Here is a 144,179-nt window from a genome sequence, read left to right as displayed (position 1 = left end):
CTGTGTTTCATCGTCAATACGAAGGTCCAAGTGATTCAGTACACCTGAAGTGAGGCATCGGATACTCAAACAGGTCTCACAGGAAAGGTTCATAACATAGACAGTAAAGACAGTCAGTCTTGTTGTACTTAAGTCGGCATTGTGCCTTTTGTATTTAATTCCGATGCAATATCCGTGTTTCATCGTCAATAAGAAGGTCCAAGGGATACAGTAAACCTGAAGGGAAGCATCGAAACCTAAAACTGGTCTCACAGGAAAGTTTCAAAACAAAGACAGTAAGAAGTGTCAGTCTTCTTGTACTTAAGTCGTCATTGGGCCTTTAGTATTTAATTCCGATGCTATTTCTGTGTTTCATCTTCAATAAGAAGGTCCAAGGGATACAGTAAACCTAAAGTGAACCATTAGAATCTAAAACTGGTCTCTCAGGAAAGTTTCAAAACATAGACAGTAAGAAGAGTCAGTCTTATTGTACTCAAGTCGGCATTGTGCCATTTGTATTTAATTCCGATTCAATTTCTGTGTTTCATCGTTAATGCGAAGGTCAAAGTGATTCAGTACACCTGAAGTGAAGCATTGGATACTAAAACTGGTCCAACAGAAAGGTTCATAACATAGACAGTAAAGACAGTCAGTCTTGTTGTACTTAAGTCGGCATTGTGAATTTTGTATTTAATCCGATGCAATTTCAGACTGTCATCGTCAATAAGCAGGTCCAAGGGGTACACTAAACTTGAAGTGAAGCATCGCAATCTAAAACTGGTCTCACATGATAGTTTCAAATCATAGACATTAAGAAGAGTCAGTCTTCTTGTACTTAAGCCGGAATTGTGCCTTTTGTATTTAATTACGATATATTATCTGCGTTTCATCGTCAATTACAAGGTCCAAGAGATACAGCAAACCTGAAGTGAAGCGTCGGATTCAAAAACTGGTTTCACAGGAAAGGCACAAAACATATACAGTAAGAAGAGTCAGTCTTCTTGTACTTCAGTCAGCATTGTGCCTTTTGTATTTAATTCCGATGCAATTTCAGTGTTTCATCGTCAATAAGAAGGTCCAAGGGATACAGGAAACCTGAAGTGAAGCACCGCAATCTAAAACTGGTCTCACAGGAAAGGTTCAAAACTTAGACACTAAGAAGAGTCAGTCTTCTTGTGCTTAACTAGGCATTGTGCTTTTGTATTAAATTCCGATGCAATTTCTGTGTTTCATCGTCAATAGGAAGGTCCAAGCGATACAGCAAACCTGAAGTGAAGCATCGGAATCAAATACTGGTCTCATAAGAGAGGTTCAAACATAGACAGTAAGAAGAGTCGGTCCTGTTGTACTCAAGTCGGCATTGTGCCTTTTGTTTTTAATTCCGATGCAATTTCTGTGTTTCATCGTCAATATGAAGGTCCAAGGGATACAGAAATCCTGAAGTGAAGCATCGGAATCTAAAACTATTGTTACAGCAAATGTTCAAAGCATAGACACTAAGAGGGGTCAGTCTTTTGTACTCAAGTCGGCATTGTGCGTTTTGTATTTATTCCAATTAAATTTCTGTGTTTCATCGTCAACAAGAAGGTCCAAGGGATACAGTAAACCTGAATTGATGCATCGGAATCTAAGACTGGTCTCACAGGAAAGGTTCAAAACATAGACAGTAGGAAGAGTCATCGTCTTGTACTGAAGTCAGCATTGTGCCGTTTGTATTTAAATCTGATGCAATTTCTGTGTTTCATCGTCAATAAAGATGTCCAAGGGATACAGTAAACATGAAGTGAAGCATCGTAATGAAAAACTGGTCTCACAGGAAAGGTTCAAAACATAGACAGTAAGAAGAGTCAGTCTTGTTGTACATAAGTCGGCATTGTGCATTTTGTATTTAATTCCGATGCAATATCTGTGTTTAATCGTCTATGTGTAGGTCCAAGAGACACTTAAACCTGAAGTGAAGCATCGGAATCTAAACCTGATCCCACAGGAAAGTTTCAAAACATAGACACTAAGAAGAGTCACTCTTCTTGTACTTAAGTCGGCATTGTGCATTTCGTATGTAATTCTGTTGCAATTTCTGCGTTTCAACGTCAATAAGAAGGTCCAAGAGATACAGCAAACCTGAAGTGAAGCACCGGAATCGAAAACTGGTCTCACAGGAAAGGATCCAAACATAGACGATAAGAAGTGTCAGTCTTCTTGTCCTTCAGTCGGAATTGTGCCTTTTGTATTTAATTCCGTCGCAATTTCTGTGTTTAATCGTCAATAAGAAGGTCCAAAGAATACAGTAAACCTGAATTGAAGCATCGGAATCTAAAACTGGTCTCACAGGAAAGGGTCAAAACATAGCCACTAAGAAGAGTCAGTCTTCTTGTACTTAAGTCGTCATTGTGCCTTTTGTATTTAATTCCGATGCAATTTCTGTGTTTCATCATCAATAAGAAGGTTCAAGGGATACAGTAAACCTGAAGTGAAGCATCGGAATGTAAAGCTGGTCTCACAGGAAAGTTTCAAAACATAGACAGTAAGAAGAGTCAGTCCCCATGTTCTTAAGCCGGCATTGTGATTTTTGTATTTAATTCCGATGCATTTTCTGTGTTTCATCGTTAATTAGATGGTCCAAGGGATACCGTAAACCGGAAGTGAAGCTTCGGAATCTAATACTGGTCTCACATATAAGGTTCAAAATATAGACATTAAGAAGAGTCAGTGTTCTTGTACTCAGGTCGGCATTGTGCGTTTTGTATTTAATGCCGATGCAATTTCTGTGTTTCATCGTCAATAAGAAGTCTAAGCGACACAGTAGACCTGACGTGAAGCATTGGAATCTAAACCTGGTCTCACAGGATGGCTCAAAACATAGACAGTAAGATGAGTCAGTTTTCTTGTACTTAAGTCTGCATTGTGCCCTTTGTATTTAATTCCAATGCAATTTCTGTGTTTCATCGTCAATAAGAAGGTCGAAGGGATACGATAAACATGATGTGGGGCATTGGAATCTATAACTGGTCTCACAGGAAAGTTTCAAAAGCATAGACAGTAAGAAGAGACAGTCTTCTTGTACTTAAGTCGGCATTTTGCCTTTTGTATATGATTGCGATGCAACTTCTGTGTTTCATCGTCAATCTGAAGGTCCAAGGGATACAGTAAACCTGAAATGAAGCATCGGAATCTAAAACTGGCCTAATACGAAAGGTTCAAAATATAGACAGTAAGAAGAGTCAATCTTCTTGTACTTAGGTCGGGATTGTCACTTTTGTACTTAATTCCGATGCAATTTCTGTGATTCATCGTCAATAAGAAGGTCCAAGGGATACACTAAACCTGAAATGAACCATTGGAATCTATAACTGGCTCACAGGAAAGCGTCAAAACATAGACAGTAAGAAGAGTCAGTCTTCTTGTCCTTAAGTTGGCATTGTGCCTTTTGTATTTAATTCCGATGCAATTTCTGTGTTTCATTCTCAATAAGAAAGTCCAAGGGATACGGTAAACCTGAAGTGAAGCATCGGAATGTAAAACTGGTCTCACAGGAAAGGTTCAAGGCGTAGACAGTAAGAAGAGTCAGTCTCCTTGTACTTAAGTCGGCATTGTGACTTTTGTATTTAATTCCGATGCAATTTCTGTGTTAAATCGTCAATAGGAAAGTCCAAGGGATACAGTTTACCTGAAGTGAATTACCGGAATCTAAAACTGGTCTCACAGGAAAGAATCAAATCATAGACAAAAAGAAGAGTCAGTCTCCTCGTACTTAAGTCGGCATTGTGCCTTTTGTAATTAATTCCGATGCAATTTCTGTGTTTCATCGTCAATAAGAACGTCATAGGGATACAGTAAACCTGAAGTGAAACATCGGAAGCTAAAACTGGTCTCACAGGGAAGGCTCAAATCATATACAATAAGAAGACTCAGTCTTCTTGTACTTAAGTCGGCATTGTGCCTTTTGTATTAAATTCCGATGCAATTTCTGTGATTCATCGTCAATAAGAGAGTACAAGGTATATGGTAAACCTGAATTGGAGCATCGATATCTAACTCTGGTCTCGCAGGAAAAGCTCATATCATAGAATGTAAGAAGAGTCAGTCCTCTTGTACGTAAGTCAGCATTGTGCCTTTTGTATTGAATTCCGAAGCAATTTCTGTGTTTCAACGTCAATAAGTAGGTATAAGGGATACAGTAAACCTGAAGTGAAGCATCGGAATCTAGAACTGGTCTCACAGGAAAGGTTCAAAACAAAGACAGTAAGAGGAGTCAGTCTTCTTTTACTTAAGACGGCATTGTGCCTTTTGTATTTAATTCCGATGCAATTTCTGTGTTTCATCGTCAATAAGAAGGTCCAAGGGGTACAGTAAATGTGAAGTGAAACATCGGAATCTAAAACTTGTCTCACAGGAAAGGTTCAAAACATAGACACTAAGAAGAGTCAGTCTTCTTCTACTTAGGTCGGCTTTGTGCTTCTTGTATTTAATTCCGATGCAATTTCTGCGTTTCATCGTCATTTAGAGGGTCCCAGGGATACAGAAAACCTGAAGTGAAGCATCGGAATCTAAAATTGGTCACACAGGAAAGTTTCAAATAATAGACAGTAAGAAGAGTCAGTCTTCGTGTACTTGAGTCGGCATTGTGCATTTTGTATTTAGTTCCGATGCAATTTCTGTGTTTCATCGTCAATAAGAATGTCCAACCAATACAGTAAACCTGAAGTGAAGCATCGGAATTTAAAGCTGGTCTCACAGGAAAGGTTCAACACATAGACAGTAAGAAGAGTCAGTCTTCTTGTATTTAAATTGGCATTGTGCCATTTGTATTCAATTCCGATGCAATTTCTGTGTTTTATTGTCAATAAGATGGTCCAACCGATACAGTAAACCTGAAGTGAAGCATCGGAATGTAAAACTAGTCTCTCAGGAAAGGTTCAAACATAGACAGTAAAAACAATCAGTCTTCTTGTACTTAAGTCGGCATTGTGCCTTTTTTATTTAATTCCGATGCAATTTCTCTGTTTCATCGTCAATAAGAAGGTCCAAGGGATTCATTAAACCTCAAGTGAAGCATCGGAGTTTAAATCTGGTCTCACAGGAAAGTTTCAAATCATAGACAGTAAGAAGAGTCAGTCTTCTTGTACTTAAGTCGGCATTGTGTATTTTGTATTTAATTCCGATGCAGTTTCTGTCTTCCATCGTCAATAAGAAGGTTCAAGCGATACAGTAAACCTAAAGTGAAACATCGGAATCTAAAACTGGTCTCACTATAAAGGCCCAAAGCCCATACAGTAAGAAGAGTCAGTCTTCTTGTACTTATGCCGTCATTGTGAATTTTGTACTTAATTCCGATGCAATTTCTGAGTTTCATCGCCAAAACGAAGGTCCAAGGGATACAGTAAACCTGAAGTGAAGCATCGGAATCTAAAACTTGTCTCACAGGAAAGGTTCAAAACATAGACAGTAAGAGGAGGCAGTCTTCTTGTACTTAAGTCGGCATTGTGCATTTGTATTTAATTCCGATGCAATTTCTGTGTTTCATCGACAATAAGAAGGTCCAAGGGATACAGTAAACCTGAACTGAAGCGTCGGAGTCTAAAACTGGTCTCACAGGAAAGTTTCAAATCATAGACAGTAAGAAGGGTCAGTCTTCTTGTACTTAAGTCGGCTTTGTGCATTTTGTATTTAATTCCGATCCAATTACTGTGTTTCATCGTCAATAAGAAGGTCCAAGGAATACAGTAAACCTGGAGTGAAGCATCGGAATCTAAAACCGATCTCACAAGAAAGTTTCAAGACATAGACAGTAAGAAGAGTCAGTCCTCGTGCACATAAGTCGCCATTGTGCCCTTTGTATGTAATTCCGATCCAATTTCTGTGCTTCATCGTCAATTCGAAGGTCCAAGGGATACAATAAACCTGAAGTTAAGCATCGGAATCAAAAACTTGTCTCACAGGGAAGGTCCAAAACGTAGACAGTAAGAAGAGTCAGTCTTCTTGTACTTAAGTCGGCATTGTGCCTTTTGTATTTAATTCCGATGCAATTTCTTTGTTTCGTCTTCAATAAGAAGGTCCAAGGGATACAGTAAAACTGAACTGAAGCATCGGAATTCGCAACTGGTCTCACAGGAAAGGTTCAAAACAAAGACAGTAAGAAGAGACAGTCTTCTTGTACTTAAGTCGCTATTGTGCCTTTTGTTTTTAATTCGAATGCAATTTCTATGCCTCATCGTAAATACGAGGGCCCAAGGGATACAGCAAACCTGAAATGAAGCATCGGATTCAATAACCTGTCTCACAGGAGATATTCAAAACATAGACAGTAAGAAGAGTCAGTCTTCTTGTACTTATGTCGCCATTGTCCCTTTTGTATTTAATTCCGATACAATTTCTGTGTTTCATCGTCAATAAGGATGTCCAAGGGATACAATAAACCGGAAGTGAAGCATCGATATCTGAAACTGGTCTCACAGGAAAGGCTCAAATCACAGAATGTAAGAAGAATCAGTCCTCTTGTACTTAAGTCGGCATTGTGCCTTTTGTTTTGAATTCCGATGCAATGTCTGTGTTTCATCGTCAATAAGGATGTCCAAGGGATACAATAAACCGGAAGTGAAGCATCGATATCTGAAACTGGTCTCACAGGAAAGGCTCAAATCACAGAATGTAAGAAGAATCAGTCCTCTTGTACTTAAGTCGGCATTGTGCCTTTTGTATTTAGTTCCGATGCAATTTCTGTGTTTCATCGTCAATAAGAAGGTCCAAGTGATATAGTAAACCTGAAGTGAAGCATCGGAATCTCAACTTGTCTCAAAGGAAAGGTTCAAAACATAGAAACTAAGAAGAGTCTGTCTTCTTGTACTTAAGTGGCCATTGTGTCTTTTGTATGTAATTCCGATGCAATTTCTGTGATTCATCGCCAAAACGAAGGTCCAAGGGATACAATAAACCTGAAGTTAAGCATCGGAAACTAAAACTTGACTCACAGGAAAGGCTCAAACATAGACAGTAAGAAGAGTCAGTCTTCTTGTACTTCAATCGGCATTGTGCCTTTTGTATTTAATTCCGATGCATCTTCTGTGTTTCATCGTCAATAACTATGTCCAAGGGATACAGAAAACCTGAAGTGAAGCATCGATATCTAAATCTGGTCTCACAGAAAAGGCTCAAATCATAGAATGTAAGAAGAGTCAGTCTTCATATACTTAAGTCGGCAGCGTGCCTTTGTATTTATCCGATGCAATTTCTCTGTTTCATCGTCAATCAGAAGGTCCAAGGGATACAGAAAACCTGAAGTGAAACATCGGAATCTAAAACTGGTCTCACAGGTAGGGCTCAACTCTTATACAGTAATTAGAGTCAGTCTTCTTGTACTTAAGTCGGCATTGTGCCTTTTGTATTTAATTCCGATGCAAATTCTATGTTTCATCATCAATAAGAACGTCAAAGGGATACAGTAAACCTGAAGTGAAGCATCGATATCTAATACTGTTCTCACAGGAAAGGCTCAAAACATAGAATGTAAGAAGAGTCAGTCCTCCTGGACTTAAGTCGTCATTGTGCCCTTTGTATTTTATTCCGATTCAATTTCTGTGTTTCATTGTCAATACGAAGGTCCAAGGGAAACAGTAAACCTGAAGTAAAGCATCGGAATCTAAAACAGGTCTCACAGGAAAGGCTCAAAAGATAGTCAGTAAGAAGAGTCACTCTTCCTGTACTTCAATCGGCATTGTGCCTTTTGTATTTAATTCCGATGCAAATTCTGTGTTTCATCGTCAATAAGGATGTCCAAGGGATACAGTAAACCTGAAGTGAAGCATCGATATCTGAAGCCGGTCTCACAGGAAAGGCTCAAATCATAGAATGTAAGAAGAGTCAGTCCTCTTGTACTTAAGTCGGCATTGTGCCTTTTGTATTTAATTCCGATGCAATTATGTGTTTCATCGTCAATAAGGATGTCCAAGGGATACAGTAAACCTGAAGTGAAGCATCGATATCTGAAGCTGGTCTCACAGGAAAGGCTCGAATTATAGAATGTAAGAAGAGTCAGTCCTCTTGTACTTAAGTCGGCATTGTGCCTTTTGTATTATATTCCGATGCAATTTCTGTGTTTCAGCGTCAATAAGAAGGTCCAAGGGATGCAGAAACCTGAAGTGAAGCATCGGAATCCAAAATTGGTCTCACAGGAAAGTTTCAAATAATAGACAGTAAGAAGAGTCAGTCTCCTTGTACTTGAGTCGGCATTGTGCGTTTTGAATTTAATTCCGATGCAATTTCAGTGTTTCATCGTCAATAAGAAGGTCCAAGGGATACAGTAAACCTGAACTGAAGCATCGGAATCTAAAACTGGTCTCACAGGAAAGGTTCAAAACAAAGACAGTGAGAAGAGACAGTCTTCTTGTACTTAAGTCGCTATTGTGCCTATTGCTTTTAACTCCGGTGCAACTTCCATACTTCATCGTCAATACGAAGGTCCAAGGGATATAGTAAACCTGAAATGAAGCATCGGATTCTATAACTTGTCTCACAGGAGAGATTCAAAGCATAGACAGTAAAGAGAGTCAGTCTTCTTGTACTTAAGTCGGCATTGTCCCTTTTGTGTTTCATTCCGATACAATTTCTGTGTTTCATCGTCAATACGAAGGTCCAAGGGATACAGTAAACCTGAAGTGAAGCATCGATATCTAAAACTGGTCTCACAGGAAAGGCTCAAAACATAGAATGTAAGAAGAGTCAGTCCTCTTGTACTTAAGTCGGCATTGTGCCCTTTGTATTTTATTCCGATTCAATATCTTTGTTTCATTGTCAATACGAAGGTCCAAGGGAAACAGTAAACCTGAAGTAAAGCATCGGAATCTAATAGAGGTCTCACAGGAAAGGTTCAAGGCATAGTCAGTAAGAAGAGTCAGTCTTCCTGTACTTCAATCGGCTTTGTGCCTTTTGTATTTCATTCCGATGCAATTTCTGTGTTTCATCGTCAATAAGAAGGTCCAAAGGATACAGTAAACCTGAAGTAAAGCATCGGAATCTAAAACAGGTCACACAGGAAAGGTTCAAAACATAGTCAGTAAGAAGAGTCAGTCTTCCTGTACTTCAATCGGCATTGTGCCTTTTGTATTTAATTCCGTTGCAATTTCTGTGTTTCATCGTCAATATGAAGGTCCAAGGGATACAGTAATCCTGAAGCGAAGCATGGATATCTGAAGCTGGTCTCACAGGAAAGGCTCAAATCATGGAATGTAAAAAGAGTCAGTCCTCTTGTACTTAAGTCGGCATTGTGCATTATGTATTTAATTCCGATGCAATTTCTGTGTTTCATCGTCAATAAGAAGGTCCAAGGGATGCAGTAAACCTGAAGTGAAGCATTGGAATCTAAAATTGGTCTCACAGGAAAGTTTCAAATAATAGTCAGTAAGAAGAGTCAGTCTCCTTATACGTGAGTCGGCATTGTGCGTTCTGTATTTAATTCCGATGCAATTTCTGTGTTTCATCGTCAATAAGAAGGTCCAAGGAATACAGTAAACCTGAATTGAAGCATCGGAATCTGAAACTGGTCTCACAGGAAAGGTTCAAAGCAAAGACAGCAAGAAGAGGCAGTCTTCTTGTACTTAAGTCGCTATTGTGCTTTTTGTTGTTAATTCCGATGCAACTTCTATGCTTCATCGTCAATACGAAGTCCAAGGGATACTGTAAACCTGAAATGAAGCATCGGATTCTATAACTTGTCTCACAGGAGAGATTCAAAGCATAGACAGTAAGGAGAGTCAGTCTTCTTGTACTTAAGTCGGCATTGTCCATGTTGTGTTTAATTCCGATACAATTTCTGTGTTTCGTCGTCAATACGAAGGTCCAAGGGATACAGTAAACCTGAAGTGAATCATCGGTATCTAAAACTGGTCTCACAGGAAAGGCTCCAATCATAGAATGTAAGAAGAGTCAGTCCTTTTGTACTTATGTCGGCATTGTGCCCTTTGCATATAATTCCGATGCAATTTCTGTGTTTCATTGTCAATAAGAAGGTCCAAGGGATACAGTAAACCTGAAGTAAAGCATCGGAATATAAAACTGATCTCACAGGAAAGGTTCAAAATAAAGACAGAAAGAAGAGACAGTCTTCTTGTACTTAAGTCGCTATTGTGCCTTTTGTTTTTAATTCCGATGCAATTTCTATGGTTCATCGACAATACGAAGGTGAAAGGGATACAATAAACGTGAAATGAAGCATTGGATTCTATAACTTGTCTCACAGGAGAGATTCAAAACATAGACAATTAGAAGAGTCAGTCTTCTTGTACTTAAGTCGGCATTGTCAATTTTTTATTTAATTCCGATACAATTTCTGTGTTTCATCGTCAATACGAAGGTCCAAGGGATAGTGTAAACCTGAAGTGAAGCATCTATATTAAAACTGGTCTCACAGGAAAGGCTCAAATCATAGAATGTAAGAAGGGTCAGTCCTCTTGTACTTAAGTCGGCATTGTGCCCTTTGTATTTAAATCCGATGCAATTTCTTTGTTTCATCGTCAATAAGAAAGTCCAAGGGTACAGTAATTCTGAAGTAAAGCAACGGAGTCTAAAACTGGTCTCACAGGAAAGGCTCAATTCGTGGAATGTAAGAAGAGTCAGTCCTCTTGTACTTAAGTCGGCATTGTGCCTTTTATATTTAATTCCGATCAAATTTCTGTGTTTCATCGTCAATATAAAGCTCCAAGGGTTATAGCAAAGCCTGAAGTGAAGCATCGATATCTAAAACTGGTCTCACAGGAAAGGATCAAATCATAGAATGTCAGAAGAGTCAGTTCTCTTGTACTTATGTCAGCATTGTGCATTTTGTATTTAATTCCGATGCAGTTTCTGTGTTTCATCGTCAATAAGAAGGTCCAAGGGATACAGCAAACCAGAAGTGAAGCATCGGAATCTAAAACTGGTCTCACAGCAAAGATTCAAAACATAGGCAGTAAGAAGCGTCAGTCTCCCTGTACTTGAGTCGGCATTGTGCCTTTTGTAATTAATTCCGATGCAATTTCTGTGTTTCATCGACAATAAGAAGGTCCAAGGGATACAGTAAACCTGAACTGTAGCATCGGAATCTAAAACTGGTCTCACAGGAAAGGTACAAAACAAAGACAGTAAGAAGAGACAGTATTCTTGTACTTAAGTCGCTAATGTGCCTTTTGTCTTTAATTCCGATGCAATTTCTATGCTTCATCGTCAATACGACTGCCCAAGGGATACACTAAACCTGAAATGAAGCATCGGATTCTATAACATGTCTCACAGGAAAGGTTCAAAACATAGACAGTAAGAAGAGGCAGTCTTCTTGTACTTAAGTCGGCATTGTGCCTTTTGTATTTAATTCCGATGCAATTTCTGTGTTTTATTGTCAATAAGATGGTCCAACCGATACAGTAAACTTGAAGTAAAGCAACGGAATCTAAAACTGGTCACACAGGAAAGGTTCAAAACATAGACAGTAAAAAGAGTCAGTCTTCTTGTAATTCAATCGGCATTGTGCCTCTTGTATTTAATTCCGATGCAATTTCTGTATTACATCGTCAATAACGATGTCCAAGGGATACAGTAAACCTGAAGTGAAGCATCGATATCTGAAACTGGTCTCACAGGAAAGGCTCAAATTATAGAATGTAAGAAGGGTCATTCCTCTTGTACTTAAGTCGGCATTGTGCCTTTTGTATTGAATTCCGAAGCAATTTCTGTGTTTCATCGTCAATAAGTAGGTATAAGGGATACAGTACACCTGAAGTGAAGCATCGGAATCTAGAACTGGTCTCACAGGAAAGGTTCAAAACAAAGACAGTAAGAAGAGTCAGTCTTCTTTTACTTAAGACGGCGTTGTGCCTTTTGTATTTAATTCCGATGCAATTTCTGTGTTTCATCGTCAATAAGAAGGTCCAAGGGGTACAGTAAATGTGAAGTGAAACATCGGAATCTAAAACTTGTCTCACAGGAAAGGTTCAAAACATAGACACTAAGAAGAGTCAGTCTTCTTCTACTTAGGTCGGCTTTGTGCTTCTTGTATTTAATTCCGATGCAATTTCTGCGTTTCATCGTCATTTAGAGGGTCCCAGGGATACAGAAAACCTGAAGTGAAGCATCGGAATCTAAAATTGGTCACACAGGAAAGTTTCAAATAATAGACAGTAAGAAGAGTCAGTCTTCGTGTACTTGAGTCGGCATTGTGCATTTTGTATTTAGTTCCGATGCAATTTCTGTGTTTCATCGTCAATAAGAATGTCCAACCAATACAGTAAACCTGAAGTGAAGCATCGGAATTTAAAGCTGGTCTCACAGGAAAGGTTCAACACATAGACAGTAAGAAGAGTCAGTCTTCTTGTATTTAAATTGGCATTGTGCCATTTGTATTCAATTCCGATGCAATTTCTGTGTTTTATTGTCAATAAGATGGTCCAACCGATACAGTAAACCTGAAGTGAAGCATCGGAATGTAAAACTAGTCTCTCAGGAAAGGTTCAAACATAGACAGTAAAAACAATCAGTCTTCTTGTACTTAAGTCGGCATTGTGCCTTTTTTATTTAATTCCGATGCAATTTCTCTGTTTCATCGTCAATAAGAAGGTCCAAGGGATTCATTAAACCTCAAGTGAAGCATCGGAGTCTAAATCTGGTCTCACAGGAAAGTTTCAAATCATTGACAGTAAGAAGAGTCAGTCTTCTTGTACTTAAGTCGGCATTGTGCATTTTGTATTTAATTCCGATGCAGTTTCTGTCTTCCATCGTCAATAAGAAGGTTCAAGCGATACAGTAAACCTAAAGTGAAACATCGGAATCTAAAACTGGTCTCACTATAAAGGCCCAAAGCCCATACAGTAAGAAGAGTCAGTCTTCTTGTACTTATGCCGTCATTGTGAATTTTGTACTTAATTCCGATGCAATTTCTGAGTTTCATCGCCAAAACGAAGGTCCAAGGGATACAGTAAACCTGAAGTGAAGCATCGGAATCTAAAACTTGTCTCACAGGAAAGGTTCAAAACATAGACAGTAAGAGGAGGCAGTCTTCTTGTACTTAAGAAGGCATTGTGCATTTGTATTTAATTCCGATGCAATTTCTGTGTTTCATCGACAATAAGAAGGTCCAAGGGATACAGTAAACCTGAACTGAAGCATCGGAGTCTAAAACTGGTCTCACAGGAAAGTTTCAAATCATAGACAGTAAGAAGGGTCAGTCTTCTTGTACTTAAGTCGGCTTTGTGCATTTTGTATTTAATTCCGATCCAATTACTGTGTTTCATCGTCAATAAGAAGGTCCAAGGAATACAGTAAACCTGAAGTGAAGCATCGGAATCTAAAACCGATCTCACAAGAAAGTTTCAAGACATAGACAGTAAGAAGAGTCAGTCCTCTTCCACATAAGTCGCCATTGTGCCCTTTGTATGTAATTCCGATCCAATTTCTGTGCTTCATCGTCAATTCGAAGGTCCAAGGGATACAATAAACCTGAAGTTAAGCATCGGAATCTAAAACTTGTCTCACAGGGAAGGTCCAAAACGTAGACAGTAAGAAGAGTCAGTCTTCTTGTACTTAAGTCGGCATTGTGCCTTTTGTATTTAATTCCGATGCAATTTCTGTGTTTCGTCTTCAATAAGAAGGTCCAAGGGATACAGTAAACCTGAACTGAAGCATCGGAATTCGCAACTGGTCTCACAGGAAAGGTTCAAAACAAAGACAGTAAGAAGAGGCAGTCTTCTTGTACTTAAGTCGCTATTGTGCCTTTTGTTTTTAATTCGAATGCAATTTCTATGCCTCATCGTAAATACGAAGGCCCAAGGGATACAGCAAACCTCAAATGAAGCATCGGATTCAATAACCTGTCTCACAGGAGATATTCAAAACATAGACAGTAAGAAGAGTCAGTCTTCTTGTACTTATGTCGCCATTGTCCCTTTTGTATTTAATTCCGATACAATTTCTGTGTTTCATCGTCAATAAGGATGTCCAAGGGATACAATAAACCGGAAGTGAAGCATCGATATCTGAAACTGGTCTCACAGGAAAGGCTCAAATCACAGAATGTAAGAAGAATCAGTCCTCTTGTACTTAAGTCGGCATTGTGCCTTTTGTTTTGAATTCCGATGCAATGTCTGTGTTTCATCGTCAATAAGGATGTCCAAGGGATACAATAAACCGGAAGTGAAGCATCGATATCTGAAACTGGTCTCACAGGAAAGGCTCAAATCACAGAATGTAAGAAGAATCAGTCCTCTTGTACTTAAGTCGGCATTGTGCCTTTTGTATTTAATTCCGATGCAATTTCTGTGTTTCATCGTCAATAAGAAGGTCCAAGTGATATAGTAAACCTGAAGTGAAGCATCGGAATCTAAACTGGTCTCAAAGGAAAGGTTCAAAACATAGAAACTAAGAAGAGTCTGTCTTCTTGTACTTAAGTGGCCATTGTGCCTTTTGTATGTAATTCCGATGCAATTTCTGTGATTCATCGCCAAAACGAAGGTCCAAGGGATACAATAAACCTGAAGTTAAGCATCGGAAACTAAAACTTGACTCACAGGAAAGGCTCAAACATAGACAGTAAGAAGAGTCAGTCTTCTTGTACTTCAATCGGCATTGTGCCTTTTGTATTTAATTCCGATGCATCTTCTGTGTTTCATCGTCAATAACTATGTCCAAGGGATACAGAAAACCTGAAGTGAAGCATCGATATCTAAATCTGGTCTCACAGAAAAGGCTCAAATCATAGAATGTAAGAAGAGTCAGTCTTCATATACTTAAGTCGGCAGCGTGCCTTTGTATTTATCCGATGCAATTTCTCTGTTTCATCGTCAATCAGAAGGTCCAAGGGATACAGAAAACCTGAAGTGAAACATCGGAATCTAAAACTGGTCTCACAGGTAGGGCTCAACTCTTATACAGTAATTAGAGTCAGTCTTCTTGTACTTAAGTCGGCATTGTGCCTTTTGTATTTAATTCCGATGCAAATTCTATGTTTCATCATCAATAAGAACGTCAAAGGGATACAGTAAACCTGAAGTGAAGCATCGATATCTAATAGTGTTCTCACAGGAAAGGCTCAACACACAGAATGTAAGAAGAGTCAGTCCTCCTGGACTTAAGTCGGCATTGTGCCCTTTGTATTTTATTCCGATTCAATTTCTGTGTTTCATTGTCAATACGAAGGTCCAAGGGAAACAGTAAACCTGAAGTAAAGCATCGGAATCTAAAACAGGTCTCACAGGAAAGGCTCAAAAGATAGTCAGTAAGAAGAGTCACTCTTCCTGTACTTCAATCGGCATTGTGCCTTTTGTATTTAATTCCGATGCAAATTCTGTGTTTCATCGTCAATAAGGATGTCCAAGGGATACAGTAAACCTGAAGTGAAGCATCGATATCTGAAGCCGGTCTCACAGGAAAGGCTCAAATCATAGAATCTAAGAAGAGTCAGTCCTCTTGTACTTAAGTCGGCATTGTGCCTTTTGTATTTAATTCCGATGCAATTATGTGTTTCATCGTCAATAAGGATGTCCAAGGGATACAGTAAACCTGAAGTGAAGCATCGATATCTGAAGCTGGTCTCACAGGATAGGCTCGAATTATAGAATGTAAGAAGAGTCAGTCCTCTTGTACTTAAGTCGGCATTGTGCCTTTTGTATTATATTCCGATGCAATTTCTGTGTTTCAGCGTCAATAAGAAGGTCCAAGGGATGCAGTAAACCTGAAGTGAAGCATCGGAATCCAAAATTGGTCTCACAGGAAAGTTTCAAATAATAGACAGTAAGAAGAGTCAGTCTCCTTGTACTTGAGTCGGCATTGTGCGTTTTGAATTTAATTCCGATGCAATTTCAGTGTTTCATCGTCAATAAGAAGGTCCAAGGGATACAGTAAACCTGAACTGAAGCATCGGAATCTAAAACTGGTCTCACAGGAAAGGTTCAAAACAAAGACAGTAAGAAGAGACAGTCTTCTTGTACTTAAGTCGCTATTGTGCCTATTGCTTTTAACTCCGGTGCAACTTCCATACTTCATCGTCAATACGAAGGTCCAAGGGATATAGTAAACCTGAAATGAAGCATCGGATTCTATAACTTGTCTCACAGGAGAGATTCAAAGCATAGACAGTAAAGAGAGTCAGTCTTCTTGTACTTAAGTCGGCATTGTCCCTTTTGTGTTTCATTCCGATACAATTTCTGTGTTTCATCGTCAATACGAAGGTCCAAGGGATACAGTAAACCTGAAGTGAAGCATCGATATCTAAAACTGGTCTCACAGGAAAGGCTCAAAACATAGAATGTAAGAAGAGTCAGTCCTCTTGTACTTAAGTCGGCATTGTGCCCTTTGTATTTTATTCCGATTCAATATCTTTGTTTCATTGTCAATACGAAGGTCCAAGGGAAACAGTAAACCTGAAGTAAAGCATCGGAATCTAATACAGGTCTCACAGGAAAGGTTCAAGGCATAGTCAGTAAGAAGAGTCAGTCTTCCTGTACTTCAATCGGCTTTGTGCCTTTTGTATTTCATTCCGATGCAATTTCTGTGTTTCATCGTCAATAGGAAGGTCCAAAGGATACAGTAAACCTGAAGTAAAGCATCGGAATCTAAAACAGGTCACACAGGAAAGGTTCAAAACATAGTCAGTAAGAAGAGTCAGTCTTCCTGTACTTCAATCGGCATTGTGCCTTTTGTATTTAATTCCGTTGCAATTTCTGTGTTTCATCGTCAATATGAAGGTCCAAGGGATACAGTAATCCTGAAGCGAAGCATGGATATCTGAAGCTGGTCTCACAGGAAAGGCTCAAATCATGGAATGTAAAAAGAGTCAGTCCTCTTGTACTTAAGTCGGCATTGTGCATTATGTATTTAATTCCGATGCAATTTCTGTGTTTCATCGTCAATAAGAAGGTCCAAGGGATGCAGTAAACCTGAAGTGAAGCATTGGAATCTAAAATTGGTCTCACAGCAAAGTTTCAAATAATAGTCAGTAAGAAGAGTCAGTCTCCTTATACGTGAGTCTGCATTGTGCGTTCTGTATTTAATTCCGATGCAATTTCTGTGTTTCATCGTCAATAAGAAGGTCCAAGGAATACAGTAAACCTGAATTGAAGCATCGGAATCTGAAACTGGTCTCACAGGAAAGGTTCAAAGCAAAGACAGCAAGAAGAGGCAGTCTTCTTGTACTTAAGTCGCTATTGTGCTTTTTGTTGTTAATTCCGATGCAACTTCTATGCTTCATCGTCAATACGAAGTCCAAGGGATACTGTAAACCTGAAATGAAGCATCGGATTCTATAACTTGTCTCACAGGAGAGATTCAAAGCATAGACAGTAAGGAGAGTCAGTCTTCTTGTACTTAAGTCGGCATTGTCCATGTTGTGTTTAATTCCGATACAATTTCTGTGTTTCGTCGTCAATACGAAGGTCCAAGGGATACAGTAAACCTGAAGTGAATCATCGGTATCTAAAACTGGTCTCACAGGAAAGGCTCAAATCATAGAATGTAAGAAGAGTCAGTCCTTTTGTACTTATGTCGGCATTGTGCCCTTTGCATATAATTCCGATGCAATTTCTGTGTTTCATTGTCAATAAGAAGGTCCAAGGGATACAGTAAACCTGAAGTAAAGCATCGGAATATAAAACTGATCTCACAGGAAAGGTTCAAAATAAAGACAGAAAGAAGAGACAGTCTTCTTGTACTTAAGTCGCTATTGTGCCTTTTGTTTTTAATTCCGATGCAATTTCTATGGTTCATCGACAATACGAAGGTGAAAGGGATACAATAAACGTGAAATGAAGCATTGGATTCTATAACTTGTCTCACAGGAGAGATTCAAAACATAGACAATTAGAAGATTCAGTCTTCTTGTACTTAAGTCGGCATTGTCAATTTTTTATTTAATTCCGATACAATTTCTGTGTTTCATCGTCAATACGAAGGTCCAAGGGATAGTGTAAACCTGAAGTGAAGCATCTATATTAAAACTGGTCTCACAGGAAAGGCTCAAATCATAGAATGTAAGAAGGGTCAGTCCTCTTGTACTTAAGTCGGCATTGTGCCCTTTGTATTTAAATCCGATGCAATTTCTGTGTTTCATCGTCAATAAGAAAGTCCAAGGGTACAGTAATTCTGAAGTAAAGCAACGGAGTCTAAAACTGGTCTCACAGGAAAGGCTCAATTCGTGGAATGTAAGAAGAGTCAGTCCTCTTGTACTTAAGTCGGCATTGTGCCTTTTGTATTTAATTCCGATCAAATTTCTGTCTTTCATCGTCAATATAAAGCTCCAAGGGTTACAGCAAAGCCTGAAGTGAAGCATCGATATCTAAAACTGGTCTCACAGGAAAGGTTCAAATCATAGAATGTCAGAAGAGTCAGTCCTCTTGTACTTAAGTCAGCATTGTGCATTTTGTATTTAATTCCGATGCAGTTTCTGTGTTTCATCGTCAATAAGAAGGTCCAAGGGATACAGCAAACCTGAAGTGAAGCATCGGAATCTAAAACTGGTCTCACAGCAAAGATTCAAAACATAGGCAGTAAGAAGCGTCAGTCTCCCTGTACTTGAGTCGGAATTGTGCCTTTTGTAATTAATTCCGATGCAATTTCTGTGTTTCATCGACAATAAGAAGGTCCAAGGGATACAGTAAACCTGAACTGTAGCATCGGAATCTAAAACTGGTCTCACAGGAAAGGTTCAAAACAAAGACAGTAAGAAGAGACAGTATTCTTGTACTTAAGTCGCTAATGTGCCTTTTGTCTTTAATTCCGATGCAATTTCTATGCTTCATCGTCAATACGACTGCCCAAGGGATACACTAAACCTGAAATGAAGCATCGGATTCTATAACATGTCTCACAGGAAAGGTTCAAAACATAGACAGTAAGAAGAGGCAGTCTTCTTGTACTTAAGTCGGCATTGTGCCTTTTGTATTTAATTCCGATGCAATTTCTGTGTTTTATTGTCAATAAGATGGTCCAACCGATACAGTAAACTTGAAGTAAAGCAACGGAATCTAAAACTGGTCACACAGGAAAGGTTCAAAACATAGACAGTAAGAAGAGTCAGTCTTCTTGTAATTCAATCGGCATTGTGCCTCTTGTATTTAATTCCGATGCAATTTCTGTATTACATCGTCAATAAGGATGTCCAAGGGATACAGTAAACCTGAAGTGAAGCATCGATATCTGAAACTGGTCTCACAGGAAAGGCTCAAATCATAGAATGTAAGAAGGGTCATTCCTCTTGTACTTAAGTCGGCATTGTGCCTTTTGTATTTAATTACGTTGCAATTTCTGTGTTTCATCGTCAATAAGAAGGTCCAAATAATATAGTAAACCTGAAGTGAAGCAACGGAATCTAAACTGGTCTCACAGGATAGGTTCAAAACATAGAAACTAAAAAAGTCAGTCTTCTTGTACTTAAGTGGCCATTGTGCCTTTTGTATTTAATCCGATGCAATTTCTGCGTTTCATCGTCAATTAGAAGGTCCCAGGGATACAGTAAACCTGAAGTGAAGTATCGGAATCTAAAATTGGTCTCACAGGAAAGTTTCAAATTATAGACAGTAAGAAGAGTCAGTGTTCTTGTACTTGAGTCGGCATTGTGCATTTTGTATTTAGTTCCTATGCAATTTCTGTGTTTCATCATCAATAAGAATGTACAACCGAAAGGGTAAACCTGAAGTGAAGCATCGGAATTTAAAACTGGTCTCACAGGAAAGGTTCAACACATAGACAATAAGAAGAGTAGTCTTCTTGTTATTTAAATTATCATTGAGCCTTTTGTATTTAATTCCGATGCAATTTCTGTGTTTCATCGTCAACAAGAGGGTCCTAGGGATACAGTAAACCTGAAGTGAAGCATCGAAGTCTAAAACTGGTCTCACAGGAAAGGTTCAAATCATAGAATGTCAGAAGAGTCTGTCCTCTTGTACTTAAGTCAGCATTGTGCATTTTGTATTTAATTCCGATGCAGTTTCTGTGTTTCATCGTCAATAAGAAGGTCCAAGGGATACAGCAAACCAGAAGTGAAGCATCGGAATCTAAAACTGGTCTCACAGCAAAGATTCAAAACATAGGCAGTAAGAAGCGTCAGTCTCCCTGTACTTGAGTCGGCATTGTGCCTTTTGTAACTAATTCCGATGCAATTTCTGTGTTTCATCGACAATAAGAAGGTCCAAGGGATACAGTAAACCTGAACTGAAGCATCGGAATCTAAAACTGGTCTCACTGGAAAGGTTCAAAACAAAGACAGTAAGAAGAGACAGTATTCTTGTACTTAAGTCGCTAATGTGCCTTTTGTCTTTAATTCCGATGCAATTTCTATGCTTCATAGTCAATACGACTGCCCAAGGGATACACTAAACCTGAAATGAAGCATCGGATTCTATAACATGTCTCACAGGAAAGGTTCAAAACATAGACAGTAAGAAGAGGCAGTCTTCTTGTACTTAAGTCGGCATTGTGCCTTTTGTATTTAATTCCGATGCAATTTCTGTGTTTTATTGTCAATAAGATGGTCCAACCGATACAGTAAACTTGAAGTAAAGCAACGGAATCTAAAACTGGTCACACAGGAAAGGTTCAAAACATAGACAGTAAGAAGAGTCAGTCTTCTTGTAATTCAGTCGGCATTGTGCCTCTTGTATTTAATTCCGATGCAATTTCTGTATTACATCGTCAATAAGGATGTCCAAGGGATACAGTAAACCTGAAGTGAAGCATCGATATCTGAAACTGGTCTCACAGGAAAGGCTCAAATCATAGAATGTAAGAAGGGTCATTCCTCTTGTACTTAAGTCGGCATTGTGCCTTTTGTATTTAATTACGTTGCAATTTCTGTGTTTCATCGTCAACAAGAGGGTCCTAGGGATATAGTAAACCTGAAGTGAAGCATCGAAGTCTAAAACTGGTCTCACAGGAAAGTTTCAAATCATAGACAGTAAGAAGAGTCAGTCTTCTTGTACTTACGTCGGCTTTGTGCATTTTGTATTTAATTCCGATCCAATTCCTGTGTTTCATCGTCAATAAGAAGGTCCAAGGAATACAGTAAACCTGAAGTGAAGCATCAGAATCTAAAACCGATCTCACAGGAAAGTTTCAAGACATAGACAGTAAGAAGAGTCAGTCCTCTTGTACTTAAGTCGCTATTGTGACTATAGCTTTTAATTCCGGTGCAACTTCCATACTTCATCGTCAATACAAAGGTGCAAGGGATACAGTAAACCTGAAATGAAGCATCGGATTCTATAACTTGTCTCACAGAAGAGATTCAAAGCATAGACAGTAAGGAGAGTCAGACATCTTGTACTTAACTCGGCATTGTCCCTTTTGTGTTTCATTCCGATACAATTTCTGTGTTTCATCGTCAATACGAGGGTCCAAGGGATACAGTAAACCTGAAGTGAAGCATCGGAATCTAAAACTTGTCTCACTGGGAAGGTCCAAAACGTAGACAGTAAGAAGAGTCAGTCTTCTTGTACTTAAGTCGGCATTGATCCTTTTGTATTTAATTCCGATGCAATTTCTGTGTTTCATCGTCAATAAGGATGTCCAAGGGATACAGTAAACCTGAAGTGAAGCATCGATATCTGAAGCTGGTCTCACAGGAAAGGCTCGAATCATAGAATGTAAGAAGAGTCAGTCCTCTTGTACTTAAGTCGGCATTGTGCCTTTTGTATTATAATTCGATGCAATTTCTGTGTTTCATCGTCAATAAGAAGGTCCAAGGGATGCAGTAAACCTGAAGTGAAGCATCGGAATCCAAAATTGGTCTCACAGGAAAGTTTCAAATAATAGACAGTAAGAAGAGTCAGTCTCCTTGTACTTGAGTCGGCATTGTGCGTTTTGAATTTAATTCCGATGGAATTTCTGTGTTTCATCGTCAATAAGAAGGTCCAAGTGATACAGTAAACCTGAACTGAAGCATCGGAATCCAAAACTGGTCTCACAGGAAAGGTTCAAAACAAAGACAGTAAGAAGAGACAGTCTTCTTGAACTTAAGTCGCTATTGTGACTATAGCTTTTAATTCCGGTGCAACTTCCATACTTCATCGTCAATACAAAGGTGCAAGGGATACAGTAAACCTGAAATGAAGCATCGGATTCTATAACTTGTCTCACAGAAGAGATTCAAAGCATAGACAGTAAGGAGAGTCAGACATCTTGTACTTAACTCGGCATTGTCCCTTTTGTGTTTCATTCCGATACAATTTCTGTGTTTCATCGTCAATACGAAGGTCCAAGGGATACAGTGAACCTGAAGTGAAGCATCGATATCTAAAACTGGTCTCACAGGAAAGGCTCAAAACATAGAATGTAAGAAGAGTCAGTCCTCTTGTACTTAAGTCGGCATTGTGCCCTTTGTATTTTATTCCGATTCTATATCTTTGTTTCATTGTCAATACGAAGGTCCAAGGGAAACAGTAAACCTGAAGTAAAGCATCGGAATCTAATACAGGTCTCACAGGAAAGGTTCAAAGTATAGTCAGTAAGAAGAGTCAGTCTTCCGGTACTTCAATCGGCTTTGTGCCTTTTGTATTTCATTCCGATGCAATTTCTGTGTTTCATCGTCAATAAGAAGGTCCAAAGGATACAGTAAACCTGAAGTAAAGCATCGGAATCTAAAACAGGTCACACAGGAAAGGCTCAAATCATAGAATGTAAAAAGAGTCATTCCTCTTGTACTTAAGTCGGCATTGTGCATTATGTATTTAATTCCGATGCAGTTTCTGTGTTTCATCGTCAATAAGAAGGTCCAAGGGATGCAGTAAACCTGAAGTGAAGCATCGGTATCTAAAATTGGTCTCACAGGAAAGTTTCAAATAATAGTCAGTAAGAAGAGTCAGTCTCCTTATACGTGAGTCTGCATTGTGCATTCTGTATTTAATTCCGATGCAATTTCTGTGTTTCATCGTCAATAAGAAGGTCCAAGGAATACAGTAAACCGAATTGAAGCATCGGAATCTGAAACTGGTCTCACAGGAAAGGTTCAAAACAAAGACAGTAAGAAGAGGCAGTCTTCTTGTACTTAAGTCGCTATTGTGCTTTTTGTTTTTAATTCCGATGCAACTTCTATGCTTCATCGTCAATACGAAGGTCCAAGGGATACAGTAAACCTGAAATGAAGCATCGGATTCTATAACTTGTCTCACAGGAGAGATTCAAAGCATAGACAGTAAGAAGAGTCAGTCTTCTTGTACTTAAGACTTCATTGTGACTTTTGTAATTATTTCCGATGCAATTTCTGTGTTTCATCGTCAATAAGAAGGTCCAAGTAATACAGTAAACCTGAAGTGAAGCATCGCAATCTAAAACCGGTCTCACAGGAAAGGCTCAAAACATAGACAGTAAGAAGAGTCAGTCTTCTTATACCTAAGTCGGCAATGTGCCTTTTGTATTTAATTCCGATGCATATTCTGTGTTTCATCGTCAATGAGAAGGTCCAAGGGATACAGTAAACCTGAAGTGAAACATTGGATTCTAAAACTGGTCTCACAGGAATGTTTCAAATCATAGACAGTAAGAAGAGTCAGTCGTCTTGTACTTACGTCGGCATTGTGAAATTTGTATTTAATTCCGATGCAATTTCTGTGTTTCATCGTCAATACGAAGGTCCAAGGGATACAGTAAACCTGAAGTGAATCATCGGTATCTAAAACTGGTCTCACAGGAAAGGCTCAAATCATAGAATGTAAGAAGAGTCAGTCCTTTTGTACTTAAGTCGGCATTGTGCCCTTTGCATATAATTCCGATGCAATTTCTGTGTTTCATTGTCAATAAGAAGGTCCAAGGGATACAGTAAACCTGAAGTAAAGCATCGGAATATAAAACTGTTCTCACAGGAAAGGTTCAAAGCAAAGACAGTAAGAAGAGACAGTCTTCTTGTACTTAAGTCGCTATTGTGCCTTTTGTTTTTAATTCCGATGCAATTTCTATGGTTCATCGACAATACGAAGGTGAAAGGGATACAATAGACCTGAAATGAAGCATTGGATTCTATAACTTGTCTCACAGGAGAGATTCAAAACATAGACAATTAGAAGAGTCAGTATTCTTGTACTTAAGTCGGCATTGTCAATTTTGAATTTAATTCCGATACAATTTCTGTGTTTCTTCGTCAATAATAGAGTCCAAGTGATACAGTAAACCTGAAGTGAAGGATCGGAATCTAAAACTGGTCTCACAGGAAAGGTTCAAAGCATAGACAGTAAGAAGACTCAGTCTTCTTGTACTTATCACGGCAATGTGTCTTTCGTATTTAGTTCTGGTGTAATTTCTGTGTTAAATCGTCAATAAGAATGTCCAAGAGATACAGTAAACCTGAAGTGAAGCATCGGAATCTAAAACTGATCTCACAGGAAAGGTTCAAAACAAAGACAGTAAGAAGGGACAGTCTTCTTGTACTTAAGTCACTATTGTGCCTTTTGTTTTTAATTCCGATGTAATTTCTATGGTTCATCGTCAATACGAAGTTCTAAGGGATACAGTAAACCTAAAATGAAGCATTGGATTCTATAACTTGTCTCACAGGAGAGATTCAAAACATAGACAATTAGAAGAGTCAGTCAACTTGTACTTAAGTCGGCATTGTCCCCATTGTATTTAATTCCGATTCAATTTCTGTGTTTCATCGTCAATACGAAGGTCCAAGGGATAGTGTAAACCTGAAGTGAAGCATCTATATTAAAACTGGTCTCACGGGAAAGGCTCAAATCACAGAAAGTAAGAAGGGTCAGTCCTCTTGTACTTACGTCGGCATTGTGCCCTTTGTATTTAATTCCGATGCAATTTCTGTGTTTCATCGTCAATAAGTAGGTCCAATGGATACAGTAAACCTGAAGTAAAGCATCGGAATCTAAAACTGGTCTCACAGGAAAGGCTCAAATCGTGGAATGTTAGAAGAGTCAGTCCTCTTGTACTTAAGTCGGCATTGTGCCTTTTGTATTTAACACTCTCTGTACCAGGCCTATTTTATGCACCCGTCCCTAGAAACCGGGCAATTTTACCAATATTAAAAAAATTACTGCATCAAATCTACTGTTTGGATTGTGGCAAATTTGGTACCATCTTGAAGCTGCACATTTCTACTTTAATTCTGAGTGAAAGAAACTACTTTACAATGCACAGCTTTAAGGTACAGTTATAGAAATCACTTAGATGTTTTAAGAATTTAGAAAAAGTCATACGAATAAGGGAATACAATTGTGATTTATTTTTAACCAAAATTGTGGCACTACATTACATGTTTCTGATAGTATACAGTATTACATATAAATTTCACACAGAATCATATTGTTTTTTAGTGTGGAAAATTTTAAAGCAAGGTTCCAGGCAGAGTGCAACGCCACACTGTTCACATTCGTATTGTGTCTCTTTGCGAGAAGCCTTGCCACTCTGTTTCTTGCTCCTGGAACTGCACACGTGACACACACGAGCAGCATACTTCTTAGTAGTTGCAGGTATGTGCTGCAAAAAATGTCTCTTTGTTAGCCGACCTACAGTTCCTTCATTTCTTGGAATGAATTCAAGTGTGTCGTCTTCAACAAGCTGAACTGCAAGCACTGTTATAAAGTCTGTTATTGTAATTTTCTTCCTGTGCACTGCATTGTACAGCCAAAATGCATTTGATACTCCCATAAGCAGCAAATGGAAATATAATTTTCGCCACCATTTCACAGTTCTGTGCTGGAACGGATTGTACTGCAGGCGTTGGTCTCCAATATCCACTCCAATTTTATTGAGGTTGTAATCAAGTACCTGAAGTGGTTTCAATACTACAGACCCATTTCTCTTAGTATGCGTACCAAATGTTGCTTGATGCCTTGTAGACAATGTATACACATCTCTCTTATCTTTCCACTTCATTGCCAATACATTATCTTTACGCCGAAAAGACATTTCGCCCTTTTTCAGCGTAGCAGATACTAAATCTTTAGGCAATCCTTTCCTGGATTTGTTCACAGTACCAACAGCTCCAGTGCCTTTCTCTGCCAGTTGCTGAAATAGCTCTGGACTGGAATAAAATCGATCTAAATACACAGTGTGGCCTTTGTTCAGCAAGCTGCTGTCAGACAACAATCGCAAAATAACCGCAGACGAAGAATTGTCAACAATATGCTTACCAGCATAAACTTCAAAATTTACAACATAGCCACTACTGGCTTCAGCAACAGCATATACTTTCAGTCCATACTTATGAGGCTTATTTTGCATGTAAACACGGAAACTCACACGACCTCGAAATGGGCAAATTCCTTCATCAATTGTCACTTTTTCTGAGGGACGATATGCCTGGATACATCGCTCCTTCAAATTATTATAATATGGCAAAACTTTGTAAAGTGGATGAAATCCATCTTCGCCTGGTTTTTTCTGATTTGAATTGTCAACAAGATGCAAGCATGACAGTATCTGAGTGAAACGCAAACGGCTCATGACATGGGGACAAAAGTTACAACTAAGAACAGGATTAGTGCTCCAATGGTCCGCAATTTTGGGCTTTTTCGAAACACACATGTGGAAAATAATACCCAAGAAACGCCTCATCTCACTTATAGTCACTGGCTTCCACGAACTCAAAACTGAATGGGGCTTCAGATTATTTCCTCTTCTTTTCTTCTGTATTGTCTGTGATGCATACAAATTTGTCTGTCTCTTGAGTTCATTTACGTCACTGTCAGTAAGGAACACTTTACTGCAATCCAGTACAGAACTCGACTCATCAATATCCACTAGTATCTGCCTGGGTGTCGTGTTGACAGGCAGAGGTCGGTAGGTGTCAACTGCAGTCCACTCACTGTCTTTCGGATACGGCACAGCTGCTGGATTTGAAGCAACACCTTCAACATCATTCTCGTCTTCATCTGAAGACAAACTGTCATCAATCTCGTCTTCTAAAAAGAATATCACATTATGTGTAACTACATACATCGTTTACACATGTTCAACAGATATGTGCGTACTGCACAATTACGTGGAAAATTCGGAAATACGTACCTTCAAACACACCATTGCATTCAGAATCGTCTGAATCACTCTCTACATTATCCAGAGTGTCGCTATGATTGATCAAATCCGCAATTTCTGCGTCTGATAAACCGCGCCGAAACATGATGACAAACAACTGAATGATATACAGACTGAGAACGCAAAGATAAGTTTTAACATGAATTACAGCGCTGCCGTGACATCTATGGACGCATTTTGTTAATAAACATCTGAAAAACGTATAGCGCTGGCCAAACCCGTAGAAATAACGTTGCAGTGTTTTGAATGAAATTAAATGTAGCGGCCCGTAAATTTTACGGGCTTGGTGATTTTCGCGCGATCCCAGGCCCATAAATTTTACGGGCTTGGCGCTTAGAGTGTTAATTCCGATCTAATTTCTGTGGTTCATCGTCAATATAAAGCTCCAAGGGATACAGCAAAGCCTGAAGTGAAGCATCGATATCTAAAACTGGTCTCACAGGAAAGGCTCAAATCATAGAATGTAAGAAGAGTCAGACCTCTTGTACTTAAGTCAGCATTGTGCCTTTTGTATTTAATTCCGATGCAATTTCTGTGTTTTATCGTCAATAAGAATGTCCAAGGGGTACAGTAAACCTGAAGTGAAGCATCGGTATCTAAAACTGGTCTCACAGGAGGGGTTCAAAACATAGACAGTAAGAAGAGTCAGTCTTCTTGTACTTAAGACGGCATTGTGACTTTTGTAATTAATTCCGATGCAATTTCTGTGTTTCATCGTCAATAAGAAGGTCCAAGTAAGACAGTAAACCTGAAGTGAAGCATCGCAATCTAAAACGGTCTCACAGGAAAGGCTCAAAACATAGACAGTAAGAAGAGTCAGTCTTCTTATACCTAAGTCGGCAATGTGCCTTTTGTATTTAATTCCGATTCATATTCTGTGTTTCATCGTTAATATGAAGGTCCAAGGGATACAGTAAACCTGAAGTGAAGCATCGAAGTCTAAAACTGGTCTCACAGGAAAGTTTCAAATAATAGACAGTAAGAAGAGTCAGTCTCCTTGTACTTGAGTCGGCATTGTGCGTTTTGAATTTAATTCCGATGCAATTTCAGTGTTTCATCGTCAATAAGAAGGTCCAAGGGATACAGTAAACCTGAACTGAAGCATCGGAATCCAAAACTGGTCTCACAGGAAAGGTTCAAAACAAAGACAGTAAGAAGGGACAGTCTTCTTGTACTTAAGTCGCTATTGTGACTATTGTTTTTAATTCCGGTGCAACTTCCATACTTCATCGTCAATACAAAGGTCCAAGGGATACAGTAAACCTGAAATGAAGCATCGGATTCTATAACTTGTCTCACAGGAGAGATTCAAAGCATAGACAGTAAGGAGAGTCAGTCATCTTGTACTTAACTCGGCATTGTCCCTTTTGTGTTTCATTCCGATACAATTTCTGTATTTCATCGTCAATACGAAGGTCCAAGGGATAATGTAAACCTGAAGTGAAGCATCGATATCTAAAACTGGTCTCACAGGAAAGGCTCAAAACATAGAATGTAAGAAGGGTCAGTCCTCTTGTACTTAAGTCGGCATTGTGCCCTTTGTATTTTATTCCGATTCAATATCTTTGTTTCATTGTCAATACGAAGGTCCAAGGGAAACAGTAAACCTGAAGTAAAGCATCGGAATCTAATACAGGTCTCACAGGAAAGGTTCAAAGTATAGTCAGTAAGAAGAGTCAGTCTTCCTGTACTTCAATCGGCATTGTGCCTTTTGTATTTCATTCCGATGCAATTTCTGTGTTTCATCGTCAATAAGAAGGACCAAGGGAAACAGTAAACCTGAAGTAAACCATCGGAATCTAAAACAGGTCACACAGGAAAGGTTCAAAACATAGTCAGTAAGAAGAGTCAGTCTTCCTGTACTTCAATCGGCATTGTGCCTTTTGTATTTAATTCCGATGCAATTTCTGTGTTTCATCGTCAATATGAAGGTCCAAGGGATACAGTAAACCTGAAGCGAATCATCGATATCTGAAGCTGGTCTCACAGGAAAGGCTCAAATCATAGAATGTAAAAAGAGTCAGTCCTCTTGTACTTAAGTCGGCATTGTGCATTATGTATTTAATTCCGATGCAGTTTCTGTGTTTCATCGTCAATAAAAGGTCCAAGGGATGCAGTAAACCTGAAGTGAAGCATCGGTATCTAAAATTGGTCTCACAGGAAAGTTTAAAATAATAGTCAGTAAGAAGAGTCAGTCTCCTTATACGTGAGTCTGCATTGTGCGTTCTGTATTTAATTCCGACGCAATTTCTGTGTTTCATCGTCAATAAGAAGGTCCAAGGAATACAGTAAACCTGAATTGAAGCATCGGAATCTGAAACTGGTCTCACAGGAAAGGTTCAAAACAAAGACAGTAAGAAGAGGCAGTCTTCTTGTACTTAAGTCGCTATTGTGCTTTTTGTTTTTAATTGCGATGCAACTTCTATGCTTCATCGTCAATACGAAGGTCCAAGGGATACAGTAAACCTGAAGTGAAGCATCGGATTCTATAACTTGTCTCACAGGAGAGATTCAAAGCATAGACAGTAAGAAGAGTCAGTCTTCTTGTACTTAAGACTTCATTGTGACTTTTGCAATTATTTCCGATGCAATTTCTGTGTTTCATCGTCAATAAGAAGGTCCAAGTAATACAGTAAACCTGAAGTGAAGCATCGCAATCTAAAACCGGTCTCACAGGAAAGGCTCAAAACATAGACAGTAAGAAGAGTCAGTCTTGTTATACCTAAGTCGGCAATGTGCCTTTTGTATTTAATTCCGATGCATATTCTGTGTTTCATCGTCAATAAGGATGTCCAAGGGATACAGTAAACCTGAAGGGAAGCATCGATATGTGAAACTGGTCTCAGAGGAAATGCTCAAATCATAGAATGCAAGAAGAGTCAGTCCTCTTGTACTTAAGTCGGCATTGTGCCTTTTGTATTTAATTCGATGTAATTTCTGTGTTTCATCGTCAATAAGAAGGTCCAAGTGATAGAGTTATACTGAAGTGAAGCATCGGAATATAAACAGGTCTCACAGGAAAGGTTCAAAACATAGAAACTAAGAAGGATCAGTATTCTTGTACTTTAGTCGGCATTGTGCCTTTTGTATTAATTCCGATGCAATTTCTGTGTTTCATCGTCAATAAGAAGGCCCAAGGGATACAGTAAACCTGAAGTGAAGCATCGGAATCTAAAACTGGTCTCTCAGCAAAGGTTCATAACATAGACAGTAAGAAGAGTCAGTCTTCTTCTACTTCAATCGGCATTGTGCCTTTTGTATTTAATTCCGATGCAATTTCTGTGTTTCATCGTCAATAAGGATATCCAAGGGATACAGTAAACCTGAAGGGAAGCATCGATATGTGAAACTGGTCTCACAGGAAATGCTCAAATCATAGAATGCAAGAAGAGTCAGTCCTCTTGTACTTAAGTCGGCATTGTGCCTTTTGTATTTAATTCGATGTAATTTCTGTGTTTCATCGTCAATAAGAAGGTCCAAGTGATAGAGTTAACCTGAAGTGAAGCATCGGAATATAAACAGGTCTCACAGGAAAGGTTCAAAACATAGAAACTAAGAAGGATCAGTATTCTTGTACTTTAGTCGGCATTGTGCCTTTTGTATTAATTCCGATGCAATTTCTGTGTTTCATCGTCAATAAGAAGGTCCATGGGATACAGTAAACCTGAACTGAAGCATCGGAATCTAAAACTGATCTCACAGGAAAGGTTCAAAGCAAAGACAGTAAGAAGAGACAGTCTTCTTGTACTTAAGTCGATATTGTGCCTTTTGCTTTTAATTCCGATGCAATTTCTATGGTTCATCGTCAATACGAAGGTCCAAGGGATACAGTAAACCTAAAATGAAGCATTGGATTCTATAACTTGTCTCACAGGAGAGATTCAAAGCATAGACAATTAGAAGAGTCAGTCTTCTTGTACTTAAGTCGGTATTGTCAATTTTGTATTTAATTCCGATACAATTTCTGTGTTTCAATGTCAATACGAAGGTCCAAGGGATACAGTAAACCTGAAGTAAAGCATCGGAATCTAAAACTGGTCTCACAGGAAAGGTTCAAAACATAGTCAGTAAGAAGAGTCAGTCTTCTTGTACTTCAATCGGCATTGTACCTTTTGTATTCACTTCCGATGAAATTTCTGTGTTTCATCGTCAATAAGGATGTCAAAGGGATGCTGTAAACCTGAAGTGAAGCATCGGAATCTAAAATTGGTCTCACAGGAAAGTTTCAAATCATAGACCGAAAGAAGAGTCAGTCTCCTTTTATTTGAGTCTGCATTGTGCGTTTTCTATTTAATTCCGATGCAATTTCTGTGTTTCATCGTCAATAAGAAGGTCCAAGGGATACAGTACACATGTACTGAAGCAGCGGATTCTAAAACTGGTCTCACAGGAAAGGTTCACATCAAAGGCAGTAAGAAGACACAGTCTTCTTGTACATAAGTCGAAATTGAACCTTTTGTTTTTAATTCCGATGCAATTTCTATGATTCATCGTAAATACGAAGGTCCAAGGGATACAGTAAACATGAAATGAAGCATCGGATTCTATAACTTGTCTCACAGGAGAGATTCAAAACATAGACAGTAAGGAGAGTCAGTCTTCTTGTACTTAAGTCGGCATTGTCCCTTTTGTATTTAATTCCGATTCATTTTCTGTGTTTCATCGTCAATACGAAGGTCCAAGGGATAGTGTAAACCTGAAGTGAAGCATCTATATTAAAACTGGTCTCACGGGAAAGGCTCAAATCATAGAATGTATGAAGGGTCAGTCCTCTTGTACTTAAGTCGGCATTGTGCCCTTTGTATTTAAATCCGATGCAATTTCTGTGTTTCATCGCCAATAAGTAGGTCCAATTGATACAGTAAACCTGAAGTAAAGCATCGGAATCTAAAACTGGACTCACAGGAAAGGCTCAAATCGTGGAATGTTAGAAGAGTCAGTCCTCTTGTACTTAAGTCGGCATTGTGCCTTTTGTATTTAATTCCGATCTAATTTCTGTGTTTCATCGTCAATATAGAGCTCCAAGGGATACAGCAAAGCCTGAAGTGAAGCATCGATATCTGAAACTGGTCTCACAGGAAAGGCTCAAATCATAGAATGTAAGAAGAGTAAGTCCTCTTGTACTTAAGTCAGCATTGTGCCTTTTGTATTTAATTCCGATGCAATTTCTGTGTTTTATCGTCAATAAGAATGTCCAAGGGATACAGTAAACCTGAAGTGAAGCATCGGTATCTAAAAGTGGTCTCACAGGAGAGGTTCAAAACATAGACAGTAAGAAGAGTCAGTCTTCTCGTACTTAAGACGACATTGTGACTTTTGTAATTAATTCCGATGCAATTTCTGTGTTTCATCATCAATAAGAAGGTCCAAGGGATACAGTAAACCTGAAGTGAAGCATCGCAATCTAAAACTGGTCTCACAGGAAAGGCTCAAAACATAGACAGTAAGAAGAGTCGGTCTTCTTGTACTTAAGTCGGCAATGTGCCTTTTGTATTTAATTCCGATGCATATTCTGTGTTTCATCGTCAATAAGAAGGTCCAAGGGATACAGTAAACCTGAAGTGAAGCATCGGAATCTAAAACTGGTCTCACAGGAATGTTTCAAATCAAAGACAGTAAGAAGAGTCAGTCTTCTTGTACTTACGTCGGCATTGTGCAATTTGTATTTAATTCCGATGAAATTTCTGTGTTCCATCGTCGATAATAAGGTCCAAGCGATACAGTAAACCTGAAGTGAAGCATCGGAATCTAAAACTGGTCTCACAGGAAAGTTTCAAAACATAGACAGTAAGAAGAGTCAGTCTTCTTGTACTTATGTCAGCAATGTGTTTTGGTATTTAGTTCTGGTGCAATTTCTGTGTTAAATCATCAATAAGAAGGTCCAAGGGATACAGTAAACCTAAAGTGAAGCATCGGAATCTTAAACTGGTCTCACAGGAAAGAATTAAAACACAGAAAGAAATAAGAGTCAGTCTCCTTGTACTGAAGTCGGCATTGTGCCCTTTGTATTTAATTCCGATGCAATTTCTGTGTTTCATCGTCAATAAGAAGGTATAAGTGATACAGTAAACCAGAAGTGAAACATCTGAATCTAAAACTGGCCTCACAGGATAGGCTCAAAGCCTATTCAGTAATAAGAGTCAGTCTTCTTGTTCTTAAGACGGCATTGTGCGTTTTGTATTTAATTCCAATGCAATTTCTGTGTTTCATCGTCAATAAGGATGTCCAAGGGATACAGTAAACCTGAAGTGAAGCATCGATATCTAAATCTGGTCTCACAGGAAAGGCTCATATCATAGAATGTAAGAAGAGTCAGTACTCTTGTACTAAAGTCGGCGTTGTGCCTTTTGTATTTAATTCCGATGCAATTTCTGTGTTTTATCGTCAATAAGAAGGTGCAAGGTGTACAGTAAACCTGAAGTGAAGCATCGGAATCTAAAACTGGTCTCACAGAAAGGTTCAAAACATAGACAGTAAAAAGAGTCAGTCTTCTTGTACTTAAGATGGCATTGTGCCTCTTGCATTGAATTCCAATGCTATTTCTGACTTTCATCGTCAATAAGAAGGTCCAAGGGATACAGTAAACCTGAAGTGAAGCATCGGAATCTAAAACTGGTCTCACAGGAAAGGTTCAAAACATAGACAGTAAGAAGAGTCAGTCTTCTTCTACCTCAATCGGCATTGTGCATTTTTGTATTTAATTCCGATGCAATTTCTGTGTTTCATCGTCAATATGGATGTCCAAGGGATACAGTAAACCTGAAGGGAAGCATCGATATCTGAAACTGGTCTCACAGGAAAGGCTCAAATCATAGAATGCAAGAAGAGTCAGTCCTCTTGTACTTAAGTCGGCATTGTGCCTTTTGTATTTAATTCCGATGCAATTTCTGTGTTTCATCGTCAATAAGAAAGTCCAACTGATATACTTAACCTGAAGTGAAGCATCGGAATTAAAACTGGTCTCACAGGAAAGGTTCAAAACATAGAAACTAAGAAGAGTCAGTATTCTTGTACTTTAGTCGGCATAGTGCCTTTTGTATTTAATTCCGATGCAATTTCTGTGTTTCATCCTCAATAAGAAGGTCCAAGGGATACAGCAAATGTGAAGTGAAGCATCGGAATCTAAAACTGGTCTCACAGCAAAGGTTCAAAACATAGACAGTAAGAAGAGTCAGTCTCCTTGTACTTAAGTCGGCATTGTGCCTTTTGTATATAATTCCGATGCAATTTCTGAGTTTCATCGTCAATAAGAACGTCCAAGGGATACAGTAAACCTGAACTGAAGCATCGGAATCTAAAACTGGTCTCACAGGAAAGGTTCAAAACATAGTCAGTAAGAAGAGTCAGTCTTCTTGTACTGCAATCGGCATTGTACCTTTTGTATTTAATTCCGATGCAATTTCTGTGTTTCATCTTCAATAAGGATGTCCAAGGGATGCTGTAAACCTGAAGTGAAACATCGGAATCTAAAATTGGTCTCACAGGAAAGTTTCAAATCATAGACAGTAAGAAGAGTCAGTGTCCTTGTATTTGAGTCTGCATTGTGCGTTTTGTATTTAATTCCGATGCAATTTCCGTGTTTCATCGTCAATAAGAAGGTCCAAGGGATACAGTAAACATGAAGTGAAGCATCGTAATCTAAAACTGGTCTCACAGCAAAGGTTCAAAACATAGACTGTAAGAAGAGTCAGTCTCCTTTTACTTAAATCGGCATTGTGCCTTTTGTATACAATTCCGATGCAATTTCTGAGTTTCATCGTCAATAAGAAGGTCCAAGGGATACAGTAAACCTGAACTGAAGCATCGGAATCTAAAACTGATCTCACAGGAAAGGTTCAAAATAAAGACAGTAAGAAGAGACAGTCTTCTTGTACTTAAGTCGCTATTGTGCCTTTTGTTTTTAATTCCAATGCAATTTCTATGGTTCATCGTCATTACGTAGGTCCAAGGGATACAGTAAACCTGAAATGAAGCATTGGATTCTATAACTTGTCTCACAGGAGAGATTCAAAACATAGACAATTAGAAGAGTCAGTCTTCTTGTACTTAAGTCGGCATTGTCAATTTTGTATTTAAATCCGAACCAATTTCTATGTTTCATCGTCAATACGAAGGTCCAAGGGATACAGTTAACCTGAAGTGAAGCATCGATATCTAAAACTGGTCTCACAGGAAAGGCTCAAATCATAGAATGTAAGAAGAGTCAGTCCTCTTGTACTTAAGTTGGCATTGTGCCCTTTGTATTTTATTCCGATGCAATTTCTGTGATTCATTGTCAATACGAAGGTCCAAGGGATACAGTAAACCTGAAGTAAAGCATCGGAATCTAAAACTGGTCTCACAGGAAAGGTTCAAAACATAGTCAGTAAGAAGAGTCAGTCTTCTTGTACTTCAATCGGCATTGTACCTTTTGTATTTAATTCCGATGCAATTTATGTGTTTCATCGTCTATAAGGATGTCCAAGGGATGCTGTAAACCTGAAGTGAAGCATCGGAATCTAAAATTGGTCTCACAGGAAAGGCTGAAATAATAGAATGTAAGAAGAGTCAGTCCTCTTGTACCTAAGTCAGCATTGTGCCTTTTGTATTTAATTCCGATGCAATTTCTGTGTTTTATCGTCAATAAGAATGTCCAAGGGGTACAGTAAACCTGAAGTCAAGCATCGGTATCTAAAAATGGTCTCACAGGAAAGGTTCAAAACAAAGACAGTAAGAAGACACAGTCTTCTTGTGCTTAAGTCGCTATTGTGCCTTTTGTTTTTAATTCCGATGCATTTTCTATGCTTCATCGTCAATACGAAGGTCCAAGGCATACTGTAAACATGAAATGAAGCGTTGGATTCTATAACTTGTCTCACAGGAGAGATTCAAAACATAGACAGTAAGGAGAGTCAGTCTTCTTGTACTTAAGTCGGCATTGTGCCCTTTGTATTTAATTCCGATGCAATTTCTGTGTTTCATCGTCAATAAGAAGGTCCAAGGGATACAGTAAACCTGAAGTAAAGCATCGGAATCTAAAACTGGTCTCACAGGAAAGGCTCTAATCGTGGAATGTAAGAAGAGTCAGTCCTCTTGTACTTAAGTCAGATTTGTGCCTTTTGTATTTAATTGCGATACAATTTCTGTGTTTCATCGTCAGTATAAAGCTCCAAGGGATACAGCAAAGCCTGAAGTGAAGCATCGATATCTAAAACTGGTCTCACAGGAAAGGCTGAAATAATAGAATGTGAGAAGAGTCAGTCCTCTTGTACCTAAGTCAGCATTGTGCCTTTTGTATTTAATTCCGATGCAATTTCTGTGTTTTATCGTCAATAAGAATGTCCAAGGGGTACAGTAAACCTGAAGTCAAGCATCGGTATCTAAAAATGGTCTCACAGGAGAGGTTCAAAACATAGACAGTAAGAAGAGTCAGTCTTCTTGTACTGAAGACGGCATTGTGACTTTTGTAATTAATTCCGATGCAATTTCTGTGTTTGATCGACAATAAGAAGATCCAAGGGATACAGTAAACCTGAAGTGAAGCATCGCAATCTAAAACTGGTCTCACAGGAAAGGCTCAAAACATAGACAGTAAGAAGAGTCAGTCTTCTTATACTTAAGTCGGCATTGTGCCTTTTGTATTTAATTCCGATGCATATTCTGTGTTTCATCGTCAATAAGAAGGTCCAAGGGATACAGTAAACCTGAAGTGAAGCATCGGAATCTAAAACTGGTCTCACAGGAATGTTTCAAATCATAGACAGTAAGAAGAGTCAGTCTTCTTGTACTTACGTCGGCATTGTGAAATTTGTATTTAATTCCGATGCAATTTCTGTGTTTCATCGTCAATAATAATGTCCAAGCGATACAGTAAACCTGAAGTGAAGCATCGGAATCTAAAACTGGTCTCACAGGAAAGATTCAAAGCATAGACAGTAAGAAGAGTCAGTCTTCTTGTACTTATGTAAGCAATGTGTCTTTGGTATTTAGTTCTGGTGCAATTTCTGTGTTAAATCATCGATAAGAAGGTCCAAGGGATACAGTAAACCTAAAGTGAAGCATCGGAATCTAAAACCGGTCCCACAGTAAAGAATCAAAACACTGACAAAAGGAAGAGTCAGTCTACTTGTACTTAAGTCGGCATTGTGCCTTTTGTATTTAATTCCGACGCAATTTCAGTGTTTCATCGTAAATAAGCACGTCAAAGGGATACAGTAAACCTGAAGTGAAGCATCGATATCTAAATCTGGTCTCACAGGAAAGGCTCATATCATAGAATGTAAGAAGAGTCAGTCCTCTTGTACTTAAGTCGGTATTGTGCCCTTTGTATTTAATTCCGATGCAATTTCTGTGTTTCATCGTTAATAAGAAGGTCCAAGGTGTACAGTAAACCTGAAGTGAAGCATCGGAATCTAAAACTGGTCTCACAGAAAGGTTCAAAACATAGACAGTAAGAGGAGTCAGTCTTCTTGTACTTAAGTCGGCATTGTGCCTTTTGTATTTAATTCCGATGCATATTCTGTGTTTCATCGTCAATAAGAAGGTCCAAGGGATACAGTAAACCTGAAGTGAAGCATCGGAATCTAAAACTGGTCTCACAGGAATGTTTCAAATCATAGACAGTAAGAAGAGTCAGTCTTCTTGTACTTACGTCGGCATTGTGAAATTTGTATTTAATTCCGATGCAATTTCCGTGTTTCATCGTCAATAATAATGTCCAAGCGATACAGTAAACCTGAAGTGAAGCATCGGAATCTAAAACTGGTCTCACAGGAAAGATTCAAAACATAGACAGTAAGAAGAGTCACTCTTCTTGTACTTATGTAAGCAATGTGTCTTTGGTATTTAGTTCTGGTGCAATTTCTGTGTTAAATCATCGATAAGAAGGTCCAAGGGATACAGTAAACCTAAAGTGAAGCATCGGAATCTAAAACCGGTCCCACAGTAAAGAATCAAAACACAGACAAAAGGAAGAGTCAGTCTACTTGTACTTAAGTCGGCATTGTGCATTTTGTATTTAATTCCGATGCAATTTCTGTGTTTCATCGTCAATTAGAAGGTCCAAACGATACATTAAACCTGAAGTGAAGAATCGGAATCTAAAACTGGTCTCACAGGAAGGGTTCAAAACATAGAGAGTTAGAAGAGTCAGTCTTCTTGTACTTAAGTCGGCATTGTGTCTTTTGTATTTAATTCCGATGCAATTTCTGTGTTAAGTCGTCCACAAGAATGTCTAAGGGATACAGTAATCCTGAAGTGAAGCATCGAAATGTAAAACTGGTCTCACAGGAAAGAATCAAATCATAGACAAAAAGAAGAGTCAGTCTCCTTGTATTTAAGTCGGCATTGTGCCTTTTGTAATTAATTCCGATGCAATTTCTGTGGTTCATCGTCATTAAGAAGGTATAAGGGATACAGTAAACATGTAGTGAACCATCGGAATCTAAAACTGATCTCACACGAAAGGCTCAAAACCTATACAGTAAGAAGTGTCAGTCTTCTTGTACTTAAGTCGGCATTGTGTCTTTTGTATTTAATTCCGCTGCAATTTCTGTTTTCATCGTCAATAAGAACGTCAAAGGGATAGAGTAAACCTAAAGTGAAGCATCGATATCTAAAACTGGTCTCACACGAAAGGCTGTAATAATAGAAAGTAAGAAGAGTTAGTCCTCCTGTACTTAAGTCGGCATCGCTCCTTTTGTATTTAATTCCGATGCAATTTCTGTGTTTCGTCGTCAATAAGAAGGTCCAGGTGATACAGTAAACCTGAAGTGAAGCATCGGAATCTAAATTGGTCTCACAGGAAAGGTTCAAAACATGGACACTAAGAAGAGTCAGTCTTCTTGTACTTAAGTCGCCATTGTGCCTATTGTACGTAATTCCGATGCAATTTCTGTGTATCAGCGTTAATACGAAAGTCCTAGGGAAACAATAAACCTGACGTGAAGCATCGGAATCTAAAACTTATCTCACAGGAAACCTTCAAATCATGGACAGTAAGTAGAGTAAGTCTTCTTGCACTTAAGTCGGCATTGTGGCTTTTGTAATTGATTCCGATGCAATTTCTGTGTTTCATCGTCAATAAGAAGGTCCAAGCGATACAGTAAACCTGAAGTGAAGCATCGGAATCTAAAACTGGTCTCACAGGAAAGTTTCAAATCATAGACAGTAAGAAGAGTCAGTCTTCTTGTACCTAAGTCGGCATTGTGCATTTTGTATTTAATTCCGATGCAATTTCTGTGTTTTATCGTCAATTAGAAGGTCCAAACGATACATTAAACCTGAAGTGAAGAATCGGAATCTAAAACTGGTCTCACAGGAAGGGTTCAAAACATAGAGAGTTAGAAGAGTCAGTCTTCTTGTACTTAAGTCGGCATTGTGTCTTTTGTATTTAATTCCGATGCAATTTCTGTGTTAAGTCGTCCACAAGAAGGTCTAAGGGATACAGTAATCCTGAAGTGAAGCATCGAAATGTAAAACTGGTCTCACAGGAAAGAATCAAAACATAGACAGTAAGTAGAGTCAGTCTTCTTGTACTTAAGTCGGCATTGTGTCTTTGGTATTTAATTCCGATGCAATTTCTGTGTTTCATCGTCAATAAGATGGTCCAAGGGGTACAGTAAACCTGAGGTGAAGCATCGGTATCTAAAACTGGTCTCACAGGAGACGTTCAAAACATAGACAGTAAGAAGAGTCAGCCTTCCTGTACTTAAGATGGCATTGTGTCTTTTGTAATTAATTCCGATGCAATTTCTGTGTTTCATCGTCAATAAGAAGGTCCAAGGGATATAGTAAACTTGAAGTGAAGCATCGGAAGCTAAAACTGGTCTCACAGGCAAGAATCAAAACATAGACAAAAAGAAGAATCAGTCTCCTTGTACTTAAGTCGGCATTGTGCCTTTTGTATTTAATTCCGACGCAATTTCAGTGTTTCATCGTCAATAAGAACGTCAAAGGGATACAGTAAAACAGAAGTAAAGCATCGATATCTAAAACTGGTCTCACAGGAAAGGCTGCAACCATAGAATGTAAAAAGAGTCAGTCCTCTTGTACGTAGGTCGGCATCGTTCCTTTTGTATTGAATTCGGGTGCAATTTCTGTGTTTCATCGTCAATAAAATGGTCCAAGTGATATAGTAAACCTGAAGGGAAGCATCGGAATCTAAACTGGTCTCACAGGAAAGGTTTAAAACATAGACACTAAGAGGAGCCAGTCTTATTGTACTAAAGCCGCCATTGTGCCTTTTGTATATAATTCCGATTCCATTTCTGTGCTTCATCGTCAATACGAAGGTCCAAGGGATACAATGAACCTGAAGTGAAGCATCGGAAAGTAAAACTTGTCTCTCAGGAAAGGTTCAAAACGTAGACAGTAAGAAAAGACAGTCTTTTGTACTTAGGTCGGCATTGTGCGTTTTGTATTTAATTCTGATGCAATTTCTGTGTTTCATCGTCAACAAGGATGTCCAAGGGACACAGTAAACCTGAAGTGAAGCATCGATATCTAAATCTTGTCTCACAGGAAAGGCTCAAATCATATAATGTAAGAAGAGTCAGTCTTCTTGTACATAAGATGGCATTGTGCCTCTTGTACTCAATTCCGATGCTATTTCTGACTTTCATCGTCAATAAGAAGGTCCAAGGGATACAGTAAACCTGAAGTGAAGCAACGGAATCTAAAACTCGTCTCACAGGAAAGGATCAAAACATAGACAGTAAGAAGAGTCAGTCTTCTTGTACTTAAGTCGGCATTGTGTCTTTGGTATTTAATTCCGATGCAATTTCTGTGTTTCATCGTCAATAAGAAGGTATAAGGGATACAGTAAACGTGAAGTAAAACATCGGAATGTAAAACTGGTCTCACAGGACGGGCTCAAAACCTACACAGTAAATAGTGTCAGTCTTCTTGTACTTCAATCGGCATTGTGCCTTTTGTATTTAATTCCAATGCAATTTCTGTGTTTCATCGTCAATAAGAAGGTCCAACGGATACAGTAAACCTGGATTGAAGGATCGGAATCTAATACTGGTCTCACAGGAAAGTTTAAAATCATAGACAGTAAGAAGAGTCAGTCCTCTTGTACCTAAGTCGGCATTGTGCATTTAGTATTTAATTCTGATGCAATTTCTGTGTTTCATCGTCAACAAGGATGTCCAAGGGATACAGTAAACCTGAAGTGAAGCATCGATATCTAAATCTTGTCTGACAGGAAAGGCTCAAATCATATAATGTAAGAAGAGTCAGTCTTCTTGTACTTAAGATGGCATTGTGCCTCTTGTATTCAATTCCGATGCTATTTCTGACTTTCATCGTCAATAAGATGGTCCAAGGGATACAGGAAACCTGAAGTGAAGCATTGGAATCTAAAATTGGTCTCACAGGAATGTTTCAAATCATAGACAATAAGAAGAGTCAGTCTTCTTGTACTTAAGTCGGCATTGTGCATTCTGTATATATTCCGATGCAATTCCTGAGTTTCATCGTCACTAAGAATGTCCAAGCGATACAGTAAACCTGAAATGAAGCATCGGAATCTAAAACTCGTCTCACAGGAAAGGATCAAAACATAGACAGTAAGTAGAGTCAGTCTTCTTGTACTTAAGTCGGCATTGTGTCTTTGGTATTTAATTCCGATGCAATTTCTGTGTTTCATCGTCAATAAGAAGGTATAAGGGATACAGTAAACGTGAAGTAAAGCATCGGAATGTAAAACTGGTCTCACAGGAAGGGCTCAAAACCTACACAGTAAATAGTGTCAGTCTTCTTGTACATCAATCGGCATTGTGCATTTAGTATTTAATTCGAATGCAATTTCTGTGTTTCATCGTCAATAAGAAGGTCCAAGCGATAGAGTAAACCTGGATTGAAGGATCGGAATCTAATACTGGTCGCACAGGAAAGTTTCAAAGCATAGACAGTAAGAAGAGTCAGTCTTCTTGAACTTAATTCGGCAATGGTGTATTTTGTATTTAATTCCGATGAAATTTCTGTGTTAAGACGTCAATACGAACGTCCAAGGGATACAGTAGACCTGAAGTGAAGCATCGGAATCTAAAACTACTCTCACAAGTAAGAATCAAAACATAGACAGGAAGAAGAGTCAGTCTTCTCGTACTTAAGTCGTCATTGTGCCTTTTGTATTTAATTTCGATGCAATTTCTGTGTTTCATCGTCAATAAGAAGGTCCAGGTGATACAGTAAACCTGAAGTGAAGCATCGAAATCTAAACTAGTCTCACAGGAAAGGTTCAAAACATAGTCAGTAAGAAGAATCAGTCTTCTTGTACTTGAATCGGCATTGTGCCTTTTGTATTTAATTCCGATGCAATTTCTGTGTTTTATCGTCAATAAGAAGGTCCAAGGGGTACCGTAAACCTGAAGTGAAGCATCGGTATCTAAAACTGGTCTCACAAGAGAGGATCAAAACATAGACAGTAAGAAGAGTCAGTCTTCCTGTACTTAAGACGGCATTGTGACTATTGTAATTAATTCCGATGCAATTTCTGTGTTTCATCGTCAATAAGAAAATCCAAGGGATACAGTAAACCTGAAGTGAAGCATCGCAATCTAAAACTGGTCTCACACGAAAGGCTCAAAGCATAGACAGTAAGAAGAGATAGTCTTCTTGTACTTATGTTGGCATTGTGTCTTTGGTATTTAATTCCGATGAAATTTCTGTGTTAAGTCGTCAATACGAACGTCCAAGGGATACAGTAGACCTGAAGTGAAGCATCGGAATCTAAAACTACTCTCACAAGTAAGAATTAAAACATAGACAAAAAGAAGAGTCAGTCTTCTTGTACTTAAGTCGGCATTGTGTCTTTTGTATTTAATTCCGGTGAAATTTCTGTGTAAAGTCGTCAATACGAAGGTCCAACTGATACAGTAGACCTGAAGTGAAGCGTCGGAATCCAAAACTAGTCTCACATGTAAGAATCAAAACATAGACAAAAAGAAGAGTCAGTCTTCTTGTACTTAAGTCGGCATTGTGCCTTTTGTATTTAATTCCGATGCAATTTCTGTGTTTCATCGTCAATAAGAAGGTATAAGGGATACAGTATACCTGAAGTGAAAATCGGAATCTAAAACTGGTCTCACAGGAAAGTTTCAAAACATAGTCAGTAAGAAGAGTCAGTCTCCTTGTACTTCAATGGGCATTGTGCCTTTTGTATGTAATTCCGATGCAATTTCTGAGTTTCATAGTCAATACAGATGTCCAAATGATACAGTAAACCTGAAGTGAAGCATCGATTTCTGAAACTGGTCTCACAGGAAGGGCTCAATTCATAGAATGTAAGAAGAGTCCATCCTCTAGTACTTAAGTCGGCAATGTATCTTTGGTATATAATTCCGATGCAATTTCTGTGTTAAATCGTCAATAAAAAGGTCTAAGGGATACAGTAAACCTGAAGTGAAGCATCGGAAGCTAAAGCTGGTCTCACATGCATGAATCAAAACATAGACAAAAAGAAGAATTTGTCTCCTTGTACTTAAGTCGGTATTGTGCCTTTTGTATTTAATTCCGATGCAATTTCTGTGTTTCATCGTCAATAAGAAGGTCCAGGTGATACAGTAAACCTGAAGTGAAGCCCCGGAATCTAAACTGGTATCACAGGAAAGGTTCAAAACATAGACACTAAGAAGAGTCAGTCTTCTTGTACTTCAATCGGCATTGTGCCTTTCGTATTTAATTCCGATGCAATTTCTGAGTTTCATCTTCAATACGGATGTCCAAATGATACAGTAAACCTGAAGTGAAGCATTGCAATCTAAAACTGGTCTCACTCGAAAGGCTCAATTCATAGAATGTGAGAAGAGTCCGCCCTCTTGTACTTAAGTCGGCATTGTGCCTTTTGTATTTAATTCCGATGCAATTTCTGTGTTTCATCGTCAATACGAAGGTCCAAGCGGTACAATAAACCTGACGTGAAGCGTTGGAATCAGAAACTGGTCTCACAGGAAAGGTTAAAACATAGACAGTAAACACAATCAGTCTTCTTGTACTTAAGTTGGCATTGTGCCTTTTTTGTTTAAATCTGATCTAATTTCTGTGTTTCATCGTCAATATGAAGCTCCAAGGGATACAGCAAAACCTGAAGTGGAGCATCGTTATATAAAACTGGTCTCACAGGAAAGTCTCAACTCATAGAATGTAAGAAGAGTCAGTCCTCTTGTACTTAAGTCAGAATTGTGCATTTTGTATTTAATTCCGATGCAATTTCTGTGTTTTATCGTCATAAAGAAGTTCCAAGGGGTACAGTAAACCTGAAGTGAAGCATCGGTATCTAAAACTGGTCTCACAGGAGAGGTTCAAAACATAGACAGTAAACACAATCAGTCTTCTTGTACTTAAGTTGGCATTGTGCCTTTTTTGTTTAAATCTGATCTAATTTCTGTGTTTCATCGTCAATATGAAGCTCCAAGGGATACAGCAAAGCCTGAAGTGGAGCATCGATATATAAAACTGGTCTCACAGGAAAGTCTCAACTCATAGAATGTAAGAAGAGTCAGTCTTCTTGTACTTAAGACGGCATTGTGACTTTTGTAATTAATTCCGATGCAATTTCTGTGTTTCATCGTCAATAAGAAGGTCCAAGGGATACAGTAACCCTGAAGTGAAGCATCGCAATCTATAACTGGTCTCATAGGAAAAGCTCAAAACATAGACAGTAAGAAGAGTCAGTCCTCTTGTACTTAAGTCGGCATTGTGCCTTTTGTATTAAATTCCGATGCAATTTCTGTGCTTCATCGTCAATAAGAACGCCAAAGGGATACAGTAAACCTAAAGTGAATCATCGATATCTAAAACTGGTCTCACACGAGAGGCTCTAATCATAGTATGTAATAAGAGTTAGTCTTCTCGTACTTATGTCGGCATCGCTTCTTTTGTATTTAATTCCGATGCAATTTCTGTGTTTCATCGTCAATAAGAAGGTCCAGACGATACAGTAAACCTAAAGTGAAGCATCGGAATCTAAACTGGTCTCACAGGAAAGGTTCAAAACATAGTCAGTAAGAAGAGTCAGTCTTCTTGTACTTCAATCGGCATTGTGCCTTTTGTATTTAATTCCGATGCAATTTCTGTGTTCTATCGTCAAGAAGAAGGTCCAACGGGTACAGTAAACCTGAAGTGAAGCATCGGTATCTAAAACTGGTCCCACAGGAGAGGTTCAAATCATAGACAGTAAGAAGAGTCAGACTTTTTGTACTTAAGACGGCATTGTGACTTTTGTAATTAATTCCGATGCAATTTCTGTGTTTCATCGTCAATAAGAAGGTCCAAGAGATACAGTAAACCTGAAGTGAAGCATCGCAATGTAAAACTGGTCTCACACGACAGGCTCAAAACATAGTAAGAAGAGTCAGTCTTCTTATACTTAAGTCGGCATTGTGCCTTTTGTATATAATTCCGATGCAATTGCTGTGTTTCATCGTCAATAAGAAGGTCCAAGGGATACAGTAAACCTGAAGTGAAGCATCGGAATCTAAAACTGGTCTCACAGGAATGTTTCAAATCATAGACAGTAAGAAGAGTCAGTCTTCATCTAATTACGTTGGCATTGTGCATTCTGTATTCAATTCCGATGCAATTTCTGTGTTTCATCGTCAATAAGAAGGTCCAAGCGATACACTAAACCTGAAGCGAAGCATCGGAATCTAAAACTCGTCTCACAGGAAAAGTTCAAAATATAGACAGTAAGAAGAGTCAGTCTTCTTGTACTTAAGTCGCCATTGTGTCTGTGGTATTTAATTCCGATGCAATTTCTGTGTTAAATCGTCAATAAGAAGGTCCAAGGGATACAGTAAACCTGAAGTAAAGCATCGGAATCTAAAACTGGTCTCACAGGAAGGGCTCAAAACCTACACAGTAAATAGTGTCAGTCTTCTTGTACTTCAATCGGCATTGTGCCTTTTGTATTTAATTCCAATGCAATTTCTGTGTTTCATCGTCAATAAGGAGGTCCAAGGGATACAGTAACCCTGGATTTAAGCATCGGAATCTAATACTGGTCTCAAAGGAAAGTTTCACATCATAGACAGTAAGAAGAGTCAGTCTTCTTGTACCTAAATCGGCATTGTGCATTTTGTATTTTATTCCAATGCAATTTCTGTGTTTCACCGTCAATAAGAACGTCCAAGCGATACAGTAAACCTGAAGTGAAGCATCGGAATTTAAAACTGGTCTCACAGGATGGGTTCAAAACATAGACAGTAAGAAGAGTCAGTCTTCTTGTACTTAAGTCGGCATTGTGTCTTTTGTATTTAATACCGATGAAATTTCTGTATTAAGTCGTCAATACGAAGGTCCAAGGGATACAGTAGTCCTGAAGTGAAGCATCGGAATCTAAAACTAGTCTCACAAGTAAGAATCAAAACTTAGACAAAAAGAAGAGTCAGTCTTCTTGTACTTAAGTCGGCATTGTGCCTTGTTTATTTAATTCCGATGCAATTTCTGTGTTTCATCGTCAATAAGAAGGTATAAGGGATACAGTAACCCTGAAGTGAAACATCGGAATCTAAAACTGATCTCACACGCAAGGCTCAAAGTATATACTGTAAGAAGTGTCAGTCTTCTTGTACTTAAGTCGGCATGGTGCCCTTTGTATTTAATTCCGATGCAATTTCTGCGCTTCATCGTCAATAAGATAGTCAAAGTGATACAGTAAACCTAAAGTGAAGCATCGATATCTAAAACTGGTCTCACACGAGAGGCTCTAATCAGAGACTGTATTAAGAGTTAGTCCTCTTGTACTTAAGTCGGCATCGCTCCTTTTGTATTTAATTCCGATGCAATTTCTGTGTTTCATCGTCAATAAGAAGGTCAAAGGGATACAGTAAACCTGAAGTGAAACATCGGAATCTAAAACTGGTCTCACAGGAAAGGTTCAAAACATAGACACTAAGAAGAGTCAGTCTTCTCGTACATAAGTCGCCATTGTGCCTATTGTACGTAATTCCGATGCAATTTCTGTGCTTCATAGTCAATAAGAAGGTCAAAGGGATACAGTAAACCTGAAGTGAAACATCGGAATCTAAAACTGGTCTCACAGGAAAGGTTCAAAACATAGTCAGTAAGAAGAGTCAGTCTTCTTGTACTTCAATCGGCGTTGTGCCTTTTGTATTTAATTCCGATGCAATTTCTGAGTTTCATCGTCAATACGGATGTCCAAAGGATACAGTAAACCTGAAGTGAAGCATCGATATCTGAAACTGGTCTCACAGGAAAGGCTCAATTCATAGAATGTGAGAAGAGTCCGTCCTCTTGTACTTAAGTCGGCATTGTGCCTTTTGTATTTAATTCCGATGCAATTTCTGTGATTCATCGTCAATAAGAAGGTCCAAGCGGTACAGTAAACCTGACGTGAAGCATCTGAATAAAAAACTGGTCTCACAGGAACGGTTAAAACATAGACAGTAAAAACAATCAGTCTTCTTGTACTTAAGTTGGCATTGTGCCTTTTGTATTAAATCCGATCTAATTTCTGTGTTTCATCGTCAATATGAAGCTCCAAGGGATACAGCAATGCCTGAAGTGAAGCATCGATATATAAAACTGGTCTCACAGGAAAGTCTCAAATCATAGAATGTAAGAAGAGTCAGTCCTCTTGTACTTAAGTCAGAATTGTGCCTTTTGTATTTAATTCCGATGCAATTGCTGTGTTTTATCGTCAATAAGAAGGTCCAAGGGGTACAGTAAACCTGAAGTGAAGCATCGGTATCTAAAACTTTTCTCACAGGAGAGGTTCAGAACATAGGCAGTAAGAAGATTCAGTCTTCTTGTACTTAAGACGGCATTGTGACTTTTATAATTAATTCCGATGCAATTTCTGTGTTTCATCGTCAATAAGAAGGTCCAAGGGATACAGTAAACCTGAAGTGAAGCATCGGAATCTAAAACTGGTCTCACAGGAATGTTTCAAATCATTGACAGTAAGAAGAGTCAGTCTTCTTGTACTTAAGTCGGCATTGTGTCTGTGGTATTTAATTCCGATGCAATTTCTGTGTTAAATCGTCAATAAGAAGGTCCAAGGGATACAGTACACCTAAAGTTAAGCATCGGAATCTAAAACTAGTCTCACAAATAAGAATTAAAGCATAGACAAAAAGAAGAGTCAGTCTTCTTGTACATAAGTCGGCATTGTGCATTTTGTATTTAATTCCGATGCAATTGCTGTGTTTCATCGTCAATAAGAAGGTATAAGGAATACAGTAAACGTGAAGTAAAGCATCGGAATCTAAAACTGGTCTCACAGGAAGGGCTCAAAACCTACACAGTAAATAGTGTCAGTCTTCTTGTACTTCAATCGGCATAGTGCCTTTTGTATTTAATTCCAATGCAATTTCTGTGTTTCATCGTCTATAAGAGAGTCCAAGGGATACAGTAAACCTGGATTGAAGCTTCGGAATCTAATACTGCTCTCACAGGAAAGTTTCAAATCATAGACTGTAAGAAGAGTCAGTCTTCTTGTACCTAAATCGGCATTGTGCATTTTCTATTTAATTCCAATGCAATTTCTGTGTTTCATCGTCAATAAGAAGGTCCAAGCGATACAGTAAACCTAAAGTGAAGCATCGGAATTTAAAACTGGTCTCACAGGAAGGGTTCAAAACAGAGACAGTAAGAAGAGTCAGTCTTCTTGTACTTAAGTCGGCATTGTGTCTTTTGTATTTAATACCGATGAAATTTCTGTATTAAGTCGTCAATACGAAGGTCCAAGGGATACAGTAGTCCTGAATCGAAGCATCGGAATCTAAAACTAGTCTCACAAGTAAGAATTAAAACATAGACAAAAAGAAGAGTCAGTCTTCTTGTACTTAAGTCGGCATCGTGCCTTTTTTATTTAATTCCGATGCAATTTCTGTGTTTCATCGTCAATAAGAAGGTACAAGGGATACAGTAAACCTGAAGTGAGACATCGGAATCTAAAACTGATCTCACACGAGAGGCTCAAAGTATATACGGTAAGAAGTGTCAGTTTTCTTGTACTTAAGTCGGCATTGTGCCTTTTGTATTTAATTTCGATGCAATTTCTGTGCTTCATCGTCAACACGAACTTCAAAGTGATACAGTAAACCTAAAGTGAAGCATCGATATCTAAAACTGGTCTCGCACGAGAGGCTCTAATCAGAGAATGTATTAAGAGTTAGTCCTCTTGTACTTAAGTCGGCATCGCTCCTTTTGTATTTAATTCCGATGCAATTTCTGTGTTTCATCGTCAATAAGAAGGTCCCGGTGATACAGTAAACCTGAAGTGAAGCATCGGAATCTAAACTGGTCTCACAGGAAAGGTACAAAACATAGACACTAAGTAGAGTCACTCTTCTTGTACTACAATCGGCGTTGTGCCTTTTGTATTTAATTCCAATGCAATTTCTGAGTTTCATCGTCAATACGGATGTCCAAATGACACAGTAAACCTGAAGTGAAGCATCGATATCTGAAACTGGTCTCACAGGAAAGGCTCAATTCATAGAATGTGAGAAGAGTCCGTCCTCTTGTACTTAAGTCGGCATTGTGCCTTTTGTATTTAAATCCGAACTAATTTCTGTGTTTCATCGTCAATATGAAGCTCCAAGGGATACAGCAAAGCCTGAATTGAAGCATCGATATATAAAACTGGTCTCACAGGAAAGTCTCAAATCATTGAATGTAAGAAGAGTCAGTAGTCTTGTACTTAAGTCAGAAATGTGCCTTTTGTGTTTAATTCCGATGCGATTTCTGTGTTTTATCGTCAATAAGAAGGTCCAAGGGGTACAGTAAACCTGAAGTGAAGCATCGGTATCTAAAACTGGTCTCACTGGAGAGGTTCAAAACATAGACAGTAAGAAGAGTCAGTCTTCTTGTACTTAAGACGGCATTGTGACTTTTGTAATTAATTCCGATGCAATTTCTGTGTTTCATCGTCAATAAGAAGGTCCAAGGGATACAGTAAACCTGAAGTGAAGCATCGGAATCTAAAACTGGTCTCACATGAAAGGTTAAAACATAGACAGTAAACACAATCAGTCTTCTTGTACTTAAGTTGGCATTGTGCCTTTTTTGTTTAAATCTGATCTAATTTCTGTGTTTCATCGTCAATATGAAGCTCCAAGGGATACAGCAAAGCCTGAAGTGGAGCATCGATATATAAAACTGGTCTCACAGGAAAGTCTCAACTCATAGAATGTAAGAAGAGTCAGTCCTCTTGTACTTAAGTCAGAATTGTGCATTTTGTATTTAATTCCGATGCAATTTCTGTGTTTTATCGTCAATAAGAAGGTCCAAGGGGTACAGTGAACCTGAAGTGAAGCATCGGTATCTAAAACTGGTCTCACAGGAGAGGTTCAAAACATAGACCGTTTGAAGAGTCAGTCTTCTTGTACTTAAGACGGCATTGTGACTTTTGTAATTAATTCCGATGCAATTTCTGTGTTTCATCGTCAATAAGAAGGTCCAAGGGATACAGTAACCCTGAAGTGAAGCATCGCAATCTATAACTGGTCTCATAGGAAAAGCTCAAAACATAGACAGTAAGAAGAGTCAGTCCTCTTGTACTTAAGTCGGCATTGTGCCTTTTGTATTAAATTCCGATGCAATTTCTGTGCTTCATCGTCAATAAGAACGCCAAAGGGATACAGTAAACCTAAAGTGAATCATCGATATCTAAAACTGGTCTCACACGAGAGGCTCTAATCATAGTATGTAATAAGAGTTAGTCTTCTCGTACTTATGTCGGCATCGCTTCTTTTGTATTTAATTCCGATGCAATTTCTGTGTTTCATCGTCAATAAGAAGGTCCAGACGATACAGTAAACCTAAAGTGAAGCATCGGAATCTAAACTGGTCTCACAGGAAAGGTTCAAAACATAGTCAGTAAGAAGAGTCAGTCTTCTTGTACTTCAATCGGCATTGTGCCTTTTGTATTTAATTCCGATGCAATTTCTGTGTTTTATCGTCAAGAAGAAGGTCCAACGGGTACAGTAAACCTGAAGTGAAGCATCGGTATCTAAAACTGGTCCCACAGGAGAGGTTCAAATCATAGACAGTAAGAAGAGTCAGACTTTTTGTACTTAAGACGGCATTGTGACTTTTGTAATTAATTCCGATGCAATTTCTGTGTTTCATCGTCAATAAGAAGGTCCAAGAGATACAGTAAACCTGAAGTGAAGCATCGCAATGTAAAACTGGTCTCACAGGAATGTTTCAAATCATAGACAGTAAGAAGAGTCAGTCTTCATCTAATTACGTTGGCATTGTGCATTCTGTATTCAATTCCGATGCAATTTCTGTGTTTCATCGTCAATAAGAAGGTACAAGCGATACACTAAACCTGAAGTGAAGCATCGGAATCTAAAACTCGTCTCACAGGAAAAGTTCAAAATATAGACAGTAAGAAGAGTCAGTCTTCTTGTACTTAAGTCGCCATTGTGTCTGTGGTATTTAATTCCGATGCAATTTCTGTGTTAAATCGTCAATAAGAAGGTCCAAGGGATACAGTAGTCCTGAAGTGAAGCATCGGAATCTAAAACTAGTCTCACAAGTAAGAATCAAAACTTAGACAAAAAGAAGAGTCAGTCTTCTTGTACTTAAGTCGGCATTGTGACTTTTGTAATTAATTCCGATGCAATTTCTGTGTTTCATCGTCAATAAGAAGGTCCAAGGGATACAGTAAACCTGAAGTGAAGCATCGGAATCTAAAACTGGTCTCACAGGAATGTTTCAAATCATTGACAGTAAGAAGAGTCAGTCTTCTTGTACTTAAGTCCCCATTGTGTCTGTGGTATTTAATTCCGATGCAATTTCTGTGTTAAATCGTCAATAAGAAGGTCCAAGGGATACAGTACACCTAAAGTTAAGCATCGGAATCTAAAACTAGTCTCACAAATAAGAATTAAAACATAGACAAAAAGAAGAGTCAGTCTTCTTGTACATAAGTCGGCATTGTGCCTTTTGTATTTAATTCCGATGCAATTGCTGTGTTTCATCGTCAATAAGAAGGTATAAGGAATACAGTAAACGTGAAGTAAAGCATCGGAATCTAAAACTGGTCTCACAGGAAGGGCTCAAAACCTACACAGTAAATAGTGTCAGTCTTCTTGTACTTCAATCGGCATTGTGCCTTTTGTATTTAATTCCAATGCAATTTCTGTGTTTCATCGTCTATAAGAAGGTCCAAGGGATACAGTAAACCTGGATTGAAGCTTCGGAATCTAATACTGCTCTCACAGGAAAGTTTCAAATCATAGACTGTAAGAAGAGTCAGTCTTCTTGTACCTAAATCGGCATTGTGCATTTTCTATTTAATTCCAATGCAATTTCTGTGTTTCATCGTCAATAAGAAGGTCCAAGCGATACAGTAAACCTAAAGTGAAGCATCGGAATTTAAAACTGGTCTCACAGGAAGGGTTCAAAACAGAGACAGTAAGAAGAGTCAGTCTTCTTGTACTTAAGTCGGCATTGTGTCTTTCGTATTTAATACCGATGAAATTTCTGTATTAAGTCGTCAATACGAAGGTCCAAGGGATACAGTAGTCCTGAATCGAAGCATCGGAATCTAAAACTAGTCTCACAAGTAAGAATCAAAACATAGACAAAAAGAAGAGTCAGTCTTCTTGTACTTAAGTCGGCATTGTGCCTTTTTTATTTAATTCCGATGCAATTTCTGTGTTTCATCGTCAATAAGAAGGTATAAGGGATACAGTAAACCTGAAGTGAGACATCGGAATCTAAAACTGATCTCACACGAGAGGCTCAAAGTATATACGGTAAGAAGTGTCAGTTTTCTTGTACTTAAGTCGGCATTGTGCCTTTTGTATTTAATTTCGATGCAATTTCTGTGCTTCATCGTCAACACGAACTTCAAAGTGATACAGTAAACCTAAAGTGAAGCATCGATATCTAAAACTGGTCTCGCACGAGAGGCTCTAATCAGAGAATGTATTAAGGGTTAGTCCTCTTGTACTTAAGTCGGCATCGCTCCTTTTGTATTTAATTCCGATGCAATTTCTGTGTTTCATCGTCAATAAGAAGGTCCCGGTGATACAGTAAACCTGTAGTGAAGCATCGGAATCTAAACTGGTCTCACAGGAAAGGTACAAAACATAGACACTAAGAAGAGTCACTCTTCTTGTACTACAATCGGCGTTGTGCCTTTTGTATTTAATTCCGATGCAATTTCTGAGTTTCATCGTCAATACGGATGTCCAAATGACACAGTAAACCTGAAGTGAAGCATCGATATCTGAAACTGGTCTCACAGGAAAGGCTCAATTCATAGAATGTGAGAAGAGTCCGTCCTCTTGTACTTAAGTCGGCATTGTGCCTTTTGTATTTAAATCCGAACTAATTTCTGTGTTTCATCGTCAATATGAAGCTCCAAGGGATACAGTAAACCTGAAGTGAAGCATCGGTATCTAAAACTGGTCTCACTGGAGAGGTTCAAAACATAGACAGTAAGAAGAGTCAGTCTTCTTGTACTTAAGACGGCATTGTGACTTTTGTAATTAATTCCGATGCAATTTCTGTGTTTCATCGTCAATAAGAAGGTCCAAGGGATACCGTAAACCTGAAGTGAAGCATCGCAATCTAAAACTGGTCTCATAGGAAAGGCTCAAAGCACAGACAGTAAGAAGAGTCAGTCTTCTTATACTTAAGTCGGCATTGTGCCTTTTGTATTATTTCCGATGCAATTTCTGTGTTCATCGTCAATAAGAAGATCCAAGGGATACAGTAAACCTGAAGTGAAGCATCGGAATCTAAAACTGGTCTCACAGGAATGTTTCAAATCATGGACAGTAAGAAGAGTCAGTCTTCTTGTACTTACGTCGGCATTGTGCATTTTGTATTTAATTCCGATGCAATTTCTTTGTTTCATCGTCAATAATTAAGTCCAAGCGATACAGTAAAGCTGAAGTGAAGCATCGGAATGTAAAACTGGTCTCACAGGAATGGTTCAAAACATAGACAGTAAGATGAGAAAGTCTTCTAGTACTTATGTCGGCATTGTGTCTGTGGTATTTAATTCCGATGCAATTTCTGTGTTTCATCGTCAATAAGAACGTCAAAGGGATACAGTAACCTGAATTAAAGCATCGATATCTAAAACTGGTCTCACAGGAATGGCTCCAATCATACAATGTAAGACGAGTCAGTGCTCTTGTACTTAGGTCCACATCGTTCCTTTTGTAATTACTTCCGATGCAATGTCTGTATTTCATCGTCAATAAGAGTGTCCAAGTGATATAGTAAACCTGAGGTGAAGCATCGGAATCTAAACTGGTCTCACAGGAAAGGTTTAAAACATAGACACTAAGAAGAGCCAGTCATATTGTACTTAAGTCGCCATTGTACCTTTTGTACTTAATTCCGATTCAATTTCTGTGTTTCATCGTCTATAAGAAGGTCCAAGGGATACAGTAAACCTGGATTGAAGCTTCGGAATCTAATACTGCTCTCACAGGAAAGTTTCAAATCATAGACTGTAAGAAGAGTCAGTCTTCTTGTACCTAAATCGGCATTGTGACTTTTGTAATTAATTCCGATGCAATTTCTGTGTTGCATCGTCAATAAGAAGGTCCAAGGGATACAGTAAAGCTGAAGTGAAACATCGATATCTAAATCTGGTCTCACAGGAAAGGCTCAAATCAAAGAATGTAAGAAGAGTCAGTACTCTTGTACTTAAGTCGGCATTGTGCCATTTGAATTTAATTCCGATGCAATTTCTGTGTTTCATCGTCAATTAGAAGGACCAAGCGATACAGTAAACCTGAAGTGAAGCATCGGAATCGAAAACTCGTCTCACAGGAAAGGTTCAAAACATAGACAGTAAGAAGAGTCAGTCTTCTTGTACTTAAGTCGGCATTGTGCCTTTTGTATTTAATTCCGATGCAATTTCTGTGTTTCATCGTCAGTAAAAAAATATAGGGGATACAGTAAACGTGAAGTAAAGCATCGGAATCTAAAACTGGTCTCACAGGAAGGGCTCAAAACCTACATAGTAAATAGTGTCATTCTTCTTGTACTTCAATCGGCATTGTGGCTTTTGTATTTAATCTGTGGTATTTAATTCCGATGCAATTACTGTGTTAAATCGTCAATAAGAAGGTCCAAGGGATACAGTACTCCTGAGGTTAAGCTTCGGAATCTAAAACTAGTGTCACAAGTAACAATCATAACATAGACAAAAAGAAGAGTCAGTCTTCTTGTACTTAAGTCGGCATTGTGCCTTTTGTATTTAATTCCGATGTAATTTCTGTGTTTTATCGTCAATAAGAAAATATAAGGGATACAGTAAACGTGAAGTAAAGCATCGGAATCTAAAACTTGTCTCACAGGAAACCTTCAAATAATAGACAGTAAGAAGAGTCAGTCTTCTTGCACTTAAGTCGGCATTGTGGGTTTTTTATTCGATTCCGAAGCATTTTCTGTGTTTCATCGTCAATATGAAAGTCCAAGGCATAAAGTAAACCTGAAGTGAAGCATCGGAATCTAAAACTGGTCTCACAGGAAAGTTTCAAAGCATAGACAATAAGAAGGGTCAGTCCTCTTGTACATAAGTCGCAATTGTGCCTTTTGTATGTAATTCCGATACAATTTCTGTGCTTCATCGTCAATACGAAGGTCCAAGGCATACAATAAACCTGAAGTGAAGCATCGGAAACTAAAACTTGTCTCACAGAAATGGTCCAAAACGTAGACAGTAAGAAGAGTCAGTCTTCTTGTACTTAAGTCGGCATTGTGCCTTTTGTATTTAATTCCAATGCAATTTCTGTGTTTCATCGTCAATATGAAGGTCCAAGGGATACAGTAAACCTGAAGTGAAGCATCGGAATGTAAAACTGGTCTCACAGCAAAGGTTCAAAACAAAGACAGTAAGAAGAGACAGTCTTTTTGTACTTAAGTCGCTATTGTTCCTTTTGTTTTTAATTCCGATGCAAATTCTATGCTTCATCGTCAATACGAAGGCCCAAGGGATACAGTAAACCTGAAATAAAGCATCGGATTCCATAACTGGTCTCACAGGAATGATTCAAATATAGACAGTAAGAAGAGTCAGTCTTCTTGTACTTAAGTCGGAATTGACCCTTTTGTATTTTAATTCCGATACAATTTCTGTGTTTCATCGTCAATTCGAAGGTCCAAGGGATACAGTAAACCTGAAGTGAAGCATCGATATCTAAAACTGGTCTCACAGGCGAGGTTCAAAACATAGGCAGTAAGAATTGGCAGTCATCTTGTACTTAAGTCGTCACTGTGCTTTCTGTATTTAATTCCGACGCAGTTTCTGTGTTTCATTGTCAATAAGAAGGTCCAAGGGATACAGTAAACCTGAAGTAAAGCATCGGAATCTGAAACTGGTCTCACAGGAAAGGTTCAAAACATAGACAGTAAGAAGAGTCAGTCTACTTGTACTTCAATCGGCATTGTGCCTTTTGTATTTAATTCCGATGCAATTTCTGTGTTTCATCGTCAATAAGGATGTCCAAGGGATACAGCAAACCTGAAGTGAAGCATCGATATCTATAACTAGTCTCACAGGCGCGGTTCAAAACGTAGGCAGTAAGAATTGGCAGTCTTCTTGTACTTAAGTTGTCACTGTGCCTTTTGTATTTAATTCCGACGCAGTTTCTGTGCTTCATCGCCAAAACGAAGGTCCAAGGGGTACAATAAACCTGAAGTGAAGCATCGGAATCTAAAACTTGTATCACAGGAAAGGTTCAAAACATAGACAGTAAGAAGAGTCAGTCTTCTTGTACTTCAATCGGCATTGTGCGTTTTGTATTTAATTCCGATGCTACTTCTGCGTTTCATCGTCAATAACTATGTCCAAGGGATACAGTAAACCTGAAGTGAAGCATCGATATCTAAATCTGGTCTCACAGGAAAAGCTCAAATCATAGAATGTAAGAACTGTCAGTCCTCTTGTACTTAAGTCGGCATCGTTCCTGTTGTGTTTAATTCCGATGTAATTTCTGTGTTTCATCTTCAATAAGAAGGTCCAAGGGATACAGTAAACCTGAAATGAAGCATCGGAAACTAAAACTGGTCTCACAGGAAAGTTTCAAAACATAGACAGTAAGAAGAGTCAGTCCTCTTGTACATAAGTCACCTAAATTGCCTTTTGTATGTAATTCCCATGCAATTTCTGTGCTTCATCGTGAATACGAAGGTCCAAGGGATACAATAAACCTGAAGTGAAGCATCGGAATCTAAGACTTGTCTCACAGGAATGGTCCAAAACGTAGACAGTAAGAAGAGTCAGTCTTCTTGTACTTAAGTCGGCATTTAGCCTTTTGTATTTAATTCCGATGCAATGTCTGTGTTTCATCGTCAATAAGAAGGTCCAAGGGATACAGTAAACCTGAAGAGAAACATCGGAATCTAAAACTGGTCTCACAGCAAAGGTTCAAAACAAAGACAGTAAGAAGAGACTGTCTTCTTGTACTTAAGTCGCTATTGTTCCTTTTGTTTTTAATTCCGATACAATTTCTATGCTTCATCGTCAATACGAAGTCCCAAGGGATACAGTAAACCAGAAATGAAGGATTGGATTCTATAACTTGTCTCACAGGAGAGATTCAAAACATAGACAGTAAGAAGAGTCAGTCTTCTTGTACTCAAGTCGGGATTGTCCCTTTTGTATTTAATTCCGATACAATATCTGTGTTTCATCGTCAATACGAAGGTCCAAGGGATACAGTAAACCTGAAGTGAAGCATCGATATCCAAATCTGGTCTCACAGGATAGGCTCAAATCATAGAATGTAGGAAGAGTCAGTCCTCTTGTACTTAAGTCGGCATAGTGCCCTTTGTATTTAATTCCGATCCAATTTCTGTGTTTCATTGTCAATTAGAAGGTCCAAGGGATATAGTAAACATGAAGTGAAGCATCGGAATCTTAACTGGTCTCACAGGAAAGGTTCATAACATAGAAACTAAGAGGAGTCAGTCTTCTTATACTTAAGTGGCCATTGTGCCTTTTGTATGTAATTCCGATGCAATTTCTGTGCTTCATCGCCAAAACGAACGTCCAAGGGAGTTAATAAATCTGTTGTGAAGCATCGGAATCTAAAACTTGTCTCACAGGAAAGGTTCAAAACATAGACAGTAAGAAGTGTCAGTCTTATTTACTTCAATCGGCATTGTGCCTTTTGTTTTTAATTCCGATGCAACTTCTGTGTTTCATCGTCAATAACTATGTCCAAGGTATACAGTAAACCAGAAGTGAAGCATCGATATCTAAATCTGGTCTCACAGGAAAGGCTCAAATCATAGATTGTAAGAAGAGTCAGTCTTCTTGTACTTAAGTCGGCAGCGTGCCTTTTGTATTTAATCCGATGTAATTTCTGTGTTTCATCGACAAACAGAAGGTCCAAGGGATACAGTAAACCTGACGTGAAATATCGGAATCTAAAACTGGTCTCACAGGAAAGGCTCAAATCCTATACAGTAATTAGAGTCAGTCTTCTTGTACTTAAGTCGGCATTGTACCTTTTGTATTTCATTCCGATGCAAAATCTGTGTTTCATCGTCAATAAGAACGTCAAAAGGATACAGTAAACCTGAAGTGAAGCATCGATATCTAAAACTGGTCTCACAGGAAAGGCTCAAATCATAAAATGTAAGAACAGTCAGTCCTCTTGTACTTAAGTCGGCATCGTTCCTTTTGTATTTTATTCCGATGCAATTTCTGTGTTTCATCTTCAATAAGAAGGTCCAAGGGATACAGTAAACCTGAAGTGAAGCATCGGAATCTAAAACTGGTCTCACAGGAAAGTTTCAAAACACAGACAGTAAGAAGAGTCAGTCCTCTTGTACATAAGTCGCCATTGTGCCTTTTGTATGTAATTCCGATGCAACTTCTGTGCTTCATCGTCAATACGAAGGTCAAAAGGATACAATAAACAAGAAGTGAAGCAGCGGAATCTCAAACTTGTCTCACAAGAAAGGTCCAAAACATAGACAGTAAGAAGAGTCAGTCTTCTTGTACTTAAGTCAGCATTGTGCCTTTTGTATTTAATTCCGATGCAATTTCTGTGTTTCATCGTCAATAAGAGGGTCCAAGGGGTACAGTAAACCAGAAGTGAAGCATCGGAATCTAAAACTGGTGTCACAGGAAAAGTTCAAAACAAAGACAGTAAGAAGAGATAGTCTTCTTGTACTTAAGTCACTATTGTGCCTTTTGTTTTTAATCCCGACACAATTTCTATGCTGCATCGTCAATACGAAGGTCCAAGGGATACAGTAAACCTGAAATGAAGCATCGGGTTCTATAACTTGTCTCACAGGAGAGATTCAAAACATAGACAGTAAGAAGAGTCAGTCTTCTTGTACTTAAGTCGGCATTGTCCCTTTTGTATTTAATTCCGATACAATTTCTCTGTTTCATCGTCAATACGAAGGTCCAAGGGATACAGTAAACCTGAAGTGAAGCATCGATATCTAAAACTGGTCTCACAGGAGAGGTTCAAAACATAGGCAGTAAGAGTTGGCAGTCTTCATGTACTTAAGTCGTCACTGCGCCTTTTGTATTTAATTCCGAATTAGTTTCTGTGTTTCATTGTCAATACGAAGGTCCAAGGGATACAGTAAACCTCAAGTAAAGCATCGGATTCAAAAACTGGTCTCACAGGAAAGATTCAAAACATAGACAGTAACAAGAGACAGTCTACTTGTACTTCAATCGGCATTGTGCCTTTTGTATTTAATTCCGATGCAATTTCTGTGTTTCGTCGTCGATAAGGATGTCCATAGGGTACGGCAAACCTGAAGTGAAGCATCGATATCTGAAACTGGTCTCACAGGAGAGGCTCAAATCATAGAATGTAAGAAGAGTCAGTCCTCTTGTACTTAAGTCGGCATTGTGCCTTTTGTATTTCATTACGATGCAATTTCTGTGTTTCATCGTCAATAAGAAGGTTCAAGTGATATAGTACACCTGAAGTGAAGCATCGGAATCTTAACTGGTCTCACAGGAAAGGTTCAAAACATAGAGATTAAGAAGAGTCAGTCTTCTTGTACTTAAGTGGCCATTGTGCCTTTTGTATGTAATTCCGATGCAATTTCTGTGCTTCATATCGAAAACGAAGGTCCAAGGAATACAATAAACCTGATGTGACGCATCGGAATCTAAAACTTGTCTCACAGGAAAGGTTCAAAACATAGACAGTAAGAAGAGTCAGTCTTCTTGTAGTTCGATCGGCACTGTGCCTTTTGTATTTAATTCCGATGCAACTTCTGTGTTTCATCGTCAATAACTATGTCCAAGGGATACAGTAATCCTACAGTGAAGCATCGATATCTAAATCTGGTCTCACAGGAAAGGCTCAAATCATAGAATGTAATAAGAGTCAGTCTTCTTGTACTTATGTCGGCATCGTTACTTTTGTATTTAATTCCGACGCAATTTCTGTGTTTCATCTTCAATAAGAAGGTCCAAGGGATACAGTAAACCTGAAGTGAAGCATCGGAATCTAAAACTGGTCTCACAGGAAAGTTTCAAATCATAGACAGTAAGAAAGGTCAGTCCTCTTGTACATAAGTCGCAATTGTGCCTTTTGTATGTAATTCCGATACAATTTCTGTGCTTCATCGTCAATACGAAGGTCCAAGGGATACAATAAACCTGAAGTGAAGCATCGGAAACTAAAACTTGTCTCACAGAAATGGTCCAAAACGTAGACAGTAAGGAGAGGCAGTCTTCTTGAACTTAAGTCGGCATTGTGCCTTTTGTATTTAATTCCATTGCATTTTCTGTGTTTCATCGTCAATAAGAAGGTCCAAAGGATACAGTAAACCTGAAGTGAAGCATCGGAATGTAAAACTGGTCTCACAGCAAAGGTTCAAAACAAAGACAGTAAGAAGAGGCAGTCTTCTTGTACTTAAGTCGCTATTGTTCCTTTTGTTTTTAATTCCGATGCAATTTCTATGCTTCATCGTCAATACGAAGGCCCAAGGAATGCAGTAAACCTGAAATAAAGCATCGGATTCTATAACTGGTCTCACAGGAATGATTCAAAACATACACAGTAAGAAGAGTCAGTCTTCTTGTACTTAAGTCGGCATAGTGCCCTTTGTATTTAATTCCGATGCAATTTCTGTGTTTCATTGTCAATAAGAAGGTCCAAGAGATACTGTAAACCAGAACTGAAGCATCGGAATCTAAAACTGGTCTCACAGGACAGGTTCAAAACATAGACAGTAAGAAGAGTCAGTCTTCTTGTTCTTAAGTCAGCATTGTGCCTTTTGTATTTAACTCCGATGCAATTTCTGTGTTTCATCGTCAACAAGAGGGTCCAAGGGGTACAGTAAACCAGAAGTGAAGCATCGGAATCTAAAACTGGTCTCACAGCAAAGGTTCAAATGCATAGACAGTAAGAAGAGTCAGTCTCCTTGTACTTCAGTCGGCATTGTGCCTTTTGTATTTAATTCCGATGCAATTTCTGTGTTTCATTGTCAATAAGAAGGTCCAAGTGATACTGTAAACCAGAACTGAAGCATCGGAATCTAAAACTGGTCTCACAGGACAGGTTCAAAACAAAGACAGTAAGAAGAGATAGTCTTCTTGTACTTAAGTCGCTATTGTGCCTTTTGTTTTTAATCCCGACACAATTTCTATGCTTCATCGTCAATACGAAGGTCCAAGGGATACAGTAAACCTGAAATGAAGCATTGGGTTCTATAACTTGTCTCACAAGAGAGTTTCAAATCATAGACAGTAAGAAGAGCCATTCATCTTGTACCTAAGACGGCATTGTGCATTTTGTATTAATTCCGATGCAATTTCTATGTTTCATCGTCAGTAGGAACGTATAAGGGATACAGTAAGCCTGAAGTAAAACATAGGAATCTAAAACTGATCTCACACGAAAGGCTCAAAACCTGTACTGTAAGAAGTGTCAGTCTTCTTGTACTTAAGTCGGCATTGTGCCTTTTATATTCAATTCCGATGCAATTTCTATGCTTCATCGTCAATAAGAACGTCAAAGGGATACAGTAATCATGAAGTAAATCATCAGAATCTAAAACTGGTCTCACAGGAGAGGTTCAAAACATAGTCAGTAAGAAGAGTCAATGTTCTTGTACTTCAAACGGTATTGTGCCTTTTGCATTTCATTCCGATGCAATTTCTGTGTTTCATCGTCGTTAGGGATGTCCGAGGGAAACAGTAAACCTGGATTGAAGCATCGGAATCTAAAACTAGTCTCACAAGTAAGAATCAAAACATAGACAGTAGGAAGAGTCAGTCTTCTTGTACTTAAGTCGGCATTGTACCTTTTGTATTTAATTCCGATACAATTTCTCTGTTTCATCGTCAATACGATGGTCCAAGGGATACAGTAATCCTACAGTGAAGCATCGATATCTAAATCTGGTCTCACAGGAAAGGCTCAAATCATAGAATGTAAGAAGAGTCAGTCTTTTTGTACTTAAGTCGGCATCGTTACATTTGTATTTAATTCCGATGCAATTTCTGTGTTTCATCTTCAATAAGAAGGTCCAAGGGATACAGTAAACCTGAGGTGAAGCATCGGAATCTAAAACTGGTCTCACAGGAAAGTTTCAAAACATAGACAGTAAGATGGGTCAGTCCTCTTGTACATATGTCGCAATTGTGCCTTTTGTATGTAATTCCGATACAATTTCTGTGCTTCATCGTCAATACGAAGGTCCAAGGGATACAATAAACCTGAAGTGAAGCATCGGAAACTAAAACTTGTCTCACAGAAATGGTCCAAAACGTCGACAGTAAGAAGAGTCAGTCTTCTTGTACTTAAGTCGGCATTGTGCCTTTTGTATTTAATTCCAATGCATTTTCTGTGTTTCATCGTCAATAAGAAGGTGCAACGGATACAGTAAACCTGAAGTGAAGCATCGGAATGTAAAACTGGTCTCACAGCAACGGTTCAAAACAAAGACAATAAGAAGAGACAGTCTTCTTGTACTTATGTCGCTATTGTTCCTTTTGTTTTAATTCCCATGCAATTTCTATGCTTCATCGTCAATACGAAGGCCCAAGGAATGCAGTAAACTGAAATAAAGCATCGGATTCTATAACTGGTCTCACAGGAATGATTCAAAACATAGGCAGTAAGAAGATTCAGTCTTCTTGTATTTAAGTCGGAATTGACCCTTTTGTATTTTAATTCCGATACAATTTATGTGTTTCATCGTCAATACGAAGGTCCAAGGGATACAGTAAACCTGAAGTGAAGCATCGATATCTAAAACAGGTCTCACAGGCGAGGTTCAAAACATAGGCAGTAAGAATTGCAGTCTTCTTGTACTTAAGTCGTCACTGTGCCTTTTGTATTTAATTCCGACGCAGTTTCTGTGCTTCATCGCCAAAACGAAGGTCCAAGGGATACAATAAACCTGAAGTGAAGCATCGGAATCTAATACTTGTCTCACAGGAAAGGTTCAAATCATAGACAGTAAGAAGAGTCAGTCTTCTTGTATTTCAATCGGCATTGTGCGTTTTGTATTTAATTCCGATGCTACTTCTGCGTTTCATCGTCAACAACTATGTCTAATGGATACAGTAAACCTGAAGTGAAGCATCGATATCTAAATCTGGTCTCACAGGAAACGCTCAAATCATAGAATGTAAGAACTGTCAGTCCTCTTGTACTTAAGTCGGCATCGTTCCTTTTGTGTTTAATTCCGATGTAATTTCTGTGTTTCATCTTCAATAAGAAGGTCCAAGGGATACAGTAAACCTGAAGTGAAGCATCGGAATCTAAAACTGGTCTCACAGGAAAGTTTCAAAACATAGACAGTAAGAAGAGTCAGTCCTCTTGTACATAAGTCACCTAAATTGCCTTTTGTATGTAATTCCAATGCAATTTCTGTGCTTCATCGTCAATACGAAGTCCCAAGGGATACAGTAAACCAGAAATGAAGCATCGGATTCTATAACTTGTCTCACAGGAGAGATTCAAAACATAGACAGTAAGAAGAGTCTGTCTTCTTGTACTTAAGTTGGGATTGTCCCTTTTGTATTTAATTCCGATACAATTTCTGTGTTTCATCGTCAATAGGAAGGTCCAAGGGATACAGTAAACCTGAAGTGAAGCAACGATATCCAAATCTGGTCTCACAGGAAAGGCTCAAATCATAGAATGTAAGAAGAGTCAGTCCTCTTGTACTTAAGTCGGCATAGTGCCCTTTGTACTTAATTCCGATGCAATTTCTGGGTTTCATTGTCAATAAGAAGGTCCAAGGAATATAGTAAACATGAAGTGAAGCATCGGAATCTTAACTGGTCTCACAGGAAAGGTTCATAACACAGAAACTAACAAGAGTCAGTCTTCTTGTACTTAAGTGGCCATTGTGCCTTTTGTATGTAATTCCGATGCAATTCCTGTGCTTCATCGCCAAAACGAAGGTCCAAGGGATATAATAAATCTGAAGTATAGCATCGGAATCTAAAACATGTCTCACAGGAAAGGTTCAAAAAATAGACAGTAAGAAGAGTCAGTCTTTTTTACTTCAATCGGCACTGTGCCTTTTGTATTTAATACCGATGCAACTTCTGTGTTTCATCGTCAATAACTATGTCCAAGGTATACAGTAAACCTGAAGTGAAGCAACGATATCTAAATCTGGTCTCACAGAAAAGGCTCAAATCATAGATTGTAAGAAGAGTCAGTCTTCTTCTACTTAAGTCGGCAGCGTGCCTTTTGTATTTAATCCGATGCAATTTCTGTGTTTCATCGACAATCAGAAGGTCCAAGGGATACAGTAAACCTGACGTGAAACATCGGAATCGAAAACTGGTCTCACAGGAAAGGCTCAAATCCTATACAGTAATTAGAGTCAGTTATCTTGTACTTAAGTCGGCATTGTGCCTTTTGTATTTAATTCCGATGCAATTTCTGTGTTTCATCGTCAATAAGAGGGTCCAAGGGGTACAGTAAACCAGACGTGAAGCATCGGAATCTAAAACTGGTCTCACAGCAAAGGTTCAAATTCATAGACAGTAAGAAGAGTCAGTCTCCTTGTACTTCAGTCGGCATTGTGCCTTTTGTATTTAATTGCGATGCAATTTCTGTGTTTCATTGTCAATAAGATGGTCCAAGAGATACAGTAAATCAGAACTGAAGCATCGGAATCTAAAAATGGTCTCACAGGAAAGGTTCAAAACAAAGACAGTAAGAAGAGATAGTCTTCTTGTACTTAAGTCGCCATTGTGCCTTTTGTTTTTAATCCCGACACAATTTCTATGCTTCATCGTCAATACGAAGGTCCAAGGGATACAGTAAACCTGAAATGAAGCATCGGGTTCTATAACTTGTCTCACAGCAGAGATTCAAAACATAGACAGTAAGAGGAGTCAGTCTTCTTGTACTTCAATCGGCATTGTGCCTTTCGTATTCAATTCCGATGCAATTTCTGTGTTAAATCGTCAATAAGAAGGTCCAAGGGATTCAGTACATCTGAAGTTAAGCATGGGAATCTAAAACTAGTTTCACAAGTAAGAATCAAAACATAGACAAAAGAAGAGTCAGTCTTCTTGTACTTAAGTCGGCATTGTGCCTTTTCTATTTAATTTCGATGCAATTTCTGTGTCTCATCGTCAATAGGAAGGTCCAAGGGATACAGTAAACCTGCATTGAAGCATCGGAATCTAAAACTGGTCTCACAGGAAAGTTTCAAATCATAGACAGTAAGAAGAGTCATTCATCTTGTACCTAAGTCGGCATTGTGCATTTTGTATATAATTCCGATGCAATTTCTGTGTTTCATCGTCAATAGGAAGGTATATGGGATACAGTAAGCCTGAAGTGAAACATAGGAATCTAAAACTGATCTCACAAGAAAGGTTCAAAACCTATACTGTAAGAAGTGTCAGTCTTCTTGTACTTAAGTCGGCATTGTGCCTTTTATATTTAATTCCGATGCAATTTCTATGCTTCATCGTCAATAACAACGTCAAAGGGATACAGTAATCATGAAGTAAAGCATCGGAATCTAAAACTGGTCTCACAGGAGAGGTTCAAAACATAGTCAGTAAGAAGAGTCAATCTTCTTGTACTTCAATCGGTATTGTGCCTTTTGCATTTAATTCCGATGCAATTTCTGTGTTTCATCGTCAATAGGGATGTCCAAGGGATACAGTAAACCTGGATTGAAGCATCGGAATCTAAAACTAGTCTCACAAGTAAGAATCAAATCATAGACAAAAAGATGAGTCAGTCTTCTTGTACTTAAGTCGGCATTGTGCCTTTTGTATTTAATTCCGATGCAATTTCTGTGATTCATCATCAATAAGAAGGTAAAAGGGATACAGTAAACGTGGAGTAAAGCATCGGAATCTAAAGCAGGTCTCACAGGAAGGGCTCAAAACCTACACGGTAAGTAGTGTCAGTCTTCTTGTACTTCAATCGGCATTGTGCCTTTTGTATTTAATTCCGATGCAATTTCTGTGTTTCATCGTCAATAAGAAGCTCCAAGGGATACAGTAAACCTGGATTGAAGCATCGGAATCTAAAACTGGTCTCACAGGAAAGTTTCAAATCATAGACATTAAGAAGAGTCAGTCATCTTGTACCTAAGTCGGCATTGTGCATTTTGTATTTAATTACGATGCAATTTCTGTGTTTCATCGTCAATAAGAAGGTCCAAGCGATACAGAAAACCTGAAGTGAAGCTTCGGAATCTAAATCTGGTCACACAGGAAGGGTTCAAAAATAGACAGTAAGAAGAGTCAGTCTTCTTGTACTTAAGTCGGCATTGTGTCTTTTGTATTTAATTCCGATGCAATTTCTGTGTCTCATCGTCAATAGGAAGGTATAAGGGATACAGTAAACCTGAAGTGAAACATCGGAATCTAAAACTGATCTCACACGAAAGGCTCAAGACCTATACAGTAAGAAGTGTCAGTCTTCTTGTACTTAAGTAGGCATTGTGCCTTTTATATTTAATTCCGATGCAATTTCTGTGCTTCATCGTCAATAAGAACGTCAAATTGATACAGTAAACTTAAAGTGAAGTATCGATATCTAAAACTGGTCTCACACGAGAGGCTCTAATCATAGAATGTAAGAAGAGTTGGTCCTCTTGTACTTAAGTCGGCATCGCTCCTTTTGTATTTAATTCCGATGCAATATCTGTGTTTCATCGTCAATAAGAAGGTCCCGGTGATACAGTAAACCTGAAATGAAGCATCGCAATCTAAGCTGGTCTCACAGGAAAGGTTCATAACATAGACACTAAGAAGACTCAGTCTTCTTGTACTTAAGTCGCCATTGTCCCGTTTGTACGAAATTCCGATGCAATTTCTGTGTTTCATCGTCAATAAGACGGTCCAGGTAATACAATAAACCTGAAGTGAAGCATCGGAATCAAAAACTTGTCTCACAGGAAAGGTTCAAAACATAGACAGTAAGAAGAGTCTGTTTTCTTGTACTACAATTGGCATTGTGCCTTTTGTATTTAATTCCGATGCCAAATCTGTGTTTCATCGTCAATAACTATGTCCAAGGGATACAGTAAACCTGAAGTGAAGCATCGATATCTAAATATGGTCTCACAGGAAAGGCTCAAATCATAGAATGTAAGAAGAGTCAGTCTTCTTGTACTTTGTCGGCAGCATGCCTTTTGTTTTTAATCTCGATGCAATTTCTGTGTTAAATCGTCAATAAGAAGGTCCAAGGGATACAGTACACCAGAAGTGACGCATCGGAATCTAAAACTAGTCTCACAAGTTAGAATCAAAACATAGACAAAAAGAAGAGTCAGTCATCTTGTACTTAAGTCGGCATTGTGCCTTTTGGATTTAATTCCATTGCAATTTCTATGTTTCATAGTCAATAAGAAGGTATAAGGGATACAGTAAACGTGAAGTAAAGCATCAGAATCCAAAAATGGTCTCACAGGAAGGGCTCAACACCTACACAGTAAATAACGTCAGTCTTCATGTACTTCAATCGGCATTGTGCCTTCTGTATTTAATTCCGATGCAATTTCTGTGTTTCATCGTCAATAAGAAGGTCCAAGGGATACAGTTAACCTGGATTGAAGCATCGGAATCTAAAACTGGTCTCACAGGAAAGTTTCAAATCATAGACAGCAAGAAGAGTCAGTCTTCTTGTACCTAAGTCGGCATTGTGCATTTTGTATTTACTTCCGATGCAATTTCTGTGTTTCATCGTCAATAAGAAGGTCCAAGCGATACAGTAAACCTGAAGTGAAGCATCGGAATCTAAAACTGGTCTCACAGGAAGGGTTCAAAACATAGACATTAAGAAGAGACAGTCTTCTTGTACTTAAGTCGGCAGTGTGTCTTTTGTATGTAATTCCGATGCAATTTCTGTGTTTCATCGTCAATAGGAAGGTATAAGGGATACAGTAAACCTTAAGTGAGACATCGGAATCTAAAACTGATCTCACACGAAAGTCTCAAAACTTATACAGTAAGAAGCGTCAGCCTTCTTGAACTTAAGTCGGCATTGTGCCTACTATATTTAATCCCGATGCAATTTCTGTGTTTCATCGTCAATAAGAACGTCAAAGGGATACAGTAAACCTGAAGTGAAGCATCGATATCCATAACTGGTCTCACACGTGAGGCTCTAATTATAAAATGTAAGTAGAGTTAGTCCTCTTGTACTTAAGTCGGCATCGCTCCATTTCTATTTAATTCCGATGCAATTTCTGTGTTCAATCGTCAATAAGAAGGTCCAGGTGATGCAGTAAATCTGAACTGAAGCATCGGAATCTAAACTGGTCTCCCAGGAGAGGTTCAAAACGTAGTCACTAAGAAGAGTCAGTCTTCTTGTACTTAAGTCGCCATTGTGCCTTTTGTACGCAATTCCGATGCACTTTCTGTGCTTCATCGTTAATACGAAAGTCCTAGGGATACAATACACCTGACGTGAAGCATGGGAATCTAAAACTTGTCTCACAGGAAACCATCAAATCATAGACAGTTAGAAGAGTCAGTCTTCTTGCACTTTAGTCGGCATTGTGGCTTTTGTATTTGATTCCGATGCAATTTCTGTGTTTCATCGTCAATAAGAAGGTCCAAGGGATACAGTAATCCTGAAGTGAAGCATCGTAATCTATAACTGGTCTCACAGCAAAGGTTCAAAACAATGACAGTAAGCAAAAACAGTCTTCTTGTCCTTAAGTCGCTATTGTTCCTTTTGTTTTTAATTCCGGTGCAATTTCTATGCCTCATTGTCAATACGAAGGCCCAAGGGATACAGTAAACCTGAGAAGAAGCATCGGATTCTATAACTTGTCTCACAGGAGTGATTCAAAACATAGACAGTAAGAAGAGTCAGTCTTCTTGTACTTAAGTCGGCATTGTGCCTTTTGTATTTAATTCCGAAGCAATTTCTGTGTTCCATCCTCAATCAGAAGGTCCAAGGGATACAGTAAACCTGAAGTGAAACATCGGAATCCAAAACTGGTCTCACAGGAAAGGCTCAAAACCTATACAGTAATTAGAGTCAGTCTTCTTGTACTTAAGTCGGCATGGTGCCCTTTGTATTTAATTCCGATGCAAATTCTGTGTTATCATCGTCAATAGGAAGGTCCAGGTGATACAGTAAATCTGAAGTGAAGCATCGGAATCTAAACTGGTCTCCCAGGAAAGGTTCAAACATAGACAGTGAGAAGAGTCAGTCTTCTTGCACTTAAGTCGGCATTGTGGCTTTTGAATTTGATTCCGATGCAATTTCTGTGTTTCATCGTCAATAAAAAGGTCCAAGGGATACAGTAAACCTGAAGTGAAGCATCGGAATCTAAAACTGGTCTCACAGGAAAGTTTCAAATCATAGACAGTAAGAAGAGTCAGTCCTCTTGTACATAAGTCGCCATTGTGCCTTTTGTATGTAATTCCGGTGCAATTTCTGTGCTTCATCGTCAATACGAAGGTCCAAGGGATGCAATAAACCTGAAGTGTAGCATCGGAATCTAAAACATGTGTCATAGGAAAGGTCCAAAACGTAGACAGTAAGAAGAGTCAGTCTTCTTGTACTAAAGTCGGCTTTGTCCCTTTTGTATTTGATTCCGATGCAATTTCTGTGTTTCATCGTCAATGACAAGGTCAAAGGGATAAAGTAAACCTCAAGTGAAGCATCGGTATCTAAAACTGATCTCACAGAAAAGGCTCAAATCATAGAATGTAAGAAGAGTCAGTCCTCTTTTACTTAAGTCGGCATTGTGCCTTTTGCATGTAATTCCGATGCAATTTCTGTGCTTCATCACCAAAACGAAGGTCCAAGGGATACAATAACCCTGAAGTGAAGCATTGGAATCTAAAACTTGTCTCACAGGAAAGGTTCAAAACATAGACAGTAAGAAGAGTCAGTCTTCTTGTACTTATATCGGCATTGTGGCTTTTGTATTTAATTCCGATGCAACTTCTGTGTTTCATCGTCAATAACTATGTCCAAGAAATACAGTAAACCTGAAGTGTAGCATCGATATTTAAATCTGGTCTCACAGGAAAGGCTCAAATCATAGAATGTAAGAAGAGTCAGTCTTCTTGTACTTCAATCGGCAGCGTGCCTTTCGTATTTAATCCGATGCAATTTCTTTGTTTCATCCTCAATCAGAAGGTCCAAGGGATACAGTAAACCTGAAGTGAAACTTCGGAATCTAAAACTGGTCTCACAGGAAAGGCTCAAAATCTATACAGTAATTAGAGTCAGTCTTCTTGTACTTAAGTCGGCATTGTGCCTTTTGTATTTCATTCCGATGCAAATTCTATGTTTCATCGTCAATAAGAACGTCAAAGGGATACAGTAAACCTGAAGTGAAGAAGCGATATCTAAAACTGGTCTCACAGGAAATGCTCAAATCTTAAAATGTAAGAACAGCCAGTCCTCTTGTACTTAAGTTGACGTCGTTCCTTTTATATTTAATTCCGATGCAATTTCTGTGTTTCATCGTCAATAAGGAGGTCCATGGGATACAGTAAACCTGGATTGAAGCATCGGAATCTAAAACTGGTCTCACAGGAAAGTTTCAAATCATAGACAGTAAGAAGAGTCAGTCTTCTTTTACCTAAGTCGGCATTGTGCATTTTGTATTTAATTCCGATGCAATTTCTGTGTTTCATCGTCAATAAGAAGGTCCAAACGATACAGTAAACCTGAAGTGAGACATCGGAATCTAAAACTGATCTCACACGAAAGGCTCAAAACCTATACAGTAAGAAGTGTCAGTCTTCTTGAACTTAAGTCGGCATTGTGCATTTTTTATTTAATTCCGATGCAATTTCTGTGCTTCATCGTTCATAAGAACGTGAAAGGGATACAGTAAACCTGAAGTGAAGCATCGATATCTAAAACTGGTCTTACACGAGAGGCTCTAATCATAAAATGTAAGAAGAGTTAGTCCTCTTGTACTTAAGTCGGCATCGCTCCTTTTGTATTTAATTCCGATGCAATTTCTGTGTTTCATCGTCAATAAAAAGGTCCAGGTGATACAGTAAATCTGAAGTGAAGCATCGTAATCTAAAACTGGTCTCACAGGAAAGGTTCAAAACAAAGTTAGTAAGCAGAGACAGTCTTCTTGTACTTAAGTCGGCATTGTCCCTTTTGTATTTAATTCCGATGCAATATCTGTGTTTCATCGTCAATACGTAGGTCCAAGGGATACACTAAACCTGAAGTGCAGCATCGGAATCTAAAACTGGTCTCACAGCAAGGGTTCAAAACAAAGACAGTAAGCAGAGACAGTCTTCTTGTACTTCAATCGGCAGCGTGCCTTTTGTATTTAATCCGATGCAATTTCTGTGTTTCATCCTCAATCAGAAGGTCTCACAGGAAAGGCTCAAATCATAGAATGTAAGAAGAGTCAGTCCTCTTCTACTTAAGTCGGCATTGTGCCCTTTTGTATTTAATTCCGATGCAATTTCTGTGTTTCATCGTCAACAAGAATGTCCAAGTGATATAGTAAACCTGAAGTGTAGCATCCGAATCTAAAACTTGTCTCATAGGAAAGGCCCAAAACGTAGACAGTAAGAAGAGTCAGTCTTCTTGTACTTAAGTCAGCGTTGTCCCTTTTGTATTTAATTCCGATGCAATTTCTGTGTTTCATCGTCAATAAGAATGTCCAAGTGATATAGTAAACCTGAAGTGAAGCATCGGAATCTTAACAGGTCTCACAGGAAAGGTTCAAAACATAGAAACTAAGAAGAGTCAGTCTTCTTGTACTTAAGAGGCCATTGTGCCTTTTGTATGTAATTCCGATGCAATTTCTGTGCTTCATCGCCAAAACGAAGGTCCAAGGGATACAATAAACCTGAAGTGGAGCATTGGAATCTAAAACTTGTCTCACAGGAAAGGTTCAAAACATAGACAGTAAGAAGAGTCAGTCTTCTTGTACTTCAATCGGCATTGTGGCTTTTGTATTTAATTCCGATGCAACTTCTGTATTACATCGTCAATAACTATGTCCAAGAAATACAGTAAACCTGAAGTGAAGCAACGATAAATAAATCTTGTCTCACAGGAAATGCTCAAATCATAGAATGCAAGAAGAGTCAGTCTTCTTGTACTTCAATCGGCAGCGTGCCTTTTGTAATTAATCCGATGCAATTTCTGTGTTTCATCCTCAATCAGAAGGTCTCACAAGAAAGGCTCAAATCATAGAATGTAAGAAGAGTCAGTCCTCTTGTACTTAAGTCGGCCTTGTGCCCTTTTGTATTTAATTCCGATGCAATTTCTGTGTTTCATCGTCAACAAGAATGTCCAAGTGATATAGTAAACCTGAAGTGAAGCATCGAAATCTTAACAGGTCTCACAGGAAAGGTTCAAAACATAGTCACTAAGAAGAGTCAGTCTTCTTGTACTTAAGTCGCCATTGTGCCGTTAGTACGTAATTCCGATGCAATTTCTGCGCTTCATCGTTAATACGAAAGTCCTAGGGATACAATACACCTGACGTGAAGCATCGGAATCTTAAACTTGTCTCACAGGAAACCATCAAATCACAGACAGTAAAAAGAGTCAGTCTTCTTGCACTTAAGTCGGCATTGTGGCCTTTGTATTTGATTCCGATGCAATTTCTGTGTTTCATCGTCAATAAGAACGTCAAAGGGATACAGTAAACCTGAAGTGTAGCATCGGAATCTAAAACTTGTCTCATAGGAAAGGCCCAAAACGTAGACAGTAAGAAGAGTCAATCTTTTTGTACTTAAGTCGGCATTGTCCTTTTTGTATTTAATTCCGATGCAATTTCTGTGTTTCATCGTCAATAAGAAGGTCCAAGGGATACAGTAAACCTGAAGTGATGCATCGGAATCTAAAACTGGTCTCACAGCAAAGGTTCAAAACAAAGACAGTAAGCAGAGACAGTCTTCTTGTACTTAAGTCGCTATTGTTCCTATTGTTTTTAATTCCGATGCAATTTCTATGCTTCATTGTCAATACGAAGGCCGAAGGGATACAGTAAACCTGAAATGAAGCATCGGATTCTATAACTTGTCTCACAGGAGAGATTCAAAACATAGACAGTAAGAAGAGTCAGTCTTCTTGTACTTAAGTCGGCATTGTGCCTTTTGTATTTAATTCCGATGCAAATTCTGTGTTTCATCGTCAATAAGAACGTCAAAGGGATACAGTAAACCTGAAGTGTAGCATAGATATCTAAAACTGGTCTCACAGAAAAGGCTTAAATCATAGAATGTAAGAAGAGTCAGTCCTCTTGTACTTAAGTCGGCATTGTGCCCCTTGTATTTAATTCCGATGCAATTTCTGTGTTTCATTGTCAATAAGAAGATCCAAGGGATACAGTAAACCTGAAGTAAAACATCGGAATCTAAAACTGGTCTCACAGGAAAGGTTCAAAACATAGACAGTAATAAGAGTCGTTCTTCTTGTACTTCAATCGGCATTGTGCCTTTTGTATTTAATTCCGAATCAATTTCTGTGTTTCATCGTCAATAAGGATGTCCAAGGGATAAAGTAAACCTGAAGTCAAGAAACGATATCTAACTCTGGTCTCACAGGAAAGGCTCATATCATAGAATGGGAGGATAGTTAGTCCTCTTCTACTTAAGTCGGCATCGCTCCTTTTGTATTTAATTCCTATGCAATTTCTGTGTTTCAACGTCAATAAGAAGGTCCAGGTAATACAGTAAACCTGAAGTGAAGCATCGGAATCTAAACTGGTCTCCCTGGAAACGTTCAAAACATAGACACTAAGAAGAGTCGGTCTTCTTGTACTTAAGTCGCCATTGTGCCTTTTGTACGTAATTCCGATGCAATTTCTGTGCTTCATCGTTAATACGAAAGTCCTAGGGATACAATACACCTGACGTGAAGCATCGGAATCTAAAACTTGTCTCTCAGGAAACCTTCAAATCATAGACAGTAAGAAGAGTCAGTCTTCTTGCACTTAAGTCGGCATTGTGGCTTTTGTATTTGATTCCGATTCAATTTCTGTGTTTCGTCGTCAATAAGAAGTTCCAAGGGATACTGTAAACCTGAAGTGAAGCACCGGAATCTAAAACTGGTCTCACCGGAAAGTTTCAAAACATAGACAGTAAGAAGAGTCAGTCCTCGTGTACATAAGTCGCCATTGTGCCTTTTGTAAGTAATTCCGGTGCAATTTCTGTGCTTCGTCGTCAATACCAAGGTCCAAGGGATACAATAAAATTGAAGTGAAGCATCGGAATCTAAAACTTGTCTCATAGGAAAGGTCCAAAACGTAGACAGTAAGAAGAGTCAGTCTTCTTGTACTTAAGTCGACATTGTCCCTTTTGTATTCAATTCCGATGCAATTTCTGTGTTTCATCGTCAATAAGCAGGTCCAAGGGATACAGTAAACCTGAAGTGAAGCATCGGAATCTAAAACTGGTCTTTCAGCAAAGGTTCAAAGCAAAGACAGTAAGAAGAGACAGTCTTCTTGTACTTAAGTCGCTATTGTTCCTTTTGTTTTTAATTCCGATGCAATTTCTATGCTTCATCGTGAATACGAAGGCCCAAGGGATACAGTAAACCTGAAATGAAGCATCGGATTCTATAACTTGCCTCACAGGAGAGGTTCAAAACATAGACAGTAAGAAGAGTCAGTCTTCTTGTACTTGAGTCGGCATTGTCCCTTTTGTATTTCATTCCGATTCAATTTCTGTGTTTCATCGTCAATACGAAGGTCCAAGGGATACAGTGAACCTGAAGTGAAGCATCGATATCTAAAACTGGTCTCACAGAAAAGTCTCAAATCATAGAATGTAAGAAGAGTCAGTCCTCTTGTACTTAAGTCGGCATTGTGCCCTTTGTATTTAATTTCGATGGAATTTCTGTGTTTCATTGTCAATAAGAAGGTCCAAGGGATACAGAAAACCTGAAGTAATGCATCGGAATCTAAAACTGGTCTCACAGGACAAATTCAAAACATAGACAGTAAGAAGAGTCTTTCTTCTTGTACTTCAATCGGCATTGTGCTTTTTGTATTTAATTCCGATTCAATTTCTGTGTTTCATCGTCAATACGAAGGTCCAAGGGATACAGTGAAGCTGAAGTGAAGCATCGATATCTAAAACTGGTCTCACAGAAAAGTCTCAAATCATAGAATGTAAGAAGAGTCAGTCCTCTTGTACTTAAGTCGGCATTGTGCCCTTTGTATTTAATTTCGATGGAATTTCTGTGTTTCATTGTCAATGAGAAGGTCCAAGGGATACAGAAAACCTGAAGTAATGCATCGGAATCTAAAACTGGTCTCACAGGACAAATTCAAAACATAGACAGTAAGAAGGGTCTTCCTTCTTGTACTTCAATCGGCATTGTGCTTTTTGTATTTAATTCCGATGCAATTTCTGTGTTTCATCGTCAATAAGGATGTCCAAGGGATACAGAAAACCAGAAGGGAAGCATCGATATCTGAAACTGGTCTCACAGGAAAGGCTCAAATCATCGAATGTAAGAAGAGTCAGTCATCTTGTACTTAAGTCGGCATCGTGCCTTTTGTATTTAATTCCGATGCAATTTCTGTGTTTCATCGTCAATAAGAAGGTCCAAGTGATATACTAAACCTGAAGTGAAGCATCGGAATCTTAACTGGTCTCACAGGAAAGGTTCAAAACATAGAAACTAAGAAGAGTCTGTCTTCTTGTACTTAAGTGGCCATTGTGCTTTTTGTATGTAATTCCGATGCAATTTCTGTGCTTCATCGCCAAAACGAAGGTCCAAGGGATACAATAAACCTGAAGTGAAGCATTGGAATCTAAAACTTGTCTCACAGGAAAGGTTCAAAACATAGACAGTAAGAAGAGTCAGTCTTCTTGTACTTCATTCGGCATTGTGGCTTTTGTATTTCATTCCGATGAAACTTCTGTGTTACATCGTCAATAACTATGTCCAAGAAATACAGTAAACCTGAAGTGGAGCATCGATATCTAAATCTGGTCTCACAGGAAAGGCTCAAATCATAGAATGTAAGAAGAGTCAGTCCTCTTGTACTTAAGCCGGCATCGTACCTTTTGTATTTAATTCCGATGCAATTTCTTTGTCTCATCTTCAATAAGAGGGTCCAAGGGATACAGTAAACCTGAAGTGAAGCATCGGAATCTAAAACTGGTCTCACAGGAAAGTTTCAAGGCATAGACCGTAAGAAGAGTCAGTCCTCTTGTACATACGTCGCTATTGTGCATTCTGTTATTAATTCCGATGCAATTTCTATGCTTCATCGTCAATACGAAGGTCCAAGGGATACAGTAAACCTGAAATGAAGCATCGGATTTTATAACTTGTCTCACAGGAGAGATTCAAAACATACACAGTAAGGAGAGTCAGTCTTCCTGTACATAAGTCGGCATTGTCCCTTTTGTATTTTATTCCGATACAATTTCTGTGTTTCATCGTCAATACGAAGGTCCAAGGTGTACAGTAAACCTGAAGTGAAGCATCTATATTAAAACTGGTCTCACAGAAAAGGCTCAAATCTTAGAATGTAAGAAGAGTCAGTCTTCTTGTACTTAAGTCGGCATTGTGCCCTTTGTATTTAATTCCGATACAATTTCTGTGTTTCATTATCAATAAGAAGGTCCAAGGGTTACAGAAGACCTGAAGTAAAGCATCGGAATCTAAAACTGGTCTCACAGGAAAGGTTCAAAACATAGTCAGTAAGAAGAGTCAGTCTTCTTGTACTTAGGTCGGGATTGTGACTTTTGTATTTAATTCCGACGCAATTTCTGTGTTTCATCGTCAATAAGGATGTCCAAGGGATACAGTAAACCTGAAGTGAAGCATCGATATCTGAAACTGGACACACAGGAAAAGCTCAAATCATAGAATGTAAGAAGAGTCAGTCGTCTTGTACTTAAGTCGGCGTTGTGCATTTTGTATTTAATTCCGGTGCAATTTCTGTATTTCATCGACAATAAGAAGGTCCAAGCGATACAGTAAACCTGAAGTGAAGCATCGGAATCTAAAACTGGGCTCACAGGAAAGGTTAAAACATAGACAGTAAAAACAATCAGTCTTCCTTTACTTAAGTCTGCATTGTGCCTTTTGTATTTAGTTTCGATCTAATATCTGTGTTTCAACGTCAATATGAAGCTCCAAGGAATACAGCAAAGCCTGAAGTGAACCATCGATATCTAAAACTGGTCTCACAGGAAATTCTCAATCCATAGAATGTAAGAAGAGTCAGTCCTCTTGTACTTAAGTCGGCATTGTGCCGTTTGTATTTAATTCCGATGCAATTTCTGTGTTTCATCGTCAATAAGAAGGTCCAAGGGGTACAGTAAACCTGGAGTGAAGCATCGGAATCTACAACTAGACTCACAGGAAAGGTTCAAAACATAGACAGTAAGAAGAGTCAGTCTTCTTGCACTTAAGTCGGCATTGTGCCTCTTGAATTTAATTCCAATGCGATTTCTGCATTTCATCGTCAATAAGAAGGTCCAAGGGATGCAGTAAACCTGAAGTGAAGCATCGGAATCTAAAATGGTCTCACAGGAAAGGTTCATCACATAGACAGTAAGAAGAGTCAGACTTCTTGTATTTAAATCGGCATTTTGCCATTTGTATTTAATTCCGATGCAATTTCTGTGTTTTATTGTCAATAAGAAGGTCCAAGGGATACAGTAAACCAGAAGTAAAGCATCGGATTCTATAACTTGTCTCACAGGAGAGATTCAAAACATAGACAGTAAGGAGAGTCAGTCTTCTTGTACTTAGGTCGGCATTGTCTCTTTTGTATTTTATTCCGACACAATTTCTGTGTTTCATCGTCAATACGAAGGTCCAAGGGATACAGTAAACCTGAAGTGAAGCATCTATATTAAAACTGATCTCACAGGAAAGGCTCAAATCATAGAATGTAAGAAGAGTCAGTCTTCTTGTACTTAAGTCGGCATTGTGCCCTTTGTATTTAATTCCGATGCTATTTTTGTGTTTCTCTGTCAATAAGAAGGTCCAAGGGATACAGTAAACCTGAAGTAAAGCATCGGAATATAAAACTGGTCTCACAGGAAAGGTTCAAAACATAGTCAGTAAGAAGAGTCAGTCTTCTTGTACTTAGGTCTCGATTGTGACTTTTGTATTTAATTCCGATGCAATTTCTGTGTTTTATTGTCAATAAGAAGGTCCAAGTGATACAGTTATCCTGAAGTGAAGCATCGGTAACTAAAACTGGTCTCACAGCAGAGGTTCAAAACCTAGACATTAATAAGAGTCAGTCCTCTTGTACTTTAATCGGCATTGTGCCTTTTGAATTTAATTCCGATGTAATTTCTGTGTTTCACCGTCAATAAGGAGGTCCAAGGGATTCAGTGAACCTGTAGTGAAGCATCGATATCTAAAACTGGTCTCACAGGAAAGGCTCAAATCATAGAATGTAAGATGTGTCTGTCCTCTTTTACTTATGTCGGCATTGTTCCTTTTGTATTTAATTTCCATGCAATTTTTGTCTTTCATCGTCAATAAGAAGGTCCAAGGGATACAGTAATTCTGAAGTGAACCATCGGAATCAAAAACTGGTCTCACAGGAAAGGCTCAAATCATATACAGTAAGCACAGTCAGTCTTCTTGTACTTAAGTCGGCATCGTTCCATTTGTATTTAATTCCGATGCAATTTCTTTGTTTCATCGTCAATAAGGACGGGATACAGTAAACCTCAAATGAAGCATCGACATCTAAAACTGGTCTCACCGGAAAGGCTCAAATCATAGAATGTAACAAGAGTCAGTCCTCTTGTACTTAAGTCGACATTGTGCGTTTTGTATTTCCTTCCGATGCAATTTCTGTGTTTCATCGTCTATTAGATGGTCCAAGGGGTACAATGTCCTGAAATGAAGCATCGGATTCTAAAACTGGTCTCACAGAAAAGGTTCAAAACATAGACAGTAAAAAGAGTCAGTCTTCTTGTACTTAAGTCGGCATTGTGCCTTTTGTATTTAATTCCGATGCAATTTCTGTGTTTCATCGTCAATACGAACGTCCAAGAGATACAGTAAACCTCAAATGAAGCTTCGCAATCTAAAACTAGTCTCACAGGAAAGGCTCAAAACATAGACAGTAAGAAGAGTCAATCTTCTTGTACTTAAGTCGTCATTGTGCCTTTTGTATTTAATTTCGATGCAATTTCTGTGGTTCATCGTCAAAAAGAAATTCCAAGGGATACAGTAAACCTGAAGTGAATCTTCGGAATCAAAAACTGGTCTCACAGGAAAGTTTCAAATCATAGACAGTAGGAAGAGTCAATCTTCTTGAACTTATGTCGGCATCTTTCATTTTGTATTTAATTCCGATGCGATTTCTGTTTACATCGTCAATAAGAAGGTACAAGCGGTACAGTAAACCTGAAGTGAAGTATCGGAATCTTATACTGGTCTCACAGCAAAAATTCAAAGCATCGACAGTTAGAACAGTCAGTCTTCTTGTACCGAAATCGGCATTGTGCCATTTGCATTTAATTCCGATGCAATTCCTGTGTTTCATTGTCAATAAGAAGGTCCAAGGGGTACAGTAAACCTGAAGCGAAGCATCCGATTCTAAAACTGGTCTCACAGGAAAGGTTCAAAACATAGACAGTATGAAGAGTCAGTCCTCTTGTACTTTAATCGGCATGGTGCCTTTTGTATTTAATTCCGATGCAATTTATGTGTTTCATCGTCAATATGAAGGTAATAAAGATACAATAAACCTGAAGTGAAGCATCGATAAATAAAACTGGTCTCACAGGAAAGGCTCAAATCATAGAATGTAAGAAGAGTCAGTCCTCTTGTACTAAAGTCGGCATCGTTCCTTTTGTATTTAATTCCGATGCAATTTCTGTGTTTCATCGTCAGTAAGAAGGTCCAAAAGATACAGTAAACCTGAGGTGAAGCATCTCAATCTAAAACTGGGGTCACAGTTAAGGCTCAAAACATAAACAGTAAGATGAGTCAGTCTACTTGTACTTAAGTCGGCATTGTGGCTTTTGTATTTATTTCGGTGCAATTTCTGTGTTTAATCGTCAATAAGAAGGTCCAAGGGATACAATAAACCTGAAGTGAAGCATCAGAATCTAAAACTGGTCTTACTGGAAAGGTTCAAAACATAGCCAGTAAGAACAGTCAGACTTATTGTACTTAAGTCCGCATTGTGCCATTTGTATTTAATTCCGATGCATTTTCTGTGTTTCATCGTCAATAAGACGGTCCAAGGGATGCAATAAACCTGAAGTGAGACATCGGAATCTGAAACTGGTCTCACAGGAAAGGCTCAAACCATATACAGTGAGAAGAGTCTGTCTTCTTGCACTTAAGTCGTCGTTGTGCCTTTTGTATTTAATTCCGATGCACTTTCTGTCTTTCATCGTCAATAAGAACGTGCAGGGGATACAGTAAGCCTGAAGTGAAGCATCGGAATCTAAACTGGTCTCACTGGAAAGGTTCATAACATAGACATTGTGAAGAGTCAGTCTTCTTGTACTTAGGCCGCCATTGTGCCTTTTGTATTTAATTCCGATGCAATTTCTGTGTTTCATCGTAAATCAGAAGGTCCAAGGGATACAGTAAACCTGAAGTGAAACATCGATATCCAAAACTGGTCCCACAGGAAAGGCTCAAATCACAGAATTTAAGAAGTCAGTCCTCTTGTACTGAAGTCGACATTGTGCCTTTTGTATTTATTTCCGATGCATCTTCTGTGTGTCATCTTCAATAAGAAGGTCCGAGGGGTATAGTAAACCTGAAGTGAAGCATCGGTTTCTAAAACTGGTCTCACAGGGAGGTTCAAAACATAGACAGTAAGAAGAGTCAGTCTTCTTGTACTTAAGTCGGCACTGTGCCTTTTGTATTTAATTCCGATGCAATTTCTGTGTTTCATCGTCAATAAGAAGGTCCATGAGATACAGTAAACCTAAAGTGAAGCACCGCAATCTAAAACTGGTCTCACATAAAAGGCTCAAAACATAGACAGTAAGAAGAGTCAGTCTTCTTGTACTTAAGTCGGCATTGTCCCTTTTGTATTTAATTCCGATGCAGTACCTGTGGTTCATCGTCAATAAGAAGGTCCAAGGGATACCGTAAACCTGAAGTGAAGCTACGGAATCAAAAACTGGTCTCACAGGAAAGTTTCAAATCATAGACTGTAAGAAGAATTAGTCCTCTTGTACTTAAGTGGGCATTGTGAATTTTGTATTTAATTCCGATGCAAGTTCTGTATTACATCGTCAATAAGAAGGTCCAAACGAAGCAGTAAACCTGAAGTGAAGCATCGGAATCTAAAACTTCTCTCACAGCAAACGGTCAAATCATAGACAGTAAGAAGAGTCAGACCTCATGTACTTTAATCGGCATTGTGCCTTTTGTATTTAATTCCGATGTAATTTCTTTGTTTCATCGTCAATAAGAAGGTTCAAGGGATACAATATACCTGAAGTGAAGCATCGATATCTAAAAGTGGTCCCACAGGAAAGGCTCAAATCATAGAATGTAAGAAGAGTCAGTGCTCTTGTACTTAAGTCGGCATCGTTCCTTTTGTATTTAATTCCGATGCAGTTTCTGCGTTTCATTGTCTATTAGATGGTCCAAGGGGTACAATGAACCTGAAATGAAGCATCGGATTCTAAAACTGGTCTCACAGGAAAGGTTCACAACATAGACAGTAAAAAGAGTCAGTCTTCTTGTATTTAAGTCGGCATTGTGCCTTTTGTATTTAATTCCGATGCAATTTCTGTGTTTCATCGTCAATACGAAGGTCCAAGAGATACAGTAAACCTGAAGTGAAGCTTCGCAATCTAAAACTAGTCTCACAGGAAAGGCTCAAAACACAGACAGTAAGAAGAGTCAATCTTCTTGTACTTAAGTCGTCATTGTGCCTTTTGTATTTAATTCCGATGCAAATCCTGTGGTTCATCGTCAATAAGAAAGTCCAAGGGATACAGTAAACCTGAAGTGAATCTTCGGAACCAAAAACTGGTCTCACAGGAAAGTTTGAAATCATAGATAGTAGGAAGAGTCAATCTTCTTGAACTTATGTCGGCATTGTGCATTTTATATTTAATTCCGATGCGATTTCTGTTTACATCGTCAGTAAGAAGGTACAAGCGGTACAGTAAACCTGAAGTGAAGTATCGGAATCTATAACTGGCCTCACAGCAAAGGTTCAAAGCATCGACAGTTAGAACAGTCAGTCTTCTTGTACTGAAATCGGCATTGTGCCATTTGTATTTAATTCCGATGCAATTCCTGTGTTTCATTGTCAATAAGAAGGTCCAAGGGATACAGTAAACCTGAAGTGAAGCATCGGAATCTAAAACTGGTCTCACAGGAAAGGTTCAAAACATAGACAGTAAGAAGAGTCAGTCGTTTTGTACTTTAATCGGGATTGTGCCTTTTTTATATAATTCCGATGCAATTTCTGTGTTTCATCGTCAATAAGAAGGACCTACGAATACAATGAACCTCAAGTGAAGCATCGATATCTAAAACTGGTCTCACAGGAAAGGCTCAAATCATAGATTGTAAGAAGAGTCAGTCCTCTTGTACTTAAGTCGGCATCGTTCCTTTTGTATTTAATTCCGGTGTAATTTCTGTGTTTCATCGTCAATAAGAAAGTCCAAAAGATACAGTAAACCTGAGGTGAAGCATCTCAATCTAAAACTGGGGTCACAGTTTAGGCTCAAAACATAGACAGTAAGATGAGTCAGTCTACTTGTACTTAAGTCGGCATTGTGGCTTTTGTATTTATTCCGGTGCAATTTCGCGTTTCATTGTCAATAAGATAATCCAAGGGATCCAGTAAACCTGAAGTGAGGCATCGGAATCTAAAAGTGGTGTCACAGGAAAGGTTCAATACATAGACAGTAAGATGGGTCAGTCTTCTTGTACTTGAGTCGGCTTTGTGTCTTTTGTATTTAATTCCGATGCAATTTCTGTGTTTAATCGTCAATAAGAAGGTCCAAGCGAAACAGTAAACCTGAAGTGTAGCCTCGGAATCTAAAACTGGTCTCACAGCAAAGGTTCAAATCATAGACAGTAAGAAGAGTCAGACCTCTTGTACTTTAATCGGCATTGTGCCTTTTGTATTTCATTCCGATGTAATTTCTGCGTTTCATCGTCAATAAGAAGGTCCAAGGGATACAATATACCTGAAGTGAAGCATCGATATCTAAAACTGGTCTCACAGGAAAGGCTCAAATCATGGAATGTAAGAAGAGTCAGTCCTCTTCTACTTAAGTCGGCATCGTTCATTTAGTATTTAATTCCGATGCAATTTCTGTGTTTCGTCGTCAATTAGAAGGTCCAAGTGATACAGTAAACCTGAAGTGAAGCATCGGAATCTAAACTGGCCTCACAGGAATGGTTCAAAACATAGACACTGAGTAGAGTCAGTCTTCTTGTACTTAAGTCGCCATTGTGCCTATTGTATGTAATTGCGATAAAATTTCTGTGCTTCATCATCAACACGAATGTCCAAGGGATACAATGAACCTGAAGTGAAGCATCGGAGTCTAAAACTTATCTCACAGGAAAGGTTCAGAACATAGACAGTAAGAAGAGTCAGTCTTCTTGTACTTGAGTCGGCATTGTTCCTTTTGTATATAATTCCGAAGCAATTTCTGTGTTTCATCGTCAATAATAAGGTCCAAGGTATACAATAAACCTGAAGTGAAACATCGGAATCCAAAACTGGTCTCACTGGAAAGGCTCAAACCATACACAGTGAGAAGAGTCAATCTTCTTGTACTTAAGTCGGCATTGTGTCTTTTGTATTTAATTCCGATGCAATTTCTGTGTTTCATCGTCAATAAGGAGGTCCGAGGGATACAGTAAACCTGAGATGAAGCATCGATATCTGAAACTGGTCTCACAGGAGGGGCTCAAATCATAGAATGTAAGAAGAGTCATTCCTCTTGAAGTTATGTCGTCATTGTGCCTTTTGTATTTAATACCGATGCAATTGCTGTGTTTCATCGTCAATAAGAAGGTCCAAGGGATACAGTAAACCTGAAGTGAAGCATCGGAATCTATAACTGGTCTCACAGGAAAGTTTCAAACATAGACAGTATGAAGAGTCGGTCACCTTGTACTTAAGTCGGCATTGTGCGTTTTGTATTTAATTCCGATGCAATTTCAGTGTTTCATCGTCAATAAGAAGGGCCAAGGGATACACTAAGCCTGAAGTGAAGCATCGGAGCCTAAAACTGGTCTCGCAGGAAAGGTTCAAAACATAGACAGTAAGAAGAGTCAGTCTTCTTGCACTTAAGTCGGCATTGTGTCTTTTGTATTTCTTTCCGATGCAATTTCTGTGTTTAATAGTCAATAAGAAAGTCTAAGGGATACAGTAAACCTGAAGTGAAGCATCAGAATCTAAAACTGGTCTTGCAGGAAAGGTTCAAAACATAGACAGTAAGAAGTGGCAGTCTCCTTTACTTATGTCGGCATTGTGCATTTTGTATTTCATTCCGATGCAATTTCTGTGTTTCATCGTCAATAAGAACGTCCAAGGGATACAGTAAACCTGAGGTGATGCATCGATATCTAAAACTGGCCTCTCAGGAAAGGTACAAATCGTAGAATGTAAGAAGAGTCAGTCATCTTGTACTTAAGTCGGCATCGTTCCTTTTTAATTTAATTCCGATGCAATTTCAGTGCTTCGTCGTCAATAAGAAGTCCCAAGGGATACAGTAAACCTGAGGTGAAGCATCGGAATCTGATACTGGTCTCATAGGAAAGGTTCAAAACATAGACAGTAAGAAGAGTCAGTCTTCTTGTACTTAAGTCGGCATTGTGCATTTTGTGTTTAATTCCGATGCAATTTCTTTCTTTCATCGTCAATCAGAAGGTCCAAGGGATACAGTAAACCTGAAGTGAAGCATCAGAATCTGATACTGGTCTCATAGGAAAGGTTCAAAACATAGACAGTAAGAAGAGTCAGTCTTCTTGTACTTAAGTCGTCATTGAGCCTTTTGTATTTAATACCAATGCAATTTCTGTGTTTCATCGTCAATAAGAAGGTCCAAGGGATACAGTAAACCTGAAGTGAAGCATCGGAATGTAAAACTGGTCTCACAGGAAAGGTTCAAAACATAGACTGTAAGAAGAGTCTGTCTCCTTACTTCATTCGCCATTGTGCCTTTTGTATTTAATTCCGATGCAATTTCTGTGTTTCATCGTCAATAAGAAGGTCCAAGGGATACAATAAACCTGAAGTGAAACATCGGAATCTAAACTGGTCTCACAGGAAAGGCTCAAACCATATACAGTGAGAAGAGTCAGTCGTCTTGTACTTATGTCGGCATTGTGCTTTTTGTATTTAATTTCGATGCAATTTCTGTGTTTCATCGTCAATTAGAAGGTCCAAGGGATACAGTAAACCTGAAGTGAAGCATCGGAATACAAACTTGTCTCACAGGAAAGGTTCAATACTTAGACACTGAGAAGAGTCAGTCCTTTTGTACGTAAGTCGGCATCGTTCCTTTTGTATTTAATTCCGATGCAATTTCTTTATTTCATCGTCAATAATAACGTCCAAGCGATACAGTAAGCCTGTAGTGAAGCATCGGTATCTACAACTGGCCTCACAGGATAGGCACAAATCATAGAATGTAAGAAGAGTCAGTCCTCTTGTACTTTAGTCGGCATCGTTCCTCTTTTTTTTTAATTCCGATGCAATTTCTGCGTTTCATTGTGAATAAGAAAGTCCAAGGGATACAGTAAACCTGAAATGAGGCATCGACATCTAAAACTGGTCTCACAGGAAAGTTTCAAAACATAGACAGTAAGAAGAGTCAGTCTTCTTGTACTAAGGCGTCATTGAGCCTTTTGTATTTGTTTCCGTTGTGATTTCTGTGTTTCATCGTCAATAAGAAGGTCCAAGGGATACAGTAAACCTGAAGTGAAGCATCGGAATCTAAAATTGGTCTCACAGGAAAGGTTCAAAACATACACAGTAAGAAGAGTCAGTCTTCTTCTACTGCAATCGGCACTGTGCCTTTTGTATTTAATTCCGATGCAATTTCTGTGTTTCATCGTCAATTAGGAGGTCCAAGGGATACAGTTAACGTAAAGTGAAGCATCGTAATCTGCAATTGGTGTCGCAGCAAAGGTTCAAAGCATCGACAGTTAGAAGAGTCTGTCTTCTTGTACTTAAATCGGCATTGTGCCAATTGTATTTATTTCCGATGCAATTTCTGTGGTTCATCGTCAAAAGAAGGTCCAAGTGATACAATAAACCAGAAGTGAAGCTTCGGAATCTAAAACTTGTCTCACAGGAAAGGATAAAAACTTGGACAGGAAAAAGGGTCAGACTTCTTGTACTTTTGTATTTAATTCGGATGAAGTTTCTGTGTTTCATCGTCGATAAGAAGGTCCAAGAGATACAGTATACCTGAAGTGAAGCATCGCAATCTAAAACTGATCTCTCAGGAAAGGCTCTAAACATAGACAGTAAGAAGAATCAGTCTTCTTGTACTTAAGTTGTCATTGTGCCTTTTGTTTTTAATTCCGAAGCAATATCTGTGGTTCATCGTCAACAAGAAGGTGCAAGGGATACAGTAAACTTGAAGTGAAGCTTCGGAATCAAAAACAGGTCTCACAGGAAAGTTTCAATTCATAGCAGTAGGAAGAGTCAGTGTTCTTGTAATTAAGGCGGCATTGTGCATTTTGTATTTAATTCCGATGCAATTTCTGTCTTACATCGTCAATAAGAAGATCCAATCGATACAGTCAACCTGAAGTGGAGCATCGGAATCTAAATCTGGTCTCACAGGAAAGGTTCAAAGCATCGACAGTAAGAGGAGTCAGTCTTCTTGTACTTAAATCGGCATTGTGGCATTTGTACTTAATTCCGATGCAATTACTGTGATTCATTGTCAATAAGAAGGATACAGTAAACCCGAAGTGAAGCATCGGAATCTAAAACTGGTCTCACAGGAGAGGTTCAAAACATAGACAGTTAGAAGAGTCAGTCCTCTTGTACTTCAACCGCCATTGTGTCTTTTGAATTTAATTCCGATGCAATTTCTGTGTTTCATTGTCAATTAGAAGGTCCAAGGGATACAGTATACCTGAAGTGAAGCATCGGAATACAAACTTCTCTCACAGGAAAGGTTCAAAACTTAGAGACTGAGAAGAGTCAGTCCTTTTGTACTTAAGTCGGCATCGTTCCTTTTGTATTTAAATCTGATGCAATTCCTGTGTTTCATCGTCAATAAGAAGGTCCAAATGATACAGTAAACCTGAAGAGAAGCATCGCAATCTAAAACTGGTATCACAGGGAAGGCTCAAAACATAGACAGTAAGAAGAGTCAGTCTTCTTGTACATATGTCGGCATTGTGGCTTCTGTATTTAATTCCGATCCAATTTCTCCGTTTCATTGTGACTAAGAAGGTCCAAGTGATACAGTAAACCTGAAATGAGGCATCGAAATCTAAAACTGGTCTCACAGGAAAGAATCAAATCATAGACAGTAAGAAGAGTCAGTCTTCTTGACTTATGTCGGCATTGTGTCTTTTGTATTTCTGTGTTTCATCGTCAATAAGAAGGTCTAAGGGATACAGTAAACCTGAAGTGAAACATCGGAATCTAAATCTGGTCTCACAGGAAAGGTTCAAAGCATAGACAGTAAGAAGAGTCAGTCGTCTTGTAATTATTTCGGCATTGTGTCTTTTGTATTTAATTCCGTTGCAATTTCTGTGTTTAATCGTCAATAAGAAGGTCCAAAAGATACAGTAAAGCTGAAGTGAAGCATCGATATCCAAAACTGGTCTCACAGGAAAGGCTCAAAACATAGACAGTAAGAAGAGTCAGTCTTCTTGTACTTAAGTCGCCATTGTGCCTTTTGTATTTAATTCCGATTCAATTTCTGTGTTTCTTCGTCAATAAGAAGGTCCTAGGGATTCAGTAAACCTGAAGTGAAGCATCGCAATCTAAAACTGGTATCATAGGAAAGGCTCAAATCATAGAATGTAAGAAGATTCAGTCCTCTTGTACTTAAGGCGACATTGTGCCTTTTGTATTTATTTCCGATGCAATTTCTGTGTTTCAACGCCAATAAGAAGGTCCAAGGGGTACAATAAACCTAAGGTGAAGCATCGGATTCTAAAACTGGTCTCACAGGAATGTTCAAAACATAGACAGTAAGAAGTGTCAGTCATCTTGTACTGAAGTCGGCATTGTGCCTTTTACATTTAATTCCGATGCAATTTCTGTGTTTCATCGTCAATTAGAAGATCCAAGAGATACAGTAAACCTGAAGTGAAGCATCGGAATCTAAATCTGGTCTCACAGGAAAGGTTCAAAGCATCGACAGTAAGAGGTGTCAGTCTTCTTGTACTTAAATCGGCATTGTGGCATTTGTACTTAATTCCGATGCAATTAATGTATTTCATTGTCAATAAGAAGGATACAGTAAACGTGAAGTGAAGCATCGGAATCTAAAACTGGTCTCACAGGAGAGGTTCAAAACAAAGACATTTAGAAGAGTCAGACCTCTTGTACTTCAACCGGCATTGTGCCTTTTGAATTTAATTCCGATGCAATTTCTATGTTTCATCGTCAATAAGGAGGTACAAGGGATACAGAAAACCTGAAGTGAAGCTTCGGAATCTAAAACTGGTCTCACAGGAAAGGTTCAAAACATAGACAGTAAGAAGAGTTTGTCTCCTTGTACTTAAGTTGCCATTGTGCCTTTTGTATTTATTACCGTTGCGATTACTGTGTTTCATCATCAATAAGAAGGTCCAAGCGATACAGTAAACCTGAAGTGATGCATCGGAATCTAAAACTGGTCTCACAGGAAAGGTTCAAAACATACACAGTAAGAAGAGTCAGTCTTCTTGTACCTCAATCGGAACTGTGCCTTTTGTATTTAATTCCGATGCAATTTCTGTGTTTCATCGTCAATTAGGAGGTCCAAGGGATACAGTAAACCTGAAGTGCAGCATCGTAATCCGAAACTGGTGTCACAGCAAAGGTTCAAATCATCGACAGTTAGTAGAGTCCGTCTTCTTGTACTTAAAACGGCATTGTGCCAATTGCATTTAATTCCGATGCTATTTCTGTGGTTCATCGTCAACAGAAGGTCCAAGGGATACAGTAAACCTGAAGTGAAACATCGGAATCTAAAACTGGTCTCACAGGAAAGGTTCAAAACATATACAGTAAGAAGAGTCAGCCTTCTTGTACTTCAATCGGCATTGTGCCATTTGTATTTAATTCCGATGCAATTTCTGTGCTTCATCGTCAACACGAAGGTCGCAGGGGTACAATAAACCAGAAGTGAAGCATTGGATTCTAAAACTTGTCTCACAGGAAAGGATCAAAACTTGAACAGCAAAAAAAGTCAGACTTCTTGTACTTTTGTATTTAATTCCGATGAAATTTCTGTGTTTCATCGTCGATAAGAAGGTCCAAGAGATACAGTAAACCTGAAGTGAAGCATCGCAATCTAAAACTGATCTCACAGGAAAGGCTCTAAATATAGCCAGTAAGAAGAATCAGTCTTCTTGTACTTAAGTTGGCATTGTGCCTTTTGTTTTTAATTCCGAAGCAATATCTGTGGTTCATCGTCAATAAGAAGGTGCAAGGGATACAGTAAACCTGAAGTGAAGCTTCGGAATCAAAAACAGGTCTCACAGGAAAGTTTCAAATCATAGCAGTAGGAAGACTCAGTGTTCTTGTAATTAAGGCGGCATTGTGCATCTTGTATTTAATTCCGATGCAATTTCTGACTTACATCGTCAATAAGGAGGTCCAATCGATACAGCAAACCTGAAGTGGAGCATCGGAATCTAAATCTGGTCATACAGGAAAGGTTTAAAGCATCGACAGTAAGAGCAGTCAGTCTTCTTGTACTTAAATCGGCATTGTGGCATTTGTACTTAATTCCGATGCAATTTCTGTGTTTCATCGTCAATAAGAATGTCCAAGAGATACAGTAAACCTGAGGTGAACCATAGCAAACTAAAACTGGTCTCACAGGAAAGGCTCAAAACATAGACAGTAAGAAGATTCAGTCTCCTTGTACTTAAGTCGGCACTGTGCCTTTTGTATTTAATTCCGATGCAATTTCTGTGGTCCATCGTCAGTAAGAAGTCCAAGGGATACAATAAACCTGAAGTGAACCATCGGAATCAAAAACTGGTCACACAGGAAAGTTTCAAATCATAGACAGTAAGGAGAGTCAGTCCTCTTGTACTTAAATCGGCATTGTGCCATTTGTATTTAATTCCCATGCAATTTCTGTGTTTCATTGGGAATAAGAAAGTACACGGTATGCAGTAAACCTGAAGTGATGCATCGGAATCAAAAACTGGTCTCACAGGAAAGGTTCAAAACATAGACAGTAAAAACCATCAGATTTCTAGTACTTAAGTCGGCATTGTCCCTTTTGTGTTTAATTCCAATGCAATTTCTGTGCTTCAACGTCAATACGAAGGTACAAGGGATACATTAAACCTGAAGTGAAGCATCGGAATCAAAAACTTATCTCACAGGAAAGGTTCAAAACATAAACAGTAAGCAGAGGCAGTCTTCTTTTACTTAAGACGGCATTGTGCCTTTTGTAATTAATTCCGATGCAATTTCTGTGTTTCATCGTCAATAAGAAGGTCCAAGGGATACAGTAAACCTGAAGTGAATCATCGATGTCTAAAACTGGTCTCACAGGAAAAGCTCAAATTATAGGATGTAAGAAGAGTCAGTCCTCTTGTACTTAAGTCGGCATTGCGCCTTTTGTATTTAATTCCAATGCAATTTCTGAGCTTTATTGTCAATAAGAAGGTCCAAGGAATACAGTAAACCTGAAGTGTAGCATCGGAATCTAAATCTGGTCTCACAGGAAAGGCTCAAATCATAGAATGTAAGAAGAGTCAGTTCTCTTGTACTTAAGTTCGCTTCGTTCCTTTGGTATATTATTCCGATGCAATTTCTGTGTTTAATCGTCAGTAAGAAGGTCCAAGGGATACAGTAAACCTGAAGTGTAGTATCGGAATCTAAAATTGGTGTAACAGGAAAGGTTCGAAACATAGACAGTAAGAAGAGTCAGTCTTCTTGTACTTCAGTCGGCATTGCGGTTTTTGTATTTAATTCCGATGCAATTTCTGTGTTTCATCGTCATTACGAAGGTCCAAGCCATACAGTAAACCTGAAGTGAAGCATCGGAATCTAAATCTGGTCTCACAGGAATGGTTCAAACCATAGACAGGAAGAAGAGTTAGTCTTCTTGTACTTCAGACGGCTTTGTGCCATTTGTATTTAATTCCGATGCAATTTCTGTGTTTCATCGTCAAAAGAAGGTCCAAGGGATACAGCAAACATGTAGTGAAACATCGGAATCAAAAACTGGTCTCACATCAAAGGTTCAAAACATACACAGTAAGAAGAGTCAGTCTTCTTGTACTTCAATCGGCATTGTGCCATTTGTATTTAATTCCGATGCAATTTCTGTGCTTCATTGTCAACACGAATGTCGCAGGGATCCAATAAACCAGAAGTGAAGCATCGGAATCTAAAACTTGTCTCACAGGAAAGGATCAAAACATAGACAGGGAAAAAAGCCAGACTTCTTGTACTTTTGTATTTAATTCCGATGAAATTTCTGTGTTTCATCGTCGATAAGACGGTCCAAGAGATACAGTAACCATGAAGTGAAGCATCGCAATCTAAACATGATCTGACAGGAAAGGCTCTAAACATAGAATGTAAGAAGAATCAGTCTTTTTGTACTTAAGTTTGCATAGTGCCTTTTGTTTTTAATTCCGAAGCAATTTCTGTGGTTCATCGCCAATAAGAAGGTGCAAGGGATACAGTAAACCTGAAGTGAAGCTTCGGAATCAAAAACAGGTCTCACAGGAAAGTTTCAAATCATAGCAGTAAGAAGAGTCAGTGTTCTTGTAATTAAGGCGGCATTGTGCATTTTGTGTTTAATTCCGATTCAATTTCTGTCTTACATCGTCAATAAAAAGGTCCAATCGATACAGTAAACCTGAAGTGGAGCATCGGAATCTAAATCTGGTCTACCAGGAAAGGTTCAAAGCATCGACAGTAAGAAGAGTCGTCTTCTTGTACTTAAATCGGCATTGTGGCTTTTAAACTTAATTCCGATGCAATTACTGTGTTTCATTGTCAATAGGAAGGATTCAGTAAACCTGAAGAGAAGCATCGGAACCTAAGACTTGTCTCACAGGAGAGGTTCAAAACATAGACAGTTAGAAGAGTCAGTCCTCTTGTACTTCCACCGGCATTGTGCCTTTTGAATTTAATTCCGATGCAATTTCTGTGCTTCATCGTCAATAAGGAGGTCCAAGGGATACAGAAAACCTGAAGTGAAGCATCGATATCTAAAACTGGTTCACAGGAAAGGCTCAAATCATAGAATGTAAGAAGAGTCAGTCCTCTTGTACTTAAGTCGACATTGTGAATTTTGAATATATTTCCGATGCAATTTCTGTGTTTCATCATCAATAAAATGGTCCAAGGGGTACAGTAAACCTGTAGTGAAGCATCGGATTCTAAAACTGGTCTCACAGGAAGGTTCAAAACATAGACAGTAAGAAGAGTCAGTCTTCTTATTCTTCAGAATTCATTGTGCATTTGTATTTAATTCCGATGCAATTTCTGTGTTTCATTGTCAATACGAAGGTCCAAGGGAAACAGTAAACCTGAAGTGCAGCATCGGAATGTAAAACTGGTTTCACAGGTAAGGATCAAAACATAGACAGTAAAAACAATCAGTCTTCTTGTACTTAAGTCGGCATTGTGCCTTTTTTAAACAATTCCGATGTAATTTCTGTGTTTTATCGTCAATAAGAAGGTCCAAGGGATGCAGTAAACCTGATGTGAAACATCGGAATCTAAACTGGTCTCACAGGAGAGGTTCAAAACATAGACAGCAAGAAGAGTCAGTCTTTTTGTCCTTAAGTCGGCATTGTGCCTTTTGTATTTGATTCCGATGCAATTTCTGTGTTTCATCGAATATAAGAAGGTCTAAGGGATACATTAAACCAGAAGTGAAGCATCGGTATCTACAACTGGTCTCACAGGAAATGCTCAAATCATAGAATGTAAGAAGAGTCAGTCGTCTTGTACTTAAGTCGGCATTGTGCCTTTTGTATTTAATTCCGATGCAATTTCTGTGTTTCATCGACAATAAGTAAGTCCAAGAGATACAGTAAACCTGAAGTGAAACATCGGAACCTAAAACTGGTCTCACAGGAAAGGCTCAAATCATATACAGTAAGAAGAGTCAGTCTTCTTATACTTAAGTCGGCATTGTGCCTTTTGTATTTAATTCCGATAGAATTTCTGTGTTTCATCGTAAAACAGAACGTCCAAGAAATACAGTAAACCTGAAGTGAAGCATCGATATCTAAAACTGGTTTCACAGGAAAGGCTCAAATCATAGAATGTAAGAAAGGTCATTCCGCTTGTACTTAAGTCGGCATCGTTTATTTTGTATTTAATTCCGATGCAATTTCGGTATTTCTTTTTCAATAAGAAGGTCCAAGTGATACAGTAAACCTGAAGTGAAGCATCGGAATCTAAACTGGTCTCACAGGAAAGTTTCAAAACATAGACACTGAGAAGAGTCAGTCTTCCTGTACTTAAGTCGGCATTGTGCCTTTCGTATTTAATTCCGATGCAATTTCTGTGCTTCATCGTCAATACAAAGGTCCAAGCGATACAGTAAACCTGAAATGATGCATCGGAATCTAAAACTTGTCTCACAGGAAAGGTTGAAAACATAGACAGTAGGAAGAGTCAGTCTTCTTGTACTTAAGTCTGCATTGTGCCTTTTGTATTTAATTCCGTTGCAATTTCTGTGTTTCGATGTCAATAAGGAGGTCCAACGGATACAGTAAACCGGAAGTGAAGCATCGGAATATAAAACTGGTCTCACAAAAAAGGTTCAAAACATAGACAGTAAGAAGAGTCAGTCTTCTTGTACTTAAGTCGGCATTGTGCCTTTTGTATTTAAATCCGTTGCAATTTCTGTGTTTCATCGTCAATAAGAAGGTCCAAGAGATACAGTAAACGTGAAGTGAAGCATCACAATCTAAAACTTTTCTCACAGGAAAGGCTCAAAACATAGACAGTAAGAAGAGTGAGTCTTCTTGTACTTAAGTCGGCATTGCTTCTTTTGTATTTAATTCCGATGCAAATTCTGTGCTTCATCGTCAATAGGAAGGTCCAAGCGATTCAGTAAACCTGAAGTGAAGCATCGGAATCTAAAACTGGTCTCACAGGAAAGGTCAAAATATCGACAGTAAGAAGAGTCAGTCTTCTTGTACTTAAATCGGCATTGTGCCATTTGTATTTAATTCCAATGCAATTTCTGTGTTTCATCGTCAATAAGATGGTCCAAGGGGTACAATTAACCTGAAGTGAAGCATCGGATGCTAAAACCGGTCTCACAGGAATGTTGAAAACATGGATAGTAAGAAGAGACAGCCTTCTTGTACTTCAATCGGCATTGTGCCTTTTGTATTTAAATCCGATGATATTTCTGTGTTTTATAGTCAATAAGAAGGTCCAAGGGATACAGTAAACCTGAAGTGAAGCGTCGGAATTTAAAACATGTCTCACAGGAAAGATTCAAAACATAGACATTAAAAGAAAATCAGTCTACTTGTATTTAAGTCGGCATTGTGCCTTTTGTATTTAATTCCGATGCAATATCTGTGTTTCATCGCCAATAAGAAGGTCCAACGGATAAAGTAAACCTGAAGTGAAGATCCGAATCTAAAATTGGTCTAACAGGAAAGGTTCCAAACATACACAGTAAGAAGAGTCAGTCTTCTTGTACTTCAGTCGGCATTGTGCCTTTTGTATTTAATTCCGATGCAATTTCTGTATTTCAGCGTCAATAAGAACGTCCAAGGGTACAGTAAATATAAAGTGAAGCATCGATTTCTAAAACCGATCTTACAGGAAAGGCTGAAATATTAGAATGTAAGAAGAGTCAGTCCTCTTGTACTTAAGTCGGCATCGTTCCTTTTGTATTTAATTCCGATGCAATTTCTGTCTTTTATCGTCAATAAGAAGGTCCAAGTGATACAGTAAAACTAAAGTGAAGCATCGGAATCTAAACTGGTCTCACAGGAAAGGTTCAAAACATAGACACTAAGAAGAGTCAGTCTTCTTGTACTTAAGTCGCCATTGTGCCTTTTATATTTAATTCCAATGCAATTTCTGTGCTTCATTGTCAATACGAAGGTGCAAAGGATACAGTAAACCTGAAGTGAAGCATCGGAATCTAAATCTGGTCTCACAGGGAAGGTTCAAAACTTAGACAGTAAGAAGAGTCAGTCTTCTTGTACTTAAGACGGCATTGTGCCTTTTGTATTTAATTCCGATGCAATTTCTGCGCTTCATCGTCAATACGAAGGTCCAAGCGATTCAGTAAACCTGAAGTGAAGCATCGGAATCTAAAACTGGTCCCACAGGAAAGGTTCAAAGCATCGACAGTAAGAAGAGTCGGTCTTCTTGTACTTACATCGGGATTGTGCCATTTGTATTTAATTCCGATGCAATATTTGTGTTTCATTGTCAATTATAAGGTCAAAGGGATACATTAAACCTGAAGTGAAGCATCGGAATCTGAAACTGTTCTCACAGGAAAGGTTCAAAGCATAGACAGTAAGAATAGTCAGTCTTCTCGTATTTCAATCGGTATTGTGCCTTTTGTATTTAATTCCGATGCAATTACTGTGTTTCATCGTCAATGAGAAGTACCAAGCGATACAGTAAACCTGAAGTGAAGCATCGGGATCTAAATCTGGTCTCACAGGGAAGGTTCAAATCTTAGACAGTAAGAAGAGTCAGTCTTCTTGTACTTAAGACGGCATTGTGCCATTTGTATTTAATTCCGCTGGAATTTCTGTGTTTCATTGTCAATAAGAAGGTCCAAGGGATACAGTAAACCTGAAGTGAAGCATCGGAATCGAAAACTTGTCTCACAGGAAAGGTTCAAAACATAGTCAGTAAGAAGAGTCAGTCTTCTTGTACTTATGTCGGCATTGTGCCTTTTTTATATATTTCCGACGCAATTTCTGTGTTTCATCGTCAATAACAAGGTCCAAGGGATACAGTTAACCTGAAATGAAGCATCGATATCTAAAACAAGTATCACAGGAAACGTTCAAAACATAGACAGTGAGAAGAGTCAGTCTTCTTGTACTTAAGACGGCATTGTGCCATTTGTATTTAATTCCGATGCAATTTCTGTGTTTCATTGTTAATAAGAAGGTCCAAGGGATACAGTAAACCTAAAGTGAAGCATCGGAATCTAAAACTGGTCTCACTGGAAAGATTTAAAACATACACAGTTAAAACCATCAGTCTTCTTGTACTTAAGTCGGCATTGTGCCTTTTTTATATAATTCCGATGCAATTTCTGTGTTTCATCGTCAATAAGAAGGTCCAAGGGATACAGTAAACCTGAAGTGAAGCATCGATATCCAAGACTGGTCTCACAGGAAAGGCTCAAAACATAGAATGTAAGAAGAGTCAGTCCTCTTGTACATAAGTCGGCATCGTTCCTTTTGTATTTAATTCCGATGCAATTTCTGTCTTTTATCGTCAATAAGAAGGTCCAAGTGATACAGTAAATCTAAAGTGAAGCATCAGAATCTAAACTGGTCTCACAGGAAAAGTTCAAAACATAGACACTAAGAAGAGTCAGTCTTCTTGTACTTAAGTCGCCATTGTGCCTTTTATATTTAATTCCGATGCAATTTCTGTGCTTCATTGTCAATACGAAGGTCCAAGGGATGCAGTAAACCTGAAGTGAAGCATCGGAATCTAAAACTGGTCTCACTGGAAAGGTTCAAACCTTACACGGTTAAAACCATCAGTCCTCTTGTACATATGTCAGCATTGTGCCTTTTTTATATAATTCCGATGCAAATTTCTGTGTTTCATCGTCAATAGGAAGATCCAAGGGATACAGTAAACCTGAAGTAAAGCATCGGAATCTAAAACTTGTCTCACAGGAAAGGTTCAAAACATAGACAGTAAGAAGAGTCAGTCTCCTTGTACTTAAGTCGGCATTGTGCCTTTTGTATGTAATTCCGATGAAATTTCTGTGTTTCATCGTCAATAAGAAGGTCCAAGGGATACAGCAAACCTGAAGTGAATCGTCGGAATCTAAAAATGGTCTCACAGGAAAGGCTCAATTCATATGATCTAAGAGGAGACAGTTCTCTTGCACTTAAGTCGGAATCGTTCATTTTCTATTTAATTCCGATGCAATTTCAGTGTTTCATCGTCAATAAGAAGGTCCAAGGGTTACAGTAAACCTGATGTGAAACATCGGAATCTAAAACTGGTCTCACAGGAAAGGCTCAAATCATAGAACGCAAGAAGAGTCAGTCCTCTTGTACTTAAGTCGGCATTGTGCCTGTTGTATTTAATGCCGATGCAATTTCTGTGATTCATCGTCAAGAAGCAGGTCCAAGTGGTACAGTACCTGAAGTGAAGCATCGGAATCTAACACTGGTCTCACAGGAGAGGTTCAAAACATAGACAGTAAGAATTGTCAGTCTTCTTGTACTTAAGTCGGCATTGTGCCTTTTGTATTTATTTCTGATGCAATATCTGTGTTTCATCGTCAATAAGAACGTCCAAGGGATACAGTAAACCTGAAGTGAAGCATTGATATCTAAAACTGGTCTCACAGGAAAGGCTCAAATCATAGAATGTAAGAGGAGTCTGCCCTCTTCTAATTTAGTCCTCATCGGTCCTTTTGTATTTAATTCCGATACAATTTCTGTGTTTCATCGTCAATAGGAAGGTCCAAGTGATACAGTAAACCTGAAGTGAAGCATCGGAATCTAAACTGGTCACATAGGAAAGGTTCAAAACATTGACACAAAGAAGAGTCAGACTTCTTGTACTTAAGTCGCCATTGTGCCTTTTGTATGTAATTCCGATGCAATTTCTGTGCTTCATCGTCAAAACGAGGGTCGAAGGGATACAATAAACCTGAAGTGAACATCGGAATCTGAAACTTGTCTCACAGGAAAGGCTCAAATCATAGAATGTAAGAAGAGTCAGTCCTCTTGTACTTAAGTCGGCATCGACCTTTTGTATTTAATTCCGATGCAATTTCTGTGTTTCATCGTCAATATGAAGGTCCAAGTGATACAGTAAAACGGAAGTGAAGCATCGGAATCTAAACTGGTCTCACAGGAAAGGTTCGAAACATAGACACTAAGAAGAGTCAGTCTTCCTGTACTTAAATCGCCATTGTCCCTTTTGTATGTAATTCCGATGCAATTTCTGTGCTTCATCGTCAATAAGAAGGTCCAAGGGATACAGCATACCTGACCTGAAACATCGGAATTTAAAAATGGTCTCACAGGAATGGCTCAAATCATATAATGTAAGAAGAGTCAGTCCTCTTGTACTTAAGTCGGCATCGTTCCTTTTGTATTTAATTCCGATGCAATTTCTGTGTTTTATCGTCAATAAGAAGGTCCATGTGATACAGTAAACCTGAAGTGAAGCATCGGAATCTAAACTGGTCTCACAGGAAAGGTTCAAGACATAGACGTTATGAAGAGCCAGTCTTCTCGTACTTAAGTCGCCATTGTGCCTCTTGTATTTAATTCCGATGCAATTTCTGTGTTTTATCGTCAATGAGAATGTCCAAGGGATACAGTAAACCTGAAGTGAAGCATCGGAATCTGAAACTGGTCTCACATTAAAGGTTCAAAACATAGACAGTAAGAAGAGTCAGTCTCTTAGTACTTAAGTCGGCATGGTGGCTTTTATATTTAATTCCGATGCAATTTCTGTGTTTCGTCGTCAATAAGGACGTCCAAGGGATACAATAAACCTGAAGTGAAGCATCTTATTATAAAACTGGCCTCACAGGAAAGGTTCAAAACATAGACAGTAAGAAGAGTCAGTCTTCTTGCTCTTCCATCGGCATTGTGCCTTTTGTATTTAATTCCGATGCAATTTCTGTGTTTCATCGTCAACAAAAAGGTCCAAGGGATACGGTAAACCTGAAGTGAAGCATCAATATCTAAAACTGGTCTCACTGGAAAGGCTCAAATAATAAAATGTAAGAAGACTCAGTCCTCCTGTATTTAAGTCGATATTATTCCTTTTGTATTTGATTACGATGCAATTTCTGTATTTAATCGTCAATAAGAACGTCCAAGAGTTACAGAAAACCTGAAGAGAAGCATCGGAATCTAAAATTGGTCTAACAGGAAAGGTTCGAAACATACACAGTAAGAAGAGTCAGTCTTCTTGTACTTAAGTCGGCATTGTGCGTTTTGTATTTAATTCCGATGCAATTTCTGTGTTTCATCGTCAATAAGAACGTCCAAGGGATACAGTAAACCTGAAGTAAAGCATCGATATCTAAAACTGCTCTCACAGGAAAGGCTCAAATCATTGAATGTAAGTAGGGTCAGTCCTCTTGTACTTAAGTCGGCATCGCTCCTTCTGCATTTAATTCCGATGCAATTTCTGTGTTTTATCGTCAATGAGAATGTCCAAGGGATACAGTAAACGTGAAGTGAAACATCGGAATCTAAAATGGTCTCACAGGAAAGGCTCAAATCATATAATGTAAGAGGAGTCAGTCCTCTTGTACGTAAGTTGGCATCGTTCCTTTTGTATTTAATTCCGATGCAATTTCTGTGTTTCATCGTCAATAGGAAGGTCCAAGTGATACAGTAAACCTGAAGTGAAGCATCGGAATCTAAACTGGTCTCACAGGAAAGGTTCAAGACGTCGACATTATGAAGAGTCAGTCTTCTAGTACCTAAGTCGCCATTGTGCCTCTTGTATTTAATTCCGATGCAATTTCTGTGTTGTATCGTCAATAAGAATGTCCAAGGGATACAGTAAACCAGAAGTGAAGCATCGGAATCTAAAACTGGTCTCACAGGAATGGTTCAAAACATAGACAGTAAGAAGAGTCAGTCTCTTAGTACTTAAGTCGGCATGCTGGCTTTTATATTTAATTCCGAAGCAATTTCTGTGTTTCGTCGTGAATACGAACGTCCAAGGGATACAATAACCCTGAAATGAAGCATCTTATTCTAAAAGTGGCCTCACAGCGAAGGTTCAAAACATAGACAGTAAGAAGAGTCAGTCTTCTTGCTCTTCCATCGGCATTGTGCCTTTTGTATTTAATTCCGATGCCCTTTCTGTGTTTCATCGTCAACAAAAAGGTCCAAGGGATACAGTAAAACTGAAGTGAAACATCAGAATCTGAAACTGGACTCACAGGAAAGGCTCAAAACATATACAGTAAGAAGAGTCAGTCTTCTTGTACTTAAGTCGGCATTGTGCCTTTTGTATTGATTTCCGATGCGATTTCTATGTTTCATCGTCAATAAGAACGTCCAAGGGATACAGTAGACCTGAAGGGAAGCATCGATATCTAAAACTGGTCACAGGGAAAGGCCCAAATCATAGAATGTAAGAGGAGTCAGTCCTCTTGTACTTAAGTCGGCATCGTTCTTTTGTATTTCATTCCGATGTAATTTCTGTGTTTCATCGTCAAAACGAAGGCCCAAGAGTTACAGTTAACCTGAAGTGAAGCATCGTTATCTAAACTAGTCTCACAATAAAGGTTCAAAACATAGACAGTAAGAAGAGACAGTCCTCATGTACTTCAATCGTCATTGTGCCTTTTTTATTTAATTCCGATGCAATTTCTGTGTTTCATCGTCAACACGAAGGTCCAAGGGATACAATAAACCCGAAGTGAAGCATCTTATTCTAAAACTGGTCTCACAGGAAATGTTCAAAACATAGACAGTAAGAAAAGTCAGTCTCCCTGTACTTCAATCGGCATTGTGCCTTTTGTATCTAATTCCGATGCAATTTCTGTGTTTCATCGTCAATAAGAAGGTCCAAGGGGTACAGTAAGCCTGAAGTGAAGCAGCGGAATCTAAAACTGGTCTCACAGGAGATTTTGAAATCGTAGACAGTGAGAAGAGTCAGTCCTCTTGTACTTCAATCTGCATTGTGACATTTGTATTTAATTCCGATGTAATTTCTGTGTTTCATCGTCAATTAGAAGGTCCAAGGGATACAGCAAACCTGAAGTGAGGCATCGGAATCTAAAACTGGTCTCACAGGAAGGGTTCAAAACATAGACCGTAAGAAGAGTCAGTCTCTTTGTTCTTAAGTCGGCATTGTGGCTTTTCTATTTAATTCCGATGCAATTTCTGTGTTTCATCGTCAATAAGAAGGTCCAAGGGATACAGTAAACCTGAAGTGAAACATCGGAATCTAAAACTAGTCTCACAGTAAAGGCTCAAAACATATACAGTAAGAGGAGTCACTCTTCTTGTACTTAAGTCGGCATTGAGAATTATGTATTTAATTCCGATGCAATTTCTGTGCTTCATCGTCAATAAGAACGTCCAAGGGATACAGTAGAGCTGAAGTGAAGCATCGATATCTAAAACTGGTCTCACAGGAAATGTTCAAAACATAGACAATAAAAACAGTCAGTCTTCTTGTACTTCAATCGGCATTGTGCCTTTTGTATTTAATTCCGATGCAATTTCTGTGCTTCATCGTCATTACGAAGGTCCAAGGGATACAATAAACCTGAAGTGAAGCATCGGAATCTGAAACTGGTCTCACAGGAAAGGTTCAAAGCATAGACAGTGAGAGGAGTCAGTCCTCTTGTACTAAAGTCGCCATTGTGCCTTTTGTGTTTAATTCCGATTCAATTTCTGTAGTTCATCGTCAATAAGATCGTCCAAGGGATACAGTAGACCTGAAGTGAAGCATCGATATCTGAAACTGGTCTCACAGGGAAGGTTCAAATCATAGACAGTAAGAAAAGTCAGTTTTCTTGTACTTAAGTCGCCATTGTGCCTTTTGTATTTAATTCCGATGCAATTTCTATGTTTCGTCGTCAATGAGAAGGTCCATGCGTTACAGTAAAACTGAAGTGATGCATCAGTATCCGAAACTGGTTTCACAGGAAAGGTGAAAACATAGATAGTAAGAAGAGTTAGTCTTCTTATACTTAAGACGGCATTGTGCCAATTGTATTTAATTCCGATGCAATTTCTGTGTTTCATTGTCAATAAGAAGCTCCAAGTGATACAGTAAACCTGAAGTGAATCATCGGAATCTGAAACTGGTCTCACAGGAAAGGCTCAAGACATATACAGTAAGAAGAGTCAGTCTTCTTGTACTTAAGTCGGCATTGTGCCTCGTGTATTTAATTCCGATGCAATTTCTGTGTATCATCGACAATAAGAACGTCCAAGGGATACAGTAGACCTGAAGTGAAGCATCGATATCTATAACTTGTCTCACAGGAAAGGCTCAAATAATAGAGTATAAGAAGAGTCAGTCCTTTTGTACTTAAGTCTGCATCGTTCTTTTGTATTTCACTCCGATGCAATTTCTGTGTTTCATCGTTAATACGAAGGTCCAAGTGTTACAGTTAACCTGAAGTGAAGCATCGGAATCTAAACTGGTCTCACAGGAAAGGTTCAAAACATAGACAGTAAGAAGAGTCAGTCTTCTTGTACTTCACTCGGCATTGTGCCTTTTGTATTTAATTCCCATGCAATTTCTGTGTTTCATCGTCAATAAGAACGTCCAAGGGATACAATAAACCTGAAGTGAAACATCTTAATCTAAAACTGGTCTCACAGCAAAGATTCAAAACACTGACACTAAGAAGAGTCAGTCTTCTTTTACTTAAGTCGCCATTGTACCTTTTGTATGTAATTCCGATTCAATTTCTGTGCTTCATCGTCAATACGAAGGTCCAAGGGATACAATAAACCTGAAGTGAAGCATCGGAATCTGAAACTGGTCTCACAGGAAAGGTTCAAATCATAGACAGTTAGAGAAGTCAGTCTTCTTGTATATGAATCGGCTTTGTGCCTTTTGTATCTAATTCCGTGCAATATCTGTGTTTCATCGTCAATAAGATCGTCCAAGGGATACAATAAACCTGAAGTTAAGCATCTTAATCTAAAACTGGTCTCACAGGAAAGGTTCAGAACATAGACAGTAAGATGAGCCAGTCTTCTTGTACTTGACTCGCCATTGTGCCTTTTGTATTTAATTCCGATGCAATTTCTGTGTTTCATCGACAATAAGAACGTCCAAGGGGTAGAGTAGACCAGAAGTGAAGCTTCGATTTTTAAAACTGGTCTCACAGGAAAAGCTCAAATCATAGAACGTAAGAAGAGTCAGTCCGCTTGCACTTAAGACGGCGTGCGCCTGTTGTATTTAATTCTGATGCAATTTCTGTGTTTCATCGTCAAAGAGAAGGTCCAAGCGATACAGTAACCCTGAAGTGAAGCATCGGAATCTAAAACTGGTCTCTAAGGAAAGGCTCAAATCTTATACAGTAAGATGAGCCAGTCTTCTTGTACTTAAGTCGGCAAGGCGCCTTTTGTATTTAATTCCGTGCAATTTCTGTGTTTCATCGTCAATAAGAAGGTTCAAGGGATACAGTAAACCTGATGTGAAGCATCGGAATCTAAAACTTGCCTCACAGGAAAGGTTCAAAACATAGACAGAGAGATGAGTCAGTCTTCTTGTATCTCAAACTGCATTGTGCCTTTTGTATTTAATTCAGATGCAATTCCAGTGTTTCATGGTCGATAAGAAGGTCCAAGGGATACAGTAAACCTGAGGTGAAGCATCGATATCTAAAACTGGTCTCACAGGAAAGGCTCAAATCATAGAACGTAAGAAGAGTCAGTCCTCTTGTACTTAAGTCGGCATTGTGCCTTTTGTATTTAATTCCGATGTAACTTCTGTGCTTCATCGTCAGTACGAAGGTCCGAGGGATACAGTAAATCTGAAGTGAAGCATCGGAATCTAAAACTTGTGTCACAGGAAAGGTTCAAAACATAGACAGTAAGAAGAAACAGTCTTCTTGTACTTAAGTCGGCATTGTGCCTTTTGTATTTAATTGCGATGCAATTTCTATGCTTAATCGTCAATAGGAAGGTCCAAGAGATACAGTAAACCTGAAGTGAAGCATCGGAATCTAAAACTGGTCTCACAGGAAGGGTTCAAAACATAGACAGTAAGAAGAGTCAGTCCTCTTGTACTTCAAATCGCATTGTGCCATTTGTATTTAATTCCGATGCAATTTCTGTGTTTCATCGTCGATAAGAAGGTCCAAGGGATACAGTAAACCTGAAGTGAAGCATCGATATCTGAATTGGTCTCACAGGAAAGGCTCAAATCATGGAATGTAAGAAGAGTCAGTCCTCTTGTACGTAAGTCGGCGTCGATCTTTTGTATTTAATTCCGATGCAATTTCTGTGTTTTATCGTCAATAAGAAGGTCCAAGTGATACAGTAAACCTGAAGTGAAGCATCGGAATCTAAACTGGTCCCACAGGAAAGGTTCAAAACATAGACACTAAAAAGAGTCAGTATCCTTGTACTTCCCTCGGCACTGTGCCTTTTGTATTTAATTCCCATGCAATTTCTGTGTTTCATTGTCAATACGAAGGTCCAAGGGATACAGTAAACCTGAAGTGAAACATCGGAATCCAAGACTGGTCTCACATGAAAGACTCAAATCATAGAATGTAAGAAGAGTCAGTCCTCTTGTACGTAACTCGGCGTTGATCTTTTGTATTTAATTCCGATGCAATTTCTGTGTTTTGTCGTCAATAAGAAGGTCCAAGTGATACAGTAAACCTGAAGTGAAGCATCGGAATCTAAACTGGTCTCACAGGAAAGGTTCAAAACATAGACAGTAAGAAGAGTCAGTCTTCTTGTACTTCCCTCGGCATTGTACCTTTTGTATGTAATTCCGATGCAATTTCTGTGCTTCATCGTCAATACGAAGGTCCAAGAAATACAGTAAACCTGAAGTGAAACATCGGAATCTAAAACTAGTCTCACTGTAAAGGCTCAAAACATATACAATAAGAGGAGTCACTCTTCTTGTACTTAAGTCGGCATTGAGAATTATGTATTTAATTCCGATGCAATTTCTGTGCTTCATCGTCAATAAGAACGTCCAAGGGATACAGTAGAGCTGAAGTGAAGCATCGATATCTAAAACTGGTCTCACAGGAAAGGTTCAAATCATAGACAGTAAAAAGAGTCAGTCTTCTTGTACTTCAATCGGCATTGCGCCTTTTGTATTTAATCCGATGCAATTTCTGTGCTTCATCGTCAATACTAAGGTCCAAGGGATACAATAAACCTGAAGTGAAGCATCGGAATCTGAAACTGGTCTCACAGGAAAGGTGAAAACATAGATAGTAAGAAGAGTCAGTCTTCTTACACTTAAGACGGCATTGTGCCAATTGTATTTAATTCCGATGCAATATCTGTGTTTCATTGTCAATAAGAAGCTCCAAGTGATACAGTAAACCTGAAGTGAATCATCGGAATCTAAAACTGGTCTCACAGGAAAGGCTCAAGACATATACAGTAAGAAGAGTCAGTCTTCTTGTACTTAAGTCGGCATTGTGCCTCCTGTATTTAATTCCGATGCAATTTCTGTGTATCATCGACAATAAGAACGTCCAAGGGATACAGTAGACCTGAAGTGAAGCATCGATATCTAAAACTTGTCTCACAGGAAAGGCTCAAATATTAGAGTGTAAGAAGAGTCAGTCCTTTTGTACTTAAGTCGGCATCGTTCTTTTGTATTTCATTCCGATGCAATTTCTGTGTTTCATCGTCAATAAGAACGTCCAAGGGATACAATAAACCTGAAGTGAAACATCTTAATCTAAAACTGGTCTCACAGGAAAGATTCAAAACACTGACACAAAGAAGAGTAAGTCTTCTTGTACTTAAGTCGCCATTGCACCTTTTGTATGTAATTCCGATTCATTTTCTGTGCTTCATCGTCAATACGAAGGTCCAAGGGATACAATAAACCTGAAGTGAAGCATCGGAATCTGAAACTGGTCTCACAGGAAAGGTTCAAATCATAGACAGTAAGAGAAGTCAGTCTTCTTGTATATCAATCGGTTTTGTGCCATTTGTATCTAATTCCGTGCAATATCTGTGTTTCATCGTCAATAAGATCGTCCAAGGGATACAATAAACCTGAAGTTAAGCATCTTAATCTAAAACTGGTCTCACAGGAAAGGTTCAGAACATAGACAGTAAGAAGAGTCAGTCTTCTTGTACTTGACTCGCCATTGTGCCTTTTGTATTTAATTCCGATGCAATTTCTGTGTTTCATCGACAATAAGAACGTCCAAGGGATACAGTAGACCTGAAGTGAAGCATCGATTTTTAAAACTGGTCTCACAGGAAAAGCTCAAATCATAGAACGTAAGAAGAGTCAGTCCTCTTGCACTTAAGTCGGCATTACGCCTGTTGTATTGAATTCTGATGCAATTTCTGTGTTTCATCGTCAAAGAGAAGGTCCAAGCGATCAGTAACCCTGAAGTGAAGCATCGGAATCTAAAACTGGTCTAACAGGAAAGGTTCAAAACATAGACAGCAAGAAGAGTCAGTCTCTTTGTACTTAAGTCGGCATCGTGGCCTTTGTATTTAATTCCGATGCAATTTCTGTGTTTCATTGTCAATAAGAAGGTCCAAGGGATACAGTAAACCTGAAGTGAAACATCGGAATCTAAAACTGGTCTCACAGTAAAGGCTCTAATCATATACAATAAGAAGAGTCAGTCTTATTGTACTTAAATCAGCATTGTGCCTTTTGTGTTTAATTCCGATGCAATTTCTGTGTTTCATCTTCAAAAAGAGCGTCCAAGGGATACAATAAACCTGAGGTGAAGCATCTAAATTTAAACAGGTCTCACAGGAAAGATTCAAAACACTGACACTAAGAAGAGTCAGTCTTCTTGTACTTAAGTCGCCATTGTACCTTTTGTATTTAATTCCGATGCAATTTCTGTAGTTCAACGTCAATAAGAACGTCCAAGGGATACAGCAGACATGAAGTGAAGCATCGATATCTAAAACTGGTCTCGCGGGAAAGGTTCAAAACATAGACACTAGGAGAGTCAGTTTCCTTGTACTTAAGTCGCCATTGTGCCTTTTGTATGTAATTCCGATGCAATTTCTGTGCTTCATCGTCAATACGAAGGTCCAAGGGTTACAATATACCTGAAGTGAAGCATCGGAATCTAATACTGGTCTCACAGGAAAGGTTCAAAACATAGACAGTAAGAAGAGTCAGTCCTCTTGTACTTCAAATCGCATTGTGCCATTTGTATTTAATTCCGATGCAATTTCTGTGTTTCATCGTCAATACGAAGGTCCAAGGGATACAGTAAACCTGAAGTGAAGCATCGATATCTAAAACTGGTCTCACAGGAAAGGCTCAAATCATGGAATGTAAGAAGAGTCAGTCCTCTTGTACGTAAGTCGGCGTCGATCTTTTGTATTTAATTCCGATGCAATTTCTGTGTTTCATCGTCAATAAGAAGGTCCAAGTGATACAGTAAACCTGAAGTGAAGCATCGGAATCTAAACTGATCTCACAGGAAAGGTTCAAAACATAGACAGTAAGAAGAGTCAGTCTTCTTGTACTTCCCTCGGCATTGTGCCTTTTGTATTTAATTCCCATGCAATTTCTGTGTATCATCGTCAATAAGAACGTCCAAGGAATACAGTAAACCTGACGTGAAGCATCTTAATCTAAAACTGGTTTCACAGGAAAGGTTCAAAACATTGACACTAAGAAGAGTCAGTCTTCTTGTACTTAAGTCGCCATTGTACCATTTGTATGTAATTCCGATGCAATTTCTGTGCTTCATCGTCAATACGAAGGTCCAAGGGGTACAATAAACCTGAAGTGAAGCATCGGAATCTGAAACTGGTCTCACAGGAAAGATTCAAATCATAGACAGTAAGAGAAGTCAGTCTTCTTGTATATCAATCGGCTTTGTGCCTTTTGTATCTAATTCCGTGCAATTTCTGTGTTTCATCGTCAATAAGAACGTCCAAGGGATACAATAAACCTGAAGTGAAGCATCTTAATCTAAAACTGGTCTCACAGGAAAGGTTAAAAACATAGACAGTAAGAAGAGTCAGTCTTCTTGTACTTCACTCGGCATTGGGCCTTTTGTATTTAATTCCCATGCAATTTCTGTGTTACATCGTCAATAAGAACGTCCAAGGGATACAATAAACCTGAAGTGAAACATCTTAATCTAAAACTGGTCTCACAGGAAAGATTCAAAACACTGACACTAAGAAGAGTCAGTCTTCTTGTACTTAAGTCGCCATTGTACCTTTTGTATGTAATTCCGATTCAATTTCTGTGCTTCATCGTCAATACGAAGGTCCAAGGGATACAATAAACCTGAAGTGAAGCATCGGAATCTGAAACTGGTCTCACAGGAAAGGTTCAAATCATAGACAGTAAGAGAAGTCAGACTTCTTGTATATCAATCGGCTTTGTGCCTTTTGTATCTAATTCAGTGCAATATCTGTGTTTCATCGTCAATAAGATCGTCCAAGGAATACAATAAACCTGAAGTTAAGCATCTTAATCTAAAACTGGTCTCACAGGAAAGGTTCAGAACATAGACAGTAAGAAGAGTCAGTCTTCTTGTACTTGACTCGGCATTGTGCCTTTTGTATTTAATTCCGATGCAATTTCTGTGTTTCATCGTCAATAAGAAGGTCCAAGGGATACAGTAAACCTGAAGTGAAACATCGGAATCTAAAACTGGTCTCACAGTAAAGGCTCAAATCATATACAATAAGAAGAGTCAGTCTTGTTGTACTTAAATCAGCATTGTGCCTTTTGTGTTTAATTCCGATGCAATTTCTGTGTTTCATCGTCAAAAAGAGCGTCCAAGGGATACAATAAACCTGAAGTGAAGCATCTAAATTTAAACAGGTCTCACAGGAAAGGTTCAAAACATAGACAGTAAGAAGAGTCAGTCTTCTTGTATTTCAATCGTCATTGTGCCTTTTGTATTTAATTCCGATGCTATGTCTGTGTTTCATCGTCAGTAAAAAGGTCCAAGGGATACAGTAAATTTTTGTGAAGCAGCGATATCTAAAACTGGTCTCACTGGAAAGGCTCAAATCATAGAATGTAAGAAGAGTCAGTCCTCTTGTACTTAAGTCGGCATCGCTCCTTTTGTATTTAATTCCAATGCAATTTCTGTATTTCATCGTCAATAAGAAGGTCCAAGTGATACAGTAAACCTGAAGTGAAACATCGGATTCTAAAACAAGTCTCACAGTAAAGGCTCAAAACATATACACTAAGAGGAGTCAGTCTTCTTGTACTTAAGTCGGCATTGAGAATTTTGTATTTAATTCCGATGCAATTTCTGTGTTTCATCTTCAATAAGAACGTCCAAGGGGTACAATAAACTTGAAGTGAAGCATCTTAATCTAAAACTGGTCTCACAGGAAAGATTCAAAACACTGACACTAAGAAGAGTCAGTCTTCTTGTACTTAAGTCGCCATTGTTCCTTTTGTATTTAATTCCGATGCAATTTCTGTAGTTCATCGTCAATAAGAACGTCCAAGGGATACAGTAGACATGAAGTGAAGCATCGATATCTAAAACTGGTCTCGCGGGAAAGGTTCAAAACATAGACACTAAGAGAGTCAGTTTTCTTGTACTTAAGTCGCCATTGTGCCTTTTGTATGTAATTCCGATGCCATTTCTGTGCTTGATCGTCAATACGAAGGTCCAAGGGTTACAATATACCTGAAGTGAAGCATCGGAATCTAATACTGGTCTCACAGGAAAGGTTCAAAACATAGACAGTAAGAAGAGTCAGTCCTCTTGTACTTCAAATCGCATTGTGCCATATGTATTTAATTCCGATGCAATTTCTGTGTTTCATCGTCAATAAGAAGGTCCAAGGGATACAGTAAACCTGAAGTGAAGCATCGATATCTAAAACTGGTCTCACAGGAAAGGCTCAAATCATGGAATGTAGGAAGAGTCAGTCCTCTTGTACTTAAGTCGGCGTCGATCTTTTGTATTTAATTCCGATGCAATTTCTGTGTTTTATCGTCAATAAGAAGGTCCAAGTGATACAGTAAACCTGAAGTGAAGCATCGGAATCTAAACTGGTCTCACAGGAAAGGTTCAAAACATAGACACTAAAAAGAGTCAGTATCCTTGTACTTAAATCGCCATTGTGCCTTTTGTATTTAATTCCGATGCAATTTCTGTCTTTCATCGTCTATAAGATGGTCCAAGGGATACAGCAAACCTGAAGTGAAACATCGGAATCCAAGACTGGTCTCACATGAAAGGCTCAAATCATATAATGAAAGAAGAGTCAGCCCTCTCGTACTTTAGTCGGCATCGTTCATTTTGTATTTAATTCCCACGCAATTTCTGTGATTCATCGTCAATAAGAAGGTCCAAGTGATACAGCAAACCTGAGGTGAAGCATCGGAATCTAAAACTGGTCTCACAGGAAAGGCTCAAATCATAGAATGTAAGAAGAGTCAGCCCTCTTGTACGTAACTCGGCGTCGATCTTTTGTATTTAATTCCGATGCAATTTCTGTGTTTCATCGTCAATAAGAACGTCCAAGGAATACAGTAAACCTGAAGTGAAGCATCTTAATCTAAAACTGGTTTCACAGGAAAGGTTCAAAACATTGACACTAAGAAGAGTCAGTCTTCTTGTACTTAAGTCGCCATTGTACCATTTGTATGTAATTCCGATGCAATTTCTGTGCTTCATCGTCAATACGAAGGTCCAAGGGGTACAATAAACCTGAAGTGAAGCATCGGAATCTGAAACTGGTCTCACAGGAAAGGTTCAAATCATAGACAGTAAGAGAAGTCAGTCTTCTTATATATCAATCGGCTTTGTGCCTTTTGTATCTAATTCCGTGCAATTTCTGTGTTTCATCGTCAATAAGAACGTCCAAGGGATACAATAAACCTGAAGTGAAGCATCTTAATCTAAAACTGGTCTCACAGGAAGGGTTCAAAACATAGACAGTAAGAAGAGTCAGTCTTCTTGTACTTGACTCGGCATTGTGCATTTGTATTTAATTCCGATGCAATTTCTGTGTTTCATCGACAATAAGAACGTCCAAGAGATACAGTAGACCTGAAGTGAAGCATCGATTTTTAAAACTGGTCTCACAGGAAAAGCTCAAATCATAGAACGTAAGAAGAGTCAGTCCTCTTGCACTTAAGTCGGCATTGCGCCTGTTGTATTTAATTCTGATGCAATTTCTGTGTTTCATCGTCAAAGAGAAGGTCCAAGCGATACAGTAACCCTGAAGTGAAGCATCGGAATCTAAAACTGGTCTCTAAGGAAAGGCTCAAATCTTATACAGTAAGATGAGCCAGTCTTCTTGTACTTAAGTCGGCAAGGTGCCTTTTGTATTTAATTCCGTGCAATTTCTGTGTTTCATCGTCAATAAGAAGGTTCAAGGGATACAGTAAACCTGATGTGAAGCATCGGAATCTAAAACTTGTCTCACAGGAAAGGTTCAAAACATAGACAGAGAGATGAGTCAGTCTTCTTGTATCTCAAACTGCATTGTGTCTTTTGAATTTAATTCAGATGCAATTCCAGTGTTTCATCGTCGATAAGAAGGTCCAAGGGATACAGTAAACCTGAGCTGAAGCGTCGATATCTAAAACTGGTCTCACAGGAAAGGCTCAAATCATAGAACGTAAGAAGAGTCAGTCCTCTTGTACTTAAGTCGGCATTGTGCTTTTGTATTTAATTCCGATGCAATTTCTGTGCTTCATCGTCAATACGAAGGTCCAAGGGATACAGTAAATCTGAAATGAAGCATCGGAATCTAAAACTTGTGTCACAGGAAAGGTTCAAAACATAGACAGTAAGAAGAGTCAGTCTTCTTGTACTTAAGTCGGCATTGTGCCTTTTGTACTTAATTGCGATGCAATTTCTATGCTTAATCGTCAATAAGAGGGTCCAAAAGATACAGTAAACCTGAAGTGAAGCATCGGAATCTAAAACTGGTCTCACAGGAAAGGTTCAAAACATAGACAGCAAGAAGAGTCAGTCTCTTTGTACTTAAGTCGACATCGTGGCCTTTGTATTTAATTCCGATGCAATTTCTGTGTTTCATCGTCAATAAGAAGGTCCAAGGGATACAGTAAACCAGAAGTGAAACATCGGAATCTAAAACTGGTCTCACAGTAAAGGCTCAAATCATATACAATAAGAAGAGTCAGTCTTATTGTACTTAAATCAGCATTGTGCCATTTGTGTTTAATTCCGATGCAATTTCTGTGTTTCATCGTCAAAAAGAGCGTCCAAGGGATACAATAAACCTGAAGTGAAGCATCTAAATGTAAACAGGTCTCACAGGAAAGGTTCAAAACATAGACAGTAAGAAGAGTCAGTCTTCTTGTACTTCAATCGGCATTGTGCCTTTTGTATTTAATTCCGATGCAATTTCTGTGTTTCATTGTCAGTAAAAAGGTCCAAGGGATACAGTAAATTTTTAGTGAAGCATCGATATCTAAAACTGGTCTCACTGGAAAGGCTCAAATCATAGAATGTAAGAAGAGTCAGTCCTCTTGTACTTAAGTCGGCATCGCTCCTTTTGTATTTAATTCCAATGCAATTTCTGTATTTCATCGTCAATAAGAAGGTCCAAGTGATACAGTAAACCTGAAGTGAAACATCGGAATCTAAAACAAGTCTCACAGTAAAGGCTCAAAACATATACACTAAGAGGAGTCAGTCTTCTTGTACTTAAGTCGGCATTGAGAATTTTCTATTTAATTCCGATGCAATTTCTGTGTTTCATCGACAATAAGAACGTCCAAGGGATACAGCCGACCTGTAGTGAAGCATCGGTAACTAAAACTGGTCTCACAGAAAAGGCTCAAATCATAGAGTGTAAGAAGAGTCAGTCCTTTTCTTCTTAAGTCGGCATCGTTCTTTTGTATTTCATTCCGATGCAATTTCTGTGTTTCATCGTCAATACGAAGGTCCAAGTGTTACAGTTAACCTGAAGTGAAGCATCGGAATCTAAACTGGTCTCACAGGAAAGGTTCAAAACATAGTCAGTAAGAAGAGTCAGTCTTCTTGTACTTCACTGGGCATTGTGCCTTTTGTATTTAATTCCCATGCAATTTCTGTGTTTCATCTTCAATAAGAACGTCCAAGGGATACAATAAACTTGAAGTGAAGCATCTTAATCTAAAACTGGTCTCACAGGAAAGATTCAAAACACTGACACTAAGGAGAGACAGTCTTCTTGTACTTAAGTCGCCATTGTACCTTTTGTATTTAATTCCGATGTAATTTCTGTAGTTCATCGTCAATAAGAACGTCCAAGGGATACAGTAGACATGAAGTGAAGCATCGATATCTAAAACTGGTCTCGCGGGAAAGGTTCAAAACATAGACACTAGGAGAGTCAGTTTTCTTGTACTTAAGTCGCCATTGTGCCTTTTGTATGTAATTCCGATGCAATTTCTGTGCTTCATCGTCAATACGAAGGTCCAAGGGTTACAATATACCTGAAGTGAAGCATCGGAATCTAATACTGGTCTCACAGGAAAGGTTCAAAACATAGACAGTAAGAAGAGTCAGTCCTCTTGTACTTCAAATCGCATTGTGCCATTTGTATTTAATTCCGATGCAATTTCTGTGTTTCATCGTCAATAAGAAGGTCCAAGGGATACAGTAAACCTGAAGTGAAGCATCGATATCTAAAACTGGTCTCACAGGAAAGGCTCAAATCATGGAATGTAAGAAGAGTCAGTCCTCTTGTACGTAAGTCGGCGTCGATCTTTTGTATTTAATTCCGATGCAATTTCTGTGATTCATCGTCAATAAGAAGGTCCAAGTGATACAGCAAACCTGAGGTGAAGCATCGGAATCTAAAACTGGTCTCACAGGAAAGGCTCAAATCATAGAATGTAAGAAGAGTCAGTCTTCTTGTACGTAACTCGGCGTCGATCTTTTTTATTTAATTCCGATGCAATTTCTGTGTTTTGTCGTCAATAAGAAGGTCCAAGTGATACAGTAAACCTGAAGTGAAGCATCGGAATCTAAACTGGTCTCACAGGAAAGGTTCAAAACATAGACAGTAAGAAGAGTCAGTCTTCCTGTACTTCCCTCGGCATTGTGCCTTTTGTATTTAATTCCCATGCAATTTCTGTGTTTCATCGTCAATAAGAACGTCCAAGGAATAAAGTAAACCTGAAGTGAAGCATCTTAATCTAAAACTGGTTTCACAGGAAAGGTTCAAAACATTGACACTAAGAAGAGTCAGTCTTCTTGTACTTAAGTCGCCATTGTACCATTTGTATGTAATTCCGATGCAATTTCTGTGCTTCATCGTCAATACGAAGGTCCAAGGGGTACAATAAACCTGAAGTGAAGCATCGGAATCTGAAACTGGTCTCACAGGAAAGGTTCAAATCATAGACAGTAAGAGAAGTCAGTCTTCTTGTATATCAATCGGCTCTGTGCCTTTTGTATCTAATTCCGTGCAATTTCTGTGTTTCATCGTCATTAAGAACGTCCAAGGGATACAATAAACCTGAAGTGAAGCATCTTAATCTAAAACTGGTCTCACAGGAAGGGTTCAAAACATAGACAGTAAGAAGAGTCAGTCTTCTTGTACTTGACTCGGCATTGTGCCTTTTGTATTTAATTCCGATGTAATTTCTGCGTTTCATCGACAATAAGAACGTCCAAGGGATACAGTAGACCTAAAGTGAAGCATTGATGTCTAAAACTGGTCTCACAGGAAAAGCTCAAATCATAGAACGTAAGAAGAGTCAATCCTCTTGCACTTAAGACGGCATTGCGCCTGTTTTCTTTAATTCAGATGCAATTTCTGTGTTTCGTCGTCAAACAGATTGTCCAAGCGATACAGTAAACCTGAAATGAAGCATCGGAATCTAAAACAGGTCTCACAGGAAAGCCTCAGATCTTATCCAGTAAGAGAAGTCAGTCTTCTTGTATATCAATCGGCTTTGTGCTTTTTGTATTTAATTCCGATGCAATTTCTGTGTTTCATCGTCAATGAGAAGGTCCAAGGATAACAGTAAACCTGAAGTTAAGCATCGAAATCTAAAACTGGTCTCACAGGAAAGGCTCAAATCATAGAACGTCAGAAGATTCAGTCCTATTGTACTTCAAATCGCATTGTGCCATTTGTATTTAATTCCGATGCAATTTCTCTGTTACATCGTCAATAAGAAGGTCCAAGGGATACAATATACCTGAAGTAAAGCATCGGAATCTAAACTAGTCTTACAGGAAATGTTTAAAACATAGACAGTAAGAAGAGTTAGTCTTCTTGTACTTCACTCAGCATTGTGCCTTTTGTATTTAATTCCGATGCAATTTCTGTGTTTCATCGTCAATATAAGCGTCCAAGGGATACAATAAACCTGAAGTGGAGCATCTTAATCTAAAACTGGTCTCACAGGAAAGGTTCAAAACATAGACAGCAAGAAGAGTCAGTCTCTTTGTACTTAAGTCGGCATCGTGGCTTTTGTATTTAATTCCGTGCAATATCTGTGTTTCATCGTCAATAAGAAGGCCCAAGGTATACAATAAACCTGAAGTGAAGCATCGGAATCTAAACTGGTCTCACAGGAAAGGTTCAAAACATAGTCAGTAAGAAGAGTCAGTCTTCTTGTACTTCACTCGGCATTGTGCCTTTTGTATTTAATTCCCATGCAATTTCTGTGTTTCATCTTCAATAAGAACGTCCAAGGGATACAATAAACTTGAAGTGAAGCATCTTAATCTAAAACTGGTCTCACTGGAAAGATTCAAAACACTGACACTAAGAAGAGTCAGTCTTCTTGTACTTAAGTCGCCATTGTACCTTTTGTATTTAATTCCGATGCAATTTCTGTAGTTCATCGTCAATAAGAACGTCCAAGGGATACAGTAGACATGAAGTGAAGCATCGATATCTAAAACTGGTCTCACAGGAAAGGTTCAAAACATAGACACTAAGAGAGTCAGTTTTCTTGTACTTAAGTCGCCATTGTGCCTTTTGTATGTAATTCCGATGCAATTTCTGTGCTTCATCGTCAATACGAAGGTCCAAGGGTTACAATATACCTGAAGTAAAGCATCGGAATCTAATACTGGTCTCACAGGAAAGGTTCAAAACATAGACAGTAAGAAGAGTCAGTCCTCTTGCACTTCAAGTCGCATTGTGCCATTTGTATTTAATTCCGATGCAATTTCTGTGTTTCATCGTCAATAAGAAGGTCCAAGGGATACAGAAAACCTGAAGTGAAGCATCGATATCTAAAACTGGTCTCACAGGCAACGCTCAAATCATAGAATGTAAGAAGAGTCAGTCCTCTTGTACGTAAGTCGGCGTCGATCTTTTGTATTTAATTCCGATGCAATTTCTGTGTTTCATCGTCAATATAAGCGTCCAAGGGATACAATAAACTTGAAGTGAAGCATCTTAATCTAAAACTGGTCTCACTGGAAAGATTCAAAACACTGACACTAAGAAGAGTCAGTCTTCTTGTACTTAAGTCGCCATTGTACCTTTTGTATGTAAGTCCGATGCAATTTCTGTGCTTCATCGTCAATACGAAGATCCAAGGGATACAATAAATCTGAAGTGAAGCATCGGAATCTGAAACTGGTCTCACAGGAAAGGCTCAAAACATATACAGTAAGCACAGTCAGTCTTCTTGTACTTAAGTCGGCATCGTTCCATTTGTATTTAATTCCGATGCAATTTCTTTCTTTCATCGTCAATAAGAACGTCCAAGGGACACAATAAACCTGAAGTGAACCATCTAAATCTAAAACTGGTCTCACAGGAAAGGTTCAAAACATAGACAGTAAGAAGAGTCAGTTACTTCTACTTGACTCGGCATTGTGCCTTTTGTATTTAATTCCGATGCAATTTCTGCGTTTCATCGACAACAAGAACGTCCAAGGGATACAGTAGACCTAAAGTGAAACATTGATATCTAAAACTGGTCTCACAGGAAAAGCTCAAATCATAGAACGTAAGAAGAGTCAGTCCTCGTGCACTTAAGACGGCATTGCGCCTGTTTTCTTTAATTCAGATGCAATTTCTGTGTGTCATCGTCAAAGAGAAGGTCCAAGCGATACAGTAAACCTGAAGTGAAGCATCGGAATCTAAAACTGGTCTCACAGGAAAGGCTCAAATCTTATACAGTAAGAGAAGTCAGTCTTCTTGTATATCAATCGGCTTTGTGCCTTTTGTATTAATTCCGATGCTATTTCTATGTTTCATCGTCAGTAAAAAGGTCCATGGGATACAGTAAATCTTTAGTGCAGCATCGATATCTAAAACTGGTCCCACTGGAAAGGCTCAAATCATAGAATGTAAGAAGAGTCAGTCCTCTTGTACTTAAGTCGTCATCGCTCCTTTTGTATTTAATTCCAATGCAATTTCTGTGTTTCATCGTCAATAAGAAGGTCCAAGTGATGCAGAAAACCTGAAGTGAAGCATCGGAATCTAAACTGGTCTCACAGGAGAGGTTCAAAACATTGACACTAAGAAGAGTCAGTCCTCTTGTACTTAAGTCGCCATTGTGACTTTTGTATGTAATTCCGATGCAACTTCTGTGCTTCATCGTCAATACGAAGGTCCAAGGGATACAATAAACCTGAAGTGAAGCATCAGAATCTGAAACTGGTCTCACAGGAAAGGTTCAAATCATAGACAGTAAGAGAAGTCAGTCTTCTTGTACATCAATCGGCTTTGTGCTTTTTGTATTTAATTCCGATGCAATTTCTGTGTTTCATCGTCAATGAGAAGGTCCAAGGATAACAGTAAACCTGAAGTTAAGCATCGAAATCTAAAACTGGTCTCACAGGAAAGGCTCAAATCATAGAACGTAAGAAGATTCAGTCCTCTTGTACTTAAGTCGGCATTGTGCCTTTTGTATTTAATTCCGATGCAATTTCTGTAGTTCATTGTCAAAGAGATGGTCCAAGCGATACAGTAAACCTGAAGTGAAGCATCGGAATCTAAAACTGGTCTCACAGGAGAGGCTCAAATCTTATACAGTAAAATGAGCCAGTCTTCTTGTACTTCAATCGGCAATGTGCCTTTATATTTAATTCCGTGCAATTTCTGTGTTTCATCGTCAATAAGAAGTTCCAAGGGATACAATAAACATGAAGTGAAGCATCGGAATCTAAACTAGAATTACAGGAAAGGTTCAAAACATAGACAGTAAGAAGAGTTAGTCTTCTTGTACTTCACTCAGCATTGTGCCTTTTGTATTTAATTCCGATGCAATTTCTGTGTTTCATCCTCAATATAAGCATCCAAGGGATACAATAAACCTGAAGTGGAGCATCTTAATCTAAAACTGGTCTCACAGGAAAGGTTCAAAACATAGACAGTAAGAAGAGTCAGTCTCTTTGTTCTTAAGTCGGCATTGTGGCTTTTGTGTTTAATTCCGATGCAATTTCTGTGTTTCCACGTCAATAAGAACGTCCAAGGGATACAGTAGAGCTGAAGTGAACATCGATATCTAAAACTGGTCTCACAGGAAAGGTTCAAAACATAGACACTAAGAGAAGTCAGTTTTCTTGTACTTAAGTCGCCATTGTGACTTTTGTATGTAATTCCGATGCAACTTCTGTGCTTTGTCGTCAACACGAAGGTCCAAGAAATACAGTAAACCTGAAGTGAAGCATCGGAATCTAAAACTTGTCTCACAGGAAAGGCTCAAATCATAGAATGTAAGAAGAGTCAGTCCTCTTGTACTTGAGTTGGAATTTTGCCTTTTGTATTTCATTCCGAAGCAATTTCTGTGTTTTATCGTCATAAAGAAGATCCAAGGGATACAGCAAACATGAAGTGACGCGTCGATATCTAAAACTGGTCTCACACGAAGGGCTCAAATCATAGATTGTAAGATGAGTCAGTACTCTTGTACTTAAGTCAGGAACGTTCTTTTGTATTTCATTCCGATGCAATTTCTGTGTTTCATCGTCAATACGAAGGTCCAAGTGTTACAGTTAACCTGAAGTGAAGCATCGGAATCTAAACTTTTCTCACAGGAAGGGTTCAATACATAGACAGTAAGAACAGTCAGTCTTCTTGTACTTCAATCCGCACTGTGCCTTTTGTATATAATTCCGATGCAATTTCTGTGTTTCGTCGTCAATAAGAAGGTCCAAGTGATAGAATAAGCCTGAAGTGAAGTATCGGAATCTAAACTGGTCTCACAGGAAAGGTTCAAAACATACACAGTAAGAAGAGTCAGTCTTCTTGTATTTCAATCGGAATTGTGCCTGTTGTATTTAATTCCGATGCAATTTCTGTGTTTCATCGTCAGTAAAAAGGTCCAAGGCATACAGTAAACATTAAGTGGAGCATCGGAATCTAAAACTGGACTCACAGGAAAGGTTCAAAACATATACAGTTAGAGGAGTCACTTTCTTGTAATTAAGTCGGCATTGAGAGTTTTGTATTTAATTCCGATGCAATTTCTGTGTTTCTTCGTCAATAAGAACGTCCAAGGGATACAGTAGAGCTGAAGTGAAGCATCGATATCTAAAACTGGTCTCACAGGAAAGGTTCAAAACATAGACACTAAGAGAAGTCAGTTTTCCTGTACTTAAGTCCCCATTGTGCCTTTCGTATTTAATTCCGATGCAATTTCTGTGTTTCGTCATCAATGAGATGGTCCAAGCGTTACAGTAAACCTGAAGTGAAGCATCGGAATCTAAAACTGGTCTCACAGGAAAGGTGAAAACATAGATAGTAAAAAGAGTCAGTCTTCTTGTACTTAAGACGGCGTTGTGCCAATTGTATTAATACCGATGCAATTTCTGTGTTTCATTGCCAATAAGAAGCTCAAAGGAATACAGTATACCTGAAGTGAAGCATCGATATCTAAAACTGGTCTCACAGGAAAGGTTCAAATCATAGATTGTAAGATGAGTCAGTCCTCTTGTACTTAAGTCGGGAACGTTCCTTTGTATTTAATTCCGATGCAATTTCTGTGTTTCATCGTCATAAAGAAGATCCAAGGGATACAGCAAACATGAAGTGACGCATCGATATCTAAAACTGGTCTCACACGAAAGGCTCAAATCATAGATTGTAAGATGAGTCAGTCCTCTTGTACTTAAGTCGGGAACGTTCCTTTGTATTTCATTCCGATGCAATTTCTGTGTTTCATCGTCAATACGAAGGTCCAAGTGTTACGGTTAACCTGAAGTGAAGCATCGGAATCTAAACTGGTCTCACAGGAAAGGTTCAATACATAGACATTAAGAACAGTCAGTCTTCTTGTACTTCAATCGGCATTGTGCCGTTTGTTTTTAATTCCGATGCAATTTCTGTGTTTCGTCGTCAATAAGAAGGTCCAAGTGATAGATTAAACCTGAAGTGAAGCATCGGAATCTAAACTGACTCACAGGAAAGGTTCAAAGCATAGAGAGTAAGAAGAGTCAGTCTTCTTGTACTTCAATCGGCATTGTGCCTGTTGTATTTGGTTCCGATGCAATTTCTGTGTTTCAACGTCAATACGAACGTCCAAGGGATACTATAAACCTGAAGTGAAGCATCTTAATCTAAAACTGGTCTCACAGGAAAGGTTCAAATCATAGACAGTAAGAAGAGTCAGTCTTCTTGTACTTCAATCGGCATTGTGCCTTTTGTATTTAATTCCGATGCAATTTCTGTGCTTCTTCGTCAATACGAAGTTCCAAGGGATACAATAAACCTGAAGTGAAGCATCGGAATCTGAAACTGGTCTCACAGGAAAGGTTCAAAACATAGACAGTGAGAGGAGTGTGTATTCTCGTACTTAAGTCGCCATTGTGCCTTTTGTATTTAATTCCGATGCAATTTCTGTAGTTCATCGTCAATAAGAACGTCCAAGGGATACAGTAGACATGAAGTGAAGCATCGATATCTAAAACCGGTCTCACAGGAAAGGTTCAAAACATAGACACTGAGGAAAGTCAGTTTTCTTGTACTTAAGTCGCCATTGTGCCTTTTGTATGTAATTCCGATGCAATTTCTGTGCTTCATCGTCAACACGAAGGTCCAAGGGTTACAATATACCTGAAGTGAAGCATCGGAATCTAAAACTGGTCTCACAGGAAAGGTTCAAAACATAGACAGTAAGAAGAGTCAGTCCTCATGTACTTCAATTCGCATTATGCCATTTGTATTTAATTCCGATGCAATTTCTCTGTTTCATCGTCAATAAGAAGGTCCAAGGGATAGAGTAAACCTGAAGTGAAGCATCGATATCTAAAACTGGTCTCACAGGACAGGCTCAAATCATAGAATGTAAGAAGAGTCAGTAATCTTGTACTTCAGTCGGCGTCGATCTTTTGTATTTAATTCCGATGCAATTTCAGTGTTTTATCGTCAATAAGATGGTCCAAGTGAAACAGTAAACCAGAAGTGAAGCATCGGAATCTAAACTGGTCTCACAGGAAAGGTTCCAAACATAGAGTCTAAGAAGAGTCAGTATTCTTGTACTTAAGTCGCCATTGTGCCTTTTGTATTTAATTCCGAAGCAATTTTTGTGTTTCATCGTCAATAAGAAGGTCCAAGGGATACAGCAAACCTGAAGTGAAGCATCGGAATCTAAACTGGTCTCACAGGAAAGGTTCAAGTCATAGACACATTGAAGATTCAGTCCTCTCGTACTTAAGTCGTCATTGTCCCTTTTGTATTTAATTCCGATGCAATTTCTGTGCTTCATCGTCAATACGAGGGTCCATGGGATACAATAATCCTGAAGTGAAGCATCGGAATCTAAAACTGGTCTCACAGGAAAGGTTCAAAACATAGACAGTAAGAAGAGTCAGTCTCTATGTACTTAAGTCGGCATTGTGGCTTTTGTATTTAATTCAGGTGCAATTTCTGTGGTTCATTGACAATAAGAACGTCCAAGGGATACAGTAGACCTGTTGTGAAGCATCGATATCTAAAACTGGTCTCACAGGAAAGGCTCAAATCATCGAATCTAAGAAGGGTCAGACCTCTTGTACTTAAGTCGGCATCGTTCTTTTGTATTTTATTCCGATGCAATTTCTGTGTTTCATCGTCAATACGAAGGTCCAAGTGTTACAGTTAACCTGAAGTGAGGCATCGAAATCTAAACTGGTCTCACAGGAAAGGTTCAAAACAGAGACAGTAAGAAGAGTCAGTCTTCTTGTACTTCACTCGGTATTGTGCCTTTTGTATTTAATTCCCATGCAATTTCTGTGTTTCATCGTCAATAAGAACGTCCAAGGGATACAATAAACTTGAAGTGAAGCATCTTAATCAAAAACTGGTCTCACAGGAAGGGTTCAAAACATAGACAGTAAGAAGAGTCAGTCATCCTTTACTTTACTCGGCATTGTGCGTTTTGTATTTAATTCCGATGCAATTTCTGCGTTTCATCGACAATAAGAACGTCCAAGGGATACAGTGGACCTAAAGTGAAGCATCGATATCTAAAACTGGTCTCACAGTAAAGGTTCAAAACATAGACTGTAAGAAGAGTCAGTCTTCTTGTAGTTCAATCGGCATTTGCCTTTTGTATTTAATTGCGATGCAATTTCTGTGTTTAATCGTCAGTAAAAAGGTCCAAGGGATACAGTAAACCTTAAGTGAAGCATCGATATCTAAAACTGGTCTCACTGGAAAGGCTCAAATCATAGAATGTTAGAAGAGTCAGTCCTCTTGTACTTAAGTCGGCATCGCTCCTTTTGTATTTAATTCCAATGCCATTTCAGTGTTTCATCGTCAATAAGGAGGTCCAAGTGATACAGTAAACCTGAAGTGAAGCATCGGAATCTAAACTGGTCTCACAGGAAAGGTTCAATACATTGACACTAAGAAGAGTCAGTCTTTTTGCACTTAAGTCGCCATTGTGCCTTTTGTATGTGATTCCGATGCAATTTCTGTGCTCCATCGTCAATACGAAGGTCCAAGGGATACAATACACCTGAAGTGAAGCATCGGAATCTGAAACTGGTCTCACAGGAAAGGTTCAAATCATAGACAGTAAGTGAAGTCACTCTTCTTGAATATCAATCGGCTTTGTGCCTTTTGTATTTAATTCCGATGCTATTTCTGTGTTTCATCGTCAATAAGAAGGTCCAAGGAATACAGTAAACCTGAAGTTAAGCGTCGATTTCTAAAACTGGTCTCACAGGAAAGGATCAAATCATAGAACGTAAGAAGAGTCAGTCCTCTTGTACTTAAGTCGGCTTTGTGAATTTTGTATTTAATTCCGATGCAATTTCTGTATTTCATCGACAAAGAGAAGGTCCAAGCGATACAGTAAACTTGAAGTGAAGCATCGGAATCTATAACTGGTCTCACAGGAAAGGCTCAAATCTTATACAGTAAGATGAGCCAGTCTTCTTGTACTTAAGTCGGCAATGTGCCTTTTGTATTTATTTCCGTGCAGTTTCTGTGTTTCATCGTCAATAAGAAGGTCCAAGGGATACAATAAACCTGAAGTGAAACATTGGATTCTAAACTGGTCTTACAGGAAAGGTTCAAAACGTAGTCAGTAAGAAGGGTCAGTCTTCTTGTACTTCAATCGGCATTGTGACTTTTGTACTTAATTCACATGCAATTTCTGTGTTTCATCGTCAGTAAAAAGGTGTAAGGGATACAGTAAACCTTAAGTGAAGCATCGATATCTCAAACAGGTCTCACTGGAAAGGCTCAAATCATAGAATGTAAGATGAGTCAGTCCAATTGTATTTAAGACGGCATCGTTCCTTTTGTATATAATTCCGATGCAATTTCTGTGTTTAATCGTCAGTAAGACGGTCCAAGGGATACAGAGAACCTGATGTGAAGCATCGGAATCTGAAAATGGTCTAACAAGAAAGGTTCCAAACATACAGAGTAAGAAGAGTCAGCCTTCTTGTATTTCAATCGGCATTGTGCCTGTTGTATTTAATTCCGATGCAGTTTCTGTGTTTCAACGTCAATAAGAACGTCCAAGGGATACAATAAACCTGAAGTGAAGCATCGGAATCTAAACTGGTCTCACAGGAAAGGTTCAATACATTGACACTAAGAAGAGTCAGTCTTTTTGCACTTAAGTCGCCATTGTGCCTTTTGTATGTGATTCCGATGCAATTTCTGTGCTTCATCGTCAATAAGAAGGTCCAAGTGATAGAATAAACCTGAAGTGAAGCATCGGAATCTAAACTGGTCTCACAGGAAAGGTTCAAAACATAGACAGTAAGAAGAGTCTGTCTTCTTGTATTTCAATCGGCATTGTGCCTGTTGTATTTAATTCCGATGCAGTTTCTGTGTTTCAACGTCAATAAGAACGTCCAAGGGATACTATAAACCTGAAGTGAACCATCAGAATCTAAACTGGTCTCACAGGAAAGGTTCAAAACATTGACACTAAGAAGAGTCAGTCTTCTTGTACTTAAGTCGCCAGTGTGACTTTTGTATGTAATTCCGATGCAATTTCTGTGCTTCATCGTCAGTAAAAAGGTCCAAGGCATACGGTAAACATTAAGTGGAGCATCGGAATCTAAAACTGGACTCACAGGTAAGGTTCAAAACATAGACAGTAAGAAGAGTCAGTCTTCTTGTACTTCAATCGGCATTGTGCCTTTTGTATTTAATTACGATGCAATTTCTGTGCTTCATCGTCAATACAAAGGTCCAAGGGATACAATAAAGCTGAAGTGAAGCATCGGAATCTGAAACTGGTCTCACAGGAAAGGTTCAAAACATATACAGTTAGAGGAGTCAGTCTTCTTGTAATTAAGTCGGCATTGAGAATTTTGTATTTAATTCCGATGCAATTTCTGTGTTTCTTCGTCAATAGAAACGTCCAAGGGATACAGTAGAGCTGATGTGTAGCATCGATATCTAAAACTGGTCTCACAGGAAAGGTTCAAAACATAGACACTAAGAGAAGTCAGTTTTCTTGTACTTAAGTCGATATTGTGCCTTTTTTATTTAATTCCGAAGCAATTTCTGTGTTTCATCGTCAATAAGATGGTCCAAGCGTTACAGTAAACCTGAAGTGAGGCATCGGAATCTAAAACTGGTCTCACAGGAAACGAGAAAACATAGATAGTAAGAAGGGTCAGTCTTCTTGTACTTAAGACGGCATTGTGCCAATTGTATTTAATTCCGATGCAATTTCTGTGGTTCATTGCCAATAAGAAGCTCAAAGGGATACAGTATACATGAAGTGAAGCATCGGAATCTAAAACCGGTCTCACAGGAAAGGTTCAAATCATAGAATGTAAGAAGGGTCAGTTCTCTTGTCCTTATGTCGGCAGTGTGCCTTTTTTATTTATTTCCCATGCAATTTCTGTGTTTCATAGTCAATAAGAAGGTCCAAGGGATACAGTAGACCTGACGTGATGCATCGGAATCCAAAACTGGTCTCACAGGAAAGGTTCAAAACATGGACAGTAAGAGGTGTCAGTCTACTTGCACTTAAGTCGGCATTTTGCCTGTTGTATTAAATTCCGATCAATTTTTGTGTTTCATCGTTAATATGAAGGAGCAAGGGATACAGTAAGCCCGAAGTGAAGCATCGGAATCTAAAACTTGTCTCACAGGAAAGGCTCAAATCATGGAATGTAAGAAGAGTCAGTCCTTTTGTACTTGAGTCGGAATTTTGCCTTTTGTATTTCATTCCGAAGCAATTTCTGTATTTCATCGTCATAAAAAAGATCCAAGGGATACAGCAAACATGAAGTGATGCATCGATATCTAAAACTGGTCTCACACGAAAGGCTCAAATCATAGATTGTAAGATGAGTCAGTCCTCTTGTACTTAAATCGGGAACGTTCCTTTGTATTTCATTCCGATGCAATTTCTGTGTTTCATCGTCAATACGAAGGTCCAAGTGTTACAGTTGACCTGAAGTGAAGCATCGGAATCTAAACTGGTCTCACAGGAAAGGTTCGAGTCATAGACACACAGAAGATTCAGTCCTCTCGTACTGAAGTCGTCATTGTGCCTTTTGTATTTAATTCCGATGCAATTTCTGTGCTTCATCGTCAATACGAGGGTCCATGGGATACAATAAACCTGAAGTGAAGCATCGCAATCTAAAACTGGTCTCACAGGAAAGGTTCAGATCATAGACACTAAGAAGAATCAGTATTCTTGTACTTAAGTCGCCATTGTGCCTTTTGTATTTAATTCCGATGCAATTTCTGTGCTTCATCGTCAATGCGACGGTCCAAGGGATACAGTAAACCTGAAGTAAAGCATCGGAATCTAAAACTTGTCTCACAGGAAAGGTTCAAAGCATAGATAGTAAGAACAGTCAGTCTTCTTGTACTTAAGTCGGCATTGTGCCTTTCGTATTTAATTCCGATGCAATTTCTGTGTTTAATCATCAATAAGAATGTCCAAGAGATACAATAAACCCGAAGTGAAGCATCGGAATCTAAAACTTGTCTCACAGGAAAGGCTCAAATCATAGAAAGTAAGAAGAGTCAGTCCTCTTGTACTTGAGTCGGAATTTTGCATTTTGTATTTCATTCCGAAGCAATTTCTGTGTTTCATCGTCATAAAGAAGATCCAAGGGATACAGCAAACATGAAGTGACGCATCGATATCTAAAACTTGTCTCACACGAAAGGCTCAAATCATAGATTGTAAGATGAGTCAGTCCTCTTGTACTTAAGTCGGGAACGTTCTTTGGATTTCATTCCGATGCAATTTCTGTGTTTCATCGTCAATACGAAGGTCCAAGTGTTACAGTTAACCTGAAGTGAAGTATCGGAATCTAAACTGGTCTCACAGGAAAGGTTCAATACATAGACAGTAAGAACAGTCAGTCTTCTTGTACTTCAATCGGCATTGTGCCTTTTGTATTTAATTCTGATGCAATTTCTGTGTTTCGTCGTCAACGAGATGGTCCAAGTGATAGATTAGACCTGAAGTGAAGCATCGGAATCTAAACTGGTCTCACAGGAAATGTTCAAAACATAGACAGTAAGAAGAGTCAGTCTTCTTGTACTTCAATCGGCATTGTGCCTGTTGTATTTGGTTCTGATGCAATTTCTGTGTTTTAACGTCAATAAGAACGTCCAAGGGGTACTATAAACCTGAAGTGAAGCATCTTAAACTAAAACTGGTCTCACAGGAATGTCACAAATCATAGAATGTAAGAAGTGTGAGTTCTCTTGTACTTAAGTCGGCATTGTGCCATTTTGTATATAATTCCGATGCAATTTCTGTGTCTCATTGTGATTAAGAAGGTCCAAGGAATACAGTAATTCTGAAGTGATGCATCGGAATCTAAATCTGGTCTCACAGGAAAGGTTCAAAACATAGACAGTAAGAAGAGTCATTCTTCTTGTACTCAATCGGCATTGTGCCTCTTGTCTTTAATTCCGAAGCAATTTCTGTGTTTCATCGTCAATAAGAGGGTCCAAAGGATACAGAAAACTGAAGTGTAGCAACGATACCTAAACTGGCCTCACAGGAAATGTTCAAAACATAGACAGTAAGAAGAGTCAGTGTTCTTGTACTTAGGTCGGCATTGTGCCTTTTGTATTTCATTCCGATGCAATTTCTGTGTTTCATCGTCAATAAGAAGGTCCAAGGGATACAGTCAACCTGAAGTGAAGCATCGGAATCTAAAATTGGTTTCTCTGGAATGGTTCGAAACATAGACAGTAAGAAGAGTCAGTCTTCTTGTGCTTAAGTCGGCATTGTGCCTTTTGTATTTAATTACGATGCAATTTCTGTGTTTCATCGTCAATAAGAAGGTCCAAGTGATACAGTAAACCTGAAGTGAAGCATCGGAATCTAAACTGGTCTCTCGGGAAAGGTTCAAAACATAGACACTGAGAATAGTCAGTCTTCTTGTACTTAAGTCGGCATTGTGTCTTTTGTATTTAATTCCGATGCAATTTGTGTGCTTCATCGTCAATATGAAGGTCCGAGGTATACAGAAAGCCTGAAGTGAAGCATCGATATCTAAAACTGTCTCACAGGAAAGGCTTAAATCATGAAACGTAAGCAGAGTCAGTCCTCATGTACTTAAGTCGTCATTGTGCCTTTTGTATTTAATTCATATGCAATTTCTGTGTTTCATCGTCAATAAGATGGTCCAAGCGATACAGAAAACCTGAAGTGAAGCATCGGAATCTAAAACTGGTCTCCCAGGAAAGGTTTAAAACATAGACAGTAAAAAGAGTCTGTCTTCTTGTACTTAAGTTGGCATTGTGCATTTTGTATTTAATTCCGATGCAATTTCTATGTTTCATCGTCAATAAGAAGGTCAAAGGGATACAGTAAACCTGAAGGGAAGCAACGGAATCGAAAATTGGTCTCACAGGAAAGGTTCGAAAGATAGACAGTAAGAAGAGTCAGTCATCATATACTTAAGTCTGCATTGTGCAATTAGTATTTAATTCCGATGCAATATCTGTGTTTCATCGTCAATAAGAAGGTCCAAGGGGTACAGTAAATCTGAAGTGAATCATCAGAATCAAATACTAGTCTCACAGGAAAGGTTCTGAACATGGACAGTAAGAATAATCAGTCTTCTTGTACTTAAGTCGGCATTGGGCTTTTGTATTTAATTCCCATGCAATTTCTGTGTTTCATCGTCAATAAGAAGATCCAAGGGATACAGTAAACCTGAAGTGAGGCATCGCAATCTAAAACTGGTCTTACAGCAAAGTCTCAAAACTAAGACTTGATGGGCAAATAAAAATTGCAGCGTTGTAATGCGATCACCCTGCTGTGAGAAAACAAAGATTAACTACACTTTGGAAATAAAATGCTACGTTCTTATATGAACTTGAACAAACAATCTTTAAAACACTTTAAAGCATCAGTACATACCAGTAGAATAACAACTTGTCCTCTTCCCCTTCCCCCCCCCCCCCCCCCACAATGTGGTTATCATGCTGCTGGTGGTGTGTCATTCCCATCAAAAGCCCACTTGATGGGCAAATAAAAATTGCAGCCATGTAATGCGATCACCCTGCTGTGAGAAAACACAGATTTACTACACCTTGGAAAGAAAATGCTACGTTCTTATAGCAACTAGAACAAACTATCTTTAAAACACTATAAAGTCTGATTACATACCAGTACAATAACAACTTGTTCTCATCCACTTACAACCCCCCCCCCCCTTTCGTCGACATCAAGCCGCTGGGGGTGTGTCATTTACATCAAAACCTCAGTTGATGGGCAAATAAAAATTGCAGCCTTGTAATGCGATCACACTGCTGTGAGAAAACAAAGATTTACTACAAATTGGAATTATAATGCTACGTTCTTATATGAACATGAATGAACTATCTTTAAAACAATATAAAGCCTGAGTACATACCAGTAGAATAACAGCTTGTCCTCTTCCACTTGCCCCCCCCCCCATCCTCCCACCCTCGCGTGGACATCATGCTGCTGTTGGTGTGTCATTTCCACCAAAAGCCCAGTTGATGGGCAAATACTATATGCGGCCTTGTAATGTGATCACCCTGCTGTGAGAAAACAATGATTTACTACACCTAGGAAATAAAATGCTACGTTCCTATATGAACTCGAACGAACAATCTTTAAAACACTATAAAGCCTGAGTACATGCCAGTAGACTAACAAATTGCCTCCTTCCACTTCCAGCCCCCTCCCCCCCCCCACACTCTCGTGGACATCAAACTGATGGTGGGGTGCCATTTCCATCAAAAGCCCACTTGATGGGCAAATAAAAATTGCAGCCTTGTATTGCGATCACACTGCTGTGAGAAAACAAATATTTACTACACCTTGGAATTATAATGCTACATTCTTATATGAACTTGAACAAACAATCTTTAAAACACTATAAAGCCTTAGTACATACCAGTAGAATAACAACTTGACCTCTTCCACTTCCCCCCCCCCCCCCCACACGTGGTTATCATGCTTCTGGTGGTGTGTCATTTCCACCAAAAGCACACTTGATGGGCAAATAAAAATTGCAGTCTTGTAATGCGACCACCCTGCTGTGAGAAAACTAAGATTAACTACACCTTGGAAATAATATGATACGTTCTTATATGAACTTGAACGAACAATTTTTGAAACACTGTAAAGCTTGAGTACATACCAGTAGAATAACAATTTGTCCTCCTCAACTTCAACCGCCCCCCCCCCACCCACCTCGTGGAAATCTAACAGCTGGTGGTGTGTCATTTCCACCAAAAGCACACTTGATGGGCAAATAAAAATTTCAGCCTTGTAATGCGTTCACCCTGCTATGAGAAAACTAAGATTAACTACACCTTGGAAATAATATGATACGTTCTTATATGAACTTGAATGAACAAAATTTAAACAACTATAGACCTGAGTAAATACCGAGAGGATAACAACTTGTTCCCTTCCACATCCCCCATTCCCCCTCTCGTGGACATCTTGCTGCTGGCGGTGTGTCATTTCCACCAAAAGCCCACTTGATGGGCAAATAAAAATTGCAGCCTTGTACTGTGATCACCCTGCAGCGAGAAAACAAAGATTTGCTACACTTTGGAAATAAAATGCTACGTTCTTATACGAACTTTTACGAACTATCTTTAAAACACTATAAAGCCTGAGTACATACCAGTAGAATAACAGCTTGTCCTCTTCCACTTGCCGCACTCCTCCCCCCCTCGCGTGGACATCAAGCTGCTGGTGGTGTGTCATTTCCACCAAAACCCAAGTTGATGGGCAAATACAATATGCGGCATTGTAATGTCATCACCCTGCTGTGAGAAAACAAAGATTTACTACATCTAGGAAATAAAACGCTACGTTCCTATATGTTCTTGAACGAACAATAGTTATAACATAATAAAGCCTGAGTACATACCAGTAGACTAACAAATTCTCTTCTTCCAGATCCGGCCCTCTCCCCCCCACCCCCCTCTCGTGGACATCAAGCTGATAGTGGTGTGTCATTTCCACCAAAAGCCCAGTTGATGGGCAAATAAAAATTGCAGCCTTGTAATGCAATCACCGTGCTGTGAGAAAACAAAGATTTACTACACCTAGGAAATAAAATGCTACGTTCTTATATGAACTTGAACGAAATGTCTCTAAAACACTATAAAGACTGAGTACATACCAGTAGAATAATAGCTTGTCCGCTTCCACTTGCCCCCCCCCCCCCCACTCCCCCCCTCGCTTCGACATCAAACTGCTGGTGGAGTGTCACTTCCACCAAAAGCCCAGTTGATGGGCAAATACAAAATGCGGCCTTGTAATGTGATCACCCTGCTGTGAGAAAACAAAGATTTACTACACCTAAAAAATAAAACACTACGTTCCTATATGTTGTTGAATGAACAATCGTTAGAACATAATAAAACCTGAGTACATACCAGTAGACTAACAACTTGTCTTCTTACACTTCCGGCCCCCTCCCCCCCCCCCACTCTCGTGGACATCAAGCTGATGGTTGTGTGTCATTTCCACCAAAAGCCCACTTGATGGGCAAATAAAAATTACAGCCTTGTAATGCGAACACCCTGCTGTGTGCAAACAAAAATTTACTACACCTTGGAAATAAAATGCTACTATCTTATATCAACTTGAACAAACAATCTTTAAAACACTATAAAGCATGAGTACACACCAGTAGAATAACAACTTGTCCTCTTCCACTTCCACCCCCCAACCCCTCCCAAGAGGATATCATGCTGCTGGTGGTGTGTCATTTCCACCAAAAGCACACTTGATGGGCAAATAAAAATTGCAGCTTTGTAATGCGATCACCCTGCTGTGAGAAAACAAATATTTACCGCACCATGAAAATAAACTGCAAGGTTCTTATTTAAACTTGAACGAACTATCTTGAAAACACTATAAAGCCTGTGTACATGCCACTAGAATTACAACTTGTCCTTTTCCATATCCCCCCCCCCCTCCCCCTCCGTGTACATTATTCTGCTGGTGGTGTGTCATTTCCACCAAAAGCCCAGTTGATGGGCAAATACAATATTCGGCCTTGTAATGTGACCACCCTGCTGTGAGAAAACAAAGATTTACTACACCTAGGAAATAAAACGCTACGTTCCTATATGTTCTTGAACGAACAATCGTTAGAACATAATAAAGCCTGAGTACATACCAGTAGACTAACAACTTGTCTTCTTCCACTTCCGGCCCATTCCCCCCCACCCCCCTCTCGTGGACATCAAGCTGATGGTTGTGTGTCATTTCCACCAAAAGCCCAATTGATGGGCAAATAAAAATTACAGCCTTGTAATGCGAACACCCTGCTTTGTGCAAACAAAAATTTACTACACCTTGGAAATAAAATTCTACGATCTTATATCAACTTGAACAAACAATCTTTAAAACACTATAAAGCATGAGTACATACCAGTAGAATAACAACTTGTCCTCTTCCACTTCCCCCCCCCCCCCCCGCAAGTGGATATCATGCTGCTGGTGGTGTGTCATTTCCACCAAAAGCACACTTGATGGGCAAATAAAAATTGCAGCTTTGTAATGCGATCACCCTGCTGTGAGAAAATAAATATTTACCGCACCATGAAAATAAAATGCAAGGTTCTTATATGAACTTGAACGAACTATCTTGAAAACACTATAAAGCCTGTGTACATGCCAGTAGAATGACAACTTGTCCTTTTCCATAGCCCCTTCCCCCCTCTCTCGTGTACATCATTCTGCTGGTGGTGTGTCATTTCCACCAAAAGCCCAGTTGATGGGCAAATACAATATGCGGCCTTGTAATGTGATCACCCTGCTGTGAGAAAACAAAGATTTACTACACCTAGGAATTAAACGCAACGTTCCAATATGTTCTTGAACGAACAATCGTTAGAACATAATAAAGCCTGAGTACATACCAGTAGACTAACAACTTGTCTTCTTCCAGTTCCGGCCCCCTCCACCCCACCCCCCTCTCGTGGACATCAAGCTGATGGTGGTGTGTCATTTCCACCAAAAGCCCACTTGATGGGCAAATAAAAATTACACACTTGTAATGCGAACACCTTGCTGTGTGCAAACAAAGATTTACTACACCTTGGAAATAAAATTCTACGTTCTTATATCAACTTGAACAAACATTCTTTAAAACACTATAAAGCATGAGTACATACCAGTAGAATAACAACTTGTCCTTTTCCACTTCCCCCCCCCCCCCCCACGTGGTTCTCATGATGCTGGTGGTGTGTTGTTTCCACCAAAAGCCCACTTGATGGGCAAATAAAAATTGCAGCCTTGTAATGCGATCGCCCTGCTGTTAGAGAACAAAGATTTAGAACACATTGGAAATAAAATGCTACGTTCTTATATGAACTTGAACGAACAATCCTTAAAGCACTATAAAGCCTGTGTACATACCAGTAGAATAACAACTTGTCCTCTTCCACTTCCCCCCCCCCCCCCTCTCGTGGACATCTTGCTGCTGCTGGTGTGTCATTTCCACCAAAAGCTGACTTGATGGGCAAATAAAAATTGCAGCCTTGTAATGCGATCATCCTGCTGTGAGAAATAAAAATTTACTACACTTGGGAAATAAAATGCTACGTTCTTATATGAACTTGAATGAAAAATCCTTGTTGTTGTTGTTGTGGTCTTCAGTCCTGAGACTGGTTTGATGCAGCTCTCCATGCTACTCTATCCTGTCCAAGCTTTTTCATCTCCCAGTACCTACTGCAACCTACATCCTTCTGAATCTGCTTAGTGTATTCATCTCTTGGTCTCCCTCTACGATTTTTACCCTCCACGCTGCCCTCCAATACTAAATTGGTGATCCCTTCATGCCCCAGAACATGTCCTACCAACCGATCCCTTCTTCTGGTCAAGTTGTGCCACAAACTTCTCTTCTCCCCAATCCTATTCAATATTTCCTCATTAGTTATGTTATCTACCCATCTAATCTTCAGCATTCTTCAGTAGCACCACATTTCGAAAGCTTCTATTCTCTTCTTGTCCAAACTATTTATCGTCCATGTTTCACTTCCATACATGGCTACACTCCATACGAATACTTTCAGAAATGACATCCTGACACTTAAATCAATACTGGATGTTAACAAATTGATCTTCTTCAGAAACGCTTTCCTTGCCATTGCCAGCCTACATTTTATATCCTCTCTACTTCGACCATCATCAGTTATTTTCCTCCCAAATAGCAAAACTCATTTACTACTTTAAGTGCCTCATTTCCTAATCTAATTCCCTCAGCATCACCAGACTTAATTAGACTACATTCCATTATCCTTGTTTTGCTTTTAAATGAACTTGAACGAAAAATCTTTAAAACACTATAAAGCCTGAGTACATACCAGCAGAATAACAACTTGTCCTCTTCACCTCCCCCCCCCCCACTTGCCCCTCCCCCCACCCGCCCCCCCCCCCAACACTAGTGGACATCATGCTGCTGCTGGTGTGTCATTTCCACCAAAATCCCTTTTGATGGGCAAATAAAAAATGCAGCCTTTAATGCCATCACCCTGCTATGAGAAAACAAAGATTTACTACACCTTGGAAATAAAATGCTAAGTTCTTATATGAACTTGAACGAACAATCTTTAAAACACTATAAGTCTAGTGTACACACCAGTAGAATAACAACATGTCCTCTTCCACTTCCCTACCCCCCTATCGTGGACATCTTGCTGCTGCTGGTGTGTCATTTCCACCAAAGCACACTTGATGGGCAAATAAAATTGCAGCTTTGCAATGCCATCACCCTGCTGCGAGAAGACAAAGATTTACCACACCTTGCAAATAAAATGCTACGTTCTTATATGAACTTGAACGAACAATCTTTAAAACACTATAAGGCCAGTGTACACACCAGCAGAATAATAACTTGTCCTCCTCCACTTCCCTACCCCACTCTCGTGGATATCTTGCTGCTACTGGTGTGTCATTTCCACCAAAAGCCCACTCGATGGGCAAATAAAAATTGCAGCATTGTAATGCGATCACCCTGCTGTGAGGAAACAAAGATTTACTACAGTTTGGAAGATTATTGCTACGTTCTTATATGCGCTTGAATGAATAATCTTTAAAACACTATTAAGCCTGTGTACATACCAGTAGAATAACAACTTGTCCTCTTCCTCTTCCCCCCGCACCCTTTCGTGTACATCATGCTGCTGGTGGTGTGTCATTTCTACCAAAACCCCACCTGATTGGCAAATAAAAATTGCAGCCTCTAATGCCATCACCCTCCTGTGAGAAAACATAGATTTACTAAACTTTGGAAATAAATCGCTACGTTCTTGTATGAACTTGAATGAACAATCTTTAAAACACTATAAAGCCTGAGTATATACCAGTAGAATTACAACTTGTACTATTTCTTTACCCCCCCCCCCCTTTGTGGAAATCAAGCTGCTGGTGGTGTGTCATTTCCACCAAAAGCCCACTTGACGGGGCAAATAAGAATTGCAGCCATGTAATGCGATCACCCTGCTGTGAGGAAAAAAAGATTTACTACACTTGGGAAATAAATAGCTACGTTCTTATATGAACTTGAACGAAAAATCTTTAAAACACTATAAAGCCTGAGTACATACCAGCAGAATAACAACTTGTCCTCTTCCCCTCCTCCCCCGAAAACCCGGCACCCCACTACACTCGTGGACATCATGCTGCTGGTGGTGTGTCATTTCCACCAAAATCCCTTTTGATGGGCAAATGAAAATTGCAGCCTTTAATGCCATCACCCTGCTGTGAGAAAACAAAGATTTACTACACCTTGGAAATAAAATGCAACTTTCTTATATGAACTGGAACGAACAATCTTTAAAACATTGTAAAGCCAGTGTACATAACAGTAGATTAACAACTTGTCCTCTTACACTCCCCCCCCCCGCCATCCCTTCGTGGACATCATGCTGCTGGTGGAGTGTCATTTCTTCAAAAAGCCCACTCGATAAGCAAATAAAAATTGCAGTCTTGTAATGCGATCACCCTGCTGTGAGGAAACAAAGATTTACTACACCTTGGAAATAAAATGCAACGTTCTTAAATGAACTTGAATGAGCAATCTCATCAACACTATATACCCTGAGTACGTACCAGTAGAATAACACCTCGTCCTCTTCCACTTACAACCCTCCCCCCACCCTCTCGTCGACATCAAACTGCTGGTGGCGTGTCATTTCCACCAAAAGCCCACTAGACGAGTTAATAAAAATTGCAGCCTTGTAATGCGATCACCCTGCTGTGAGAAATCAAAGATTTACTACACTTTGGAAATAAAATGCTACGTTCTTATGTGAACTTGAACAGTCAATCTGCAAAACATTATAAAGCCTGAGTACATATCAGTAGAATAACAACTTGTCCTCTTTCACTTACCAACCCACCACCCCCCCCTCTCGTCAACATCAAGCTGCTAGTGGTGTGTCATTTCCACCAAAAGCCCACTTGATGGGCAGATAAAAATCCCGGCCTTATAATTTGATCTGCCTGCTGTGAGAAAACAAAAATTTACTACACCTTGGAAATAAAATGCTACGTTCTTATATGAACTTTAACGAACAATCTTTAAAGCACTTAAGGCCTGTGTACACATCAGTAGAATAACAACTTGTCCTCTTCCACTTCCCTACCCCCCTCTCGTGCACATCTTGCTGCTGCCGGTGTGTCATTTGCACCAAAAGCCCACTTGATGGCCAAATGAAAATTGCAGCCTTTAATGCCATCACCCTGCTGTGAGAAAATAAAGATTTACAAAACTTTGGAAAAAAAATTCTACTTTCTCATATGAACTTGTATGAACAATCTTTAAAACACTATAAAGCCTGAGCACATACCAGTAGAAACACAACTTGTCCTCTTCCACTACCCCCCCCCCCCCCCCCCACCGCCCTCCGTGGACATCTAGCTGCTGGTATTGTGCCATTTCCACCAAAAGCCCACTTGATGGGCAAATAAAAATTGCATCCTTGAAATTTGATCAGCCTGCTGTGAGAAAACAAAGATTTACTACACCTTGGAAATAAAATGCTATGTTCTTATATGAACTTGAACGAACTATCTTTAAAACACTATAAAGCCTGATTACATACCAGTAGAATAACAACTTGTCCTCATCCACTCCCCCATCCACCAACTTCGTTGACATCATGCTGTTGGTGGTGTGTCATTTCCTCCAAAAGCCCACTTGATGGGAAAAAAAATTGCAGCCTTTTAATGCAAAAACTCGGTGTGAGAAATCAAAGATTTATTACACCTTGGAAATAAAATGCTACGTACTCATATGAACTTGAACGAACAATCTTTAAAACACCATAAAGCCTGAGTATATACCATTGGAATAAAAACTTGTCCTCTTCCACTTACAACCCCCTGCTCTCGTCGACATCAAGCTGCTGGTCATGTGTCATTTCCACCAAAATCCCACTAGATGGGCAAATAAAAATTGCAGCCTTGTAATGCTAACACCCTGCAGTAAGAAGACAAAGGTTTACCACACCTTGGAAATAAAATGCTACGTTCTTATTTGAACTTGAACGAACTATCTTTAAAACAGTATAAAGCCAGTGTACATACCAGTAGAATAACAACTTGTCCTCTTCCACTTCCCCCGGCACCCTCTCTTGGACATCATGCTGCTGGTGGTGTGTCATTTCCATCAAAGTCCAACTTGATAGGCAAATAAAAATGCAGCCTCTAATGCCATCATCCTGCTGTGAGAAAACAAAGATTTACTACACCTTGAAAATAAAATGGTACGTATTTATATGAACTTGAACGAACAATCTTTAAAACACAATCAAGCCTGAATAGATACCATTAGAATTACAACTTGCCCTCCTCCACTTACAACCCCCCTCCTCTCGTCGAAATAAAGCTGCTGGTCGTGTGTCATTTCCACCATAACCCCACCAGATGGGCAAATAAAAAATGCAGCCTTGTAATGCGATCACCCTGCTGTGAGAAAACAATGATTTACTACACCTTGGAAATAAAATGCTACGTTCTCATATGAACTTGAACGAACAATCTTTAAAACACTATAAGGCATGAGTACATACCAGTAGAGTAACAACTTGTCCTCTTCCACTTGCCTCCGCCCCCACAACTCTCGTGGACATCATGCTGCTGGTAGTGTGTCATTTCCACAAAAAGCACACTTCATGGGCAAATAAAAATTGCATCCTTGTACTGCGATCACCCTGCTGTGAAAAAACAAAGATTCACTACACCTTGGAAATAAAATGCAACGTTCTTACACAAACTTGAGCAAACAATCTTTAAATTACTATAAAACCTGAGTACATACCAGTAGAATATTAACTTGTCCACTTCCAGTCCCGCGTCCCCTTGCCCGCCTCGTGGACATTATGCTGCTGGTGGTGTGTCATTTCCACAAAAAGCCCACTTGATGAGCAAATAAAAATTGCACCCTTGAAATGCGATCTATCAGCTGTGAAAAAACAAAGATTTATTACACCTTGGAAATAAAATGCTACGTTCTTATATGAACTTGAATTAATAATCTTTAAAACACTACAAAGCCTGAGTACATACCCGTACAATACCAACTTGTCCTCTTCCACTCCCCCCACCCCGCCCCCAACCGGGGGCATCATGCTGCTGGTGGTGTGTCATTCCCACCAAAAGCCCACTTGATGGGCAAATGAAAATTGCAGCCTTGTAATGCGATCACCCTGCTGTGTGAAAACAAGATTTACTAATCTTTGGAAATAAAATGCTACGTTCTTATGTGAACTTGAACCAACAATCTTTAAAACACTATAAGGCCTGAGTACATACCAGTAGAAAAACAAGTTGTCCTCTTCCACTTCCACCACCCCCCCCCCCCCCTCGCTAACATCATGCTGGTGGTGGCGTGTCATTTCGTCATTTCCACCAAAAGCCCACTTGATAGGCAAATATAAATTGCAGCATTGTAATACGATCATCCTGCTAAGAGCAAACAGAGATATACTACACATTGGAAATGAATTCACACGTTCTTTTATGAACTTGAACAAACAATCTTTAAAACACTATAAAGCATGAGTACATACCAGTAGAATAACAACTTGTCCTCTTCCACATCCCCCCCCCCCTTTCGGACATGATGCCGCTGGTGTGTGTGATATTTCGACAAAAAGCTCTCTTGATGAGCAATTAAAAATTACAGCCTTGGAATGCGATCACCCTGCTGTGAGAAAACAAACATTTACTAAACCTTAGAAATAAATTCCAACGTCCTTATATGAACTTAAACGAACAATCATTAAAACACTATACAGCTTGAGTACATACCAGTAGAATAACAACTTGCCCTCTTCCTCTTCCCCCCCCTCCCCTCTCATGGGCATCATGATGTTGGTGGTGTGTCATTTCACTCTAAAGTCAACTTAATGGGCAAATAAAAATTTCAGCCTTGTAATGCGATCACCCTGCCGCGAGAAAACAAAGATTAACTACACCTTGGAAGTAAATTGCTACGTTCTTAAATAAACCTGAACAAACAATCTTTAATACACTATACAGCTTGAGTACATACCAGTAGAATAACAACTTGCCCTCTTCCACATCCCTCCCGCCCCCCCCCCCCCCCTCGTGGACATCATGCTGGTGGTGGTGTGTCACCTCCACCAAAAGGCCACTTAATGGACAAATAAAAATTGCAGCCTTGTAATGCAATCACCCTGCTGTGAGAAAACAAAAATTTACTACACCTTGGATACAAAATGCTACGTTCTTATGCGAACTTTAACGAACTATCTTTCAATAAAGACTGAGTACATACAAGTAGAGTAACAATTTGTTCTCTTCCACATGCGCCCGCCCCTCCCTCTCATGGACATCATGCAGCTGGTGGTGTGTCATTTCCACCAAAAGCCCACTTGATTGGCTAATAAAATTTGCAGCCTTGTAATGCGACCACCATGCTGTGAGTAAACAGGGATTTACTAAACCTTGGAAATAAAGTGCTACGTTCTTATATGAACTTGAACAAACATGCTCTAAAATACTATAAAGCCTGAGTACATACCAGTAGAATAACAACATGTTCTGTTCCACTTCCCCCCCCCCCCCCCTTGTGGACATCATGCTGTTGGTGGTGTGACATTTACTCCAAAAGCCCACTTAATGGACAAATAAAAATTGCAGCCTTGTAATGCGATCACCCTGCTGTGAGAAAACAAAGATTTACTACACCTTGGAAATAAAATGCTACGTTCTTCTATGAACTTGAACAAACTATCTTTAAAATACTGTAAAGCCTGAGTACATTCCAGTAGAATAATAACTTCTACTCTTCCATTCAAACACCACGCCCCCACCCTCACCGCTCTCGTGGACATCAAGCTGCAGGTGGTGTGTCATATTCACCAAAAGCCCCCATGAAGGGCAAATAAAAATTGCAGACTTGTAATGCGTTCAAACTGCTGAGAGAAAACAAAGATTTACTACACCTTGGAATTAAAATGCTACGTTCTTATATGAACGTTAACGAACAATCTTTGAAACACTATAAAGCCTGAGCACATACCAATAGGCTAACAACTTGTCCTTTTCGATTTCCCCCCCCCCCCCCCAATCAACCACTCGTGGACATCATGGTGCTGGTGGTGTGTCATTTCCAATAACAGCCAACTTGATGGGCTATTAAAAATTGCAGCCTTGTAAAGCGATCACCCTGCTGTGAGAAAACAAAAACTTACTACACCTTCGACATAAAATGCTACGTTCTTATATGAACTTTAACGAACTATCTATAAAACACTATAAAGCCTGAGTACATAAAAGTAGAGTAACAATTTGTTCTCTTCCACTTGCCCCCGCCCTCTCATGGACATCATGCAGCTGGTGTTGTGTCATTTCCACCAAAAGCCCACTTGATTGGCTAATAAAATTTGCAGCCTTGTAACGCGACCACCATGCTGTGTGTAAACATGGATGTACTAAACCTTGGAAATAAAGTGCTACGTTCTTATATGAACTTGAACAAACAATCTTTAAAATACTATTAAGCCTAAGTACATACCAGTAGAATAACAACATGGTCTCTTCCACTTCCCCCCCCCCCCAAACTTGTAGACATCATGCTGCTGGTGGTGTGTCATTTTCACCAAAAGATCACTTAATGGAAAAATATAAATTGCAGCCTTGTAATGCGATCACCCTGCTGTGAGAAAACAAAGATTAACTACACCTTGGAAATATAATGCTACGTTCTTTTATAAACTTGAACAAACAATCTTTGAAATAACAACTTGGCCTCTTCCACTTCCCCTCCCCCCCCCCCACTTCTTTGTGGACATCATGCGGCTGGTGGTGTGTCTTTTCCACCAAAAGCCCACTTGACGCAAAAATAAAAATTGCAGCCTTGTAATGTGACCTCCCTGCTGTGAGTAAACAAGGATTTACTAAACCTTGGAAATAAAATGCTACGCTCTTATATGAACTTGAGCAAACAATCTTTAAAACACTATAAAGCCTGAGTACTTACCAGTAGAATAACAACTTGTCCTCCTCCACTCCCCCCCACCCACTATCATGGACATCATTCTGTTGGTGCTGTGTCATTTCCACCAAAAGCCCACTTGATGGGCAAATAAAAATTGCAGCTTTGTAATGCGATCTCCTTGCTGTCAGAAAACAAAGATTTACTAAACCTTGGAAATAAAATGCTACGTTCTTATATGAACTTCAACGAACTATCTTTAAAACACTATAAAGCCTGAGTACATACCAGTAGAATAACAACTTGTCCTCTTACACTCACCCCTCCCCCCCCTCTCGTGGACATCATGCTGCTGGTGGTGTGTCATTTCCACCAAAAGGCCACTTGATGGGCAAATAAAATTTGCAGCCTTGTAATGCGAACACCCAGCTCTGAGAAAACAAAGATTTACTACACCTTGGAAATGAAACGCTACGTTCTTATATGAACTTGAGCAAACAATCTATAAAACACTATAAAGCCTGAGTACATACCAGTAAAATTTCAACTTGTCCTCTTCCACTCCCCCCCCCCCCCCCACTCCTCTCGTGGACATCATGTGGCTGGTGGTGTGTCATTTGCACCAAAAGCCCACTTGATGGGAAAATAAAAGATGCAGCCTTGTAATGCGATAACCCTGCTGTGAGAAAACAATGATTTACTACCCCTTGGAAATGAAACGCTACATTCTTTTATGAACTTGAACGAAGATTCTTTAAAACACTACAAAGCCTGAGTACACACCAGTAGAATAAGAACTTGTCCTCTTCTACTTCCCTCCCCCCCCCCCCCCCCAAAACCACTCGTGTACGTCATACTGCTGGTTGTGTGTCATTTCCACCAAAAGCCGACTTGATGGGGAAATAAAAATTGCATCCTTGTAATGTGACCACACTGCTGTGAGAAAACAAAGATTTACTACAACTTTGAAATAAATTGCTACGTTCTTATATGGACTTGAACGAACAATCTTTAAAACACTATAAAGCCTGAGTACATACCAGTAGAATAACAACTTGTCCTCTTCCACTTCCCCCCCTCCCCCCTCACATGGACATCATGCTGCTGGGGGTTTGTCATTTCCCCCAAAAGCCCACTTGATGGGAAAATAAAAATTGCAGCTTTGTAATGCGATCACCCTGCTGTGAGAAAAGAAAAAATGACTAACCTTGGAAATAAAGTGCTACGTTCTTATATGAACTTCTATGAACAATCTTTAAAACACTATAAATCCTGAGTACATACCAGTAGATTAACAACTTGTTCCTTTCCATTTGCCCCGCCCCCCCCCCCCTTTCTCGTAAAGTAAAAATCATGCTGCAAGTTGTGTGTCATTTCCAACAAAAGTCCACTTGATTGGCAATTAAAAATTGCAGCCATATTATGCGATCACCCTGCTGTGGGAAAACAAAGATTTACTACACCTTGAAAATAAAATGCTACGTTTATATATGATCTTGAATTAACAATCTTTCAAATACTATAAAGCCTGAGTACGTACTAGTAGAACAACAAGTTGACCTCTTCCACTTCTCCCCAACCCCCCCCCCCCCACTCGTCGATTTCATGCTGCTCTTGGTGTGTCATTTCCACCAAAAGCCCACTTGAACGGCAAATAAAAATTGCAGCCTCGTAATGCGTTCACCCTGCTGCGAGAAAACAAAGATATACTACACATTGGAGATAAATTCTTACGTTCTCATATGAACTTGATCGAACAATCTTTAAACCACTATAAAGATTGTGTACATACCACTAGAATAACAACTTGTCCCCTGCCATTTCCCCCCCTCCCCCCCCCTCCCCCCCCGCCCTCTCGTGAACATCATGCTGCTGATGGTGTGTCATTTCTACCAAAAGTCCACTTGATGGGCAAATAAAAATTGCAGCCTTGTAATGCGATCACAATGCTGTGAGAAAACAATGATTTACTACACCTTGGAAATAAAATGATACATTCTAATATGATCTTAAACAAACAATCCTTAATACACTATAAAGCATAAGTACATACCAGTAGAATAACAACTTGTCCTCTTCCACTTTTCCCCCTCCCCACCCCCCCCACCCCCCGACCTATCGTGCACATATCCACCAAAAGTCCACTTGAAGGATAAATATAAATTGCAGCCTTGTAATGCCATCACCCTGCTGTGAGATAACAAAGATTTACTACACGTTGGAAATAAAATGCTACGTTCTTATATGAACTTGAACGAACTATCTTTAAAACACTATAAAGAGTGAGTACATACCAATAGAATAACAACTTGTTCTTTTCCACTCGCCCCCCCCCCCCCCCCTCAACTGTCGTGGACATCGTGCTTCTGGTGGTGTGTCATTTCCACCAAAAGCCCACTTGATGGGCAAATAAAAATTGTGGATTTGTAATGCGATCAACCTGCTGTGAGAAATCTAAGAAGTACTAAACCTTAGAAATAAAATGCTACGTTCTTATATGAACTTGAACGATCAATCTTTAAAACACTATAAAGCCTGAGTACATACCATTAGAATTATAACTTCTCCTGTTTCACTTCCCCCCTCCGCCCCCTCA

The 144,179-nt window shown here is 39.0% G+C and overlaps 1 protein-coding gene across 1 annotated transcript; it reads right to left on the bottom strand.

Moving 5' to 3' along the window:
* Window positions 1–25,218: 25,218 nt before the first annotated feature.
* LOC124740719 (piggyBac transposable element-derived protein 4-like) lies at window positions 25,219–130,614 on the bottom strand. The gene is made up of 3 exons (XM_047248629.1): window positions 130,430–130,614; window positions 26,938–27,131; window positions 25,219–26,834 (listed from the first exon to the last, which is right to left on the bottom strand). Exons 1-3 carry the CDS (start codon window positions 130,612–130,614, stop codon window positions 25,219–25,221), a joined length of 1,995 nt encoding a protein of 664 aa, XP_047104585.1.
* Window positions 130,615–144,179: the final 13,565 nt, after the last annotated feature.

The sequence above is a fragment of the Schistocerca piceifrons genome, unplaced genomic scaffold (genome assembly GCF_021461385.2).
Source record: "Schistocerca piceifrons isolate TAMUIC-IGC-003096 unplaced genomic scaffold, iqSchPice1.1 HiC_scaffold_1806, whole genome shotgun sequence".
Classification (NCBI taxonomy): domain Eukaryota; kingdom Metazoa; phylum Arthropoda; class Insecta; order Orthoptera; family Acrididae; genus Schistocerca; species Schistocerca piceifrons.
The sequence above is the reverse complement of the archived record's forward strand: the minus strand, read 5'-3'. Positions and strand labels throughout refer to the sequence as shown.

Coding starts and splice junctions, on each gene's coding strand:
- LOC124740719 (XM_047248629.1), bottom strand. CDS start 130,614: ATGACACACCGCCAGCAGCAAGATGTCCACGAGAGGGGGAATGGGGGA. Junction 27,132..130,429: donor CTTAGTTTTCTCATAGCAGG/GTGAACGCATTA, acceptor ATGCGTCCATAG/ATGTCACGGCAGCGCTGTAA. Junction 26,835..26,937: donor ATGCAATGGTGTGTTTGAAG/GTACGTATTTCC, acceptor TATTCTTTTTAG/AAGACGAGATTGATGACAGT.